This window comes from Sciurus vulgaris, assembly GCF_902686455.1.
Source record: "Sciurus vulgaris genome assembly, chromosome: 5".
In the NCBI taxonomy this organism is placed as follows: domain Eukaryota; kingdom Metazoa; phylum Chordata; class Mammalia; order Rodentia; family Sciuridae; genus Sciurus; species Sciurus vulgaris.
In genome coordinates this window covers 11,205,431-11,349,609 of record NC_136465.1, presented here as the reverse complement: position 1 = coordinate 11,349,609, position 144,179 = coordinate 11,205,431, and the positions used below count along the sequence as shown (strand labels likewise).

General features: G+C 38.6%; 2 protein-coding genes across 9 annotated transcripts; both read left to right on the top strand.

Annotated features, from left to right (window-relative positions):
• Positions 1-29,888: 29,888 nt before the first annotated feature.
• On the top strand, positions 29,889-91,079 carry PPP2R2A (protein phosphatase 2 regulatory subunit Balpha). Of its 5 annotated transcripts, XM_079139037.1 has the most exons (11): positions 29,889-30,197; positions 32,017-32,091; positions 58,476-58,614; positions 69,244-69,341; positions 78,199-78,364; positions 82,012-82,124; positions 82,770-82,947; positions 84,112-84,276; positions 85,361-85,530; positions 88,060-88,151; positions 90,047-91,079. In XM_079139037.1, the coding sequence occupies exons 3-11, from the start codon at positions 58,599-58,601 to the stop codon at positions 90,324-90,326; spliced, it is 1,278 nt and encodes a 425-aa protein (XP_078995163.1). In that variant the 5' UTR covers positions 29,889-30,197; positions 32,017-32,091; positions 58,476-58,598; the 3' UTR covers positions 90,327-91,079. The 5 variants fall into 5 exon arrangements, with proteins under 5 accessions (XP_078995163.1, XP_078995161.1, XP_078995160.1 ...); XM_079139035.1 differs by lacking the exon at positions 58,476-58,614 and having other exon boundaries at positions 69,247-69,341; XM_079139034.1 differs by lacking the exon at positions 58,476-58,614.
• An 18,272-nt stretch (positions 91,080-109,351) lies between these two features.
• BNIP3L (BCL2 interacting protein 3 like) lies at positions 109,352-131,830 on the top strand. Of its 4 annotated transcripts, none has more exons than XM_079140590.1 (6): positions 109,352-109,938; positions 116,416-116,599; positions 120,904-120,976; positions 126,051-126,154; positions 126,257-126,406; positions 129,040-131,830. In XM_079140590.1, the coding sequence occupies exons 1-6, from the start codon at positions 109,839-109,841 to the stop codon at positions 129,086-129,088; spliced, it is 660 nt and encodes a 219-aa protein (XP_078996716.1). In that variant the 5' UTR covers positions 109,352-109,838; the 3' UTR covers positions 129,089-131,830. The 4 variants fall into 4 exon arrangements, with proteins under 4 accessions (XP_078996716.1, XP_078996719.1, XP_078996718.1 ...); XM_079140593.1 differs by lacking the exon at positions 109,352-109,938 and adding an exon at positions 110,348-110,593; XM_079140592.1 differs by lacking the exon at positions 109,352-109,938 and adding an exon at positions 110,607-111,782.
• The last annotated feature ends 12,349 nt before the right edge of the window (positions 131,831-144,179 follow it).

Below are 144,179 nucleotides of genomic sequence, written 5' to 3'. Positions count from 1 at the left end.
ATGCATCAAGAAAGCCAAACTAATATACAAAACATTTGTCCCTTTTCTTTCCCAAAGAGCCTGCTTTAGCTTGTTCAGGCTCCTGTGATGCAGGGGGGGCTAACAAACAACAGAAGTTTATTTCTCACAGTAGTCAGGGCTGGGAAATTCAAGGTCAAGGTGCTGGCAGATTTGGTGTCTGGTGAGGGCCTGCTCCCTTGTTCAAAGATGGCGCCTTCCTGTGTCTTCACGTGGTAGAGGGGTAAAGAAGCTCCCTTCGCCTCTTTTACACGAGCACCAATCCCATTTATGAGCTTATGACCTAGTCTCCTCCCAAAGACACCACCCCCTCAAACCTCTTCCTGGGGGTAAGGTTTCAGTTTGAGAGTGACACATTCACATGGCAGAACCCAACTACGAAATTGCGCCCAAAGATCCAGCAACCAGGAGGGATTCCAGCTTTGGCAGGGTGGTGCGATGATTTCAATTTAAATAGTTTGCCTACATAATTGTCATTTTTCTTTAAATTCTAGGGCATATTTTGGTTTTGCTCTTAATTAAAATGGTGCCCTGGTGGAAAATGTACTTGTCATTGAAACTCCTCATTTCTTAGTTTTAGGCAAGTCCAGGGAGAGGTAATTATAATTTTTCAGTCCAAGGATTTTTAGGAACCAATTTATTGAGCATTCTCCAAAAGGTATCCTCGTGGTCTTTGAGGTTTTCTATTTTTAAATTTAACAGTAGGGCTAAGTAAATGTGCAAAATGAAGACACCGTATCTAGGAGGGTTTCAGAATTTTAAAATTTTATGAAAAATTCAGCTTATGTTTTTCATAATCATTAATCTATGATCTGTATATAAATTTTACCTTCTTATTTGCAGGCATGTATCACTATAGAATGGCATGTTAGGCATAAAGTATAAAGGCAATAAATACTTAATAAACTGAAATGAATCCACACACCCCATGAGTTACACCATCCCTGACAACCAACCCACTAACATGTTCCAGCCTTTGTATGACACCATTGAATAACATGTCATATTCAAACTGATGACATCCGTGGAAGAAAGAGTTTTCTTTGGAGTAGGAGACTACATCAATTTGGGATATAATTCCTGAAAATTTCCCAGCAATCAATATAAGAAAACCAGGGTCCATTGATTGCTTTTTCTCATCTCACCTCCAATACTGTTCATCTTCAAAGAAGGAGATCTTGTAGATAAAATGGTGAAGAACGGCTGTGTCAAGGAAGCCTGGGGCTGCAGGCCCTTGCAACAGTTTGGCTGTGGTTTTAAATTACCGATTGCCCAGTACCTGTCATCTTTACAAAAAAAACTTGGCTCCTTGCTCCAATTCATAAGCGGCTTGAATGCCAGATGACAAGATGGGCCATAAGGAAGAAATTGAACTAACACTGTTCTTTCATAGCTCAGGAAGCTAACACCAAAAGAACCTATCTTTTAAAATTAACAAAACATATATTTTTTCCCTCTATCTGCAATTAACAGCATCACAACTTAAGCTGGGGTACCAGGATGTGACATGATTGGAGCTTCTGCGGGCTTCCACAAGGAGATGAAGGAGATGAAGGTCATGAATGTCGTGGATAGGGAAATCTGGGGGCGGGAGGACAATGTAATTGCTGAGGGGGGAACATAATAGATCTTGGAACTGGCCAAGACCCAAGGAATGGCCAAGCACATGGACAGCAACAAGTAACATGGTTATACCTTGGAGAGTTGAGTCTAATTTTCAGCCTCATCAAAATGCAAGTGTCTGCCGATACCAGGTCCCAGCCTGCAGGTGTGCGCTAGGGTGCCACCACCGCCATCCAAAGGGTTCAAATCTCCATAAGCTCCCTGTGCAAAATATAGCAAAATGCCAGCTTCTCCCAGGTTAATCTGTCTGAATTCCAGGGGTGGGGGGGTCTCCTCAATCCATACTTGCACATCCTTCCAAACAGCATGGTCAGGACCCCTCTGCACCATGTCAGGAGTGCCATTCCCGGGTTCTGGGGAGGAGATGTCTGTCCAACTGGCCTCACCATCATCATCATGCTAAACAGATGAACAGCGAGCACTCCGCATCAGGGCTGACGCACCCCTTGCCCCATGAACTGCTGTGTTTCCTGGATTCTCTCAGGAAGTCTCTATTAACTCTCATTTAGGGTATTGGAATTCCTTCCTTCTAGAGGTCATAAAAAGTGCCCAGCACCTTTGTGCAAACACTTTGTCTTTTTCTTCTAGACTCATTAGCCAGAAAGCAGAGGCTGGGAGGACCAGAATTAAAGAGAAGAAACTTCACCCTAAATTTCTCTTGAATAGTTTAACCCCATTATTCTTTTTCAGTCTCCAGCTGGCTTTCCTTCCTGACTTGTGTATATGCAGGTATTCCCCCCCCCCTCCAACAGCATCTCTGAATGCCCCTGACACTAGATTTAGGGTGCACTCCCACTTTTAACCCATATCTGTGTCTCCTATTTAATGATATCTTATGTCATTAGTTAACTTTTCATTAAAATGTGATACGATTTATCTACTATGTGGTCAGACCCTTGAAGTCACACAGGTCAAACCGAGCTTTTAGATGAATGACAATTGTTTTGGTTTTTGCTTTTTTTTCTTTTTCTTTTTTAATAAGAGGACATCTCCCTTTCACCTCTCACTCTTTCCTTGGACCTGAAACTTCAACTGGAGACCAAAAGTGTTCACCTGTGCATTCAGATGAAAATGAAGTGATAAACCTGCAGCTGCTATTTAGCCAGAAGGGAAAGGAAGTGCCAGATTGTAGGATCTTAGGATATAAGTGATTGTGTCATAAGAACCTCAGATAAAATCTGATTTTTAAAGTAGCTGCACTGTGTATTTACAAATGCATATCTAGATCTTTTGAGTTGTTGTTGTCATTAAGATAAATGCTATGTGAGGGGTCCAGTCCAGAAACACTAGATATACACATGAAAGTTTCCTTCAGAATAAAAGTACTTAATTTAAAGCATTTTGCTGGCAGTCATTCCGAGTGCTTGGAGTATTCAAGTTGATGCTTGTCTTGCCCACTAACTGCACAGAGTCCAACTTTTCTCCTGCCCTTTTTATTAGTAGGATGATGACCACACACATGTCTATAAGTAACCCCCAAACAAGTGGAAGTGGTTGGTACCACACAAGTCAACCTACCAAGTCCTAGAGAAGGAAGATCACTTTATTTTTTATTCAAATTCCTCACTTTGGGTTTTGGCATGGAATCATATTTGAAAGGTCCCTTAGCTTGATGCCCAATGAGTTCTGGATTCTGGCAATCACTCCAAGGGTCAGGCACAGCACTCCTGTGTGAGGCGGCCCTGGCCAGTGCTACACAGCTACGTGGTCAGAAGGAGAGCTCCCACGGGTGAGGTGCATCTTCTCCACATGGATCTGAAATTATCTGCCTCCTTCATTGAGGGTGAGGGCTTACACTCCACAGTGTGCCTGACACCATGTGGATTTTATAGGACTAGATAGAAAAACCTAATGGAGATGAATTTGAAATTTTGCACTTCACTGAATTGAAAATGCACTGGGTATATCCTTTCTCTCTCTCTCTCTTTCTCTCTTTCTCCCTCCAATTATTTCATGTAAGTTCAACTCAGTGGTATATTTTCAGTGTTATATATGTTATAAATTCAGAGTTATATAATTTACAAGGGACCTCAAAATTCATTTATATCATGAATGCTCAACAAGGGCAAAAAAATATTAAAATATATAATGCATAGACATGTACATCAGTATTTAAGCAGATATTCAAAATATCTGGTGATGTTACGATTTTACTGGGGGAAGGCTCAGGGTAGTGGCACATACCTATAATCCCAGTTATCAGGAGGCTAAAGCAGGAAGATCACAAATTCAAGGACAGCCTCAGCAATTTAGCAAGACCCTGTTTCAAAACAAAAATTGAAAAGGGTTGGGAATATGGTCCCTGGGTTCAATTCCCAATACCACAAATAAGGGTCTTTGGGAAGAAGTGATGAACAAAAAATTGAAGAAACACTAATTTAAACCAGTATCTTCAGACCAATTAAGTCAGAATTTGCAAGGAGTGAAACCCAAGCAATACAATATTTTTTAGAAAAAAATCATCATGATTTACATATTTATTATCAGTCCTAAATGAGAAATACCCAACAGATTATTTTTGCTTTAATCCCAGTAGGCTAAGAAAAATTCATTGGCACAAATATCTAGAGGGATTTTACAGTTTCATTAGTTTTGGTGGCAGAGTGTGTTTGCCACCCCTCTGAATAAAGTTATTTCGTTTCCAATGCAGAGTTTTACGTAAAAAGAATCAAATGCAACTCTTTTATCCTAAAAGAGGGATGTGAAAGGTCCAATATGCAACAAAACAAGTACCCCTGAAATACAAAGCATGCCTATAATTTAGACTTTCGAATGGTTCATAGCTCTATGCATTGTCTATAAAACTTTTTTCAAACTAGAAACACTACTACTACATAAACATTAAAAACAAAAACATAATGTTTAAAAAAAATGTCATATGAAACTGGGCATGATAGTCTACCTTCCTGGCTCCTTTCAAGGTTGAGGCAAGATTGTAAATTCCAGGCCAGTCTGAGCTATTTAGCTAGAGACCCTGTCTCAATAAAATTTTAAAAAGGGCATGTAGCTCCACGTTAGAGCATTTGCCTAGCACGAAGGAGGCCCTGGAATCAAGCCTCAGAACCACAAACAAAAAAAGACACACAAACTTTAGAAAAATGACTACTTTCAGACTTCCTAAGATTAGAATTCGGATATGCCAGCAAATTTATATTAATTAATCAAAATACAGCAAAAGACACAGGTTGTCATAATCCGAGCAACACAAATTTTTAAAACTATGCATCCACAGACTTAGATGTTCTATTATTCAATGGGGCAGTTGAGGACCAAAAAGGAGAAATAAACTGTCAGGATAACAAAGCTAGCCAGTAGCAGAGTCCCTCCTGCCTCTGAGAATATTGTCTTCGCTATGTTGTGACGTCCCTTCCAACTTTCATTCTGTTGGGTTTTATCACACTTTATTACACATTAGCCTGTTGACAATTCGGTGCATATTTGCAGACCAAATTTTATCCTGACAGCTTGAGGAATGAGCTATAGCATTTTTTTTTTAATTTAATAATGTAACATGTAGACACATGGTTTTTAAAAATTCAGATACAATTAGCAAAACTGTTTCCCAGCCCAGTCTTTCATCTCCCACTCCCCAATCTCCCCCACAGCACAGGCTCTGTAACCAAGTGTCCTAATCATCTGTCCCCAAATCTTCAGGCCTCATTCTGTAGCATTTAAATAACAAAAGTGTTTGATCATTAAGCAGAAAAAGGTAACCCTCCCCCCGGGGCTCCCAGGTGTCTAGATTGACTCCTGCCTCCCCTGGGTCTCTCTGAGGACTTAGTAAGAAGAAGCACACACCCTTCTCCAGAAACGAAAATAACACCATCTTAAACACCAGGACAATCATACTTTCATTTTATACTAAACCTACCCCTACCGGAAACAGCCCCGCTGTAAAATGGGACCACAACAGGCGGCCTCATTGTCCTGCTGGACGGCAGAGTGAGCAAGGAGTGACCCGCACCCCAGTGCTTCGCAGAACAATCGGCTTCTTAGAGGAGGAAACTGCTTGGTGCGGATTTCCTTTTCTGTTTTGATTCCTTTTGCCTTTAAAGCACTGAGTGGTCAAAATCCTGTATCACCGATGTTTTGGGTACACCGCACAAGGCACAGAAGTCTTTTCAATGTACATGAGCAAATACTGGAAAGTTGCTGGAAAGAGCAATAGTTAATCATTGATTCTTTTCTTTGTTGAAGAGTTTTTGTTTCAGGGTGTGTGTGTGTGTGTGTGTGTGTGTGTGTGTGTGTGTACACGCACCCATAGGCACGCACTGCAGATTGAACCCAGGGCCTTGAGCATACGAAACACCTGCTTCGCCACTGAGTTCTAACCCCAGCCTCAAAATGGGATTTTTTTTTTTTTTTTGATAGAGCATTTTCCTGTGTTCCTCACCAGATATTTCTAATGCCATAAAGTTACCTGAGGCTGTGACAAGCCATCATCTATAGACTAATTCTAGGTGATGACTCATCTCTGAGATTCTGCTCAGCTTCCCGACCCAGCCCCCAGCTCCTACATATTACCCTGAGGGGAAAAAAACAAAATTGTATTTCTCTGGGAAAGATAAATTCTTAAAAACTGTTCTCTTGGAATTTATCCTTATCCAGAACATGCTGACATAGAAGTGATAACAGTTAAATTTAGAAAGTTCTTTCTCAAATCAAAGAATACTCAAGCTGAGAGGAAAAACAGAGCTCACACTAGCCTGTTATTTCATTTCACAGAGGAGGAAATAGAAGCCCAGGGAGGTCAACTGGCTTGTCCAAGACCCCATGGGAAAACTCAAGTAGTCATGGAGCGTCCACGCTGCGCCGAGCACGTCCCACACCAGGGTGCAGCCGCGAGAGGGTTCTGGCAGGGATCTAAGTGGCAGAACCGGGCTAGAAATCAAGTTCTGGCCTCTCTCTTTGCAGAACCTCTGGCCTTATCCTCAGAGGATTAGCATTCAGTGATTTAAAAAAAAAAAAAAAAAATTCTGGAAGACGAGACTCATTTGTTCTCAGTTTCTTCTGGCAGGAATGGGAGGACGTTTGGAGGGAAGCCAGGGACATGACTGTGTCCTTATTCATAGAGATGATGCCACTGTCCCAGAGCCATGGGACATAGGTCTCGAGTAACTTTATAGACGACCCTCCTGTGATCATGCACCATGTGAATCAAGAAGATGGAAGAGGCTGGGAATGGGCACTGTCGCCACAGAACACAGACCTTGAAGAGAGCTGGCCGACACGCCTGGGGATTCCAACCTAGACCTGGAGTCCTCGAGAACAGCAGCAGAGAGAAAAGGAAAAAGCCCCAGAACCTGATTTTCCCACCCATTATGCACTTGTTTCTGTAATATCTATATTTATCTTAGCTTCATGACTTAACAAGAATACTGTCAGGTAAAATGACATGAGTCACTTAAAGTCTTTCAGATAGACAAGCGCCAGCCTTGATGGGGGGAAAATAGGGAGGGGGAGAAAAGGATGCATATGTGTACACACACACACACACACACACACACACACGTTCAAAATGAAACCCACCACTACCAAAATCGTGTCAACCGAAATAAAATCTTCAGTAGTAAACTTTATGGAATACTGACTCTGGACTATCTCTACGATTGAGTATTTCTTTTCTTCTTTCTTTTCATTTTTTTCGTGGTGGTTCTAGGATCAAACCTAGGGACTCAAAAAAAAAAAAAATCTAGGGACTTGTGCATGCTAGGCACGTGATCTACCACTGAGCTATACTCCAAGTCACTTATGAATATTTATTTTCTTCAAAATTTCAAAAAGTGTGCATGTATGAAGATGTCGCAACAAACCCCATCACCATATACAACTATAATGCACACACACGAAGAAATTCACAAAGAAGTAGTAAAGGCCCTCCCACCAAGAGCTGGCTATCATATGTGGCTATCATATTAGGCCTTCTTCCAAATATTAAAGGAGGTGCTTTTTAAATATTTTCTAAAACTTTTATCAATATGTAAGCCAAATGAACCTCTCCCAACCCCCACCCAGGGGTCTACAATTGTATAAGGCAAATAAAACTTTGTGAGACCCTGGCCTGTTTGGTTTCAGCCCACAGAGGCTGAAGCTAAAAGCTACAAAGATCTTGTGAAATCAGTTGTTCTTGGACAGAGGCAGTGAAATAGAACAATAGGGGACTGTATCTTGATACAAAGATGTGATTTCACACTTGGGAGGCACCTGCAGGGTGGCACAGGATTTTATTTTTGTTCTAGGTTCGAAAGTCCAGAAGAAAGGAAATGATAAGAACAAGTCCCCCCTCGAAGGGTTGCCCATGGGCTCTCAGGACCGCAGGGTGCAGGTCTAAACAGGCAGTGTTTGTCTAGTACCGTTTCGACATTGCTTTGGTTCTTAGAATTCTATATGCTTTGCTATTTCACTGCAAGTATTTATAATGAGCCTCATTTTTATAAAGTTTTCCAGGCAGGGTTAGAAATCTAACTTACAAGTGTGGCACCAGACTGGCGCATCACAGCATGAGAGACCTGGTTAGAAGTACGGCCTCATAGCATGTGCCTGTAATCCCAGCAGTTTGGGACACTGAGGCAGGAGGATCGTGAGTTCAAAGCCAGCCTCAGCAAAAGCGGGGTTCTAAGCAACCTAGTGAGAACTTGTCTCTAAATAAAATACAATATAGGGCTGGGGCTGGGGATGTGGCTCAGTGATTGAGTGCCCATGAGCTCAATCCCCAGTACCAAAAAAAAGTACCAATTCTGCCCTACTCCACATCCAGTGGGCCAGAATCTGCATTCCAAGATCCCCAGATATTCCTGGGCTCTGTTTAGAAATCTGAAGTTCTGCATTTTACCTCAATGAATCTTTCCTAAAGATTGAGACCCCACAGGCCTAGAAATTTCAAGTTACTTTGAACATTTTATGTAAAAATATGACATCTGATGTCCACAGAATTCCCATGATAGCCATGATCCATTTCTGGACAAGAAGCAGGACTTTCTTGTGTTAGATGGAATTTAGGGAAGGATATTGGTTTGAACTAAGCTCCTGCCCACTCCAGGCCTAATGTAGCTGGGTACCACATCATTATACTACACTCTGAAATGGGCCAGTCTTCCAAAAACCTGGAAACTCAGAGCAATAAATCAGAGGAAACCTCACTTATCAGAGCTGGCATGATAAGGAAGTCCTCTCTGTTTTAGCCCTATAAGGAAAGTAACTTCAAAATGATCAATCTACTTTTTCTTCCCAATTTCTGCTTTCACTCTTTTCTGCCTATAAACCCAAGCTGCCCAGAACACTTTTTCTACATCTTTAAATGAGATGATGCTCAATTCATGAATTGCTAAGAAAAGTCAGTTAGATCCTTCAACAAAATTTGTCAAAATTTTGTTTAACATGTTAAACTTTGCACAGCTTTATTTCTTTTAAGATATGCCCACATTAATCTTTATTCTGGTAAAGTAATCCTGAGCCTCTTATGACTACCACATATCAAAAGGATGTTATAATTACAATGTGCTTTGATAGACATAATTTCACAAATACCAAAACAAAAAGTGTTCCACTTAGTTATCCCTAGAGTTTTAGTCAGCTTTTCCACTGCTGTGACTAAAAGATCTGACCAGAACAATTGTAGAAGAGGAAAAGTTTATTTGGGGGCTCACGGTTTCAGAGGTCTCAGTCCATAGACAGGCAGCTCCATTCCTTGGGGCTTGAGGTGAGGCAGAACATCATGGAGGAAGAATGTGGCGGAGGGAAGTGGCTCACATGATGATCAGAGAGCAGAGAGAGAGAGAGAGAGAGACTGACTCCACTCACCAGATACAAAACACAGACCCCAAAGCCATGGTCTCAATGTCCATCTCCTCTAGCCACACCCTACCTACCTTCAGTTGCCACTCAATTAATCCCACTGATTGGGTTAAGGCTCTCCTAATCCAATAATTTCTCCTCTAAACCTTGCCTCATCTCACACATGAGCTTTTGGGGGACACCTCACATCCAAACCATAACATCTACATTACAGGCAAAGATGGTAAAGCACAGAAATAAAGGTCCTAAGGAAACAATGATAATCAGAGTCAAAAATAGAATCCAAGGGCTGGGGTTGTGGCTCCGTGGTAATGCTTCCACCTAGCACATGAGGCACTGGGTATGATCCTCAGCACCACACAAAAATAAATACATAAAATAAAGGCATTGTGTCCATCTATGACTAAAAAAAATATTTAAAAATTAGAATCCAAATTTTTAAATTGTTATTATGAAAAATTCCACATATTTACAACATAAGAGAAATACTATAACAGATCCTTATACACCCATTATGATCACATCATTATTCATACATGTATTTGTTTGTTTATTTTTGGCAGGACTGGGAGTTGAACCCTGGGACGTTTCAACACTGAGCTACGTGTCTAGCCCTTGTTTTACTTTTTATTTTGCAATATGGTCTCACTAAGTTGCTGAGGCTAACCTCAAACTTGTGATCCTCCTGCCTCAGCCTCCTGAGTCCCTGGGAGTGTGCCACCACCCCAGTTTATATATATATATATATATATATTTAAGATAAAAAAAATCTACATACACTGAAATGTGCAAATCTTATCAGGATGCTCTTTGTTTTTTCCTAAATTCCCATCTCTTTCAGCAAAAATCTGGCTCTACTGCTTCCCAAATGTAAATGCTATTGACGGATTTCCTGCGGCTTCTTACCCTGAGCTGAATCACCCTTCCCTCCATTTAAGTTTGGCCAAGGCAGGAGGAATGCCTTTGTTCTCAGAGAGCACATGGGTGTCAAATCTGATTGCTGCATTGTTACCCACCCGCAGCGACATCCAGGCAGGCCTCCTTCAAACTGTCCTAGAGGTCAGTAGCCAGGAACCTCCCTCCCGAAGGGAAGCTCTGATCCCCTGAGCCCAGGTCCACTCCCCAACCAGCCTTGCAGCCTCCACCTCAATGCTTTCTACTCCGCGTTGGCTATTTGAATCATCACACATGCATTTAATGCTCATTTATGTAGTCCTACTATGTGCCAGGCTGTGTCTCATCTCAAGAAATCGGAACTTACAGAACTCCCATTTCCCCTTACAAGCTGGAAGAGAAATGTAAACTCGTCTTCCATCTCGTCGCAGGAGATGAGTCAGCAGAACAGGAAATTCTCCTTGCACAAGTCCTGACCCCGTGGGTTGGGCGTGTGTGGTATCGAGTGAGGGCCAGGAAAGGAGCCGGTTCTTCTCGGGAACCACGCTGAAAGGTGAACCGACGATGCCCGCAAGCTGGACGTCGAGTTTAGAACTGTTGACACACACCTTGCCAATTAGAATTGCCCCAACTTGCTTCCAGAAAAGCTCAGCTGCTGCCAAATAGGGAGCAGGGCAAATAAAGAAACTAGTTGTTGCCAATGTCCGGTGGCGCCAGGATGGAAGGTGGGGGTGGGGGGTGTCCAGGAATGACCGCAGGGGAAAGTCAACATGCACTTGAGTGGCACGCCCAGCTTTGGGAGTTAGTTTGATGAAAGACCTGACTTCAGGTGGGCTTCATGGAAGGTGCCTGGAAGCCACAGAAGTCCTAGCAATGCAGACGCACCTGTGACAAGTTCTGCCCGAAGGCGCGAGCTCGGCCCGATCTCTGACCGTGCCAAGTCCCCTGGGGAGACCCCAGCTCTAGTAAGGGTGCTGCTCCTCAGTCGTGGTGACTAGTCTCTTTGGGCTCCCATTTTCTCATTTGCAACAAGAAGCTCTCCCCTTTCTAAATCCTCAGCTCTGCAGCCAACTCGAACTGCTTTAACACTAACCCTTTCCCCTTTCCTTCCATTACTTTGCAGAGACGATGAGGGAGGGAGCTGAGGGTGGTCGCTGCCTAATCCGGGGTTCTTCAAAATAACCAGGCTGCGGGGATCGCGCCTCGTGCGCGCGCGTGCCTGTCTCTATTAAGTGGGGCGAGGAAGCAGTCTGCGGTGCAGGGAGGGGAAGCAAGCAGCCTGCTCTTAATGTTTCAGCTTTGCAGAAAAATACATGCAGCCAAGAGAGGACTGAGATTTTGCATATGAGAAGGAGGAGGAGGAGGAGGAGCAAAGAGCTGAGATTCCAGCACTGAATTAAAACAGGAATGAGAACGCACTTAGGAGGGTAGGCTGAGAGTCAGCCAAGAAATAAATATGTGCTGGGGTGTAGCTGCAGCCGGTGAAATCCTCTTCCACTCTGACTGGCGTTTTACATTCGTCTGGCCTTCCCCTCGCCCCACCCGGACCCATTCTGAATTCTTCCAAGGCTGTGATTCCTCCCTCCCCCTCCTCCCCCACAGAGAAATTATATAGGAGCCAGGGAGGGAAGTGACACATTTTCCTGCTTGAATGGAGCAGGCCTCTGCTGGCCGGCCTCGTCAGCAGTCTTATCTCCATCCGGCCATTGCAGGCCCAGTTCCGTGTGCAGTGCTTTCCTCTGGCTGAACCCTGGGCGATGTCTAGAATGCCCTGGAAAGCTCCATGCCAAGGTTTGGGGCATCTGTGCATGGGTCAGGTCCCTCTCCAGTGCAACTTCCAGTCAATCATCAGTCACAGAGAGTAGTGTAGCGCCCTTAGACCAATGAGCTGCTGAGTCCTGCCCACAACCCCTTGGATCCTTGGGAAGAGGGGGAGGAAAATCCCAAGGTTTATAGTCCTCAAGACATGACTTTTCCATGTCAGCTGCCTCAATTCCTACTGTGTGATCTTGGGCAGTTACCCTGCCTCTCTGAACCTCTGTGATCTCTGAGAGGAGGGGGATTAGAATCACAATCATTGTGCAGTATCTAATGAGGATTTAATAAAGTGGCAACTATGATGGGATTGAAATATTATAAGTGTGAAAAGAAGTCCTTGGCCTTATGGAATGTCCCCACTGCCTCTGCAAGCCACATTGCTATTTCCCTTTATGTCACATTTTATCTATCTTACCTGCTGAGCACTTAATTTTATATAGTTGCGTCAAAGTTCCCTCAATAGCACCAAAATCTTAAATCAGTCTTCTGGTCTAACACCTCAGTGAAAGCTCCCCAAATAACTGAATATGCTAACTGGATTATAAAACTACATAAAAATGAAAGATAAAGTTAAAATCATTGCAGGCAACAATGAACTGTCTCACCGGCCTGCTACTGTTTTCCTCCTGCCTAGTAGGAGCACATAAGATTGGCAGCAGATAGGACTCATCTTAGTGTGTGGTGATTATGTTCTATTGTCTCCCACTAGTCTAGAAGCTTAAAATAGGGACCATTGGGTTGGGGTTGTATGTAGCTCAATGATAGAGTGCTTGACTCGAATGTGTGAGGAACTAGGTTCGATTCTCAGCACTGCATATAAATAAATAGAATAAAACTCCACTGGCAACTAAAAAACATTAGAAAGAAAGAAAGAAAGAAAGAAAGAAAGAAAGAAAGAAAGAAAGAAAGAAAGAAAGAAAACAGATAGGGCCCATGCCTCCTTTATCCTTGTATCTCCAGAACTTAATGAAAACCTGGCAGGTACCTAATGATTGTTCAACAAATTATCTTGGTAAGGCAAGCCCCCAGTCTGTGTGAGGTGGAAGCCTGGTGTTCCTTGCATGAGGAACAGTGGCCAGCCGCATAGCAGGCACTGCTACAAGAAAATTACAACAAATGTACTTTTGCAGACCTTAATTGCTTTATTTGCGATTCTAAAATCAGAGGGCACTCTGCATCAGGCATGGTACACAAAGCCCCACCCGGCCACGTTGGCAAGGTTACATTTATAACCAGAGGAAGTGGCACACGGATAACGGAAGTGAGGTAGAGATGGCCCCATGGGTTACAGCTCCACCTAGCATGTTTGATCAAGGTGTGAACCATTGGCCGCTTGTGATTGGCTGAAGCTCAGCCCCTTGTTACTGGGGTAGGTCGCATTCTGTTCGCACGTGAAGTTAGGTTGCGGTCATTAGGTACAGCAAAACCGTTAGGCCAAATTTAAAGTATGTACAGAGACATCGTTGGGCCAACTTAATTCAGTTTAACACGCGTTGGATGAATACTTTGAGACTCTCCTGGGTCTCAGCTTCCTGGTCTGAATGAGAATGATTCTTGTGCCAATGGACTGAATTAGTGTTTCTCAAATCCTGGATTTGCAGTGGGCCACAGCAGAACTGGGGGTGGGGGGACTTGAAAAGATACAGATTCCTGAACTATTCCTGACTAATTCTGTAGGTCTAGGGTACAGCCTATAAATTAGTGAGGAGGAAGGGGAGGAGGAGCAGGAGGAGGATCTTTCCAGATGATTCAGGACAAAACTTAGGCCTTATTATCAAAGATCTGTCTGGCAGTTCTCAAGTAGCAGGATTCTATATATCATTCCCAGTGTTTTCAGAAGATGCCAGATAATCAGAGTAGCTGACCAGGCTGAAATGATGTGAATATGTACCACTTGACTTAAACAAAGTCTGCCTCAGGCAGACTTGTAATCACACACCCTTTAACCAGACTTTTTTTCTTTTAAAGCATTTATATGATAATGTTAGAAACTGATGGTTTAAAATTTCTGGTTTTTAAATTTTTCTAAAAATATTCACACAAAGTAATTGTACATATTTATAAGGTATAATATGATGTTTTGGTACATGTATACATTGTATAATGATCAAATCAGGATGATTGACATTCGTCATCACCTTAAACATTTGTCATTTCTTTGTAGCAGGATATTCAAAATCTGGCTATTTTGAAATATAATATTATTGACAGTGCTGATTTTTTAAAGAAATAAATACACATTATATACATCTTCAGGTTCAAAATAGATTTATTATATTTTTTTTTTCTGAATTTCTGAACCAGGCAACTTCTTAGAAGGCAGATGCACAAATAAAGTTGTTCTGGACAAACAGCACTGTGCCATCTAGTATTCAGGCACTGAAAGTTATCTGCCTTTCAGGTAGGACCTGAATGCAGCTGTACCTGGGCTTCATGTCCATGTGTCACAAAATGCTAAAGTGATCTGGGGAAGGGTTTGTTTTTAGTCAGAGGCACTCTCTACTTTGGAAGTAGCAGGACCTGTTAACTTTCAACAATTAGGAAAGAAAACTGCATTACCTGATTGGGATGGTTCAACTTCATTGCAGTGGATAATTGAACACACCTTTCAAAATGATGTTCCTGATAGCCTCTGGCTGGCCAGCCCTTCACTCCTCTTTGCACTTGAGACAAGTTAATTAGATGACAAAAGTTCACTTCTACTCCCTCATAAATATTTTCTGTGTCTCATAGGTCAATATTTTGGATTGCACCTTTTGTTTAAACATGCAGGTGAGGGATGAGGAGGTCAAGAATGGAGGAGAAAAGCAGTGCTGTTTTCAATTGGATCAAATCCTGCCTCCTTCTCCTCCAATCATTAATCAGGGCCTTTGCTCGAAGCCAAGTAACTGGGAAGAACCAATGGAGGACTTCTAAAGATTCTGCCCATCTTAGGAAGGGAGACAAGAAGGAGAGTCAGAAAATGTGCACCAAGAAATGCAGAGCCTGAGAGCAGACCCATCAACAAACACATCGATGACAGCCAGATGTAATACTGCCCAAGTAGGGATGGGACAGGGAACGTGTTGTGATTTTCAGCTGCCTTACACCAATGTGTTCTTAGCTATTCTTTATTGTCATTTCCTATTTTTGATGAAAATTTTGCAGTTTTTAGATTATCACCGAACAAGAAATCTGTGACATTTCCCAACAATAGGAAATTTGATAAACTTTTGGAAGTCTTAGCATGTTTCTGACACTTGTGGAAACATGTTCACATTCTCTGAGACAATGGGCTATTGCATGTCTGTCCCATTCAACAGTGCTTTCTGCAGAGTGCTGGAGGGAGGGCTCCAGGGAGTCAAGGAAGTAGCTGCTTGCTGCTGAGGTGCAGAAGAAAGTTCAGGATTTAACAGTGAAAGGCTAAAACGCAGAGCTTTGGCTTACCAAAACAATGAGACCTTCACAAACACCCCCTTGCTCTTGATCCATTTTTAGGAGCTAGAATGACTTGATGGAGATAACAGACATTTCAAATTTGGCCTCGGAGTTCATTTCTCTGGAAGGTCCAGAAAGTTCCCCTGAAAACCTTCCAAGTTCCCCCCCACGGCTCCATACACACACACACACACACACACACACACACACACACACACACACACAGGAGGTCCAAAGCTGCCCAGTGTGTCCAGGAGGAGAAGACTCCTTTAGTACCAAGTGGGACTCTTGCTGAGCGTGAGATTATTTACGTAGTACCCGGGGATGGTGGTGGTATAAAATGGCATCTATTTCTCCATGGCACTCTGACACCTTCTTTGGAGGGACTCATTCCAACCACAAAGGAAACTAGGAGTGAATCTTCCAGATGAGACTAAAGCAACTTGGTTGCCATCTTCAAGATCTGGAGTAATGGTACTGCCTTTCTGCAAAAATGTGTTTCCCATGGTCACTTAGGAGAGAATCGCATTCTTAGCAACAACTTTTAAGTCCTCGAAACCCTTTGTAAATAAGTAGGAATGGAATTGCTTCATTGCCTCATGCTGCAGTTCCAATTGTGGCATTGTTACCCTAAAACATCCCGTTGTCTTATCATCCTACATGTCAAGCCCACTAATAACCGTGCTGAAGACAAAAAGGAATCTCACTTTGCAAACTGTCCGCTACACATTGCTAGCCTTCGATGTATTTCTATGACTCTTAGTTTGGATGGGCCCTAGAGTCAGACCATCCAGGTTTGAATCTTACCTGATGTTAATTAGCTGAGGGGTCTTGTTGAGTTATTTCTCTCTCTCTCTCTCTCTCTCTCTCTCTCTCTCTCTCTCTCTCTCTCTCTCTCTGCTTCCATTGTTTTACCTATAAAATGAGGGTAATGGTCTCTACCTTATGAGGCTGTTGTGAAGCACCAGTGAGTTAATACAATAGTTCCACAGAATGGTGTTTCTGTCAATGACAGATCACATGTATGATGGTGGTCCCATAACGTTATAATGGAGCTTGCTGGGCACAGTGCTGCATGCGCATAATCCCAATGACAGAGCCTAGAGGCTGAGGCAGGGGGATAGCAAGTTCAAGACCACCATGGGTGACTTAGGGAGATGTCTCAAAATTTAAAACAGGGCTGGGGATGTGCCCCAGTGGTTGAGCACTTGCCTAGCATGCATGGGACCCTGGACTCAGACCACAGTAACACACACACACACACAAATTATAAGGGAGCTGAAAGATTCCTATCACCTAGTGACCTTGTGGCCACCCTAGCATTAAAATACAACACATTACTCATGTGCTATGGATGTAAATAAACCTACTGTGCTACCAGTCATGTAAAAGTATTCTACATACAATCATGCACACTTATGATTTTTTGTTTGTTTGTTTGTTTTGGTGCTGGGGATTGAACCCAGGGCCTTGTGCTTACAAGGCAAACACTCTACCAACTGAGCTATCTCCCCAGCCCCCATATTCATGATTCTTGATAATGATAACAAACGACTATGTTGATGATTTGTATATTTAATATACTATACTTTTTAATCATTATTTTAGAGTGTACACCTGCTTATTAAAAATAAAATTCCCTGTAGGACAACATACACTGTTCTGTTGGCTGCAGCCCCATGCATCTCTGTTCACCGGGTCTCCTGACTGCATCAGAGGCGGTGAGCAGCGACTGACCTACGCATAGGTTGGTGTGAACACACTCTGATGTTCACACAATGTTCACACATGTTTCTCAGAACACATGGCTGTAATGTAGAAGAGCCTAGATCAGTGTCTGCACTATTAAGGTGTGCAAGGGAGGCTTTTGATGTTGCTACTCTTTCATTACTTCCTCCGAAAGCACCCAGTTCTCCTAGCACCAAGGGTCCAGACTGTCTGTGCTGATGCTTCGCATGACACACCTGTGGACAGAATGGGCAGCATTAACCCTATTTAATCAGGGCACCAAGTCTAATAAAAACACATTTTTGCAAGTTTCACTTTTAAACAGGAGGACTGTTTAAGATTAATCCTAAAGGGCCAGGATTTTGTCAACATACAGATATTTGCTATCCCAAGTAAGTCATCTTATATGATCTTTTTCTTCCCAATAAATCTGTGATTCCTGAATTTTGAGTCATGAGCCCCATTCGAAGACCAGTGAAGACTAAAAACCCTCTGCTGGGAGCAGAGTACATTCACATGGTTGTGGAATATTTTGCATGCAATACCATGAGCTTTGCTGACCTCAATTTAGGATTCCCCTGCTATAAACAGGAGAGAATTAGAAAAGAAAGTTCTGGAACAGGGCTTCTTTCCAAAATTCTTCAAGCCTTGTCTCCATGGTGACTGTTTCAAATGCCAAGTTTCAGGGCCACATCGTCATAAGATGAACCTTGGGATCCAATTATTTTTGCCTTTATTTTTAACTTTTCCTCTTGCAAGGTTTCTTAGCGTTGGTCCATATATTTGAATCACATATGGAGATTTTAAAAAATCCCAGTGCCCAAGCCACACCCTGCATCAGATAAATCAGAATTTCTGGAGGGTGGGACCAAGGCATCAGGAATATATAAAGCTCCCCAGATAGCATGGATGTGCCACCAACAATGAGAAACACATCTCTCCTGCCTCTCCATCACTGAGATAATAATTCCATCAATCTGGGCATTCCAGCTCCTCGCAAATCCCCGTGTTCTCTGTTCTGAATCTTTTCTGTGTGGGTATAACATATTTCTTTTTAAACTAATAATTGGCTTTCATCTCCTGCCATTTAGTTTGTCACTAAGAAGTGTATTGTTCGACTGCCACTTAAGAAAGCCGTCATTTAACTCAGAGATTATGAGGGGAAGAAAGGCAGCAGGAGAAAGAACAAAAGCTGCTCTGGATTCTTACACCCCATTCGATCTCATGAGTATGCTCACCCCAAAAGCAGAAGACAAAGAGGAGGTGGTGGCCAAAAAAGGAAAGAAAGAAAAAAGAAAGAGCTGTTTTTGAAGAGGTAGGTGACTCAATGAATCTGCATAAGTGGAGAAGCCCAGAGAGACAGGCAGAAACATCTGAGAAGTGACATCCCTTTCATCGTAGGAGGTGAAGAGCAAGGTGAAGACTGAGCAGGTGGGACCGCAGAGGCAAAAAGACTTTTTCCTGAGGAAACATGATTTTCCAGTGAGAGGGGACCACTGGGATTCTTTCTCCTGGTGCTGTGTCTTGCATTTTATCGATGAGAAAGCAGGCCAGGTTGGTGATGTCCCTGCTGAGGCAGGGGTGGGCATAACCTGGTCTCCTGCATTGGGTGTTTTCTCCCCATCCACGAGGCCCCTATGGCTAAGAGACACCAGCTGAGCACAGAACTTATTAATAAGGTGACCCCCAACTCTACCATCTAAACCTAGACACTTTTTCTTTCTAGTACTGGGAAATGAATCCATGGCCTTGCATGTGCCAGGAAATTGCTCTACCACTGAGCTACACTCTCACTCCTTTATTATTTTTATTTTGGGACTGGGGCTGTAGTTCAGTGGCAGCCCATTTGCCTAGCACGTGTGAGGCACTGGGTTCGATCCTCAGTGCCGCATAAAAATAAATAAATAAAATAATTTTTAAAAAATTCTTTGAGATAGGGTCTTGCCAAGTTGGCCAGGTTGTGTTTGAACATGTGACCTCTACCTCAGCCTCCCCAGTGGCTGAGTTATAGGCATATGTCACCTCATCTGAGTAGACCTAGACACTTTTTTTTTTGTGGTGCTAGGGATTGAACTCAGGGCTTTATGAATGCAAGGCAGGCACTCTGCCAACTGAGCTATATCCCCAGCCCTCCCCAGACAGTTTTGAAAGTAAGAGACTATACTGGTCTATTGGGCTGCTATAACAAAATACTGTAAAGCAGGCAGCTGATAAACAACAAAATTTCCCCTGCTATCCTGGAGACTAGGAAATCCAAGATCAAGATATTGGCAGGTTCTATGTCTGAAGAAGGCTTAGTTCCTAGTTCAGAGATGGTGCCTTTAGTTTTCACACAGAAGGACTGAGCTACTCCCTGGGTTTCTTTTATAAGAGCACGAATTTCATCCATGAGGGCTCTTTCCTCATTAGCTAATCACTTCCCAAAGACCACATCTCTGAATACCATCACCTTGGTAGTTACAGTCTCAACACATGAATTTGGGTTTGGGGAACACAAAGGCAACTCTCAAACCTATGCTTATTTTTCTCCAAAGCACTTTCTTTCTTTTCTTTTCTTTCTTTCTTTTCTTTCTCTTTCTTCCTTGCTTTTCTGTTTTTACACAATCTGCTAACTTATTGACACTACAGCAATAATACTTCTACACAGAGTGTGACCCTTGGTATCTTTTCCATGACCTTCAAGTCACCTTCTGACTTTTCCAGTTAAGAAATCTGAGTTGTCAATCAAAAGCACAGTTTCCTGGTTGGAACTCCTTTCTCCTTTTCCTTTCTTTCATCTGGATCCTGGCATTCCGGAGGGGTGACACAGTAGACTTGGAGAACCGTTTCACGAATGCGCCTGCAGGAAGGGTAGCAAGGGTAATAAGATTGATCTCCAGTGGGTGCCTCGTGGGTCCACTCTGCTTCTTTCCTTGTGGAGAGTCTGTGTGTGTGAAATTTCCCCGCCTAATATCATGCTAAGTGAGATAAGCCAATCTCAGAAAACCAAAGGACGAATGATATCGCTAATAAGTGGATGATGGCACATAATGGGGGGAGGGAGGGGTTAGTGTTAGGGTTAGAGTTAGGGTTAGGGAGGGGGGCAAGAATGGAGGAAGGAAGGACTGTATAGAGGGAAAAGAGGGATGGGAGGGGTGGGGGGAAGGGAAAAAATAACAGAATGAATCAAACATTACCCTATGTAAATTTATGATTACACAAATGGTATGCCTTTATGCCATGTACAAACAGAGAAACAACATGTATCCCATTTGTTTACAATAAAAAAAAAAAAGAAAAAAAAATTTCCCCTCCTGGGTGGCCCTCTGGGTTGACTTCCCTCTTTGCCAGACTGACAGAGTTGCCTCCCAGATGAGGGGATTTCTTTTCTGAGAAAGCAATGCTTTGATTTTTGTGACTTTTTTTTTTTTTTTTTTTTTTCCTCTTCTTGAAAGACTGGTCTACCCTCTTTCCACACTAGCCCCAGTTTAGTTAGGACTGGATTTAAATATCCAACGCACATGGGTCACTGACAACAATGGTGCCTCTAGTTCGTTTTCAGTGGTGCTGTTCTTATGTTCCTGTGTTCAGAACTTTACTTCTGGAAACTTCCTCAAACAGAGCACCTTTGCTTTAGGTGATAAGAATGCTGTTTCCAAGGGGATAGCTTTGTCTCTCTGTTCTACCACCTGGTTTCTTGCTTCAAGGGGTCCAAGGGCATTACCAGGCTCTGAGATACATGGCAAGCCCCTTTACCAGCCGCACTGCACTGATGTGGAGGAATTGCTTCCTATACAGCTCTTGAGATTGGCTTTTGTGACTCCACTTCTAATCACACTTGAGACTAATCGGGAACTGGATATACTCAATCCATATGTGTATGTATGTATGTATACACACACATGCACTTACATCTCAGATAGCAATACTCCACCATCCACTCAGCTACTAACTGCTTCCCGCTCTGTTCTCTTAGCATGGCAGTTGGTTAATTCAGTTACCTCAATTCTTGGTGACTTACCAAGCATTGGCATTTCTCTGTTAGTTTGCTGGTACTATAGGCTCTTGCTAACACTCACTTACTGTTGGATGTGTCAGAACTTGAGCTACAGTGCTGTCTCCAGACTTTGTTGAAACTGTTGCTTCCTTATTGTGTTGTCTTGGTTTTTACTAGCCTCCCACCCCAGACTCAAAACAGCTTTTCCCCTGCACGTGCTTGAGGCCATGAAGCCTGTTGTGATGAAGAGGGTTGAACTGTGGAGGTAGGTACCACCACCCTGAGGAAATCTGAGGTTTGGGAAGGACCCTGGTAGTGAGCACAGGTGGGACTCTCAATAGCATCCTCAGGTGACCCTCAGAAGAAGTCACACATTTTTCCTTCTGCAACTTGGTATGGACTGCGAACTTTGATGTGGTGGAGGAGGTTAGATTGTGGAGGTGGGTGCTTCAAATAGCATTTGCAGAGTGGTGCCTCATCTAATTTCCCTTGCTGAAAGCAATTTGAAGTTTCACTTTTGTTATAGTTTTATTGCCTTCCAAATTAAGAAGTTATTAAATTTAAATTTTTATTGCAAAGCTACCAACATACCATGTCAGAGAGGTTTTTGCAGGTCTATTAAATGTAAGCCGGATTTGATTCATTAAGCTTTCAATTTTCTCTAAAGCCATTTTCAAGTGTTTATAGCTATATTCATAACCTTTTTTGGGGAGGGGGTGGTGGTGGGGAGTCTAAAGATGAGGGGTCCCATACAGTCTTGGGAGGACATATTCAGGGATCTCATAGATGAGTTTACATGTTTTACCTGCAAAAGAATAAGGAATTTTTACTTGGCCAATTAATTGGATTATTTTTAAAATGTATTTGAGAACATATTTTCTATAAGTGCTCTGAATCAGAGTATGATACAAATAAACAATATAGAAATAAAAAATTTGGTGGGATAATGGAAGGAGCATTAGACTGAGTGGATTGAGAGAAAAAGATGGGCCCTAGCTCCCAGCTTTTCCTCTAACTAGCTGGGTGACCTCCAGCAAGCCACCAGCATTAAATAACAAATGCCTTAATATCGTAGAACCCAAGTGTCCTCATTTACTTTACGAAGATCTTTGAGATAATACTCATGACAAAGCTAATGAGCTGTCTAGATGCAAAATATTCTTGTTTATTTTGTTGTCATGAGAAGTAAGATGATCTTTGAAACCTGAATTTTGGTAAAAACTGTAGCAAGCAGATTCAGTTCACTCAAAAACTTGGAAAGTGATCAAAGAAAGCCCTGCAAGTGCCACCACCCCCACTTTCCCATCCATCTCAGGCTACCTGTGCTTCAGGCAGATTCCGTGTGGGGTCAGGTTTTGCATACTGAAGTGCTGCTGTCCCTGAGGTGGGACTTCATGAAGCACACACCAATATCCTGTCCCCTTGGTTAAGTGAAACTGAATTGTTCCTTGCCCTGAAGGGTTTGGAAACAGCATAAGCTGGATTTGGATATGGTAGAACAGGATGCAGTAATCAGTATTAGAGGACTTCTTGATTCTGGAGTTTATCAGACACAAGTAGCCAGGCGTGCTGGTACACACCCGTAATCCCTGCAATTTGGGAAGTGAAGGCAGGAGGACAGCAAGTTCTAGGCCAGCTTGGGCGTTTTAGAGAGATCCTGTTTCAAAATAAAAAATAAAAAGGGCTGAGTGTGTAGCTCAGTGGTGAAGTGCCCCTGGGTTCAATCCCCAGTACAAAAAAAGAAAAGAAAAGAAAGAAAACAAAAACCTTGGTAAATAGAAAGCCTAGCAAAAATACATCAAGGGATCTGGTATTTAGGATTACATGTCCCATGGCTAAGAAAGTGTATAAATAAGGCATTAGGATTCCTGGACGTGTTGTTTCATCAGTGCTGCCAGTAATTCCAAGGCAAGAAATGAGGGTTGATGCAGAATCTCCAGTCCCGGGGCCTGAATTTCTCCTGATTGCTGTAGTATGCCCTGAGCTACATATGAGTGGATAATGGCAAGACACAGTAAACCTAACACAGTGGATGTCCAAAAGGAGGTCACAACACAGAAACAATAGAGTATGTCCTAAAGTGCATTATGAAATATTGGAGCCAAGATACAAACTGCCTGCTAGGAGGGCAGGATGTGAGAGCAAATGGCATCTGGCAGTATAGTTAAGAGGAATAAGCAAGAGCCTCTTGCATGCTCAAATAGATCTTTATTGGAACTCCAAAATAGCCTTGCCTTGTAGGCATAGATTGTCCTGATGTTGGTTGTTCAGTCTTCGTTCAGGCCTGCATATATTCTAACATGATGATTTTGCCATCGCAACAGGAATAAGATTCACAGTCCATGTACAGGCACATTTTAGTAAACACTCTAAAACTGAAATTTCAAGATAAAAAGGTCAGCCTCATTATGGAGAGGAGGGTCAGCATAACTGGAACATGTCGCTAGGAGGAAATGCTTTTGTGTAAAGATACACTAATTAGGGAGGGAAGCTGAGTATACCTGTAGGGAAGAGGTTTACTTAAGTCAGGGAATCCATGGGAAGTGGTGTGCTGGTGAATACTTAACAACCAGTTTTCTAGGGCAATGAGGAGAGCCCAGATTTCTAGCATTTACTGATTTCTGAGGTGTAAACATCCCCACCATAACAATAGATAGATACAATGGATATAAATAGGCCTAAGAAACAAGAGTCTGGACAAGAGTAAACTGTGGTAAAGATTATTAAGAAATGATGAGTTTTAAGTGTTCATTACCTTTGTTTATTATATAAATAACAATGTAAGTCTATATAACTTAATTAACTTACTCATTTTTAGTGCTGGGGATAGAACCCAGGGCCTCGTTCTTACTAAGTGCGTTCTACCACTGAGATACACCCTCAGCCCAATTTTTAGTAATGTCTGTTTTTAACAATGGCCTCACAAAATTCCTTAAAAGTTTTAATAAGTATTTGTGTTGGTACATGATGACCCCAGCCCACTATTGCCTGTGTGTGAAAGAATGTCAGAGCATCTTTGGGGATAATTCAAAGACAGGAACAGGTGCGAAAGATTTTGTTATTTGTGAGGAAAACATGGAGAAGCATGGGTTCCGATCTTCCTCTCTTAAGTTAATGTGTAAGTATAGGATGAATATTCTCAAATAATGCTGATCAGTGGGCCAATGTCTTCTGTCCCACAGTTTGAGAAATGTACTGCTGCAATTCACATTGTGTGTTAAGAGCATGCAGTGAATCCTTTCTCACCTAGTGCTCTCCAACTTGACTGTAGAATGTGCCCCCTCTGCACACAGAACACTTAGTATCTCATGGACATAGATTGAGAAACACTGCTCTCAGGAGTGCGCTAAGTACCCTGCCCTTCAACGTTTATTATTAATGGCTTCAGTCACTATGTAGTGTGTTGATCCAATCTGTAGATGCCATAGCAGATAGGCTAAATCAGCGATTGTCAAATGTGACTGCACATCAGATTCACCCGGAAGCGCCCTTTAAAAAAATTTTTTTTTCATGTTTTTGCTGTACTAGGAATTGAACCTAGAGCCTGGAGCATGCTAGGCAAGCACTTTTCCCCGAAGTATACACCCAGCCCTTTTTGCTTTTTATTTTGAGACAAGATCTTGCTATGTTGCCCAGGTCAGCCTTGAACTTTCAATCCTCCTGCCTTAGCCTCCTCCAAGTCCAGCTTTGGAAGCTTCTCAAAAAACCCAGAAAGTCAGAATCTTTGGAGTTCTAGAGTTCGGAAGCTTCTCAAAAACGTAGAAAGTCAGAATCTTTGGAGTTCTAGAGTTCAAAAGCTCTCTATAAAAAAATTCTCCCCATCAGACATGTGCACTAACTGTAACATCTTTGGTAACCCTCTTTCCTAATGATTTGTCAATGTACTGTGAAAGACTACATTTTTTGAACAAGTAGTGTGACTGACATTAAGTTGCAATCCAGAGGACTTTAGATTTAAGAACTTACCAGTTTTGTAAGCTAAAATTCAAAATTCTCTTAAACATTTTGTTACCAAATTTCAAGCTAAAGTCATTGGAGTTAAGTGTCTAGAAAGAATTTATAACTACATGGCTTTTTAGATACTCTGTATAAATTATAGTTTCTATGTATCCATACATCAAATAATAACCAATAAAATCTCACTGATGAAGAAATAATTGATAGAGAATAAGATAAAACCTCATATTTGTTCATTCAAATACCAAGTTTCCAGAAGCTATGTATCAATCCAAAACATAGGCCACCAGAGTAAAGATTGGTGAGATGTGAATTAACAGTTGTACGTAGAAAGATAGCTCACAGTGTGAGGATGTGTGAGATTGCCTGTGTGAGAATCAAATCCAACATGCTGCTGGCTCTGTTAAAGGAATTATGTTTGTAGAAGGTGGCTGGGAGCAGTTTCATTCAAGTGTATGATCAAGCCTGAATCATTACATTTAGTTTTGGGCTTTACTATTGGAGGTAACTTGGAGCCAGCTAGACTATGGGCTGAGAGTATGTCCAAAGTGATGCCGAGGGTCAAGGCTGGGCCAAGGAAGAAACTTGAAGAAGTTGGGTGGATTATTGAGGGGAAGAGAAAACTTGGGGGACAAAGTTATATTCGAATAGCTAAATTACTTTCATGTCCACATGACAGAGGTCACAAATAGGAGAGCCAGGTTCTGCAGAATCAAGTTGCAATGAAGCACGTTTTTGTATAATGTATAAGGAAGAATTACTTAGGGATGATAGCTGTCTAAAAGAATAGATTTTAATTCTCGGTTACTTGGAAGTTTCTAAGTCAAGGCTGAATAAGCACTAAAGGGCAGGTCAAGGAATTCAAATAGCCATTGTGAGAATTGGGTTAATGAATGCCTAAAATTCCTCCCTACCTTAGCCCAATCTGTTTCTCTTACATAGGCATAAAATACATAACTGTGTCATAGCTGAACTCAAATACCACCTAAAAAATCTTCAGGATGGAAGAAGACTCATACTTGAAACAAATAGACTGGATAATAGTTTACATGACAGGGCATTTAAGATTGCTCAATAAAACAACACTGAAAATACATTTCGGGGATAGCGTTTAATCTCACCAAGTTTGCATTTTATGCCAGAGAGATATTCAGGCTATATACTTGGAGAATGTACCTCCCTGAAGAGTATAAAACAAGATCTTCAGTTGCAATTTATAAAGAGAAGGTAACTGCATGAATTTACTAATCTTTCCTTCATCATTAAATATGCATCTTCTTAAACAACAAAACCAAAATGCTTCTGTTTTATGTTAAAACCACGGAGTGAGTCACATCTGTGCATACAGTTATACTAGACTGCAACATTAACTTTAAGTTAGAAAACCTATAATATAGTTGTTATCATCAGGCTCTAAAACAGCATTAGAAGGGACTTTCAAAATTAATTGAATTCTTTCCCTTTAATATATGTTAAATATAGAATATTTGAAGAAACTCAAATGACAAAGGAGAAAAAATTACCCATTGTGTAGCTGCCCAGAGACATTGTCATGAACACCTTGGTGCATTTCCTTCCTGTCCTTTTCAACTCTACATATTTTGTGTGTTCATTGTACATGCTTGTGACCATGTGTATTTGCATTTTGTACCCTGCTTCTGAGGCACAAGTAATTTTCTCCGTTTTTACAAACATTTAACTATATAATTATCCACCTCTTAGATTCATTACCATGTTTGTTAAACATTTTCATGTGTAGGCTATTGGTGATTCTTATAGTGGCTTCTATGCCTTGAACATCACAGTGTAAATTATCAGTAGAGTCTAGATATGCAGCGTTTTGGAAACCTGTCTTCTAAACTAAATTCTTCGCTACTGTGTGAAAAGCTGGCAACTGCTTATCATTTTCCCTGTAAAGCCCTTGCAACTACTTCAGGTTACAAGGTGGGTTTGCCACAATTCTAAACCACATCTATTTCTAACAGGGGTGTCTCCTCTTTCCCTGGAGTTCATGGTCATAACCCTTTGTCTAACTACCTGGGGCATGGAGTCCCCTTAATGGTGCCAATTCTCATTTAGTGTGAAGGAGGGTTTGTGTTCCTATCAACTCCAAAGGTGCTTCATCAGGGGAAAGAAAAACTCTTAAGGGATTCTCCTCTGAGTGTGTAATATGCTTTGAAAGGCCATCTTGCAGCAACCCATGGTAAGACCTGTTAATTCTATTCTACTGCTGATACTGTAGATTCCTTTAGAGCTTCTTAGCTCAGACCCAAGCAGAGTACCACCAAGACTTACAGGCTGTCCTGGACCTCACCAGGAAAATCCAGAGGGACTTTCCTCTTGATGTGTCTAAACTGAGCTCAGTTCTGCAGGAAACCTTTATTTTGTGCATCTTCCATGTGGTCCCACGTTTAGGTTATGGCTAGAGCCTCATATGAAACAAAGCTTGTGTTACAACATATGGACAAATGAATGTCCTATGGGATCCTGTTGAAAAATGTGTTTAAGGGATAAAGACCCAGTTAGAAGTAACCGGGACAAATCTATTTACAAGCAACTTCTATATTTAACCAACTGCTGCCTAATAAATGCAGATGAGATGCTCAAGATCATTTGTAAAATGCCTTTCTTTCTGAGTTAAGAAGTGTGAGTGAAAACGGTTGTGATATGGCAAACTTTAAGGAGCCAACATTTCAGGTGGTTTCTTCCCAAGCCAGAGATACATTTATTCATTCATTAATCCAATGAATTTTGTAGCTGGAGATATGGAGACAAATGACATTTTTCCTACCCTCAGCCAACTCAGAGTAGTAACAGACACATTTTTAGATTATTTTAACATGGTTTAGAAAGGGAGAAGTGCATTAGATTTTATAGGTCTTTTAGTAAGGGCATCCAACCCAGTTTAAGATGAGAAGGGAATAAGAAAAAAATATCAGAGAAGTCTTTCTGAAGGAAGTTTATTTTTTAATTTTAAAATCTGTCTTTAGTGCTTTGTACCTCTCCTTCAAAATGTTTGCTGTTGTTGTTTTTTAAAGAACCAGAAGGAGTTTTATTGGCTCAGGAGGAAAAGAATGATGAATGTGTTGGTACAACAGTGGCAGGAGAGCAGTGTTTTAGGGAGAGGGACAGCATCAGCCATGGTATGGAGGGGGTATGAAAGCAACACATGTGTTCTGACCTGTTTGAAATGCATATTGGACATCTGCAGAAATGTTAAGTAGGCAGGCAGAAGCGGAAGTCAGCAGTTCCAGGGTGAGCACAACTCTGGATCTAAAATTGGCAGTCACTGGTATGTAACTGGTACTATATGGTATTTACATGTGTAAGACCAAATGAGGTTTCCCAGGAGAATGTGCAGTTAGGGAAGGGTGCCTAGGACAGAGGCCATGGAAACAGATCACCCTAACGTTTAAAGGGTGTCTTGAGAGGAAAACCAGCAAAGGAAATAGAAAAGGGGTGGCAAGAAAGGTTGGGGCGGGAGGAACCAATAAAGTTTCAAGGGAACAAAATAGTAAAGCTGTTCCTTGTGGAAGAATCGTGAAACTTGTTTTACAGTTGAACCGTTCTGGGGATGGAGAATAAGGTGGCAAGTGCAGATGATGGAGAGACATAAATATCGTAAAACTTCCCCTTCTTGGTCTCTGAATGCCTTTATCACTCCATTCAGCTTCAAGGTCAAATTCTGAATGTTTCTGCAGATGTTTTACAGGTGTGTAAAACAGGTTATCTATTTCATAGTATTGTGGAGATTAAATGCGATCCGCAAAGTATACAGTATACAGTAGCTGCACCAATACAGCAACTTTCAACTACGTGTACATACCATTTTGGCTGATGACTGGTAATCTGTTTTACTTTTTCTTTTAGCTCTTAATGCTATTGCAGATCCTTTGAGTACAAATCTAGTAATGTCGGCTTTTATCGTGTACTCAAATTAAGTCATTTCATCTTCAAAACAATAGGATTGTTATCTCACACGGCCTGGAGTCAGCAATTAGCAGCCTCGCTTCAGGGCCCAGGTCTTAATCACTGATTTTACCACTTTCAGTTGGACAGACCTGGGCCACTTCTCAGATACTGCTCATAACAAACCCAGTTTTCTCTGAGGAGCCATTCTTGTTGCTTGCAGTTGCCAGAGACTCTCGCTTTGATTCCCGGGGCCCATGGAAGGTAATTTAATTCACCCAGATGGAATCAGGCCAGCTATGTCCTTTAAGTTCTGTGAACTTTCACCTTGGCCGGGCAGCGAGTCTGCACCACAGTCCCTTTTTGCAGTGGCCTGGGGCTCACCCACAGCGTCACTTTCTCAAGTAGCAATACGGGTACTCTCTAAAGACCCAGGGTCCCACGGAGACTGCGGGCGAGCACGTTAACTGCACAGCGGGGGCCGCTCCCGGTCCCGGCACTGCGCGAGGTCTTGGGAGAGCGTGCGGAGGTGCAGACCAGCTGCGGACGGACTCCAGCAGAGAGCGCAGAGCAGGAAGCGCAAAGACACCGAGCAGCAGCCTCGCAGGCCAGGGTGCGGCGCAGGCCCGGAGGCGGGCATGTAGGGGGCGGATCCAGAGCGCGGCAGGAAGGGGGCGTGGCCTGGAGCCCGCGCGGCCGCTCCCCGCCCCCTCCGCCCAGCCTGCGGCTCCGCCTCCGGGTGACGTCACTGGCCAGGCCAGCCGGCGCCATTTTGAAAGTGGAGTCGCCTGCCGCTGCCGCCGCCGCCGTCGCTGTCGTAGCCTCCGCCGCTGCGGGAGAAGGAGCACGAACGGGGAAGCCCCAGAGTGAAACCCACCATCCTGCTGGCTGGTTTGCCCGCCCCTCCTTCCTTCCCCCCCGGCCCCCGCCCCCTCCCCCCACAGGTGCCATCCGCCGCCATCCGCCCTCTCTACCCCCCCATCCCCAGGTGAGGGGGGTGAGTTCAGGAAGCGGAGACCCGGAGCAACTCAGCAGGGTCACCATTTGCTGTGCAACATGGCAGGTAAAGGAGAAATCGCCCTCGCCCGCTGACAGGGCGCCGCTTCCTCCCTCCTCCCTCCATCACCCCCTAGCGACCGCTGCGCCTCTCGCGGGGCCAGCGGCGCCCCTCAGATTTCGGGGAATTGGCCGGGTGGGGTGGGGGCGGGGAGGCGCCGGTCGCCGGGAGGTGGGAACGGCTTTGAAAACGAGGGTTGGAACCTTGGCAGGGGCGTGGGTGGGGGTGGGGTGTGTGCCGGCAGCGGTGGGGTGAGGCGTGGGTGGGGCGTGCAGATTTGTCCCCACTGCTTGGGAGCCCGGCGTATCCTCTGCCACCCTGCCCCCAGCTCTTTTTGCGGCTCTTCCTTCGTATAATTCCTATTTTTCCCCCTGCTGCAAGCCTCCTTGGGTGTATACACAAATATATTTTGCACTGAGAAGGAAGACCGCTTTACAAGTTAAAATACAATGGAGGCATGCACGTATTTTCCTCCCACTGTGGGTTCGTCTATATTAAGGGTGTTACAATCTTGAATTTTTGTTTTTGTTGTTGTTTTTGCGAACCATCTTCCCTTTTTTTTTTTTTTTTTTTTTTCCTCTTATCCTTTACGACCAGAGAGTGCAAGGCCTTTAACATACAGCAAGTTGGATGAAGGACGTAATTTAAACTTTACGTTTTGCATCTTTGCTTTTGTGCAGATGTCCTTTTCCCAAAAGGGTTTCGTACAGTTAGTTAAAATAGTTGTGGAGTTCAGTGATATAAATAGCCTAAAGGAGAGATTTCGTTAAACCAAGTTAAAAAAAAAAAAAAATCGGGTAGAGAAAACCAGGTTGGAAATAGTTAGCAAGGAATGAGGTTGAAGGAAGAGGTAATCGCTTTCAGGATTATTTTTGTACATTTTGGTGTGGCCAGTATCTTCCTTTAACTAGTTGAATCAATTTCAGATTTAGTTCAGTTTCATCCTCCATGGATCCAGGACATTTTCACCATTATCTCTATAGTACTTATAGTGAAACGGGTAACACCCAACTTTCTGTGCTTTTTGTAGTATTTAGATAGATAAAGGAACCTTTACGAAAGTTAACATGTTGAATTGACTTACAGTTTGCTATAAACAAGTTACTTTTTGACCTTGTTGAATAACAAAATGAGGTTAAAATTGTTTTGCACAAGATGATGACAAATTAGCAAAATGAATTCTTTGCCAGGTCCTTTGGATTCTGAGTGATGAAGTGGAGGGAAGCAGAACAAGTTTCCTTTGACAGTCTCTTCAGCATTCATTTCTGTTCCTTTTCCTCTCTCTGGAGCCAGTGATTTGCTGGTAATGAATGCAAAGAAATGGGTGTTGTGTTTGCTGTGTGCAGGTTTTGGGCGATAGGGTTCATATGAATCATTACTCTACAACAGGGCAGTAATGTTTCCGAAGTTTTCTCTTCGTTCTATGTTTCATGGTATTTTAACTTTAAAATAATGCTTCTGCAGGCTTTTTGTACATTTAAAGAAAACCTCTAACTTTGGTATTTACTTTTTTCTGGTAGGACTTGCTTGAATGTAAGACTCCTCTGTATTCAAGGAGAAGGGAAAATGGAAGAGAAGTTTTGTTGAACATATGTACAATAACAATAGAATGTACGCCTTTAAACATTTCATACTTGGCATCTTGTTTTTAATGCACTTCGAACTGTTGGGGGCTAGCTTTTCCAAATTGGTGTGCTTGGTGGTGGTTGTGTGTGTGGGCAGTACTAGGCTGTTAGGATCATGCCAACCATGGATACTATCTCTGTGTTTACGAGAGTAAACATGAACAGAACTCAGTTTTAATTGGTATGTTTTCTTTTTCCAGGAGCTGGAGGAGGGAATGATATTCAGTGGTGTTTTTCTCAGGTGAAAGGAGCAGTTGATGATGATGTAGCAGAAGGTAAGAAAGTGTTTAATAATGCACAACTTGAGTATAGACTCTTAAGAATCTTGATTACCGAAGGATTTGAACCTGAGCCTGTTGTAGTTTAAGAACATTTTGTGTTTACTGCCCAAGAAATGAAAAAAAAAAAAAGTTTTAAAAGTCACCTTTCTTGAAGATAGTCTTTTTTATTTATGCCTTTTTAAAATTATTTTTATCCTCATTTGAAATGAAAGCAGTAAATGATGACATATATACAAAACTGTTATAAGAAAGCTCTGAAGATCATAGGATAAAGAAATTCTTGTCATATAAATTCCACATAACAAATAAATGGTAGTGGTTTTTTCATGTTTGTGTGTCATCTTTGGATAATGAAATGGAATAGGTGCTATCAAACTTAACTCAGAAACATTCTTGATAACACCTTTTATTTTTATGGGAAGATTTTTAGGTTCTTTTGAACTTTTGCACTTTGGGAGTGTGGTATTGATTGGCTGTTCTGTGATGAAATGCTGGTTCAAATTATTCATTCTTGTAAGGATTCTTTTAGGTGGTTAAGGAAATAATGATGGGAATAGATAGCTTGTCTTCTGGAAAATTTACTGTTTTCTTGGGCAGTTAGGAAATGATCATTTGAAGAACTTAAGACTAATTTACCCCCCCCCCCAAATTTTGTTAATTTATTTCAAAGATTGATCTAAAATTTTGAAACTGTTTCAGTGAATGTTTGAGGTAGTCTGAGGTGGTGGAGGCATTATTTCCAACATAGTAGTTACATTGCTTCATTTTTCAGAAATACTATTTAAAGTTTGTGTTTTAATAGTATTGTCTTGAATTATAGTAGGAATTTTCTGAACAGTAATCAGAGAAATTATATATTTTTGATTTTTAAAAACTTGTTTAGTGAAAATTTGTCTTTCTCTAGATTATATTGTCCTTATATTAAACTCATAGTTCTAGCCTACAACTGTGGAGTTCTGTTTGTTTTGAGGATTTTTCCAGGTGGTGGTGGGATGGTGGCTTTGTGTTCAGCCAGCCAAATGCTTGTATTTGCTTATGTCAGTATCATTCCTCATGAAGTGTCTGATCACAGTTTGGCAAATAATGTAGAAAGCCAACTGGCATAAATGATACTCATTATATTTTACAGAGTTCTTCCATTTTTCTTTTCTGTTGTATCCTCGCCATTTTTTCAGATGAGAAACCAGATGCTTAAAGAAGTTAAGAGATTTCACTGATGGTCAAACAAGTATTGTGAGTCAAGGTTTTCTGTTGAAGCCTGTGGTGTTTGACTTGTTAGGAGAAAGAAATCCTAAATTCAAGGGAGGAGTCATGTATTGTTCATTTTGTAACTCCCTTTACCTGTTGAATAGTAGGCACTTACATATTGGATTTTAGTTCTTTGCTGTTGTGTAATACTCACCAAGTTATGAAAGTGCTGTATACTTGGAAAACATTCCTTGGATGAATTCTGTTTATTCCCTTTATCAAAAGTCTCCTGAGTGCTGAGCACTGAGGATCCACAGTGTCTAGAGTGTAAATTCCACTCTTGAGAAGTTCAGTTTATTAACCATTAGGCAGAAAAACCCTATGGATTTTATGTAATCAGAAGAAGTTGATTTTCCAAACTCTGAACATCAGTTACCTAACTGAGCCAGTTGATAGTTTGTGATTACATAATGGATCAGTTGTAGTTCTTGTTTGCTAACACTTCGGACCTGCATTTTGCTACTGATCAACAAATAATTTTCTGAGGTTGTTAAATATTACTACTATGCTGTGCATTCCTAGCCTCTTAAAATGCCAAGACCAAGACTTGCTATGTATATTTTAGTAAAAACATGGCTCATGTATGTATATCTTTGCAAGTATATTATGTATAAAGAGCATGCAGTTTTCAAATTACACTGCTTTAATTTTGAGTATTTTTTCATAACTGTAGTTTGCATATAGTTTTTATGTTTATATTACTGGAAGGTTTTGCTTTTCTGAAGTATAATAGGTTTTTAATGTTTTTGCCCCTTAGACTATAAATAGGTCATATCTAGATTGGGATTTAGCTTAGATTGCCTGTATCTGTATCTTTATATTTTAATTTCTTTCCCATCAGGCTCCACATTTTCTGTCTCTCCTCTTCTGCAGTCAGTTGCAGGACATACCATTTTTCCTTCCATAATGCTTTTCATACCTGCTTTTACCTTTGTTCAGTCTCATGTTATCTCATCTAGATTTCAGTAACTTTCTAAATGATTCCCTTTTTGTTTGTCCTAAGTCATTCTTAAATGCAGTCCCAGTTTTACCTTCCCCACCCCCCAAAATCTTCAGTGGATCACCATATTCACTGAATTAAAACTAGATTTGAACATTATAGCCTAGAATGTGCAACATTTCTTCATTATGGCTCCTCACATGGCTGCCAGTTGAACTAAATAGCTACTGTTCATCAAGCAAGTCCTATATACTCTTATGTCTTGTTCTTTGTTTTTGCCATTCCCAGCTTGTTATGCGTAATGTCATCCTATAGTTCTTTTCTTACCATAATCCTACTTATTCTTCAAATTATGCCCACAACTCTTTTATTTAATTACCTCTTTTGTAAATTAAAATTTTCCTTTCTGGACTTTTGTTACATAGATATATTTCATACCCCACATCTCTACACTGTAAACCTATTGCCGTGCAGAATGTCCTGTGTAAACTGCTGTGCCTAGAACAATGCTGGGCACATAGTAGGTTCTGAATACTTAATTTAATAAGTATACTTAATTTAATAAGGAATCTCAATATTACCGTTACTAGATTTTGAAAAGGGAAGAAAATGGGTGAAAAGCTTGATAATTGAGAAATATTTTTGGCAGTCGTACCTTTACTTACTTGGCAGCCTTTGTACTAGATTCCTGATATATAGCTGTATAAAACAAAAATCAGGAGATTTGGGCTTTTTCCCTAGCTCTACTACAAACTAGTGTATGTCATTCTGGATAATACTCCTCTGGGTTCCTGTGTGTTTAGACATAAAATGATTGGACGGGATTAGAAACTGCTGTTGATTATACTCTAGTTCCCAAAGATGTCTCAGAAAGAAACATTATTACTACTGAGGTTGTTTGAGATGTTGAACTTAATAGAGACCTGAATTTTAAGATAAATCTTTACTTATTTTTATTAGAGTAAATTACAGAGCTAAGAGAACTTAACACTCAACCATGTACTATTACTGTCTTTTGACCCATATAGGCCCTTCTAGGACATTTAACAGCCTGTGTTGAAATTCTTGACCTATACACGTCTTCACAGGCATGCACCTGAAGACGATAATCTTTGGCGTAGCTGATTGTCTATCTCATTCTGATATTCTCTTGTCATACAGTTTTTATTTTATTTTTTTGGTGCTGGGGATTAGATCCAGGACCTTGTGCATGTGTATTTTAATGGTAACAATAACAATGTTTGTTTTTTAAAATATTTAGTTGTAAATGGATGCAATATCTTTATTTATTTATTTTATGTGGTGCTTCGTAAGCACCACTGAGCCACAATCCCAGCCCCATCAATGTTACTAGATTTTTTTATTTTTCCTTCATTGATAATTTTCATAAGATGGTAAGAGCACAGACTTGGGTGCTAGGCTGCATAGTTTGAATGCGTCCCAATTACTTGCTGTGTGATCTTGAGCAAGTTAATTCATCTCTGTGCTTATTTCCCTCCATTATAAAGTGGGCATAACAGTAAGACCTATCAGTGTTATTTTGGTGATTAAATGAGTTTATACACATGAAACAGAATAGTACACACCACATAATAAGAGCCTTTCAAAGGTTTGGCTATTTATTATTACTGCTTGAATGTTTATAGCAAATAAGGGACAGTCATTGGGGTGTGAAGAAACTGGGAAATTATCTTTAAAAGATAAAATTTTTCTTAGCCAACGTGAAGGAAACAGTTTATGTGTCTTATACATATTCTCTGCATTAGTAAGAAAGTTCAAAAAAATACTCAGAACTGAGTTGTAGGTTTAGAGACTCATATGAAACTGGTAAAAACCAAACAAACAAAAAACCTATGATGTAAAGCTATGAAATAACTACTGTAAAAGCCAATGTGACATGGCATGGTGGCACACACCTGTAATCCTGTCTCCCACCTCAGCAGGAATATTGCAAATTCCAGCCCCCCTTTGCAACTTAGTGAGACCTTGTCTCAAAAATAAAAAGGGCTGTGATATTGACCAAATTATATTGTTATATTGTATGTTTTGTGCATGTACAAATATGTAACAAATTCCATCAATATGTATAAATATAATGCACCAATAAATTAATGTGAGAAAAAAGTGAAAAGGGCTGGGGATGTAGCTCAGTCCCCAGTAAACCCCCCTCCTCAAACCAGTGTAGGGGTTACCTTTAAGTAGGTGGGTGGGAGTTATGATTAGGAAGGGTTGGAGAGGACCTTAGGGCTGTTGTGATCTGAAAAGTGGTATTAGTATATTGTAATGTTTGTATAACATTATTTTAATGTTATCATAGTATCTCTCATGTTCGCATTTTATAATCTTACAAGGATTATCTTTCATAGGAAATTATTTTAGGTTTTTTTTTTTTTTTTTTTTTTTTTTTTTTTTTTGCAGTGCTGGGGATTGAACCCAGGGCCTTGTGCTCGCGAGGCAAGCACTCTGCCAACTGAGCTGTATCCCCAGCCCTAGGGTGTGATTTTTAATTACATGAAGCCTGAATTTTTATGGTACTTGGATGCAGATGTATCTTTCCCCCTCTTTGCTTCCTGCTTATTTTTGGTAGCATTTATACTTGTGGACTAGTTCTTGAAAAATATTTTTTAAATGGTAAAGTTTAAATGGACCTCAAATAAGGACATAAGTAAAGTTTTGAGAAACAGGTTATTCTTAGTGTGTCACAAAATGTAATGGCTTTTAAATTCATTCCATTTATTTAGTGCTACACCATGAACAGAATTTAAGGTTATTTCTCTCCTCTTGTGTTTTAGAGTAGTATGCATGTTAGATTTGGGTACTGAGGGTAAATTAATAGAAAACATAGTAGAAACCAATTGTTTTATGGATTTTAAAATAGTGGCATATAAGTTGTATTCCAAAACCCAGTGACCTGTGGCAAAGGTCTTACTAAACACTCTTTTGTTTGACATCACACTCCTTCCTTTAGCTTTACTGCTGACCTAAGTCTAGTAGACCTCACTCATGTCACTTACAGAAGTATACATTTGTCCATTAAGTATCAGTGACAGTATTTATGTAATATTGTACCGTTTCCTTGTTTTAAGATACTAAGTTTTCCCCCATTTCCTTACTAAAGGAATCATGGTCATTGAAAGCATATTAGCTGACATTTTGTCTCAAGTTATTAAAATGAGTTGAAAATTAAACTTCAGTATTTAATACTCCTAACAGTAAATTAAGCTTTAGAATAAGTTAAGTCTCTGAAAACTGGAATAAATACAATAACAATGAGATCCTAAGCAAAAAGTTTATTTTATCAGTAAAGGAGGTTCCCCGGGCTGGGGAGACAGCTCAGTTGGTAGAGTGCTTGTCTTGCAAGCACAAGGCCCTGAGTTAGATCCCCAGCACTGCAAAATAAATAAATAAATATAAAAAAATAAAGGAGGTTCCCATATTTGCACATATATATTTGCCTGATTTAAAGTTGAGTTGGAAAAAAATAAATAAATAAAGTTGAGTAGGAAGGAAGGTAACCTACAGTTTGTTTCTTTTGTTCTTTAATGGAAATATTGAAGATTAGAGCTAGGTGTTTTAGCTAATATCCTCAGTTGTAATGTCTTTTTGCTTATCTGAGGTGATGATGGAAATTAAAACTGAGTAATCAGGGGACCACAAATTGCTTCCTTAGAAGGAGGACATACAGGTAAAGGCCTGGCACAGATTATATTTTCTATAAATGCCCTGGATGAGATGGCATAGCATGGCTGTGTTAGGTAATCACAGAAGCTAGCATGTTTGAGTGCTTAATCATACCATTCAGTGTTTCAGGTGCTTTATGTGTATTCATTCTAATATTCACAAAAATCCTATGAAGTAGACACTGTTGAGAAAGTTCATTTATTAACTTGTGCAGGTGGTACAGCTAGAATCTACCTCAAATCTGACTCATATAATTTTTTTCCCCATATAATTTATTTCAGCCTTGAAATATATTCTGGTGAGTGTTTGAGGTTGCTGGTATATGACTTGTTTACAGTGGAGTTTATTTGTAATGCCTACTAGGATTTTTCCCCACCTACTGTTGGGGATTGAACCAGGGCATTCCATTGCACATGCTAGGTAAGTGCTCTACATTGAGCTACAGCCCCAGCACTTTTTATTTTGTATTTTGAGACAGGGTCTTGCCGAGTTGCTGAGGCTGACTTTGAACTTGTGATTCTCCTGCTTCAGTCTCCTGAGCTGCTGGGATTACATGGGTGCGCCATCATGCCTTGCTTGCTAATGACATTCTTAAACTGGGATGTGCTATAAGTGGATTATAAGGACTTTACAGACCTTCTGAAGTTTTATGTAAAATTGTGTTGTATGTGATTATACATAATGTATTTTATTTGGTTAGTCTATAGCCACTGTCAAGGCAGTTATCATTTAGTCCAGTGGTTCTGTGTGTGTGGTCAGGCAACCCTTGAACGCATTCAAAAGTTCTTCAGAGTCAAACTATTTTCCTACTGACACTAAGATGAAAAGCCATGTGGGTAAACCCATAGACATCTTAGGGTGAATCAGGCAGTGGCTCCAAACAGTGCCAGTGGTCATGATCATCATTATTGTCATATACTAGCAGTTGGAAAATGTCTGTTTTACTTAAGAACGTCCTTAGTGAAGCAGTAAAAGCTATTAACTCTCAACTTGGGTATATGTCTGTTGTGTCAATGGAAAGTGTACCTAGAATGATGGAGCAGTATATAGTGGTTGTCCAGAGAAATGTCAGTGCAGCTGTTTGAGATTTGAAATGAACTAATAGCTCTTTTCATGGAAACCTTTTTTTTTTTTTCAAACTGTGGTTATTCTGACATGGAGATTTGGCATCCATTTTTTCAAATGAACAGATGACTTGTTGCCTTATTGAGCAGTATTTATTGTATTTATTGTCTATGATAAAATTTGAGCTTTTAGGCAACTGACACTTTTGGAAAACATGTATCTTCCATGGTGAGCTTGACAACTTCCCAATACTTACTTCCCACTAAATCAGTAATATTAATGAATGCAGTTTTTGGTACGGTGCGATGAAATGTCAACATTTGGAAAACCTGCATTACTCAAGTGAATCAGTGTTTCACATTTGACCAGTGCATGTGATGTTATAAAATCATGCATTGTAACAAATACAATAAAGGGCGTTGGATCTTAATGTTATAGACCATTGTGGCATGCTTTCAGGTTCCACAGACCTTTAAGAAGTCATTTGTCAAGCTGGGTACTGTATCAAAGGAATATCCATAACCACTTGAAAAATCTATTAAGCACTCCTCTCTTTCCAACTACATATCTGAGTGAAGCTGAATTTTCTTCATATAACTGACACAACACCTTGTCATATGTTGAATACAGAAGCAATTAAGAGAATCTTATGTTAGGCCAGATGTTAGAGATTTGCAATAATGTAAAACATTCTAGTTTTGTGGGGGGGCGGTGTGCTTGGGGAAACATAAGTCACTTAACATTTTTGTATTGTGCAGAGAATATTGCTATTTCACAGCGAATCAGTATTTTAAAATTTAAAATGTCCTTTGGTATGCTCAGGTTTTAAGACTGTAAGGGAGATCCTGCTATCTGCAAAATTTGGTGACCATCAGTTTGATCTGTTAATATATTTCATTTTACTAGTAACACTTTTTAAGGAGTCTCATGAGCCACAAGATAAGTGTAGGATAGTGTACTACCACTTTCATGTGTGGAATCTATAAAGCTTTTCTCCTATAAAGGTGGAGTCTGTGACAAGAGACTGTTTCAGCTGTCTCCCTTACTGTGTATGAGATACCAAATTAGATCTATCTAAGCTCGTTCATCTGATGATCTTGGTGAGGAAGGATACCGTCAAGATTTTAAAGTATCTATTTTTAAACTTACCTCTCTGTTACAGAGATTAAATGCTAATAACATATTTGTCAAAACACTAGCTTTAAAAGTTTTTAGGGCTTTTTCCCACAGTGTCTCTGCTGAGGTAACAGCATTAAGTAACACTGTTGGATTACTGAACTACTTCAGAGCCTGATTTAGTGCCATTTCTAGGTTGGCTTCTTGGTCATTGTAAATAAGTTGGTGACCCTGACATTGCGTGGTATTTGGAGCCCAACATGTAACCATTTGATGTGTTGTCTTGGAAGAAAGGCATAAAAGTAGGATGGTAACTGTTCCCCAATTCTGATAGCTAATAAAGGGAGTTTAGTTACTCTTCCTCTGTAAATTCTGCTAAAGTACAGCAAAATTCTTTTTTAAATAGTTGCTGAATTTCACATTTTAAGACTGTCCTTTGAACTATTGCCTAAAATTTTCACTTTTTTGTGACTATTTTCTACCCTTTTAAAAATTTCACCTAGAGCTTCACTCTTGGCATGTGTGCAGCCCTTGGCAAATCATTCCTCAAGTCTTCTATATGCCAAGATACAAATGGTTATATTCTTGTAGTTAGTTTCTATTGATTAAATTCCCTGCCAACATTCAGTTATCAACTGGGTTTTTCTCTTCCAAAGTCTAAAAGATCTCATAAACAATTTAGACTATGACCAACAACCTTGTGTAAGGAAATTTGCTGTTTACTTATTGTTTCTTTGTGTTTATGTACTTACTGAAATTCTTCTATTGGACTCTTAAGTTTGAAGAATCAACAGTACTTTGTATGGTTATGATGGGTTTTTCGGTACTAAGGAGGAATTATTTCTTAAGAAACGTTGTAGTACTGTTCCTAATATTGTATTAGAGGGATGAATCTTCTCTAAGAAATTGGACTTGACAGATTTAATGTCTTTCCATTTTTCTTTCTAAATTAAAAACTGTTTTCATTGGCCAAAATGTTAAAGCGATATATTGGATTTTGGACCATTGGACATTTTATACTTCATTCAGAGGACATCTAAACTCTTCTGTATTGAAAAAAGTTAGTACTGGGGATGTAGCTCTTTGGGAGAATACTTGTCTAGTATATACAAGGTTGTGGTTTTTATCTCCAACACCACATAAAAAGGAAAAAGATAAGACAAATACAGATACTAGAGTAGATAAAAGGGATTGGTGGAAAATTTTTCTGAAGATCTGAGATAAGGTTAAATCTGAGCCATAGTAACTTAGAACCTGCCATTTAAGTTCACAGCAGATCTGTTCTACCTGAAAGTAGAAACCTTTTTGGTGTTACCTTTGTTTTTTCTAGCTTACTACAGGTAAGAGTCTTACTGCCTAAAGTAGATGAGTTTATAAAGTGGTATTGAGGAATCTCATATTTCCTATATTAGAGTGGGAAGGCTCTGTTTCAAGAGAAACAGGCTATTGTAGGCCATAAATCATGTCAAATTAATTCTTTATCTAGTGAAGTGACGTAGCATGTAGAAGTACAGGAATTGATAGTAGTGAAGAGATTGCCTGCTCCTGCCCTTTGTTTTTTTCCCCCTTGACATATGAGGAATTTTTTTCCCCTTGTGGTAGAACCACTTCTTTCTTGCTTGCTTTATTTTAATTTTAATTTTTTATTTTCTTAATTATTTTTTATAGACTGCATTTTGATTCATTGTTCACAAATGGGGTACATCATTTCATTTCTGTGGTTGTACACGATGTAGATTCATACCATTCGTGTAATCATACATGTACATAGGATGATGATGTCTGTCTCATTCTACCATTTTTCATACCCCTCCCTCCTGCCTCTCATTTCCCTCTATGTGATCTAAAGTTCTCCATTCTTCTGTCACTTCCCCCCACCCCCATTATATGTCATCATCTACTTATCAGGGAAAACATTCAGCCTTTGGTTTTGGGGATTGGCTTATTTCACTTAGCATGATATTCTCCAATTCCATCCATTTATTTGCACATGCCATAATATTATTTTTCTTTATGGCTAAATAATATTCTATTGTGCATATATACCACAGTTTCTTTATCTGTTCATCTGTTGAAGGGCATCTAGGTTGGTTCCACAATCTAGCTATTGTGAATTGAGCTGCTATAAACTAGAACTACTTCTTTAAATGAAATTTTTTTGCTCCCTGGTATCTTCATTTTTTATTCTAAAAATATAAAATTTATCATGTTTATATATATATGCGTATATATATTTTTTTAATTTGTAGGTGGGCCCAATACATTTATTTTTCTGTGGTGCTGAGAATTATTACCCAGGGTCTCACAGGTGCTAGAATGCTCTACCATTGAGTCACAACCTGAGCCCCATTCTAACCATTTTTAAAGGTATAGCTCAGTGTTAACTTTGTTTACACTGTTGTGAAACAATCTCTAAAACTTTTTCATCTTGCAAAACTGAAACTTTACCCATAAGACAACTATCCGTTCCTCCTAGCTCATTCCTTTTTCCTTGTCTGTGAATTTTACTATCTTAGATACCTCATTAAAGTGGAACCTTGAAAATTATTAGTGACTTTTTCTTTAAACATGACCTCAAGGTTCATCCTTGTTGTAGCATATGTCATGATGTTTGGTTCCACCTTTAAACTTTCATGGGCTAATCTTGTTATATACAGTTATGCACGGCGTAACGTTTCTGTCATCAGTAGACCACTTATGTGAAGGTGATTCCATAAGATTATATTGCCTAGTGACATCATAACTGTCTTGGTTTGTGTAGGTATATAATACATTCTATGATGCCTGCACAGTAATGAAATCGCTTAATGACACATTTTTGAGAACATGTCCCCATCATCATACAGTGACTTTTATGTCTGGGGTTCTGAGCGAGGAATGGGTAGGTACTCCTTGATTGGGGGATAACAGGAAGAGTTCTAGGCAGAACATCAAAGTATCAGTGAGAATATTAGAGTGGGTATTGGTACTGCTGACACAAATCTGTTATCTCAGACTAACAGTTTGAAAACTATCACCAGTTTATCATAATAGGCTATTCCAAGATAGGATTAGACCAAATCCAAAATTTTGACCAAAGTTTCACTTCATTTATTTTGCAGCTTCTGGTTTAAAATAAGAAAATCCTGTGGGTTTTATAACTCACATTCCATGACTGTAAAATTTCTTATATTAGTAGGAACAACTAGTATATGTATATTTTACTAAGCAAAGTCATCAGGATAATAGGAAAATTTGATAATACATTGCATTTCTTTGAAATGAAATTGTAGATAAGGAGTGATTAAAGATGCATTTCTTATAGTAGTTTTTTGTTTTTGTCTTCACATTTTTTGTTGGTGCATAAAAGTCATACATAATGATGGAATTTGTTGTTACATATTCATACATGCACATAATATTTACTGTAGCCTTTTGAAGTAAGCTATGCTGTTGTTATATTATGTTGGACTCCAAAGCTCAGAGAACTTGAGCAACTGTTAAACCTAAGGTTATGAGTTAGTAAAATTGATCCCTCTACTTTTTATGCTTCTGTGTTTTAGTTTTTAGAAATACCATTTGATTTTGTAAAAGTTTGTTTTTCCTGAGGACTAGGTAGAGCTAAGGTGAAACTTCAGTTATTCAGCTAAGTGACTACAAAAAGTATATGTTGAATACTCAGTTCTGTGCAGAATATGAAGAAGATAGAAAACATTTTAGGTATAGTAAAAGGATGAATTTCTTGAAAATGAGCATTTTCCATAACACTTTTGCTCTTGGCATTAACCTATCTGTGGTACTATGAGATCCTGTTGAAAAATTTCACAGGTGATGACTGGGGTGTGAATAGCAATTTATTTTCCTTTTTACAAGTTATTGTCCTACTTGATATTGAGATGGGGCTGTAGTACAAATAGTTGTTTCTTGAGGTTAGAGGAAAGAATCACTATCTCAAGTCCAGATAGTGCTTTCAAATGGTTGAGTTGGAATTTAGAAATTTACTGGAAATTTCTCCAGGTGAATATTTATAGTAACCTACAAGTCTTAACTTTTCTTCTTGCTTCCCATCACCCCCCCCTTATCCCCCCCCCCCCCCCCCCCCCCCCCCCCGTGCTGGGGATTGAACTGGGACCTTGCACATACTAGGCAAGCACTGTACTCCTGGGCTATATCCCCAGCCCCAACCCTCCATTTTTAACCGTTTGGCAATTCTTTAAAAGTTAAACATAGATTTATTACCAGATGACCCAGCAGTTCAACACCTAGGTGTATATATTTAAAAAACTGGTGCATGATGTTTATACCAATCTTACTCATAATAAATAGCCCAGGAATGGAAACAATTCCAACGCTTCATCAACTGATGAATGAGTAAAGAAAAGATAGTATATCTATACAATGCAATAGTATTCAGACAACAAAAGAAGTAGTAATATGTGCTACCTCAGAGCTGAGCTTTGGAAACATTGTTCTAAGTGAGGAAGCCAATCATGTAAGGCCATATATTGTATTATTTCATTTATATGAAATGTTCAGAATAAGCAAATCTATTGAGATAAAAGGTAGATTTGTCTTTGCCAGGGGGACTAGGGGGAGGGGAAGGGATTAGGAATGCAGGAACAATTGGCCAGTAGATACAGGATTTTTTTCCAAGGGGTAATGGAAACCATGTTCTGGAATTAAATAGTGGTGAGAGTTGCACAATTCTGTGAATATACCAAAACCTGCTGAATTGAGCACTAATTTTGAAAAAACAGTAACAGTTAAAAAGTAATCTGGAGGATAGGTGAGGTAGGAATCTCTGGCCCCATTTTCATAAAAATGAATATCTAGAGCCAATTAAAAAACCTTTGCATTTACAAAAGGACAAAAAAAAAAAAAAAAACAAAACCCTTAAACTTTGCAGTACTTCTGTGTCATGCACAGACTACTTCTACATTGGATTTTCTTCACTTTATTAATCAAATCTGGTTTATACCTTTTTTTGACAAACCAGTTATACAGCAAATATATTTTGTTAACTTTTTTTTTAACTTAGTAGATACCCATAATGGTAAATCCATATACAGTACCAGAGGTTAATAAGGTATTTTCATCATCTTAAGACTTGAAGAAGGATGTATCCAGAAATCCATGAATTATTAGGCAAGGTCTCTAGGCCCTGATTTAGAAATGAGTTGTCTAAGAAGTTACCTTTTTTAAAATTTAACTTGGCTGTGATTTCTGTATGAAGAGTGAGTTGCTGAGAATGTTGTACACACTTGGATTGTGCATGTAGATACACAATAGATGGACTCTAAAGCTAAGTGAAATTTATAATAATGTGTAAGATATTCAAGTCTTTAAAAACAATAGTATGGCTGAGGCAGGAGGATTGCAAGTTCAAGGTCAACCTTGACAATTTTGTTGAGACTCTGTCTCAAAATAAAAAGGAATGTAGCTCAAGAGTACTTACCTAAACTCAGCATGGTGGCACACACCTGTAATCCCAGCAGCTTGGGAGGCTGAGGCAGGAGGATCACAAGTTCAAAGCCAGCCTCAGCAAAAGTGAAATGCTAAGCAACTCAGACTCTGCCTCCATGTAAAATACAAAATAGGACTGGATGTGGCTCAGTGGTTGAGTGCCTCTGAGTTCACTTCCTGGAACCAAAAAAAAAAAAGTACTTACCTAGTATGCATAAGGTCCCCAGGTTCACTCCCCAGTACTGCAAAAGAAAACTCATTGATGGCCTGGAGTCTGTGTCTTATCCCATGTTAAATTAAATCTCAAAGCCTTTTTCTTTTTCTAAATGAACCTAATTGTTCGAGAAAAGGGTTCAGGTCATTTTGTTGATTGATTAGTTAGGACTATATCAGACAGTAGAGTAGGCTAGATCCTAGTGTATCTTTTTACCTGTTCAGTAAATGCATAAGCCTTGTGTCCATGTGTCCACCATCTCTGATTCACAGCCTGATTTCTTGGGAATGCTTTAACATTGTTAACTGAAATGCATATTGCTTATGTTGATGAGAATACAGCTTCATTAAATTCTCACTATGCAGTAATTTGTTAATCTTAAGAATTTTTATTCTGTAAAGGAAAGGTAACTTTCTGATTAAAAGCGTAAGATGTTTAAGTGCTCAAGAAACTGAGCTAACCACCTGTCTCAGAGCAAATGCTTTACATGCATTATCTCATCTAATCATCTCAACTAGTCGCTAAAGTAATTTATCCAAGGTCATACTGTTGTTGAGTGAAAGAGCCAAGGAACCTTGGTTCTTCTGACTTAAAGTCTATATACACTGTATATAAATGAAAAGTAAAAAATCACATATAATCTCATAATTTTTAGATAGAATCTGTTAACATTTAGAGCTAGATATTTCTAGTATGTTCTTTTTCTGCTGTTACTATATATTTCCCAAACATGTATAGTTTATATTTTCCACTTAATTTATTTGAGAAGATAAATGGCTGTATTATATTCACCTGGATGTCTATCTGGTGTATGTAATTTAGGTTAAGATTTTTGATATAAATATTAATGAATATCCTGTGAGACTCTTATTAAGAATATATTTAAAGGCATAAGATCTGGGTCAAAAGGTGTCATCTTTTTTCATGGCTTATGATATATATTGCCAAATTGCCTTAGAAAGTTGGGGTTGATTTTTCACTCCTCCAGCAGCAAAAGGGTGGCGTCCATTTCTTGATCTTGACAATACCTGGCACAGTATTAACCAGTCAGAAAAATATTTTCTAGTTATTTGAGAATGTTTAAGTGTATAACTGTTCCTGTCCTCTTTTTCTTTGGTGGTGCTTGCCTTTTCCTTATTCATTTGTAGTGTTATAGTTCTTTTTCCTCCCTTGAATCCTGCATTCTAACTGAGGGAAGTTGTATGGAGGCTCCAAGAAGAACCATTTGGGTCCAGGAGACCAGTGTACAAGGCAAAGCTTTGTAAGTGAAGTGATGGTGGACAGGCAGTCTAAGGAAACAAACAGCTAAGCATTGCTTTGTGTCAGTTTTCCTACCTGTAAGCAGGGATAGTGCTTGCCTTGATAGTCAAGGGTTAAATGGACATGAGTACTTCATTTGGGCACATACTGAGCCCTTGTAAAATTGAGTGGGTGCAGTTATTTAATGCATGATTAAGAAATTAACAGACTGACAACAGAATAAAAATCCCTTTCAGTCCGCAAATCCAGATTATCTAATTGTTTACAGGGTTTTGGGCACATCGATTAGCATTTTCAGTAAATATGTATTGAATTAATGAAGAGCACTTGGCTTGGTTAGGTTAGGAGGAAGTGTGGTCTTTTCTTGTTTTTTTTTTTTTTTTTTTTTTTTTTTTTTTTTTTTGTTTTTTTTTTTTTTTTGATACTGGGGATTGAACCCAGGGGTGCTTAACCACTGAGTCACACACCAGTCATTTTTATTTTGAGACAGGTTCTCTTAAGTTTCTGGAGCTGACCTTGAATTTGTGTGATCCTCAGCCTTAGCCTTCCAGGTTGCTGGGATTACAGGCATGGGTTGGTGCCCAGCTTCTGTTTCTTTTAAGTTCCTTCAGGGTTTTGTTTTTTTCCCCGTGATTGTATACTTTGAACCTTTTCACAGGAGTGGTAAAATTGGGTGAGGTTGTGCTGCATGCACCTTTAACACACTGGGGTGCAAAGAATCCTTCACTGTATCAGTTTGCTCATAGCAGGTAGAGGTGGAATGGGGAGGGGGAGCATCTGAAGGTATACTATCAGGGAAACCTGGTAGAATTGACCCTTCTTAACTGCTGTGGGTTTTTTTTTTTTTTTTTTTTTTAATCTCTCTTTTAGTAGAATGTATTTTGACATTATACATACATGAAATATAAGTCCCCATTCTTGTGATTGAATTGCTGTGGTTCTGAAACCCTGTTAACTCCTTTTACTATCTAAGGCAGCATTGTAAATATGTGTAAATTCTTTACATTAGAAATATTTTCCTTTACCCTCTTTTCTCTCCTCAGCTGTGTGTGTGATGATCCTAATCTTAGACTAGAACTTTGAGTAGGCCAACAAATGTATTTAGAGCACTTAGAAAATTCTACAGGAATCTGAGGAGAATAGAAAGCAAATTTTATCATACCCATGAACATTTGACTGCTGAGAATCTTGTTAAAATCAGTTTATGCTTGTGCATTTAGGTCTGAGATGAAACCTATGATTTTGCATTTCTAACCAGCTCCCAATGAATGTTGCTGTTGTTGGTGGCAGGTAGTCAGCACTTTGAGCTACCAAGTTGCTTAGCCTTTTTAGGGAGAAGGTAGACCAGGTAAGGTCATATCTTAATTCTTTTACTCAGCATTTCTGATGACTGTGTAGATCTGTTGTGCTATTCTCATATCAGCTAATGTTGTTCAAAAACTGAATAAACACTGTGTACAGTCAATCAATGCAGTTTGTAAAAATAAAAATAAAATAAAAAACTGAATAAACACCTCCTTGGGAATTTTATACTAGTTTTTGAGTGTTTTACATCGCACTACTACACATTACCCATTTCTAGTAGTTATGTAAAATTTGTGTTTGTCTTTCAGGTTTAGTGTAGGCCAAAAGCTTACTAAGTAAAGGTTTGCTTTTGCTCGTAATGTACTTGTTTCCCAGCATTGTGAAAAGAATGAATTTAAGAAATGAAACCTTAATCTTTTATCTCTGTGGTGTTCGTTTGTTTTGTTAGCCTTGAGATACCTTTCAGTCTCATGTCAGGATTTCTCAGTCTTCTAAGCTTTGTTTTTGGTTGATTCTTTACTAGGGTAGCTCATGTTCATAGTTTTTCAAAGTCAGTTTCAAAATGCTTAAAAGGAAAATTAAAAGTTTTCTGTTGCTGTTTTTCTTAACTTGAATTTACTTCCCAAAGTTTTTCAATATTTTTTTGGGTTTTTTTTTTCCCATATTTTAAAACTGTGTGCTCATATGGCTGTTTTTTACATAAAAGTTCTTATATTCACATATGTAGTGTTAGCTAAAAATTGAGCTCTATCCTGCCCCTCCTCCATTTTCTCAATACTATTACACCAGTGTTCAGAGTGATAGCAGACTGTATAATACTCTCATGAAAGACATTGACAACTTAATCCCTGCAACCTGTGAATGTTGAGTAAATTAAGGATTTTAAAATAGAGGGATTATCCTGGATTACCTGACCATGCTATAAATGTAATCACAAGGGTCTCTGAAAGAGAGGCAAGAAAATTAAAGGAAGGTGGAGATGTCACACAGGCATCATTAGGTTGGAGTGTGGTGTGAGGAAAGGGTCACTAGGCAGAGGAGTGCAGATGGCCTCCATGAGCTAAAAAAAAAAAAAAAAATGCAAGAAAATGAATTTACTCCTTGAGCTTTTAAAAGGAACCAGCCCAGCCCACACTGTGGCTTTAGCCTAGTGGAACTTGAATTTAATTTCTGACCTCCAGAACTGTAAGAGAATCAATTTGATACTTTTAAACCACCAGATTTGTTCTCATTTATTACAGCAGCCATAGGAACTAATGCAAGAGTAGATGTTATTAATGTCCAGAGAAATATTATATACTGTTGCTATTTAATACATCATAATTCTCTTTTCTAATATGACATTTTCTCTATATAATTAGTAATCACCTTGTTTATTCTTTCTTTTTTTAAATCTACCATCATCAATTTCTTTCTGTACCTTTTAGTGTAATTTTCCACATGGTCAAAGAATCAGTTTGTGTTCTTCCTGGCATTCTCCAGGAATTTTTCTGGAGTGATAGGCTCATTTTTTTGTGACTGTGTCACAGCACTCTTCTATCTACTTTTTTTTTGAGACGGGGGGCAGGGATTGAACTCAGGGGCACTCAACTGCTGAGCTACATCCCAAATCCTTTTTTGTATTTTGTTTAGAAACAGGGTCTCACTGAGTCACTGAGCACCTTGCTAAATCACTGAGACTGGCTTTGAATTCCCCATCCTCCTGCCTCAGCCTCCTGAGCTGCTGGGATTACAGGTGTGCTGCCACTGCACTGGCTCTTCCTTCTGTCTACTTTTGTAATTGATTGGAATACTCTGTACTAAATTTTTTTAAATAGCAGTTTATGCTGATACCCCAATTTAGATGAAATACCACAGGGGCCTTCCTTAACTTCCCCATTCTCTATTTGTATCTTACTTTTCCCATAGTGAAAATCCTAATTCCCAGCCCTGTAACTGTCTTTAGTTAGGATTTAAAAATATAAAAAGAACCTAGATACAAAAATAAAATAAAAGAACCTGGATCTTTGACATTAAGTCAGTGAACTAACCAACCCTGTATTTCTGTGTCCTACTGGAACTTCTTAATGTGAGATAACAATTTTTTTATTCTGGTAAACTATACATAAGATTTGCCGTTTTTAAATGTACAGTTCAGTGGCATTGAGTACATACACATTGTTGTACAGCCATCCACACTTCTATCATCTTCCTAAACAGTAACCTCACCTCCACCCCAATTCCTCTCTTCCCCAGCCCCTCACAACCCAGTTCTGCTTACTGTGCATCTGGCTACTCTGGGTACCTCAGTAAGTGGAATCATGCATTATTTGTTCTTTTGCGACTGGCTTATTTCATTTAGTAGTAATGTTGTTAAGGTTCATCCATGTTGTAGCATGAATCAAAATTTCCTTTTTATGACTGAATACAATTAATCATTCATATATACCACATTTTGCTTATTCATCTCTTGGTAGATATTTTCATTGCTTCTACCTTTTGGCTCTTAGTACTGCTGTGAACATTGTTCAGATATGTGTTCAAGTTCAAGCTTTGGATTCTTTTTTTTTTTTTCCATTTTTTTGGGATGGTGTGGGGGTTTTGGGGGATTGAACCAGGGGCACTCAAACACTGAGCCACATCCCCAGCCCTATTTTATATTTTATTTAGAGACCAGGTATCTCTTGAGTTGCTTCGCATCTCGCTAAATTACTGAGGCTGACTTTGAATTTGTGATCCTCGTGCCTCAGCCTCCTGAGACACTGAGATTATAGGAGTATGCCACCATGCCCTGCTTGAATGCTTTTAGTGTGTACCTGGAAGTGCAGTTAGAGGATCATATAGTAGTTCTATGTTTAACTTTTTTAGAAACCTTAACGTTTTCCAAAGCACCTGCACCGTTTGAAATTTCCACTAGCAATACACAAGGGTTACAGTTTCTTCACATCCTCTCTAACACTGATTTTTTAAAAAAATAATAGCTATCCTAATGTGTATGAAATATCATCATCACATCATTATCTCATTGTGGTTTTGATTTTGCATTTCCCTAATTGTTTACATTGAGCATCTTTTGTCTTCATTCATGAAAACTTGAAAACTGTCAAAAATCACTTCACTGTATATGTGAGTTTATTTTTGTACTCTGTTCCATGGTAGAATACATTAGTGAATTTTTCTAATTGAGGTGGTTACCCTGAGGATTTTTGTAGGAATTTGATGGTCTTCTAATCCATGAACATAGATGTCTTTTCTTTTAATGTGTCTTCAATTTCTGTTAGCAGTGTTTTTTATTTTTCAGTATAGAAGTCCTTGGATAAGTTTATTCCTAAGTACTTTATTCATTGCAAAGCTCTTGTAAGTGGAATTGTTCTCTTAATTCTCTTTTCAGGTTGTTCATTATTGATATGTAGAAATGCAACTGATTTGGTGTATTAATTTGTGTTTTTCAATTCTGTGAACATAACAAATTATTTTATTGTTCAAACAAATTGCTAAAATGCTTGAAGATTCCCTTTGACATATCACCTGGAAATCTGGTGAGATCATGGTTGATCCTTGGCACTCTGCTCTAGTGTATCTATACAGTATAGCTGTTTGGGTAGGTTAGGTCCTGTGTAGCCATGTGTGGTAGTCATCTTTTAGCTTAATGTATTTGTATTAATACCCTTCTTAATTCTGTGTCCTAAGTATTCACCAGTAGAGGACAAATTAAATTCTGGTTATCCAGTCAGCCATACATTTTTGCCAGAGTTTCAAAGAAAACATTTGTCATTCTTTTTGATTCTACCCTTCTTATCCCCTTGATCAGTATTCTCATGGTTGGTGTCCACTGCTAGCTATGTAGTTGGGTAGATTTTTATATCAGTGGATGATTTGTCAATCCTGCTGCACAGCTGTAGGTACATTGTTAAAATGTTGCTGTGCTCATTATTTTGTATTTAGTCATTTTTCAAACGTAAGTTTAAACAAATGTTTTGAACAGTTTTAGTGACATTGATGTTTTTTTCAGAAATCAGCAATGGTTACTATAAGAAACTATCCTGGAAATTGATGGTGTGGTTTAAAAACATCTTTGCTTTATTCAACAGTGGAATTGAACTGTATGGCTAGGAAAACTACCGTGCATTTCCTATCACATTTATTCAAACATAGTCTTTTAAAGAATGTGTAAAGTGCCTTACTTAAACAAATAACTGTGTTGACTTCTGGTGGAGGATGGTGATCCAAGCCCATGTGTTAAAACAAACAGACAAACACATGCTGAAATGACCAACAAGCATAATGGGGAGAGTTCAGTATCCTTGGAAACCCTGGAAGAATGCCATAACTAAGCTGAAAAGAATTTGGCAGGAAATAGTACAAACGAGAATTGTTGAAGGGAGACATTTCTGACTGCCTTAGTGTTCATTTATGTGGTTGAGAAGCCCTCTTGGGGAGTAAGAAAAAGGATCTATATTGAGTAGTGAGAGTTAGAATTAAAGGGTGCTCCATAGGTCAGTTGGTTGAGGTAAGGTTTTGCATTTTGAAGCAGGGATTAAAAAGTGCACAGCTTAGAATGACTCTTACCAAGGGGGAAATGACCAGCAGAAAGTAACTGTCTACCCAAGCTGGCAGAAAAGAGATACTTAGCTGTGAAGCATAGATTTGAAATTTCTCTGAAGCTGCCTTCTTTGATTTACAGTACTGTTTACTTCCTGGCCACATACTAATTACTGGATCTAAAACCCCACCAGGAAGTATGATAAGCAGCCTCTAAGTTGGCCTCAGTGAGTACTGCATTCTGATTTTCATGTCCTTTTGTGATTCCCTCTGCTTGGATAGGCAAGTATGGCAAAAGTGATGGGATGTCTCAGATGAGATGAGGTTACAGAGAGCCTTCAGCTTGTTTTGGACTGCCTTCTTTGACTTGCTCTGAGGGAATCAGCTATAATTTTTGTGAGCTTCCCTGTGGAGTTCATATGGCAAAGAACTGATGTCCCTGGCCAGCAGCCAATGAAGACCTGATGTCTGCCAACAGCCACATGCGTAAGTTTGAAAATGGATCCTTCTCCAGTCAAGCTTTGACATGACAGCAGTTCTACCTGACACACAGACTGCAGCCTTTTGAGAAACTAAACTGGAGATCCCATCTTAGTCACATCCTGAGTCCTGATCCACAGAACCTATGAGATAATAAATGTTTGTTTTGTTAGGCTGCTACCTTTGGGGTAGCTTTTTAAGCTGCAAGATACTTGAATTATATGGTATGTAATAATGTAAATATTTTCCCTCCTAGGTCTAAAAGATTTGTACTGGTTCTAACGTTTTCTGATTGAACCCAGTATGATTCCCAATATTACATAAACATGGGCCTTTCACTTTGAGTATACATACACAAAATGATAGACACAGATTCAGAAGTGTAAAATAAATGACTAGTATGAGCAAGTGAATTCCTGTGAAACAGACTTACTCCTAAAAACAAGAAAAATTGTTGAAATTTAAGGAACAATCAGTATTTTCCAGGAGCCTAATGGGCATCTGGTAGAATTGGTAGATCAGGAAAGATGTGAGTGAAATGAGTGATTCTTAACTGTTTGACTCTGAGCAGCAGAATGGTACAGATATTCCCAAAATATAAAAGGAAGAAAACGGAAAAGTGTTAACAAAAATATAAGAAAGAAACACAGAATATGTCCAGCTTATAACAAAGTTTAGTATGAGAGGTCAGAACAAACAGATAAAAGATAAAGTCAGAAAAACAGTAAAAAATTTTCCTAAGTCAAAGACAACAGATCAAAAGGCTCATGGAATGTTGCTGACATTTATTGAAAACTTATTTTTACCAACTATTTGGCATGTTGAAACTCATTTAATATTCCACACAACCCCTATGTGATAGGTCCTGTTACTATTATTCTCTTAATAGATAAGTAAAGACTGGACAAAATAGATGACATACATTAATGGATTTTTTTTTTTTAATTTTAGCCTATAGAAATAATGCATGTATCCATTGAGAAAGCAAGTAACCTGCAAAGGAAAGTATATTAGGTTAGGATTATATGTCCTCTGTAATTAAGTGCTAGGACTATTCTGTCCATTGTGGTGCCATGAAGCATGTGTGGCTCTTACCTTTACTTTAATTAAAATTAAAGTAAGTGCATTACCTGCCTCAGAGTCAACAGTTAAGAATCACACGTTTCACTCAAATGAAATTGTCTCTGCCTACCTTCCAGAAATATTCTCTGTACCTCATTAGCAGTTCCTGTGCAGTCATCTCCTTTTCTGCATGGTTCTTCTTCAGCTGCTAAATGTAGGCAAGCTCAAGTCTTAATCCTCAGACCAAATTTTTGGTTTTCTTTGTCCATCCTCACTCATTAGTAAATCACCTTTAAATGTCAAATGTCTTCAATAAACTGATGATATCCTGATTATATCTTCTTTTCCCCAAATGGCTTTCAGAGTTATCTAGCTTCTACTGTATGACATTTCTACTTGCATCTCCAGTCAAAAATCTACAGCAAAGATGTGAAAATGGAATATTTAGCACCTCTTTGCCCCAAACATACTCTTTCCTGGGTCTCTTTTAGTAAATGGCACTGCCTTTATTCTCCTTGGGCTTGGTTTTACAATCTTGGAACTATCCTTTGACTTTCTACCCTTGAGTTCTGGCAGTGCCATCTTCAGAATGTGTTCTGAAGTCGTTTGTCTGTGACTGTCATCCAGTCCTGACCATTCTCATTTCTTACTTAGGCAACAGTAGTAACTTTAGAAAATGGTTCCAGTTTTGCCCATAGTCCCTTTTTTATTATTATTATTTTTGGTACTGGGGATTGAACGCAGAAGCACTTAACCACTGAGCCACATCTCCAGCCCTTTTAAAAATATTTTATTTAGAGACAGTCTAACTAAGTTGCTTAGGGCCTCACTAAGTTGCCAAGGCTGGCTCTGAACTTGTAGTCTTCCTGCTTCAGCCGCCTTCCGCCCCAGGGCCTCTTGGTTACAGGCATGTGCCACTGTACAGGCCTGACCTGATAGTCACTTTAAAACGTAAATTAGAAACTCTCTAGTGACTTCTTTTCACACTTAGAACAACCCACAGTCCTTTCTCCATGGCCTGCAATACTCTGTACAGTCTGGCCTTGACCAGGTGTTTCATTTTCACTGTCATTTCTCTTACTGCATGTTAGTCTTCTTGACTTTCTTGCTTTTATCAAGTTTGCCAACTTTACTTCTCCTTAGTCTCTCTGTGTTCCTTTAACGCGTTTAGTTGGCTTATCCTCTCTCTTGCCCTTATTTAACTTTGGCTTCTGCCTACATAACCTTCTCAGAGAGCCTGTCTCTTCTCTTTGTGTCTATATTTTTAGAGCACTACTTGATATAATTTGCATTTATTATTCATTTGTTTATAGTTTCTTCCCATCACAAGAACATAAAGTCGATGAAGACAGATTTTGTCTGTTTTATGTCACAGGCACACATACCCACCATTCTGGGAATTGAACCCAGGAGCACTCTACCTCTGAGCTACATCCCAGCCCTTTTTATTTTTTCTTTTTGAGACATGGCCTCACTCAGTTGTCCTGGTAGGTCTTGAATTTGTAATCCTCCTGCCTTAACCTCCCACGCAGCTGAGATTATAAGCTTGTGCCACCATGCCAGGCTCTCCTATTTACTCTTGTATCCCAGCCCCCAGGAATAATGTATAGTACATAATGCTTAGTATATTATTTGTCTAAGAAAGCAAAAGTGGACTAGGGATGTGGCTCAGTATTAGAGCATCTGCCTAGCATGTATGAATCCCTGGGTTCTAGCCCTGGCACCATTTAAAAAAAAAAAAAAAGGCGAAATAACAAATTAAAAAAATTTTGGAAGAAGTAATGTCTTTGTGGGGAGGGGCTTGGGGCTGTTTTGTGCTGGGAATTGAACCCAGAACCTTATGTGTTCTACTGAGTTGCACCTCCAATCCCAAGATCAGGTTTTGTTTCATTTTGTAGTGCTAGAGGTCAAACCTAGACCTTAAGATTGCTAGGTAAGCACTCTACTCGCTCTTCCACTGGGCTGTATCAGCCCAAGATCAGTTTTGAGAATCAGAAGAATGAACAGCCTAAGTGAGACAACCCTTAGTGTTTAATCTTCTTTTTCATTAAGATTTGTGAAAGAGAAATTGCATCTCAGAAAGTAGAATCCTGTGAAAATACTTTTCAGATCACTTGAAAAACATGATTAGAATTGTTTGTGAAGTATATTGAAGACAGTGAATTGCAGTTTAGGTACAAACCAAATCAGGGACTCTTCTGAGCTAACTCATCAGAACTGAGAGGAAAATGATTTTTTAAAAAAGAAGAGCAAAATATAATTTATTGAACTAAAATTATTTTCCTTTAAAAGTAAATAAGGGGGCTGGAGCTGTAGTTCAGTGGCAGAGCACTTGCCTAGCACGTGTGAGGCGCTGAGTTCAATCCTCAGCACCACATAAAAATGAATAAATAAAATCAAGGCATACTGTCCATCTACAACTACAAAAAATATTTAAAAAATAAAAGGGCTGGGGTTGTGGCGCAGTGGTAGAGCAGTTACCTAGCATGTGTGAGGCACTGAGTTTGATTCTCAGCACCTCATATAAATAAATGAATAAAATAAGTGTGCCTCAACAACTTAAAAAATTTTTTTAAAAATAAATAAGGCATTTCTTTTTGTTAAGTTTTTTGATGAAATCATTGACATACTCTTGGATTAGCCATGTATCTTTTTTCTTTAACTTGAAGTTGTATCTTCATTTAGATGCTGTTAAATAATACTTGTAAATATATACCTATCAGTAATGTACCTTCAGCCAGCATGAGTACCTGGATGTTATTGTTGGTTTTCACATTTAGATTCCTCTACTGTATCAATTATCAAGCCTTGTTTTGTATGCATATTTTTTAAATTGTTCAATTCTGCACCCTTGTCTCGGTATATTTTTATTTAATTGATTGATTGATTGATGAGTCTTAAGTTGCTGAGACTGGCCTTGAATTTGGGATCCTTCTGCCTCAACCTTCCAAGTAACTGGGAATACAGTGTGCACCACTGCTCCTTGCTTGGATACTTCTGGTTTTGGGGGGTTTTTGTTGTTTGTTTGTTTGTGGTACTGGGGGTTAAACCCAGGGTTGCTTTTAACCACTGAGCCACATTCCTGCCTCTTTTTTATGTTTTATTTAGAGACTGTCTCCCTGGGTTGCTTAGGGCCTTGGCCTCCTGAGCCACTGGGATTATAGATGTGTGCCACTGTGCCTGGCTTGCTTTAGTTTCTTCATCTGTTAAGTGGGTATGTTAATATACCCAGCTTTATCTAGGTTTGTTGTCTGTGAGGATCAAATACCAGCATGGGGAGTACATTTAATGTTGCCTACTACTGATAATATTACTGCATTTTATTGACTGAGATCATTATTGTTGCTTACCAGAGCTCTGGAGTGACTCCATATTGCTCTCCAGTTGTTTCCTCTGCTTCCTCTCAATTCCCAATTCTCTTCATTTGAGTTTGAGTAATCCAAGGCACACATCTCATTGGATTATTCTTAATTAAAACTCCCAGTAAGCTGCCTTTTGCCATTGGAATAAGGTCTTCTATAACACACCTAAAAACCTCTAGCCCCGTCCTCCAAATATTCTGCTGCTTATCCAGTTTGTGGGGAAGCTGGGAAAATCCTATCATAAAACAAATTTGTATTGTGTGTGACTGACTACCAAGGTAGATGAACAGTGAAGTTATGTTCTGAGTCTTATGGCATGACCACATTAATCATAGTTTAAATATTTTAGGCAGGTACTAATAACTGGATACCATTTCTTGTTATAAAGTTTCCTCAATAAGAAATAGATGCAGGACCTTTGTGTAGTACTACTTTGCACTTCATGAGAAACGATTTGCATTATATTTGATAGGGCACTAAACTTTATTTGCTTTGTGGAATTATTTATGAGCCAGTTAAAAGTTGGTGAACATCTAATGATGATGATGATAACTAACTTCAGTTTTAGAATGGTCAATTTATAGCTCTTCCTTCTAACTTATATAGCAGTTATACACCCAGGCTTATTGTCTGTTAGACTCAATGTATTAGCAACTTTTTATCTCTCTGTTCTTTGTTGCAGGAGGGTATGGTTCCATTCCATTTTATCCAAACATGATATCAGATTATCCAGGAACAAGTTATAAAGAAGGGAGACTGGTTCCAGAACACATCTCTGGAAATTACCCTATGGACCCTGACTCTCATGACAACATTACAACGTAGGTTCTGTCTAAGCAATGATAGCCAGTGGTCTTTGTTGAGCTGATCACATGACATGTTCTTGTTTACTGAGTCAGGTTGAGGAAAGGCTATTATAAAGGCCAGTAGCACTTCTCTTATTCCTTAAATACTTATACCTCTATGACATGGTACTTGAAAATCATAGTGAAGCTGAGGTGATGTTTTAGCTAAGAGACACACAGGATGTTTTCCTCTCTGAGGCCTCTGAGAGTCTACCTGCAAAGAGGCAACAAAGCAAGGCAACTAATACTTGTCACTTGCTTGGGCTTTAGCCTTGGAGTCCCATGAGCTAAAATTGGACCATTTGGAGAACTTTATCTGGGCTAGATTGACCCCATGTCTAGAAACAAAGCTTTGTTTTTGCTTTCAGTAGCAAAGTCCAAATGCCACAAATGTCCACTTAACCACTGTGCTTTAACCATGTACATCATACACGTATATTCTTCACATTTATTCCTGTATTTAGCCCTCAAAGCAACTCTGAGAAGGGTTTTTAAAAATGAGGAAACAGTCTTTATGAAGCTGAATTATTCCTTAATAATAATTAAGCAGTGAAGTGGGGTCCATGATCGTCTGACTTCAGGACATTTCCTGTGTGAGTTCCTTACAGATGTGGCCCTGAGAATGTGGTACAGGTGTGCTCAGGTGAAGGTAATGGGTTGTCTGAGTGGGACCTGGGTAAACACAAGCAGCTTCCTTCAATCTTACCTTTATACTGTACCATACAAACACTGCATTCTGTGTACTCTGTAACATGAAGGAGGTGGGAACACACTGACCTGCTGCTGCACTCAGAGTAAGAGGAGGGAACTTTTGTTCTCAGGCTTCCTTGCAGCCTCTCAGGTACAGGAAGAATGTCCTAATCAGTGCCAACTGGGAAAAGTGTGAAGAGGAAGTCACAGGAGTCTGTTGAAGGGAGAGGAAGAAATGTTTGGGGCCTGCTTCCCAGGAGCAGGTGATAAGCTGTACTCACTTCTGAGGCGGGAGAAATTCCTAAAGGGATGGCACAAACGGGACTTGCTCTTCAGGGTGATATAATAAAATATCCTTAAATCTTGTACGTGCCACATAGCAGTGGGAGGAGTATCCTGACCTTGGAGGGAAAAAAATAACAAGAACTTCGAGCTCCCTCTAGAGGTCTGCAGGGAAATAACTGTACTCTTTCCCTCTAGCAAGAAACTAACATTTATTAATGCATCCTCCCTTAAAACTGTTGTCTCACATGGGGGAGGAATGAGCCAATGGGAAGAAATTTGAGTTAATCATTCTAATTAGTTGTGAGACCAGTGAAAAGATCATGAAAATGAATCATGTGCCAAAACAAAACAGCATGTTTCTTAATGAGAGCTCTCATGTTGAAACAAATCAGATCAAAATGAGAATGTGTGAGAATCTGATTTGTATACCAGGATGTTGGGAGGGTATATCCTTATGCTGAACAGAAACAGAGGTGATCTGTGTATCTGCCATGTTCTCATCCCTACCTTCCCAACATCTGAAAAGAAAAGAACAAGTCCTAGATTAATAGGAATTGCAAGTTGCAGTCTTAGGTAAAAACATGTAGGTAAGCTAACACATGCAGTTTCTTAATTTTTAAAACCTCAGTTGACTACATGAAAAAATCAATTGCAGGACAGAAATCTTTGATAGTCAGATGTTCCAAGGAATTTGTATGGTTTTTAACTTTTACTATAGTTATTACCTCTGTTCTTAGTATATTTATACTAATCTTCACAACTCACTGACAGAGTCCAATTCTTAAAAATTAGTATGAAGATATAGAATGAAGGAATAAATAATGTTAACATTTGTGGTAATGTTATGAATGTGTTGCAGTAAACTATTTTTTAAAGTTCTCAAAATATTAAAAATTAAAAAACCAAAGGGTAAGACATGTGAAAGGGTTTCAGTAACCATCCTGAAAGAGCTCTAAGTAGACAAATCTGGAACAATTTGAGCACAATAAATACATAGTATTAGATCATGTCTTACAGTAGGAAGGAAACGTCCATGTGCTCATATTGATGAATGAATGAATGAATGAGGAAGAAGAGATAAATTTTAAATATGAAAGAATTCCAAACAATTTGTGTAGGTACTCCTCCCTCAAACAGATGAGGCTTCAAACCATCCATCTTTTGAATGTGGGCTGCGCTCAGTACATTGTATTGGGAGTGGGTAACTATGAAGGAGAAAACCTGGCAAAGGGTACCTTGACCAGATAGACCAGATAATATAGATTATTATCAATAAATCATGTAAATAGGTTGCACCCTTAATAATGCTGGGATACGAATGGTCCTACTCTGGTTATTCTGCTAGTAACATATAGTTGTATCACAGCAATGATAAAAAGCATCCGATAGTCCCAAATTGAGGTACATACTTCAAAGCCTCTAGCCATTACTTACTCCTCAAAGCTGCTGAGGTCATCAAAAACAAGGAAAATCTGAGAAACTCACAGACCAGAGGAAGTTAAGGAGATAACGATGACTAAATATAATATGGTACCCTGGATGAGAACCCAGAAGTACGGTATATTAGGGGATAACTAGTGAAATGTGATTCTGTAGTTTTACAGAGTTCAGTTAATAATGACCAGTTATCGGTCCTTAACTGTGACAGATGTACCATAGTAATGCAAGATATGAACAGTGGAGGAACTAGGTGAAGGGGTGTATACAGGAATTTCCTGTACCATCTTTGCAATGCCTCTGTAAATCAAAGACTGTGCTAAAGTAAATTTATGGCGTAAAAGATTCATCTTTGTTAACTCTCATGCTGTGTAGCTTTTGTTCCATAACGTTTGAAAAATGGGGAGATCTTCTGTTAGAGTCTGTATGTTACTACTTACAGCACAGTAGTTTCTGACTTTATAAAAGTGAGAAAATGGGGCTGGGGAGATAGCTCAGTCGGTAGAGTGCTTGCCTTGTAAGCACAAGCCCCTAGATTCGATCCCCAGCACCCCCAAAAAAAAAAAAAAAAAAAAAGTGAGAAAATACCTGCTCTAGTTTGAGTGTAATTTATATCCCAGGAGTTTTATGTCTTGGAAACTTGATCCCCAGAACCCTTGTGTCCTTTAAGAGTTGGCACCTAGGGCAGGGGGCATAGAGTATGTGTTTAACTCGCACAAAGCCCTGGGCTCAATCTGTAGCACACCCTCTCTCTAAGAGGGAGAGAGGCAGAGCTTAGTAGAGATCCTTAGGTTATAGGGGGCATGCCCTTGGAAGAGAGAGTAACACAGAGCCCATCTCAAATGTAGCAGAATCCTGATGGGTGATGCAAGAATCTAACACCGTTTCCTTCTGCTGCAGTGCTGCTTTCTGCTAGAGCAGAGAGTGTTCTTCCTCATTGTCTCCCTTGCATTCCCATTTCATCTTTGACTGATTTGTAACTTACTGAAAGTATTTTTCACTAAAGAACCATTGTTCTTGAATTCTAGGTTCTCTAGTGGAGATCTGTGGTCATAGTTATGCAACTTTTGGTAGTGTGTTGTCCCTTCGGATCTTTTAATTTTCCGTATTAGAAGTTTCATAGTAAGAGCATGTTATTTCTCTCCAGACCTTATTTGCTTTTATTCCTCCTCATGTGTTTTGATTTAAGTGTATGGGTAATGCATATGATCTGTGAAAGATAAATCCTCTGAAGACAGACATCTGTCCATCTCTCTGCAAACACATTTGAAGATCATAAAAATTAATTGACTTAAAGCAGAGCTGTAATTTTATCTCGTGTCTTTTGGTCTTACTTGACAATAAAAAACCAGGGCTTAAGGAAAGGAGGTAAAAAGGAGAGGCAGGTTTCAGGAATAATTAGGGCAAAACGGTATTGGCAGAGAAAGAACATTTGATGTTTCTCTCATTTTCTAACTCTGTAGAGAACTTAAAAACATTAGCATTTTTGTGCATTGACAAAAATTTTTTGGATTATTTTAGTAGTTTAACCGGGACATAATGTTTCAAGAGTATTGAATGCTTCATAACGCAACCAGAGAAGATTGAATGCCAAGCAGTCCTTTAAAAATATGATAATCCTTAGAGGACCCTTGAAGGTTTTAAATCAGGAAAGAAGTGTGTAACAAGTAAGTAAAACATCAGATTAGGATTTTAGAGTGTCTGGGATGAGATTCTAGTATCAGGATTGTGTTCTTTTCCTAAGGTATAGTCTACAAACTGTGAAACTCACCCTTTTTAGTGCTCAGTGCTTCAAGCTTTCACAAAAACATAGCTAGCACCACAATTAAGACCAAAGCCGTGGGCTAGGGTTATAGCTAACTCAGTGGTAGAGCACTGGATTCGATTTGCAGCATCACATAAAAATAAATAAAATAAGGATATTGTGGGTGGGGGGGAGACCAAAGTTGTTCTGTCACTATGAAAAGTTCCAGGCCCCACTGTAGTCAGTACCCCACCTGTATAGCTCCTTAAACCACAGATCTGTTTTTTCTTCTTTGTGCCTTTTCCAGAATGTCATAAATGGAATCATAGAGGATGTAGCCCTTTGAATCTGACTTCATTCACTTAGCACAATGCATTTTGAGGTTTTCCCTGTGCTATTGCTTCTATGAATAGTTGTTCCTACGTATGTTATTCAGTGCTCTTAGAGTATGGATATACCACTTTATATTTGTTTATTCCCAAGTTAAGGGTCATATGGGTTGTTTCCATTGTTGGGTGATGACAAATAAAGCTTCAGATTCCTTTTGCATCCAGGTTTTTGTGTGAACATTAGTTTTTATTTCACTTGAGTGAACACAGACGTATTTTAACTTTAAATTGAAGTTTGTTTTCCCGAAGTGGGTGAGTATGCCATGTCGCACCCTACCATCGTCATGTGAGAGCTCCAGGAATTCCACACAGCCCTAGGTATTATGCCTGTCAGACTTTCCATGTTAGTATTTGAATAGTATGTAGTGAATAACCTCACTGCTTTCTTCTGTTTGTAAAGATTATCATTACTTTAGTGTTAATGACTATCATAATATCTGTTACTTGGTCTCTCTGTCTAAGCTTTGGTAACTATTCTGTAATTCCTTGTTTATTTTATTTATACAAGTAGTGTCAAACATGCTTTGTAACTTTTAAAAAAACTCAGTGATATTGTAGACAATGTTCTAGATAAAAATAGATCTGTTGTTTTTTGTTCTACGTATAAGTATACATGGATGGCCTTTGTTAAAATATATACTAAAATGATAGTGGTTCTCTTAGAAGTGGGATTAAGGATGATGAATGTCTTTTTTCTATGAAATTCACTTGCAGAGTTTTAAAAGTTAATTTTAAAGACTCACGATTATCTCAATACTGTAAGTGATCCCATAAAAAATGTTTTGTATATAAATATATCTGATAACTGATTTTTAATTTGCATGAATTTGCTAAGAGACTGTTACCTGTAGTTATGTTTCAAAGGTGGAATTTCAAGCTTTTTTCTTTTCTCTTTTGTAAGTTGGTTACAGAGATTTTTTTAAATTGGTTGTACCCCATTTGTGTACAATGAATCAAAATGCAGTCTGTAGAAGTAAAAGGAAATAAAACAGTTTGATAATAAAATAAAATACAAATATCTGAAAAAAATAACTTTTATTGCAATACTGATTTTTGTCTTTTCCCGAAAAGTTATAAAGTTACCAAGTGGTTGGTTAGAACCAGTGTGGTTATTAATCTTTAGCTATTTTATTAGTTATTTGAGAATGTGGTCTTTAAAATTTATAATTGGAATTCTTTGAGTTTTTCTATAGCTGAACTTATGAGATTTTGCTTTTTATTAAGTACATACCTTTCTAGAACAAATGCATATTTTTCATATTGGCATAAATTTGCTGTCATTTATATTTTTAGGTATCAATCCCTTCTCCTTCCCTAGACCCATCCTCTTTTTTCCCCTTGTTTAATCTGTCAGTCACGAAGGGGTGTGTGTCAGTCTTGTAGATTTTCGTCAGCCCTGTTTTTAATAACCCTGAAATTATCAAGTAAAAAATCTTTGGGCATAAAGATTTATGACTTGAATTTTTTAACCATACCTTTAATTGATAAATACATATGAGGAAAGGCCTTTGTACTATTAAATTCCTCTTTTAAAACAAAATTCTATCAGTCATTAGGGAACAATTGGTGTTTACTAGGCATGGTCCAAGTGTGGCAGTTTGCAGGACCATTTTGAACAAGAAAAATAAATTTGTTCTTGGTCTCCATGACTTAGAATATTCTTAACGTGTTCATGATGCTGGAAAAAAAAAAAAGAACTTGTTTATTTTATAAGCCTGAAATCCAGGTCTATAGTACTGTGTAGTATAGTATTATTAAGGGTTTCTTTGGAGCTAACAAGGGGCATAGGTTTAATGGATTACTATAGCTTACTGTGTAAACAAGGGAAGATTACATTTCAAGTATTGGAATTTTACGAAGAGTTCACAATATCGCAAAGTCACAACACTGATGCAAGACTGCTAATGGCGTTTCAGTTGTCACTACTGTATGCCAGTATAAGCTAGTGCTTAGAACTGATCTCTTTGTGCTAGTTGCCTTACTAAGTAGAGAGCAAAGTATCATCTTGATTGAGCATTTACATATTCGTCATCATTTTTTCAAATATTTCCCATTTTTTTCCACTTGAGACTGTAGGGATGCATAAGTTAGAACACTTGATGTCATCCCAAGTCAGGTCTTGGGTGTTGGGTTTTTTTTATTTTTGTTTTTGCTTGTTTTCCTTTTTACATCATTCTGTTTTGATACTATATACCTAGGCCTTCAAGATCATCTTTTTTGTTATAGTATCTGATCTATACCTAGTCTCCATATTTTCATATCTTTCATTTCAAACCTATTTTCCATTTGTAGGGGGTTTTTTTTGTATTGTGTTTTTGTTTGTTTTGCAGTTTTGGGGATTGAACCCAGGGCCTGGTACATGCTAGGCAAGTGCTGTGCCACTAAGCCACATCTCCCACCCCCTTTTTTTGTTTTTTATTTTTCATTTCTATCATATTCATGTTTTATTCTTGAGCCTATGGAACATATTTCCAATAGTTGTTTTAGGTCCTTGTCTACTAGGACCTTAATCCATCATTTTTGTTCATTTCAGGTTCTGTTTCTATTGGGTGTTCTTCTGGTTATAGTTCATATTTTCCTGCCTCTTCACATTCCCAGTAATGTTAAATAGGATGCCAGACATTGTGAATTTTTGCTGTTGAATATTGGATTTTCTTCTAGCACATAGTTTAAATTACTTGGGTTGGGTTAGATCCTTTTAAAGTTTGCTTTTAAGCTTTGTTAGGAAAGCTCCACATAGGCCCAGATCCATGTTCAGCCAGAGCTTCTCAAGGTAGATCCCTCTAACTCTCTGTACAGTATCAGTTCTTGGGGTTACTCTGCCCATCCCTTCTAGCTACTTTAATTTTCGGATTCCTAACTTCTGTCTGCACAACCCATTGAGCTTACTGGTCTCTGGATTCCATTGCCTTGACCTGTAAGCTCCTTCCAGTCAGTAAGCTGGAGTGAATGTTAGGGCTCGCTTTCTGTTCCACCTCCTGTGGGCTCACAGTCCTGTGCTCCATGTTGCCCATTGTCTGAAAACTCTTCTTTTCTACATTTTGTTTACTTTATTCTCATTCAAAAGTAGAGACTGATTGCCTGGTTAAAATCTTAAGCTTTATGGGAAGTAAACAATTATTTTGTAAAAAAATAAGATTCATTCTAGCCAGAATTAAGTGTGTTTCCTTCCAGATATGAGAATTTAACTTCATATTAGAACAACACTCTGGTTGGTGCTGACAGTGTAGATGGATAGTAGTGAGTGTGCCTGTTTTTATTTTTAAAAAGAGGAGGCTTCTTTAAGTATTTACTTGTTCTTTATTTCTTAGAATTTATTTCATAATTGTTTGTTTTATTATACTCCTGAGGCCAGTAGAGGGCTCACTCTCTTCTTCTGTGGACTCAGTCCTATACTTTAATGATTTTCTTAAATATATACTTAATCTTTTATTGGTTTACTATTCATCTATTGTGACTGCAATTCTTTCTTGTAAAACTCTTTTTGAGAGGTTAGAATTTAGAATGTGTATTGCCTAGTGCCTGGAATGTAGCAGGTGCTGAATTAAGTACTCAAAACTTTACTATAGGACCAGACAGTAGTTGCTTATAGTCATTAGCAAGTAGTATAAACATGTTGTTTAATTCTAAATATTTTATTGAACACAGGCGTTTCAATAATGAGAGAGTCAATGAACTGAGCATTTCTACATTATTCCATTAGTCATCACTCAGTGATTTCACAGAATCCTATGCTGCTGCCTTATCCACTTGGTTGTTCATACCTGCTAAGTTTGTATATTGGCTCTGACACCTAATAGTTACGTGATTTTTTTTCTTAGGCAAGTTGCTTACCGTGAGCATCCCTTTGTTCTTCTCTGAATTGGAAATGATATCTATATTATAGTGGTGTTTAAAGATTAATTATAGAAAAGCATATAAATATTGAGCACATATGTACATCATAGTTGTACATATTGCCATAAATTGTTTTCTTTGACATTAGTTCAATATGTCCTTGTATCCACACAAACCGTATTTGTTAATGTCAGTGTCCAGAAGCACAAGCAAGGGTTGACATTTTCTGTTAATGACCAGATAGTAAATATCTTCAGTCTCATAACTACTTGTAGATTGAAGTGGGTCCCAATAAAACATTATTTACAAAAACAGGCAGTGGACCATAGTTTTCCAGCCTGTGACTATGGGTTATTCTTATATTTCTTAACTGTGGTTTTTAAGTAATATATATTTGTAGGTGAATACAGATATAATCATATCTGCACATGATTGGTTTCATTGAAATCATTTTTTTGAAACATAATCCTCAAATGGAATTTATAAAATCAATGAATATTTCTGTAAAGTGTATCTCAACTCTCAAAAACTAAAGGATTTAAAGAATGTCAAGACTAATAATAATTTGGTCACTTAATGTACAGTAATTATTAATTATTTCTATATACTGTTTATAAATGCTTAACTTCTCTGAATTTTAACATGAGATTATTATGTATTTGAACCCTTGGCTGTCTGATTGTGACCTATTCTGTTTATTATGGCAAAAAGAAACAGAAGGTAGGTGACAAAAAGGGATGCCCAGTGAAGTAAAAATAGACCAATAATGCTACCGTTGTCATTCCACCACCTGCAACAACAGTTACCATCCCACCTTCTAAGGATAAATATGACTGATGACCTTTTAAAAAGAAATGGTTATAAACTTCTTGGTTTGAATTAGTATATAAATAAAATTTCACACCATTTTCTTATCAAAATTTGATTATGCCTTTTAAATGCTGCTTTTATGTTGCAAAATTTGGAAATCGATGTTTCTAAACTCACAGTGGGTTAACTTAAATCCATAGCAGGGCACTTGACTAATGTTCTGAAAGGGGGTTCTATTAACCATATTAGAATACTCTTTTAAAAGTTAATATAGGGTTTTTTTAATTGTAAAATATTCCCATGGGCAACCCTCCCCCCCTTCTCTTTGCAATACTAGGAATCAAACTCAGGGTCTTATGCATGATAGGCAGATACCCTACCACTGAACTGTACCCATAACTAAATAACATTTTTAAAAATAAATTTAGGAAAGATTCTCCTTTTAAGAGTTGTTCTTTTTCTTTGCCATTTTATTGTTGGTGGTACTCAGTTGATGTGTGTCATACTGAGCCAAGCATCAAGTTCAGTTTAAGACTCTAACAGTGTTGTGTCATTAGTTTGCCTTTTAAAAACATTATACAGTTGCTTGAATGATCTTTCAATGATGGAATGATGTTTCCAAGTTTTGGTAGTTTTCATTATAAGTTCATATTTCAGTCTAATCCTTCTTGGAATAACAATTCTTGTGTATTTAACAGTTTTCTTTTGACTTTAGTGGGTTGTTCCAGATACTCAGAATTCTAAGGGGGTTCTGTTTATTAACTTTTGAGGATACACTTCGAATTTATGACTATTAGAATTCTATCTGCCCTTATTTTTGCATTTAAATTTTTACCCTAATTCTAGTAATATCTGCCTAAATTTTTTTTTTTTTAGTGCTAGGGGTTGAACCCAGTGCAAGTCAAGCACTCCACCAACTGAGCTATCTCCCTAGCCCTAAAAATTTTTATAGGCCATTTTTGGGTGTAAGGGTATGGCTTAGTGGTAGGAACACTTGCCTAGCATGCCTGCAGTCCTGGGTTTGAGCCTCAGTACCCCAAAAGAAAACAAAACCCCAAGTTTATCAAAAATATGTAGTAAGAAAATTAGCAAGATGATTATTATTTATTATTTGTTTGGGCTCATAGAAAGTTGCAGAAGTTCATTTCTTTGCATTCACATTTTATTGAAATATTAATAAACCATGAATTTATTATTTGTTGTGTTCCTTTTTGTTGATATTTTTATGTTGGTTCCTCTGGGGGATTTTTTGGGGGGGGGTGAATTAAAATAATACATGAAAGAACTTAAAATTCATTGTTTCTCCTGGTACGTTGATATTAGATTTGGAATATGTCAGGAAACATGTTCAGCTCTTTAGCTAGTGAATTGGAAAACAAACTAATGTCTTTTGTTTTTCTTCTAATTATACAGCAGATATAATTTCTACAGTAGAATTTAATCATTCTGGAGAATTACTAGCAACAGGAGATAAAGGTGGTAGAGTTGTCATCTTTCAACAGGAGCAGGAGGTAAGTGTTTAAAGTTTAATATTGATTTTTAGTTCCATCTTAACTGGAGCTTGTGTTGCACTGGAGAAACTCATCAGAGGATGTTGGAATATTTAAGAGGAGGTGTTTATTGAGTGGAATATTCAATATAGAGATAGATCTGGTTCTCTTAGCTTTGTGTGTATATGTATGTGTGTTGTTTGCTTTAAAAACACAGCAGCTTTAATTGTAAAATGATTTGGTTAGAAAAGAGGATGGAGTGGTTCATTAATACAAGATTTTAACCAGTTTAGAAGCCTTGGCCCTTGGTTTTCTCTTTAAAATTCCATAAAGCAAATTTGCTTTACCCTCTTCTCAATACTTAGTTTGCTTTATGTAATTGAGGGTGGGAGGCTAGTTAAAAGAAAAAGCAGCTCAATTATTTTGGTGTTAGTTCACACTCCTACTGTTAGTATGTGATTTAAATGTAAAGCTTTAAATGACAGTTGCACGTATATGTATGTAAATAATTTATAAGGGCAGTGCTGGCTTTTAAAGTGAGTTGATTGGATTTGTTTCCTTTCCTCTTTGAAGAAAGGAATTTCTCATTGTAGAATCTATGATTAAAGTGGCATTTTTGCTTTGTTTTTCACCTTAGGCACACTGATTGACAGGGTCTTTCACTAAAATTATATGCTAAACAAAATTTGTCACACTGGATTTTCCCCTACTTCCCTCCATTTGTAGATTAGAGTTTAAGCTTTAAAATTAATTGTTATGAAACATCTGCCCCTGTCTATCTATAATATTAAAAAAAGAATTTAAAGTAATGTGGATAAATAATAGGGTTTTACAAATAGATGTCTAAATCAACACAGTTAGGTTTTAAAGGATTGTGAAATTCCTTAAATAAGCAAAGAATCTAGTAATAATACTACTACTTTGCACTTCTATAGCGCCTTTGACCTGAGGATCTCAAAGTGCTTTACAAACACTAATGAATTAATCCTCACAACACCCCAGTGAGGTAGGTAATTTAATTTTAAAAGAAATGATTAATAGTGTCTGATTAGAAGATGCACAAACACTAAATATGTCTCCTTTTATTTATTTATTTTTTAATTTGATTTTTTTGGTTGGAAGAAAGTAAGATAAGAAAGACTCAAGCTTTGCTTGACAAAGAATGGTCTGGTGGGAAGGGGGGTTAAATTAGTTTTCTGTTACTGTTTTCAAGCAACTAAAAACTTAACCATAAGAATCTTGAAATACTGAAGAGTTGAAATGGGACCTTAGAGGTCACTATAATTTCCATTTATTTACAAATGAGAAAGGCAGGATTTAAATAGAATAACCAGAACCCAGAATTTGTGACATGCTGTCTTTTCAGTGTTTTTTGCGGCCTTTCATGTTAGATAACCAAAATGTTAATGTTAATTTTATTCTAGTTTAGAGCAGGCCTTCCCATAGGCATTCTCTGCCCTTGAATTTATTTTTTATTGAAAGTTAATGGCTCTCTCCACTTAGCCTGTTTTAAAGAAGGGTGTTTGGAGAAAAGCTTTTATAAATTAATTTTGCTTACCTTTTGTTAATCTCAAAGGATAATACACAGGCTTTACATTCTGAAGATTTGAGAGATTCTTCATTTTCATTGAGGTCATTTCACTGTGTTATTTTAAAATATAAGCTGTCTGGATTAAAACTAACTTGAGAATGAAGTCATTTTCACTTTCAGTAGGTGGAAGTTTGTTAAAGTCAAATCAGATGTGAAAAAATAGCTAAAATTTAAGGAAAAGGGGGCAAAATTTTCTTTAATAATGGGTTCTAGTAAGTGTAGTCAAAATAACAGTTTAATGTTTTCCTAAAGATGGTTAGTTACATTAGTTTGAAATTAAAGATGTAACTTGTTACTGAAGTTGCTCAATTTTACTTGTGTTAGAAAATAAGGCCAAAAATTTTATATTGAAATAATAACAATTTCCATTGGGAGTGGTGGCACACATCCCAGCAACTCTGGAGACTAAAGCAAGAGAATTGTAGGTTTGAGATCTTTCTTAGTAATTCACTGAGACCCTATCTCAAAATAAAAAATAAGGACTGGAGACGTAGCTCAGTGGTAAAGCTCCCCTAATTCAATCCCCAGTACCTCCTCTGACACCCCCTTCCCCTGCAAAAAAGAAGAAAGAATAATGATTTCCTATGATTCTTTCCTGAAATCCCACTGAAGATTCTAAAATGATAATATTTCATATATATACTCTTGTAAGAAGAAATGAGCAGAATGATTTGAGGGAAGAGCCTCTGGTAAGAAAAACTGGGCTTCCTTTACATGTATCTGTCATCTTTAATCTTTTGTAATAATTCAAAACAGATGGTGCTGGGATAGTTCATTGGGTAGAGCACTTGCCTAACTGAGTAAGACTCCCAGTATTCATCCCCAGCACTGCAAAAAATAAAATCAAATCATTGTCTAGAACCTCACTTAAGTAGCATATATTCTGAAAATTCAATATATACTTTTAAGTGATAGATTAAATAACAGTGATGATGATGGTTGAATTTTTCCCCCTGAAACTTAATCTTGTTAGTAATTGATTTAATGCATTTTTACCTCATAAATTTTTCACATTTTAAAGCTGCGTCTTAACACAAGAGCTTCTGATACACTGTTGTCTTCAGGATCTATTACATTGGTTATAATTGTGTGGACTTTACACTTTGCTCTAATTTTGGGGAGGAATTTTATGAATTCACGTCTATATTTATGTAAAATAGTGTTAGCTTGAAAAGTGGAAGGAAATCTACAGATGATCTTCCTCTTCTATAGATCAACCCCAGGAAAAGTTAGTGACACAGTTTTAGATAAGCTATTAATGCTGCATTCCAGTGTACACTGCCCCCTAACCAGTGGGTATTTCTTAGTCTCTGGTAATGATATGATAGTAACTTTGTTTATAAAACACATTGGCATTTGATCATTGCGGGTTTATCCTCTTACCTGTGATAAGGTTCCTTGCTAAACTTGACTTTACTAGAGACCAAAATATCTTCACCAACTATTGTCCTTACTTACGAAGAGGTCATGCAATAGTAACAGAGAACTTGGCCATCAGATTTTGACATCTTTAACCCATCCTTTCTGTCAGATTTGTTTCATCTTTCAGAAATAGCAGGTCTCCTTTCATGTCATGCCATCAAGTAGCCATCTGTGTCCAGCTACTGGCTATACATCTCTTCCCCAATAAAAATGTGAAGAAACTGAGTAGTTATTTAGAGGCTCTTCGTTCAGTTCAAGTGTATTTCAGACTGATAATTGCTTAATAATTTTGACTGCCATTTAATAGCATTTTTTAAAATAATATATTTATACTAAGTGTCATTACACAGATTCTTTGTTATGGAAAGAGGGCATGTGAGGAAATAGAGACACACAGCTAGAGAGCTTTCCCTGAGGTAGTCACAGGCATCATGTGATCAGTAAGTCCAAAATTCTAATAACCACTCTTCTTATAGCATGTACTGAAATAGGTGACCATCTTCCTTATTTATCTTTACCTTTTATGATAATTTATGACAACAAAGGAGATGGTGGAATAGTTCCTTTTTTGTTAATGTAAATATTAATGCAATTTTTAGACATTTGAAGAGCTGTTAAATATGTGCTTTAGTTTTTAGAGATTTTTGTCATTTACTTGGGTATTCAAATTAGGTGATGGGCAGTTGTTGAAAAACCTGGCTTCCTGCTGACTCTGGGTTATTCAGACTTTCCGTTTACTTGGAGACTTTCTGATACTTCTGGTAAGATAAGTGTGGAAGAAGAGTTGGGCTTAAGGAGAAAGTGTAGGTGGGTAAAATTCCTTTTTTCATTTCTTTTCAATTCATGTGAGATCTTTGATTCCTGTTTTCCAGGACTTCCGGTAACTTTTTTGCATTTCCTTCTCTATTATGTTTTTGTTGTTTTGTGGTGTTGGCCTCAGCCTAGGTAAACACTGTGCCCTTGACCTACATCTATCCCCAGTCTTTTTCGCCTTATTTTGAGAGGAGTATTGTTAAATTGCCTAGGCTGGCCTTTGTTGCAATCCTTCTGCGTGTGCCACTGTGCCTGGCTGTGCTTTTTTGTTCATAAGGTGGTATTTCCAAAACTGCCTAACAGGATGATGAAGAACCCTTAGGAAGCATGTTCATTCCAAAAGATGACAAATATTGTCGACACACTGATATTCTCCTTAAATGATTTGGAAAACTTAGAATGGGCCTCAAAATCAACAACTTGCAGTTTAGCAAAATCCAGTATCATTTATATATAAAAGGTATTGACTTAGTTTGATGTTTATTTAAGTGTAAGAACAAAATCTGTTTTCAGATAATGTGGCAGCATTCACTTAGTGTGGTTTTTCTGTGTCAGTCAGAATAGCAGATGTAGCAATAGCCGTGAGGAATGGTTGGAGAGATCTAGGCTAAGGGGAAGAGATGTTTAAAGATTCGTGAAGAAAAAGATATTGACTTACTTTGTGTGTAGGAATAAATTCACGAGATAGATTCCCCCAATTTGTCAGGAATATTGTAGAGACAGTACATGAGGAGCTAAAGAAAATACCCTTATACTTTGTTTCAAATTAGAGTTCCTATCTACAAAATAAGGTTACTTTTCTAGTTACCAGGATTTAACTGTCTTTATTTTTCATTCATACATCAATCAAGGCCATGTTTTTCAGAATGTAAAACTTTAGAATTATCTGGGGCTTGTATTTAAAATGCAGATTCCTGCCCTGCTCCTCCAGATTACAAAATCAGAAATCAGAATTTGGTGCAGTTATGTAACTTCATCACTTTTGCTTTTTTTAAAAGCCTTTTGAAAATGTCATCTAATAGAAAAGATTAAAATTGTCCGCATTCCAGTATCAGGTAGTAGAAAAAGTTCCAAATGCGTCTTGAAGCTTATATTATCTAAAATACTTTAAAACAGCATTCTTAAGAATGGAGCATGACATTTAAAAAAAAAAGAAAAGTGCACAAAATCCTAAGTGTTCCATTCGAGATTGTTAACAAAACATATTGGAGTAACTCTCCCATGAATCAAGAAGTAGGGTATTACTGGCACTCCAGAAGTGGCCGTCCACTCTCTTTATCCCCAGTACCCTCTCCTCCCCAAAGCAAGCTATGGATTTCTTTTGCCTGTTTTGAACTTTATATATTTATGGCACATTTTTACAGAATTCAAGAGCTGGAATTCATAGGGTTTTGCAGAGATTCTTTTTTCCCCCCACTTAATATTTTTAAAAATTTGTTCTTTTTAGTTATACATGACAGTAGAATGTATTTTGACATATCTTACGTACATGGAATATAACTTCCCATTCTTGTGGTTGTACATGATGTGGAGTTACACTGGTGTTATGTATTCGTATGAACATAGGAAAGTTATGTACAATTAATTCTGCTGTCTTTCCTGTTCCCCTCCCTCTCCCTTCCCTTCATTTCCCTTTGTCTAATCCAGCGAAATTCTGTCTTCTATCTCCTCCCCCTTGTGTGTTAGCATCCACATGTCATTTGGCCTTTGGTTTTTTTTAGGATTGATTTATTTCACTTAGCATAATTGTCTCAAGTTCCATCCATTTACCGGCATAATTTCATTCTTCTCTGTGGCTGAGTTAATATTCCATTGTGTGTATATACCACATATTCTTTATCCATTCATCTATTGAAGGGCACCCAGGTTGGTTCCATAGTTTCGCTATTGTAAATTGAGCTGCTGTAAACATTGATATGGCTGCATCACTGTAGTATGTTGATTTTAAGTCCTTTGAGTATATGCAGAGGAATGGGTGGTTCTATTCCAAGTTTTCTCAAGAATCTCCATACTGCTTCCCAGAGTGGTTGCATCAAATTGCAGTCCCACCAGCAATTATGGGTGTACGCTTTCTCCACATCCTCGCCAACATTTATTGTTACCTGTATTCTTTATAATTACCATTCTGACTAGAGCGAGATGATGAAATCTCAGTGTAGTTTTAATTTTTGTAGAGATTCTTAACCTTTTGGTTCTGTGGATTCTTAAAAGGAAGCCTTATATCTTTGCAAATCTCTCTCTCAATTTCCATGTTAAATTCATTTGAATAAAATCCAGAAGGGAGATTGCTTGATCATATGGTAGTTCTGTTTTTTGTTGTTGTGTTGGGTTGTTTCGTTTTAAGGAACCTCCATACTGTTTTTCGTATAGTGGCTGCATTATTGTTTTCCATAGTGGCTATACCATTTATGTGGTGTATTTTTTAAAGCATTAGCTAAACATACTTAGAAAAATACACAATACTAGTACTTACTTTTTCATATAACAAACATCTAGACTTTGTCTCAAAGTAAATAGGGCTGAACTGGGCACAGTGACACATGACTAATCCTAGCAACTTGAGAGGCTGGGATAGGATGATCACAAGTTCAAGGCCAGCCTCAGCCACTTGGGGAGGCCCTCAACAACTTAGTGAGACCCTGCCTCAAAGTGAAAAATAAAAAGGGCTGGGGGATGTAGCTCAGGTGAAGGGCCCCTGGGATCAATCCCCAGTAATCCATCCCATCCCAAAAGGTATCCTCATTCTCTGTGACTTAAAAGAGTTGTTTCTGTTTCTTAGACAAAACCCAGAAAGCCGCCTTTGATTTCCATGCCTTCTTGTTCGAGTGGCACAGTGTTAAACACATGCGATTGTTTCTTTTTGGCTCACCATACTTGATTCATGCAGAGAATAGTGAGTGATGTCATAGTCATTATAATCTAAATGCCCCCTGGCCAAGTGCAGGGAAGTCCCACTGCCAGCTAAGGGCTGAGCTCACTGGAGCCTGCTGTATGTTTGTGCATTTGTTTTATATTACTGCTGCTGTTATCTCTGCTGTTGTTCTTTGTCCTGTGGGTATATTGTTAAAAATTGTTAAGTAATTTTAGGGGTGTTTCAGGAGAGGAGAGGCTAATATGTGGTGTCTTTCAACTTTCTAGACATAATTTTCTCCTTGTGTGATACATTTGTGATGTACTTTTGTTTCCTGTTACAGATGGTGCTTCTTGCCATCCATTGCAATTGCTGAACTCCCCCATGGTTTTGTTGAGACCCATGCTGCTATTCTTGAGTTTTCAGAAGGATATTCTTGTTTTGTTTCTGAACATATTTGCATACATTGTACTTTACTTTATTCAAAAACTTCATTGCATGGCTCGCCCTTGCTCTTTACATTGATGACCTGAGTCGTATGGACCTCGATCAGTTTCTGCTTTTGACTCTAGTTTAAGTCTCTGTCCCTTCTAAATCTTAGTAAACACGTCACATTTAAGTGTTGAATGAAAAAACAAAGTTGCAAACACAGTATTTATATTAAAGATTGAATTGCTGCTTAGTATATTGTCATTTTCTTGGTACATAATGAAAAATCTTGTGAGACTGGGTGAGTAATTCTGGTGGAAGATTTATGGCATTTCTTCTGAAGTGATCAAATATATATATTTACTGGATTAGCTATTATATGATCTAATTTGGAGTATAAGTATGGTAATGAGAAAAGACTCTGAATATGATTTTTATCACCCCCTGCATATCTCCAAGGCAGCTTATGTTCTGTTGTATGCTTTGTATTAATATCAGCCAACCTATTCACTGATAATTGATACTGTTATTCAAGGGTTCAAATGTAGCTTTGTCCATGAATGAGCAATCCAGATCATTGAGTTACTGGAAAAAATCAACCTGGAACATTACGTAACAGGTTTTCTTTTGATATGGAGACTAATGATAGGATTTCGTTCTTCCTTTCTTTTTCTCTTTTTTGGTGGTGCTGGGGATGGAACGCAGGGCCTCAGGCATAATAGGCAATCGCTCTATGACTGAGCTACATCCCCAGCCCCAGTAAGAGGCTATTCTTATCCAATAATCTTAAACATTTCACTTAATAACTCACTTTTATTTAAAATAGTTGTCCATAGTAATAACCAGTTGTTCTTCGTTTAAGCTGTTTTTCCATAGTTTGTTTGTTTTTGAACCATACTTTTTTTTTTGGACAGCGTTTTTAATTGTGTGGTGATAGACCAAATGAAATTGTAAACATGATTATAATTCTCATTTTTTACTGAGGTATTAAGTGTTAACCGAAAAAGCTCACAAGTAGTACCTTTATCCAGCAATTTAAGTTTTGTGTTTTTCAAGCTGATACTAAAATAAATCATTAGTGTGTATAAGACTTGTAAGATAAGAAAGGTAGTTTAAGGAGGGTAAGCCGTTTTTGGTGGGGAGGGATGGGGGTTTTGCTGGCTAATGCTGAATGTATATTTAATCAGTAGCTATGTTCCCTGTAATGGTGGTCTTGGGATACTTGGTACAGATCCAAAGGTGAGGTCATTGCATTTCTGGGAACTCCTAAGGTTTTTCAGCAGTGAAATAACCAAAAGACAGGCATCAGAAAGGAAAGGGGGAAATTTTTTTTTTAATAACAGGTGGGAATTGACCCTGAAGTAGACAAAGAAAGTATAGCCTCAGCCAGCTTTTTCTGAGCAAGGTTTTTTGTTTTTTTAAATCTGTGCTTTTTAGAAAAACTTCCTTATTATAGATGTTCAGGATTACTGTTGTTGTTATCAGTATGACTCTAACCTATAATATAATAGTGAATTAGTAATCAAATTAATCCACTGTTTTCCTATTGAATGAAGCTTATTTTTTAAGCTTTTGCTTCCCCCGACCCCCTTTGAAAGCTTTCCTGTTTATTCCTTGAAGACCTTTAAATGTAGAAAACAGAATATAATTGTATTTAAGATATAAAGCTAACTAATGGACCATCCAGAATTTGCAGGGTGTGTTGGAACTGATTACATATTGTTTTGAAATATTAATCAACAATGATCCAAATATTTTTGTTTTCATTTTAGAACAAAATTCAGTCTCATAGCAGAGGAGAATATAATGTTTACAGCACCTTCCAGAGCCATGAACCAGAGTTTGACTACTTGAAAAGTTTAGAAATAGAAGAAAAGATCAACAAAATCAGGTGGTTACCCCAAAAAAATGCTGCTCAGTTTTTATTGTCTACCAATGGTAAGTACACATCTCCTCTTCCAGTGCCTACTACCTGTACCTATCCCACAAGGGTTGCTCACCTTTTCCAACAGGAGTTGTCATGAGAGTTCTTTGTGGGAGACATTAGGAAACTTTACTTCTCTGTACAGAATGTAATCTGTATTTCTTTCTCTGTTTTTTTTGTTTGTTTGTTTGTTTTTTGTTTTTTGTTTACTTGAAATTTTTAGATTCTTGGGTACCAGTTTTTATTTAGTGTATGTCCTATTTGTAGTGAAAAGAATGAGCTGCTTCACCATTGAGTTAGGTTGGTCCTATTTCTATCACTGTTCAGCTTTGTAACTTTGTGCAAATTCTAATACCCAGTTGAATTTTTCTCATCAACAAACTGGAGATGATATCTGTGTTATAGTATTGTTGTACTAAATACAGTAACTTTGCATGTGTAAGGAGTATGTTAATTTTCTTTGGTCCTCCTTTCTAAGTGTACCTAAATTCTATTAAGTGTAAGTGTTTGAGTTGACTCTACAATTTGAAGCCCTTTGTGACAAGTTAAGAATTGGATAATTTTGTTGTTGTGGTTTTTTTTTTTTTTTTTTTTTTTCCTATAAATCACTGCTACTTGGTATCTTGGGTCTAAAGAGAATCATTAGAGTGATTGAGGAGACATTTCAGAATCCAGATGGCAAGTGTATAAAAATTTAGATTAAATCTTTTCTGAGGCTGCAACATGGGTTGGGAGAAACCTTTTATTTTCTCCACTCCTCACTATTAATAGGAGAAATTCTAGCACCTAGACATTTGCAGAGTGTAAACTCAAGTGGCTTCTGTGGTAACATGTTTTATAGAGGCTTTGCTTTGCTTCTCTGGAAACATAATCACCAGATAAGTCTTTCTAGACCTTAAATATTGCAGAAACTCAGTGGAGGGAGAGGCCACTGGAAATTCCAGTGTCTGGGTCAGGTTTGTGTGATTCTCTGTAGTTTTTATCTCTAGACAGAATTAATAGATTTAGTATAAACATTTAAATTTTCAAATTTAAATTTTCAAATTTTTGATTGATATCATAAATTATCTGAAAGCTCCATAGAGAACATTGTAAATTTTTGTCGTGATGAATTCTAAATAAAATACAAACAAATGGAGACTGCATTGTTTTGTGTGTATGCTAAAAAAAATAGTGCTTAAAAATAGGATCCAAGGTGGGAGGATAAACCTGGCATGGGATTTTCTAAGCTGTTATGCCTGGGTGATAGGATGGGAACAGGATGGAGGTAGGAGGAGGACTCAAGCTGCATCTGAAAGCTTTATTTAAAAGGACAGAAAGCAGTTTGGAAGAAATAACATCTGTTAAGTGGAGTGAGATCTTCATTCTGTGTGGTTTTCTCTGAAAGCTAGCATGATAACCCACCCTATACCCCAGTGTTAAAAAAGTCGCTATACTCATAAAAATAAGTTTGAAACTACTACTATGGGGTATCTTTGTCTCATTTGAAATTTCTTCAAGCCTTTTTTTTTTTTTTTAATATTTTTAGTTGTAGATGGGCGAAATACCTTTATTTTATTTATTTATCTTTACGTGGTGCTGAGGATTGAACCCAGTATCTCATACATCCTAGGCAAGCGCTCTACCACTGAGCCACAACCCCAAGTGTTTTTATTCTTTCTTTTTTTCTTCTTTTGCCTTTCTCTGATACTTCTTTTTTTGCCATTAACTACTGAATCATATCCCCAGCCCTTTTTAATTTTTTTATTTTGAGACAGGGCTTGCTGAGTTGCTGAGACCGACTTCACACCTGCAATCCTCCTCCCTCAACCTCCTGAGCTCTGCTGGGTTTATGGGCGGGTGACACTATACCCAACTTCTCTTATTCCTTCTTCATCCTGCTACATTGCAAAAACATCTGTCCAGCCTGTTGACCTTGAGTCTTAATTATACGAATATTAACAAATTACACTCAGAAATGGGTTGTTCTAACAGCTTAAGTTTTGGAATTTTAGACAAAGCTGCATTCCCACAAAGGAGGCTTGGCAGCGTTTTTCTCTGCTCTGCCTCTTTGCATGTGGCAGGTGGGCCCCAGAGGTGAACTTTTAATTATTTGGCAGTTTTAGGAAACACAAGTGGAAACTGTGGGAGGGACAGATCTTGTTGAGAATCTTAAAAGTCCTCTCCAGGAAAGTTGTGGGTATTTACCTAGTCTTTGAAGTCTTATCTATCTTAATTTTTCAGGTAGTTTGTTTTTAGGATTTTTTTTTCCATATAATATTGTAAGAAACATAAATTAATTTCACCCTTCTAAATGTTTGTTAAAGCCTATTGGGTTTTCTTTATCTTGATCTTCAATAAAGATAATGAATTTAAACAGGCCAGAAGACAGCGGTAGGGACGGGGGGACAGGGTTGTCATCTTGATTATCAGTGGTTTCCGGATTTTATTTGTTCCAAAATATAGACTTTAGGCAATACTTGTGTCTAAATATTTAAATGCACATACACACTAAATAGTGCGTAGGAAACACATAGAACTTAGCTGCAAGAGAATTATAGACAAGATTACATAGAATTTAGAAAGAATAGATTACAGGTTACTAAAGTTAGTTTTTCTTTTGAGAAAGGCATCTACAGGAACAACAAATTCTCTTCTAAACAAAGCAAATGAAGATTAGCAGGCTAGAGAATCAGTGGTGTCTCTCTAGGAATTGTTTTGCGTGGCTTTTATAAAATGGCTCTAAGTGTGAACTGGGCTTAATGACTCGCTTCCAAAGAATAGAGTATGGCAAGGGGGAATGTCATTGTTTTTACAAACCTACCATGGTTGCATAAGATGCATCAGAGCAAGCTGGGTGAAGGGCATATGGGAACACTCCTGTCTTGGCACTTTTTTCTAAGTCTAAACTTAAATCTAAAATAAAAGTTTATTTAAAAGTTTATTTTTAGGCATTTGGGTTTAGCTCAGTGGCAGAGTACTTGTTTAGATCAGTTCTCTGCCCTTGTGGGAGGAAAAAAATAAGGTTAACAGTAAAGTTTATTTTTTAAAAAATTCTCTTTTATATGTCTTTGACATGAAGAATATTTTTCTTGAAGGGTCTGGGGCATATGCTTTTAATCAACCAATTTTTTTTGGTTGAGGGAGTTGTTTCATACTTAGAAATCCATGACACAAAGGGAAAAAGACATTTAAAATGGAGGCATCCAGTGCTATGAAGGAATCTGTGGAGTCTTTGATAGGATCTGCTTAGAAAGTGAACTGAGGGATCCAGGCCTTTCCATTCCAGTTCTAAGTAATATGCAGTGTGAACTAAGTTTATCATTCATTCTCTTATCTTTTTTGAGTTCGATACCTAGCATATTTGTGTACTTATTTGTGTGTATTCATAAACATGTGGTTATATACGTCCATTTTTTTCCCCTGTAGTTTTAGTTCTTTTTAAGGGATAGAGATCTGGCTGTGACTTGATTGGATAGCATGTGGAATTTTATGATTACCATTAATGTATAAATTTGTAATTTCTGTGTATGTTTTTGTTCACATGATAATTGGAATTTTTATTAGATACAGGATTTTTTAAAAGATTCTTTTAGGTGAAATCCAAAGTGGCTTATGAAAGGTATCTTAAAATTTTATTAGTATTATTTATTTTTGAGGACTTTCATTATTCTCTCCTCAGATAAAACAATAAAATTATGGAAAATCAGTGAAAGGGACAAAAGACCAGAAGGCTATAACTTGAAAGAGGAAGACGGAAGGTATAGAGATCCTACTACAGTTACTACACTACGAGTAAGTACTTTAAAAATGATTCAGATGAATTGGGTTTTATGTTCATATCGTATTATAGCCTAGATTCCAAGAAGAATAGGAATAATTGCAATTACAATTCTTAGCCCCCACTAATAATTCTGTGAGAAGGTAGGACATTGAGTTACTCCCATTTAAACATAGAAACCAAACTAAACAGAGGCCATGTTGTAGCCAGGGTCAGAACTAGGAATGAAACAGAAGAGCATGTTTTATACTATACCACTGCTCTTTTTCATAGTTGGAATGTCAGTTCTTGCAAGATTAAATTTCAAGATTCATTTTCTTTGGAGATCAAAAAAATGGAAAGGGACAAGTTTTAGTTGTGACTTAAAAAATACCAAGATACTATGATTTAATTTCTTTTTTTACCTCATTAATTTGAACCACAACCCTTCTCTAACTTTGCATATCTTCCAAGTAAAAGATTGGAACAAAGAAGGCAAGTTATCCACATTGTTTACTTTTTCTTCACATTTCAGATTTGAAAAGATCAACATCAGTTGCTTTTTAAGCCTGTGGTATCATGCTGTTTTATTTTCTCACAAAAACTAAAATAATGAAGTCTTCTGAACCTTAGCTGCTCACTGAACTTATTGTAAATTGTTTTTTATGTCTTATTGACAGGTGCCAGTCTTTAGACCCATGGACCTAATGGTTGAGGCTAGTCCAAGAAGAATATTTGCCAATGCTCATACATACCACATCAACTCAATTTCTATTAATAGTGATTATGAAACTTATTTATCTGCAGATGATTTGCGGATTAATCTTTGGCATCTGGAAATTACAGACAGAAGTTTTAGTATCCACTTGGTTTTGTTTTTTGGTATATGGTAAAGAAAGCATGTTATGCCCATATTAAATTCATTGTATTATTTTATGTTTTTTATTCCTTTTTTTTTTTTTTTTTTTTTTTTAATATGGGTGGCATCTTATTTTTTCCGTGTGTATAAGTGAACACTGGGGAAGAGTTACTTGATAAGATAAATGGCATGATGCATTGATTTCAAAATTAGTTCATGGAATTTTAAGAGATTTGTATCTGTGAAAATAGAAATTTGGTTTTTTAATAATTGAGTTTTTGGTTAAAAAATTTTTGAGTATCGTACTTGAGATTTTAATTTTAAAAATATTCTCATTGACATTGGAAACGGAAATTCACACATGTCATGATGAAAGATGATATAAAGTCAAAAGAATTTTTCCAAACCCTGTTCTTACTCTTCATATCAATCCTCTGAAATTTTTCAGTTCATATGTATGTGATGTATCAACCTATATACGATACATATTCATATAATATATATAAATACAGAAATGTATGCATTTATTTTTTAAAGCCTTGATCAATGGTAATTGATATATATTTTTCAAATAGCTTGTTTCAAAAATTTAAAAACCTTATTATACTCTGTCAATAAGTATATAAGAGCGTATTTGCTTGAATCTTTACCAATCTAGTTAAAGTCTTGTTTTTTTTTTTTTTTTTTTTTTTTAAATAAACTCAGACATCTTTCATATTCAGTCACTTGTATTTCCTTTTATTCTTTTCTGTTTTTTTCCCACTGGATTTACATGCACCCATACTTTTAAAAGTACTTTTTTTTGTATTGAGTTGATTGCGCAAATAATATCCCTTTTTTACTCTCTTGAGGTGTTTGGTTTGGAATTCTCTAATACTTATGAAGCCAAATTTATTGGTCTTTGCTTTATGATTTCTAGAATTTGTATCATAATAAGAAAGACTTCTGTATTTTAAAAGTTGCCTGTACTCCTGTAAGAACTATTTGGTTTTTTAGCATTAAAGGTTCTAATACTTATGGGATATATACTCACAGAAGAGTAGAGTGCAATTCAGACTTAATACTTGTTAGGTCTCTGAATGGATTTTAGGTTTGAGAAATACAGAATTATATTTGCTTATTTTTTTTTCCAAGTGAAAATTCCTTAATAAAATCCTATCTAGATATTGTGGATATCAAGCCTGCCAATATGGAAGAGCTCACAGAAGTGATCACAGCAGCAGAATTCCATCCAAATAGCTGTAACACATTTGTATACAGCAGCAGTAAAGGAACTATTCGGTTATGTGACATGAGGGCATCTGCCCTCTGTGATAGGCATTCTAAACGTAAGTTTATTGCATTTTTCCTTAATAATATTTAATTTGCCTGAAACTAGCTTAGTCATATGTGCCCAGAGCCTCCTGTACTTGGTAAACTGCTGACTCCATGAGGCATTACAGGTTGTTCCCTAATATGGAAAAACATAGTAAGGCTCCCTGGGAGCTGTATCTGTTGATTCCCAGTGAATGTATTTTTTTTAGTGGAATGCTATTCTCTGGGCAGCACAATATTCAAGTAGAACACCTCCTCTCTTTTGCTCCCTCCCTCTTCATTCCTACTTTTCTTTCTGTTTTGAACTTCCTAGGAAGACTTATCTCAAGAAGAGGTAATCTTAGCTTAAAAGAAAAAAGTTTGAAAACCACTGACTTAAAAAATTAAGGGGTTGCAGTGTTCTTATTGTCATGTAGTTGAATGTTTTTAAAACTCAGGAAATAGGTGCATGTCTATTATGAAAATAATTTTATGTAGCCACTAGAAAGAAATCCTGGTATGAATTTGGATGGGTGAAGATGACATGTTTTTCACCCTGATGATATAGGTAGAGTCAGTTAGGCATATTGCAGAATGTACTAGTCTGGTCCACTGAAGTTGCGGGTCTCAGGTGAGTGGTTTGACTAAATTAGCCTTATGACTTTGGAAGGTACAGCACACTTTTGCATCTTCAGCTTTCAATATCAGGTCATTTTTGCCAGACACATGCCTGTAATCCCAGCAACTCAGGAGGCTGTGCAGGAGGAACCAAAGTTCAAAGCCAGCCTCTACAGCTTACTGAGACCCTGTCTCAAAAACAATGAAAGGGGTGCAGATGTAACTTAGTGATAAAGAGCTCCTGGGTTCAGTTCCCAGCTAAACAACCTCCACCCCCAACAAAATATGTCATTTTCTTAAACTTTTAGGGGAATTACATTGTTATTAAAGCCAGAGATGTTTAAAAATCATCTTATAATAAAGAATCATCAGTTCTTTATTTGCTTGTGATTTTTACTTCACTCTTAGGATGTTTATGAATGGTTGTTTCAGAAAATTACTTGTCCAACCCAGAATATTATACATATCACTCTTTTCTCTCTTTCCTTGGCTTGTTTTTAGTGTTTGAAGAACCTGAAGACCCCAGTAACAGGTCATTTTTTTCTGAAATCATCTCTTCTATTTCTGATGTAAAATTCAGCCATAGTGGTCGCTATATGATGACTAGAGACTATTTGTCAGTCAAAATTTGGGACTTAAATATGGAAAACAGGCCCGTGGAAACATACCAGGTACTTGCATTTTTCTTTCAATGAACATCTACCTTATTTACTTTAAAGTGTTTATAGGGAAGGATTTTTTTACTGTGTGTTAATCCCAGTGTAGTGTGGGTTCACCATTAGGTTTTCCCTCTCAGAAACCCATGAATATGTTGCTTTTCCTCATGTTAAATGTGTGTGTGTGGATGTGTATGTTTAAGTGTACACACACACACACGTTGTCTGTTCAGTTTTGCTGCTTAATTGAGATTTTATTATGTGTCTGGTTTAGTATTGTCAAGCTTGTGTGCTGCTGCATACACGTGAGTGAGAAGAAAAGTGCACTCCCTGCTAAGGGAGCATGCAGAGTGATGGAACGAGAGCTTCGGTTTAGTGTGCGTAGTTATGTCACTCAGGTGTCTTATGGGCCAGCAGTATTGTCTTTCACTAAAGGAAAGGGGCTGGAAAGCTCAACAGATGGCTTAGGAATTGCCTGTTATGGGGTATCACTTGAGGATTCTCTTCTTGGCAGCCAGCCACTACCCTTTACCCAGAGACAAGAAAGCCCAGCATGAGACAGAGGCCAACAGAAACCTATTATGCCCTGGACTGTAGTGTAGGAAATACTTAATGCTGTCTAATGGTTATAATGGTTTCTTTATGTTTCATAGTTCCAATAAAATCAGAACAGAATTTCTCGAACTAAATATCCTTTGACAAACCTATAAACCACCCAAGATTCTCCCTAATGGTCTTTGAAATTTCAAAATAAGATACGATACTACATTGAAACAGAAGCAAAGATATAAAGTGCTGCTTTGTTTTCAAAATATATTTGGGGACCCAGCATGGTAGCACATACCTATAACCCCAGCCACTTGGGAGACTGAGGCAGGATTTCAGGATGGCCTGGGCCAACCTAGCAAGCCGCTGTCTCAACATATAAAAAGGAAGTGTTGGGGTTGTAGCTCAGTGGTAGAGCGCTTGCCTAGCATGTGTGAGGGACTGGGTTCAATCCTCAGCACCACATAAAAATAAAAAAATATAAATATGGCTTGGGATGTAACTCAGTTTTTAAGTACCCTACAGTTCAGTCCCCAGCACCCAAAAATAAGTAAGAGAGAGTGTGTGTGTGTGTGTGTGTGTGAGAGAGAGAGAGAGAGAGAGAGATTTTGTTAATTCTTTGTATTTATTTGTGTAACTGCTAAGGTTAATGTATCTTCTAGTTATCCTTACCTTCTCCCCATTCCCATTGAGGATTATTAATTTGAACCTTAGCTTCATACTCTTTAATCATTTGGTGAGAAACACTGTATGAACTACATGCATTGTAAAATGTTGCCGAATCACAGTAACCTAGCTGATGGTTTACCTGATTTCCCAATTCCTACCTATGCTAACTTGGATTAATAATTATAGAGTCACATCATTTGCATACATAGCCTGTACAAATTCATAATTTTGTTGAATTTATACAGTCATCTTGCTTTGCTCTGTTGTGTGTGATTTGGGGATATTTTTCTCAATTTTTTTAACATTACTTACCATGTTCAATCCTAAACCCACATGAGTTGCAAGCCCTCTGTACTAAAAGTAAAATGGACAATTAAAATAAGATTAGGAGGGCTGGGGAGATAGCTCAGCTGGTAGAATGCTTGTCTTGCAAGCACAAGGCCCTGAGTTCGATCCCCAGTACCACAAAAAATAAAATAAAATAAGATTAGGGTGTTTTAAAAAAGAAAGCAGAATTCTGATTTAGAGTATACTTTATTATCATTACTTCTATTTCAATAAAAGAATAGTTTATAATCTCCTTTTTTTCCCTCCAATTACAACAAATATTGTGATATTTCCTTTGTTAATTTAGCAGTATTAATGTTGAAATGTATCATGTTTCTCAGTCTTTTTAAATACTAGATTTACTTTTTTCTTTTTTTAAATATGAGTAAATATGAAATAATAATCCAAAAGTAGATACATTTTCATTAGCTTTTGACATTGAATAAGTAATAAGAAGTGATACTATCAACATTTTAAATGATGCACACCTAGTAACCATTAGAGTGTATTACCAAACCAAGGCATCATTGCACTGTGCATAGCATATGCATTTACTTGGAAATATAAGCCCAAGTTAAATGTATGCCCAGAAAATGGCATTTTAAAGGAAATAAGCAGTGTTTTAGCAGCAGTTAGTGGACGGAAAACCAAATATTGCTCTAATATTCTTTTCTTAGTCTGTGCCATTTTCAAATATTTTCTGGCCTGAGTGTTTTAGTCAGGTATTTCAGGGTACATGTGTCATGTCCAGAGGGAGTTTTTTTCTGTTATACTATAGGAAAATGTGCTTCCTTAGGGGTGGTTTGTGTTTTTGTAAAAGGTTCTTTAAAAACTGCTATTATTGTTACAAAAAAGATTGAGATTTAAGATGATGAGGTGTATGTGTGTACCTTTTTTTTTTTTTTTTTTTTTTTTTTTTAAGATAGAGACTTGTTAAATCATTTTCCTGATTTGAGTGCATAGGCTCTTTAGGTAAACCAAGTATATCTGTCTTTTCCCCAGGTACATGAATACCTCAGAAGTAAACTGTGTTCACTGTATGAAAATGACTGCATATTTGACAAGTTTGAATGTTGTTGGAATGGATCTGACAGGTAATTGATTTTAATTTGAACCTGTTATTTGAATATGAGTTTTATTAGAAATAAACTTGCTATTGCATGTCTCTTATTATAATTGCCACATTAGCTAAAAAAAAATGGCCAACTTTTTTTTAAGTTGACATAAATTACTTCATTTTTCCCCAAGGATTCCTTAAAATAAATTTAGTAATTTTAGCTATAGCATAGCAATACTGAGATAAAAATTACATATTGATTTCACTAGTAATATGAAATAAAACATCTGTAACAAAAGGTTTTATTTAAATCATTATTTAAGTGTCTTCAGATGTTTTCTTCTCATGAACCTGAGACATCACGTTTCTCACTGGTCGAGGTGGTACACACCTGTAGTCTAACCTATCTGGGCACTTGAGGCCAGAGGATAGCTACTGTTTCATCAAAATATGTCATTATTTCCAAATATTAAACGAGTCTTATTTTCAATTTTTGGTATTTAATTACCACTTAATGTGTTCAAGTTAAAACATAATTTCTAAAACTTGTATTTAAAGTAGTGGTACTTGATTTGATAGTATTTTTGTTACAGAGGCTTTATATGATTCAGGTTTCATGATACTAGGTGTTTTCGAGGGTGGTAGTACTTGGAACGTATATCTTTTGTCTGGTTTTTATATTATACTCATCTGGTTTTATGTAAGTTCCAGTATTGGTTTGGCTCCTCTTGGTAGGAATAAGCAAGCATTGCCTTTGAATGCCTCTACTGAATCTGAGGTATCAGGAAGGAAGAAGGAAAAGTGAGAAAGAGGGAGAAATGGACAGATTGGAAAGAAGGGAGGTCTTGTGTGTGTAATAGGGCGTGGTGCACTGCTACAGCTATTTCCTTAAGTGGGGGTAGGAGGTGCTCATTAATTTGTGACGTTTTAATTTTGTACCAGTTGTGCATAAACACCACATGTTATGTCCATTACCCCTGAATTTCTGTAATGAGTGTTTCTTAAAGGCAGACACACTCCTACAAAATGATAATGCAGGCTTGTAAAGCAGAAAATCATGTAGATGCAGTGCTGCCATCTAGTCCACAGATCGTGTTCAAATTTTACCAGTTGTCTCAGTTATGTCCTTTATAACAAAGAATCTGGTACAGTGCATATGCTAGGAACCTATGTTAAATTTATTTGTTTCATATGTAGCCGTATATTTTGTTCTGGAACAGTTCTTCACTAGAGTGTTTCTTAGTTGAAGGTTGTCTTGATAGAGGACCACAAGTTCATGGCCAGCCTCAGCAATTTAGTGAGGCCCTAATAAGCAACTTGGTGAAACCCTGTCTCAAAATAAGAAAGAAAAAGAGCTGGCAAGTGGGGGTAGGTGGTGGGACTAGGACAGAGTTGAATGAATCAGACATAACTTTCCCATATTGATATGTGGATACATGCTTGGTGAAACTCTACATCATATTCAACCACAAGAATGGAATCCTAATTAGAATAAGTTATACTTTGTGTATGTATACTATGTCATATTTACTGTCATGTGTATCTAAAAAGAATAAATATAAAAAATTTTGTTTAAAGGGTTGGGGATGTGGCTCAGTGTTAAGTGCCCCTGGGCTCATTCCCTAGTACCAATAAAAGAAGCAACGCTTGCTGGCTGATTTAGTTCAAAAATATTCAACAAAGATAACTCAGTACTAAGAGAAGTTTTACTTGAGATGCTGTTGGCATTGGTATAGTTCTGATAGAACCAAGTTAACCAGTGTATTTCTGGCTTATTCCAGTGATTGAGTTGTGCCAGCAGCCTTGTCCCCTTCATTCACGTCTGCTTGAAGCAGCTACTTTCTGTGGAATACTAGGTTAGGTTTAACCCTGAGCCACTGTAGTGGCTCAGCCCCTTGTTCGTTTGTTTGACTGACTCTTCTACTTTCACAGCGTTGTCATGACTGGATCTTACAATAATTTCTTCAGAATGTTCGACAGGAACACAAAGCGAGATATAACTCTAGAAGCATCACGAGAAAACAATAAGCCACGCACGGTTTTGAAGCCACGCAAAGTCTGTGCAAGCGGCAAGCGAAAGAAAGATGAAATAAGTGTTGACAGTCTAGACTTCAATAAGAAAATCCTTCATACGGCCTGGCACCCCAAGGAAAATATCATTGCTGTAGCTACTACAAACAATCTGTATATATTTCAAGACAAAGTGAATTAGGGTTGGCATTCCTAGCAGAAGAGCCCACTTCCTGCTTAGTTGAGATAGTTGAATCTAGCATTCGTACCTATAAAAGAGAGAGGTCCATTGTGGCACCCCTTTCCAGTGTTTGACAGTGTGCCATTCGACAACACATTTTTATAGCTACATGGAGAAAACTCTGTGGATTATCATTGTAGTGTTCTCCATGTCTGCTAGCCATTTAGGTAAGGGTAGGGCACTTTTAATTTAAATGACTTCTTGCACCATCTTGCCTAATGGACTAGATTGGACTGTATCAACATTGAGTTACTCCACTTTTTATGCCTTCCATTGTGATGACGTCAAACACAGTGAAAGCCTTCAGTCATGCTATGGGATTTGTGTATCCTCATTACTGTATCATTTGTGGGGTACACCCCTTCTCCCTTTTTTAAATTAAATACAGCTCATTCTTACTGTGGCTTGTAGCATTCCTCCTCTCTGGCCTCCTGGACTCTCCCCCTTCATCTCTCTCACCCTTGCTCCTTCCACCCAGTCTTGGTGGTGGTATATTAAGAAAGAACGAAAGCACACACAAAATGAGTCAGTTTGGGGTCAGTGATAAAGGGGGTATATGTTGCGAACAATGTTTTAATAACAGTTGGCTGTAATCACTCCTTGCCATGTCTGGCACTGAAAATAAGGAAAAAAAAAAAAAAAAAAAAAAAAAACTACTACTGAATAAAAGTGACAAAGAATGGAGAATCTGGTTTTCTTTTTCTTTTAAATCTACCTCTTTAAGCCAGTATTTTGTGTCATACCCTTGGGCGCAGTGAAATGAATGGGTTTCCATTGTTTTATTGGTATTTTTGTTAAGTATTTGTAACATATTTTCTTCTACGTGGGGAAAGGACAGGTGTTCTGTTGGAACATGGTTTGAATACATATTGGTATTAAGGATTTCAGTCTATAAATGCTCCTAGTTTTTTTTATTGTAGTTATGAGGGTATTGGATACATTGTATCTATACTTAACTCGATATCTGTTAATGAAATTGTTGTAAATGAGAACCAAATTTGTAGAACTTAATTTTTAAAGATTTTTTATAGTGCTTAATTTAATTTTTGCCTTATTAAATATTAAGTCAAAGACTTAAAATGTTTTTAACAAGTTAAGCTTTTTTTGTGACTCATTCATACAGTAGAACAGAAACTGAGTGATTCCATAGATTAAATTGACACCGCACTACTTTTTTGTTTTTGTTTTTATATTTTACTGCAATTGAATCAGAATGAGATGTACTTTGCCGCAGACATTTTTCTTTTGTTTGGTTTCCCAGAGCTATATTAAAGAAAAACTTAAAGGTACAGTGTTTAAAACGTGCTTAATGGACTCCAACTGCTGCCTCAAATAAAAGTCTAGTGATCTGTATGTGACTGCGCTTTCCCTAAGTGGTGACACTTCATCCAAAGATGAAAAGGACCCCTGTTGTTAACAGGTGGGATGTACCTTTGTCAGACCTGCAGAAGCTTTAATGAGAGAAAAAATGGACTTTATTTTTAAAAGATGAATCGAGCAGCCATTTATATCATTAAAGAATGGTTGTATATTTTGGTTGAGCAGTAATATAACAGCCTTGAATGTAGAGGACTGGAGTGCTTATATTTCCACTACTTATTGTTCTGTTCTCATCTTCAACAATGAAAAAATGATCAAACATTTCCACCATAATTCCCTCTACATTTATGCAAATATTATTATCGTATCTTGTAAGTTAACATTTTTAGCACACGAGAAATTTTATGTAATAAAATCACTGTATCTTTTGGAGTTAAATTTTGAATTTGTATTTAAACACATTGATTATATGTTTGATAATTCTTAATGGCACTTTTACTAATTGATTTGGGGACCTTGGGGGTGCATTCCTAATTTGTGTTATTTATTCTTCACATTTGACTTGCAAGTGGGGTGTTCCCTATCAGCAATATCAATAATGCTCTGTTTTCTGATTGGGTAGCTTTCCAGAAGATCTATTTGGGAGGTGGTTTCCCTGCAGTTTGGTTGTATGTCTTGAGATAAAACCATGAGAAAGCTCTTCAAAATTCTTTTTTTATTCATCAGTAGCTGTGATGATACTCATCCATGCCACTAGAGGTTAGTTTTATATATTTAAGAGAAACAGTTGCTAAATTTAAAATGCCTCTATCAAGGGAATACTATTATAAATTATTGTAACACTATCACAAGTATTTTTTAATTTCTTTGGTGTAGCAAACTATAAGCCCAGCCACTCATTTTATATGGTCATGGTTAATTTTTTTATTAATAAAAATTATAGAATAAACTTAGTCTTGTCAAGTTGTTTGTAATTCCTATTCTCTTGCCAGTAATGCAGTCTTTCCCTTAACCTTTTTCAAATGATTATGGTAGAAGAAATTTATTCTATTAATTTTCTTTGATCTTTACTTGGTGGCTGGGCAATAAGAATAAGAATAGTTAATTTATAAATATAAACACATTTTTATGTAGCAATTAACTACTGGGTTTTAGGCTTCTGTGAAGCCCTTAGTCTGTGAGTTTAAAAGAAAAAAATTATGTTCATGCATTTCTTTCTTTTTCAAAATTAAGAGGTTTATTTTAAACTTTAAAACCTTAATTTTGATTAGAGACTTTTTAATGAAAACTAGAAATATGAACACTGAGCTTCTCTTAGTGTGTAATTATAAGAGTAATGTGTTTACTGGAAAATTGTGCATGTGAAAGCGAATGAGTACTGATCAAAGCCTTTTTAGTGAAACTTAAATTGTTTTCTTTGGGAATATTGCTTGAACATCTTATTTCTACCTCACATAAATTGAAGTGGAGATAATAATGTACACTTCAGGAAGAACAACACCAAGTGCCACCCCCACCAAAAAATAAAAACAGGGAAGGTGCTGGGCATGGTGGCACCTGTAACTAACCAGCTGAGACAGGAGAATCACAAGTACGACGACAGCTTAAGCAACTGTAGACCATGTGTCACTGGGGACGTAGCTCAGTGATAAAACACCCCAGGTTCCATCCCAGCACCAAAAAGTAAAACGATAAGATAGATAATCAAGAATCAAGTCACTATCCTTTTGTATTTGAGAACATCACTCTTTTATGTATCTCTGTTTGTGGTAGGTACTTCAAGCATAGTTAGAAAGTTGTTTACACTCCTCCCCAAAAAAGTCTTGGAAACTCACCCTGCTTCATTTTATAATTATGCATATGAGTCAGATTACTCAGTTATTAGCTCAGTTATTACTATAATTAGATCCTTTATTAACCTATGAAGTCTGAGAGTGTTTTCAAATGGTTCTTTACCATTGAGTTGTTTCAACATTTTTAATTTTCAACTTTTTTTTTACATAGTGGTATTAGAGTGTACAACCTATTACCTCTATATTAGAATTTAACACTCCCATTGATACAGGCTCAAAGTATTAACTTGAAAACGTCCTCCACACCTTGGCACAGTGCATGTCCAACAAAAGTCACTAAAGCTACAAACTTAGGGTTTGATTTTGTGTTGATTTTTTTGGTTCTGAGGATAGAACCCAAGGTGCTTTACCCAGCCCTTTTATTTAAAGACAGGGTCTTGCAAAGTTGTCTAGGGCCTCACTAAATTGCTGAGTCTGGCCTCAAACATGTGATTCTCCTACCTCAGCCTCCTGAGTTCCTGGAATTACAGGTGTGTGCTACTGCACTCTGCAAAGCTTAGTTTTTATAGGATTTCCAAAAAGAGGATTTTGGAAAACAAAAAGAATAACAGAGCTAAGTATTAAGTACATAGCACAGTGGTAGAGTGCCTGATTAGCATGCTCAAGGTGCTGGATTTGGTCCCAAGCACTACGAAATAATAATAGTAATGATAAACTGGTCAAAGAGGGGGACTCATTTATCCTAGTTTTACAGTTACTCTACTTAATGCTCCTTTGTAGTTGATTAGTAACAAGTTCTTTAAGGGCTTTCCCACTAGGGGGCATTGGTTGAGTCTTGAATAGAATATATAATGTACTGAGAACATAGGAGAGCTTTATTATTAAAAGCCAAGTCAGGGATCAAACGGAAGGTAAGTCCAGGTTGACATTCCCAAATGCAACTACTGTTCAGCATGACTCTGGAGTAAATGAAGACCCAGTAGTGGTGGAGCCGAAATGTCAGTGGTAATGTCTGGTGTGGTCAGACCTTATTAAGGAAGTGGCAGAAATGTAACTGGTGTTCTGAGCTGCACTTGTTTTCAGTCAAGACAATGTATTTGTGAAATAGGATCCCATGTATCATTTTAAGTACCTCCCACCTTTACAAGGAGACCAGGAATTTCATTTTGCCCATAAAGTGTCTAAATTCCTTATAAAATAGAATTCTGAATACATTTGTTTTTTGGACTTTTGTTTTTAAGATAGAAAAATATTGCCACCAAGAGCATTTACCTAGCCAAGAAAGGTTTCTTCCTTGACACCAAAAGAAGACCCCCCAGTAATTTCATTAAGCACAGAAAAATACCATCACATTGAGTGTGGTTTTTGGTTTTGCTCTTCTAGGCATGTCACATTTACATGTCTTATTTCTCCACTTAATAACTACATCTTGAGCAGTTCCTCATTCTCTATAACCAAGATTCTCACGTCTGATGCCTCACTTATTCCATTATTGAGCCAATCCCTGTTGACATTTTGTTTTTTCAAGTAGGAATACTGGAAAAATGAATATACCCATCTTGGTGTGAAAATTATTAGGATATATTCCTAAAAATAATGTATTAGTGGGTGTGATGGCACATGCCTGTAGTACCAGAGACTTGGGAGGCTGAAGCAAGAGAATCCCAAATTTGAAGCCAGTCTCAGCAACTTGGTGAGATCCACCAAGTTGTCTTAAAATTTTAAAAAGGTCTGGGATGTAGTTTGGTCCAGGCTTAATCCCCAGGACCAACCACCGGAACAGTGATACGTGAAGTGTTTTAAATCCGGTACACCTGGCAAATTTCCCTTCCGAAATTCCAAGAAATTCTGCCGTAAATATAAGGGATTACCCATGTTTTCACACTTCATTATTACTGGACAAAACCCCATGTTCTATCTATGTAAATTTGAAAAGGAAACAACCTAATTTCTGTTCATGTTTCATCTTTCAAATATGGCAATTGCTATAGCGACAACACCTTTGTCAGACATGCTTTATCAATATTTTTCTCCATCTGAGACTTTTTTCTTCCCTCAAGTGACCCCCCCACCCCCACCCCGGGCTGTGGGGCTTTAAGCCAGGGGCACTCTACTGTATCCCCAGCCGTTTTTATTTTGAGGCAGGGTCTCACTAAATTGCTGAGGCTGGCATTGAACTAGCAATCCTGCTTCTGCCTCTCCAAACGCTGGGATTACAGGTGTGTGCCACTGCACCTGGCTCAACAGTGCCTTTTTTAAAAAGCAGTATGTTAGTATAGATTTTTTTCTTTCTTTTTTGAGTTGTCCATGGTGTTTGTTTTCTTCATTTATATATGGTGCTGAGAGCCAAACCCAGTGCCTCCACACATGCTAAGAAAGTGCTCTACTGCTGAGCCACAACACCAACCCCTAAATTTTTCTTTAATGGATATTTTGATGTCATTTCTAAAATCGTTGCTTTTTTTTTTTTAGAAATTTATTAATTTTTCAGTTTTGACATCCTGTGGTTCATTTTTTTTTTTTTTTTAGTTTTTAGTGTATGGTTCATTTATAAAGGTGATATACAGTATGTACCACATGTAGCTCAAGGTTTTTCTTTGCACCTTTGTTGAAAACCAGTTGGCTGTATGTGTGAATGTCTCTGAACTGTTCCATTAAAGTACATGTCCATTTTCACTAGTACCTTGTCTTGATTACTCTAGTTTTATGTAATTGAATATTGGGGGCATTTTTTATTCTGGTTTGACTTTTGTGGTGCTGGGGATTGAGCCCAGGAGTATTCTGCCTCTGACTATATCCCCAGGCCTATTTTTCTTTGAATTTTTAGTTGTATCTCATTAAATTGCTGAGGCTGCCTCAAACTTGAGATCCTCCTGCTTCAGCCTCCTGAGTTGTTGGGATTATAAGCATATAGCACCACACCTGGTTAAATTTTGTTCTTTTTCAGAAATATTTTGCTATTTTTTCTTTTACTTGTACATATTTTAGAATCATGTCATTGACTTCAAGAAAACAAAAGGAAGCAATTCCTTAGATTTTGATGATAATCTCACTGAATCCATAGGTCGGGGAGAGTGGACATCTTAATATTTATCTTCCAATCTGTAAATGCAGCATATTGCTCAATTTGTCTTACATTTGTTTTATTAGTGTTTTCCATTTTTAGCATACAGATCTTGTACATACAAGTACTGCATGAAGTGCTTGCTACTGTCAATGGTACTTTTGTTGAGATTTTTTATTTTAGGAAATACATTTTGTATATTGATCTTATATTCTGACACCTTGAGAAATTAACTTATGTTGGTTTATTTTAAGTTGTCTAGGTAGACAGTCATGTTTACATATTATTAGTAAGTTTTTTGTTGTTTGTCATACCAGGGATTGAATACTTAACTACTGAACCATATCCCTTGCTCTTTTCATTTTTTATTTTGCAACAGGTTCTTGCTAAGTTGTTTAGGCCTCGCTAAGTTGCTGAGGCTGACTTTGAACTTGAATCCTCCTGTTTCAGCCTCCAAAGCTGCTGTAATTATAGGTGTGTGCCACTGCACCCAGCAGGTTTCATTTCCTTCTGAACTTCCTTCCCAGTTTCTTTTTTTCTTTTTATTGTTCTGCACTGGATAGACCCTCTAACGTGATGTTGAGTAGGGGAAGCGAAAGCAGACACATCATTGCCTTGTCCCCCATATCAGGAGGCAAACATTCCATCTTTACCACCAGGTTTGTTCATTCTAGGATTTTTGTAGAGACCTGATAGGCTGGGTGGTTGAGGAACTACTTTTATTCCTAATTTTGTAAGAGTTCTTAATCTTGAACGAAGACTGGATTTGGTCAGATGTTCTTTCTACATCTATTGAAATGATCATGTAGTTTTTAAAAAATGGTTGATGTGGTGATTCCATTGAGATTCAAGTGTTGAACCAGTGTTGTGTTCTTGGCATTTTGCTGTATCTTTGTGGAGTATGTTTTTGTGGAGTATGTTTGCATCAATATTCATGAGGGATATTGATTGATCAATAGTTTTGTTATGTTTTAATGTCTGATTAGTGTAATGCTTGCCTTATAAAATGAATTCCATCCTCTCCTATATTGAAGAATGTGGGTAAAATTATAATTTCCTTTTTGAATGGTAGAATTTATTAATGACAAGTATTAGATATCATTCTGACAAGGATCATATAGTTAAAAGGCACTCCACAAAAACACAATATTTCCCTCTAGTGGGAATTGAAATATATTGTTTTATTCTCTAAATTGCCCAGCAAAGACCAGAATCAAGCACCATAATTGAATGTACCAAGTGCCATACCAGAAAATTTCCCAAACCTGGGGAATTGGATAGCAATTCAGATATTGAAGGCATTTAGAACCCCAAGTAGATAAGACCAGGAAAGAGCCTTCCACTTCACAATACAGTTAAATTCCAGAAATCCAAAACCAAAGAAATTTAAAAGCTGCAAGACATGCCGGGTCTTTAACAGCAAGCCAATCAGAACAGATTTTCCAGCAGAAACTCTAAAGGCCTTCAGGGCTTGGAACATACAAATGAGATAAAAATAACTCAGGAAAGAATAAATCTCATTAGAAGAGTAGTTAAGCAAATGAGAAATTATTTAATCACAGTAAAAACAACATCAGGAAGTATTACACTCCTCTAATAACACCAAATGTAAATGATCTCAAAAATGTAACAGCCTCCAATTTAAAGACAAACAAACAAAAAGGACCCAACTACATGTTGCCTGCAAGAAGCGCACCTCATTGGCAAAACCAACCACAGGCTGAAAGGATGGAAAGTGATATTCCATGCAGATGGAATCTGAAGGCAAGCAGGGTGCCTATCCTAATATCAAAGCACGCTTCAAGCCAAAATTAGAAGAGACAAAAGTCACAACAAATTGGTAAAAGTAACACTCCAATAAGAAAAACAATTGTACATATTTATGCCCTTGATGTCACATATAATTTCATAAAGGAAACATTTTTTGACATAATCTCAGGCCCCAATTCAATAATAGTGGGTCATTTCAATACACCTCTCACTAATAGATCATCCAGACATAAAATCCACAAGAGTTAAAACAATAAAGATCAGATGGACTTAGCAGACATTTAAATACTATTTCATTCAACAATCAACAATTTTTTTTCCAACTACTTGTGGAGAGTGGTGACTTGGATCCTGGTCTTTGACTGCCTTGTGGCTGCAGCTGCATTTGCTTTGGGAACTTTCTGTGCAAAGGTGCAGGACAAGATTGTCCAGTTGCTATGGTGATGCCCTGCCTGAGGAAGTTCTGCTCAAGGCATGGAGCAGGGTCAGTCTTGACCCTGAGTTCAGACACCAGTTGCTGGGGATAGAGAATTAGGAGTATAACTTGATAATTTTAATTGCTTGTTAATGCTTTCACCTTCAAGACTGCCTTGCACAGAAACCGTCTTAATGATAAAAGCTATATAATAATCATGCTGAGATAGCTCTGGGTTATTGTTTCTCCATCCTAGGATGGTGTTCCACTTGGTCCCAACTTCCTATAAGTGTTTGTCTCAGTCCCCCATCATCTCTGCCTGTTTCTGTTTCAGCCATGCAGGTTGCAACAACTGTCCATGGAACTTTGTTCAAAGTAGAACATATTTTAGGCCATAAAGCAAGTACTAGCAAATACAAAAAAGTTGAATTCCTTGTGCCTTATCAGATTGTAATGGAATGAAATTAGACATCCATAGTAAGAAAATACAGAAACTAAACAAACATGGAGTTAGTACATTTTTGAATGATGAGTGGGTCACTGAAGAAATCTGGAGGAAGTTTAAAATTCCTAAAGTCAAACGAGAATAGAAATACAACCTATCAGAACCTCTGGGATAAAATGAAGGCAGTTCTAGGAGGAAAATTTATAGCTATAAATGCCAACATTTAAAAAAAATCAGAAGGATCTAATGATGCATCTCAAGATATTAGACAAACAAGAACAAACCAGAAGGAAGAAAAGAATAAATATCAGAGCCAAAGCTAATGAAACAATAAAATAATTAGGACTCAATTAACAAAAAGGTGGTTCCTCAAGACTGATACACCTTTAGCCAAATTATAAGAAGAAACTCAGTAAAATTATAGATTGAAAAACAAAACAAAACAAGGTGTTGTACTCCCCCCAGGTGACAGGAGGTTGAGGTATGAGGATTGCAAGTTCAAGGCCAACCTCAGCAACCTAGGGAGAAGTGGTCCAAAAATAAAGGACTGGGATATAACTGAATCATAGAGCATCACTGCATTTGATCCTCAACTTAAAAAAGAATAGGAAGAAGAAGAAAAGGCAGGTTGGAACTGTCCATAGAACTTTGTTCAAAGTAGAACATATTTTAGGCCATAAAGCAAGTACTAGCAAATACAAAAAAGTTGAATTCCTTGTGTCTTATCAGATTGTAATGGAATGAAATTAGACATCTATGGTGAAAAATCTACATTTCAATAAATTGGAAAATCAAGATAGATAAATTTCTAGACACAGCCTACCAAAATCCAACCAAGAGGGTATAGAAAAACCTAAACAGACCAAAAACAAGCATCAAAATTAAAGGAGTAATGATGAAGCTCCCAACAAAGAAGAGCCTGATGAATTCACAGTTCAATTATACCAGATTTTTAAAGAACTAGTACCAACACTCTTCTAATTGTTCCATAAAATAGGGAGAGAACACTTCCAAACTCATTCTATGAAGACAATATCTTACTGAAACTAAAACCAGATACAGACACAGCAAGAAAATTACAGATCAATATCCTTGATGAACACAGATGCAAGAGTTCCTCATAACATGTAATTTATCTTAACAAAGCAAATTCAGCAACACAGCAAAAAGATTACCTACCATAATGGAGTTGGTTTCATCCTATGAATGCAAGGATGGTTCAGCATTTACAAATCAGTAAGTGTAACACACCACATAATTGATCAAGGACAAAACCCACACAATCCTATCAATTGATGCAAAAAAAAAGCCTTTTCAAAATTCTCCACACTTTAATAATAAAAATTAATGATAAAAGTCCTGGAAAAACGAGGGATAGAAAGAACTTAACTCAGTGTAATAAAGGCTATATACAACAAACTTGAAGCCAACGCCATACTGAATGGGCAAAAATGGAAAGCATTTCTTCTACAATCAGGACTAAGATAAGGATGTCCACTTTCATCATACCATGCTCACTTTCATCACTCCTATTCATTATAATATTTGAAAGTTTAGCTAAAGCAATTTGACAAGAGAAAGAAAAGAGATATAACTTGGAAAGGAAGATAACAAATTATCTCTATCCACAGGTTCTACACTTAGAAGACCCTAAAGGCTCCACTAAAAGACTTCTAGATCCGAATGATAAATTCAGTAACGTAGCAGGATACAAAATCAACATATAAAAAAATAGCTTTCCTATGCCAGATTAACCCCCTGAGGGGAAAAAGATCAGGAAAAGAATTCTATTACGAATAGCCTCAAGAGGAAAACAAATCAAAACTAGAAATAAATCTAACGAAAGTAGTGAAAGGCCTCTACAGAGAAGTTGCAGAACAGTGAAACAAACAGAAGAATATGGTAGATGGAACTATCTCCCATGTTTATGGATAGGCAGAATTAATATAGTTTAGGTGGCCATATTTCCAAAAACAATCCATACATTTAATGCAATTCTCATCAAAATACCCATGATATTCTTCACAAAACTAGAAAAAAAAAAAAACAAAAAACACTCAATAGTCATATTAAGCCAAGCGATTCTGGGGGGAAAGAGCAATGAAGGCAACTTAATACCTCATTTCAAATTACACTACATAGCTATGGTAACAAAAACAGCATGAAAGCAAACATGCAGACAAATGGAATAGAAGTCAGAGACATCCCACACAGATAACAGTCATCTGGTCCTTGTCAGAGGCACCAAATCATACATTGGAGGAAAGAGAGCCTTTTAAACAAATGATGCTGAGAAAATGATACCAATATTCTTCTGAATCATATGTGTCTCTCACCCTGCATAAAAGTCAACTCAAAATGATTCAAAGGCCTAGGAATAAGATCAGAAACTTGCAAATGCTGGAAAAAAACATATAGAGGGAAACACTCCAACATATACATAGTCACACTCAACAACTTCCTCAATAGGATTCCTTTAGCTCAGGAAGTAACACAAAGAATCAATAGTGGCATGGCATCAATTTAACAGCAAATGAAAAGCATAAACAGCCTTCGGAATGGGAGAAAATCTTACTCTTCTGACAGAGTAGTAATATTTTTTAAAAACAATATTTTATAAAACTCATCAAATAACACCATCAAAAATGGGCAAATAAACACTTCTCAAAAAAGTATAAATGGCAAACAATTATATGACAACATGTTCAACGTTTTTAGCCTTTAGGGAAATTCAAATCAAAACTACACTGAGATTTCATCTTGCTCCAGTTAGAATGGCAATAATGAAGAATACGAATAAGAATTATTACCAGCAAGGATGTGAGAGAAAACAAACTCTTAAATACTGTTGGTGGGAATGTAAATTAGTGCAGTCACTATGAAAATCAGTATGGAGGGCCTCAGAAGGCTAGCAATGGAACCACCATGGTATCTAGCTATGCCTACTCCTTGGTATGAAGGAATTAAATGAAAAACCTGGGAAACCAGGGATAGAAACTTAAACATCAACACAAAAAAGGCTATATACAAAAACCTCAATATCATCGCCATACCGAATAGGCAAAAAATGAAAGCATTTCCTATAAAGTCAGGACTAAGACATTTAATTCTAAAAAATTAAAGTCAGTGGAGATACATGCATACCCATGTTTATAACACCCAATTAATAACAGCCAAATTATGGAACCAACCCAGGTGTCAACAGATGAATGGATAAAGAAAATGAGGTGTACACAAGTTTTAATCATCCCTAAAGAGGAACAAAATTATTACTTGCAGAAACATGGATGGAACTTGAGAGTATATTAAGCAAAACATGCCAGACTCAGAAAGGTGAGGGTTGTATGTTTTCTCTCATTTGTAGAAGTTAGAGAGAAAAAGGTGGGGAAAGGGAGATCTCATGAAAATATAAGGGAAATCAGCAGGAAGAAGGAAGGGGTCAGAGGGAGGCAGAAGGAGAGGGCAAGGCAAGACAACGGGGAAAGAAATGGACCAAATGATTTGATGTGCATGCACACCTGCCACAATGAGACCCACTATTCTGCATAATTATTATTCATGAGCAAATTTTTTAAAAATGCTAAAGGAAGATGAAGTGAAAGAATACTAAATACTAACCCAAAGCTTTTGAAGAAGTAAAACTCCAGTAAAGGTAAGTATATGATAAATACAAAAGTCTGTTGTTGTTTTGGCTTTTAATGCCTCCTTTTGTTCTCTGTATTTAAAAAGCAAAGCATTAAACGATGATAGATCCATGTTAGTGGCACACAGTGTTTAAAGATATGATTTGGGCACAGTTACAGTATGAAGGGGATGTGTTAGCTTTCCACCACTGTGACAAATTTCCTGAGAAAATCAACTTAAAGGAGCAAAGATTTGTTTTGACTCATGATTTCAGATGTTTCAGCCCATAGTCAACTGGCTCCATTGTTCTGTGCCTGAGGCAAAGCAGAACATCATCGTTATGGGAGCATGTGCTGGAGGAAGCCGCTCACTTCATGACAGCCAGGAAGGACAGAAACAGAGGTTGAGAGAAGGAGGGACCAGAAAAAAGTGACACTTTTCTAGGGCACACCCCCAGTGGCCTACTTTCTTCAATTCACCTTTCCCACCTCCTACAGTTCCCACCATCTTTCACTAATTTATTCAATCATAAGCCCAATGATGGATTAGCCCATTGATGAGATCAGAACCCTCATGATTGAATCACTTCCCAAAAGCCCCACTTCTGCCAGGCGGTGGCACTTGCCTGTAATCCCAGCAACTTGGAGGCTGAGGCAGGAGGATCACGAGTTCAAAGCCAGCTTCAGCAATTTAGTGAGGCCCTAAGCAACTCAGTGAGACCCTGTCTCTAAATACAGTACAAAAAAGATCTGGGATGCTGCTCAATGCTTAAGTGACCCTGGGTTTAATCCCCCGTACCAAAACAAACAAAACTAAAAAAACCAAAAAACAAACAAAACCCCACTTATAAAATTGCTGCATTGGGGATCCAGCCTTCAACAGAACATGAACTTTGAGGAGATATTCCAGATCTAAGTATGTTATTCTCCTTTTAAAAAAAAAATATTCTTAGCTGTAGATGGACACAATATCTTTGTTTATTTTTTTATGTGGTGCTGAGAATCGAACCCAGTGCCTCCCGTTGCAGGCGAGTTCTCTATCACTGAGCCACAACCCCAGCCCTGTGTTATTCTGCTTTTTGTGACTGTGACCAAAATACCTGATGAGAACAACTTAGAGGTGGAAAAAGTTTATTTTGGCTCACAGTTTCAGAGGTTCAGTCCATGATTGCTGGTTCCAATGTTCTGGGCCAAAGATGGCTGAAAGATGGGGCCAGGAAAAGAAGTCAGGTAGGAGAGAAGAGGACTAAGGAGGAGATGGGACTAAGATAAAGTTCCCAAGGGCACCCCCCGCAACCTACCTACTCAGCCACACTTCACCCACAAGTTACCACCCAGCACAGTCCTTCCGAATTAGGATGGACTGATGAGGTCACAGCTCTCATAATCTGGTCATTTTACCTCTAAATATTCCTGCATCGACACACAGGAGCTTTTGGTTTACATCTCAACCAAACCATAATAGCCAAACCATAACAGGGTCTCAGAGCTATCTAAGAATATTAGGATGTTATTAAATATTATTTGGTGTCAGTTTCAAATAAATTGTCAAAAATTTAGTATGTTCAATGCAATCTCTATGGTAACCACTAAGAATATTTCAGGAAAGTATGTAGAAAGAGAAATGAAAATTAAAACAATAGAAAGAAGTGCATTTAATCAAGGACGGCAGTACTGAAGAAAATGAGGGGGAAGGAAAAAAGACATAAATACAAGTAGCAAAAAGTCAGAAGTAAATGCCTTCTTTTCAATAATTACAGTAAATGTAAGTGGATTGTACTATCCATTCAAAAGAGACTGGCAGAAAGGATTTTTTAAAAAACGTGATCCAACATATGCAACTTCCAAAAGACTGACTTTTGATCCAAAGACAGAAAGTCTGAAAGTGAAAGAATGAAAAAGTTTTTCCATGCAAATAGTAACCTAAAGAAGACTGGGTTCCTATACTAATATCAAACAAAATAATGTTTAAGTCCAAAAATTGTTTCAAGATAGCAAGGTCATTATTATTTTTATATTTATTTTTTTGGGGTGCTGGGGATCGAACCCAGGGCCTTCTGCTTGCAAGGCAAGCACTCTACCAACTGAGCTATCTCCCCAGCCCCTATTTATTTATAAAAGTGTCAATTATTCAAGAAGATGCAGCCAGGCTCAGTGGTACATGCCTGTAATCCCAGGAACTCGGCAGGCTGAGGCAGGAGGATCACAAGTTTGAGGCCAGCCTCAGCAATTTAGTGAGGCCCTCAGCAACTAGGTGAGATCCTGTCTCAAATTAAAATATAAAAAGGGCTGAGAATGTAGTTCAGTGGTAAAGTATCCCTGGGTTAACTTGAAGAGGAGGAGATAAAATAATTACAAACACATCCACTCAAAAACAATAAAGTAGAGTAATAGGAATAAGCCAACAAAAGAGATCTGGTAGAATCATACAAAATGCTTGATTAATCCACAAAGCAAACAACAGATGAGACAAGTAAAAATCAAATACGATGATAGTAGATTTACATCCAGCCTTACTAATAATCACATTAAATATAAATGATCTAATTACTCCACTTGAAAGAGATTATCAGAGTAGAATAAAATAGCAAGATTCATTATATGCTGACTATAATAAATGTCCTTTGAAAATAAGATACATAAATAGTAAAAAAAAATAAGACAAAAGACATTAATGCTAATATTACTCAAAGAAAAACTGCATGACTAATAATATCAGATGAAGCAGATTTCAAAAGAAAAGATAAGTATTAAGGATATCCAAAGTGATAAGGAAGAAAATAATCAAGATAACCTGACCATTCTAAATGTTTGTATACCTGTATCTGGTAACATAATTTAAAGACACATGAAACAAAAATTTCAGATGGTGTCATAAATAGACAAATCCACATTCAGTCACATATATTAATACCCATTTCAATAAATGATGGAACAATTAGGCAGAAAACCAGAAAAATTATAGTAGCTTTGAACAATACACTATACAACTTGATCTAATTAACATTTACAGAACACTCCACCCAACATATTTTTCTCAAATACACACATATCATTTATGAAAAATAATCCTACTTTGGCTCATAAAATAAATATTAATAAAATTGAAATAATTCAAGTTATTCACAGCATGTATGTCCTGTAGTCACAGTAGAATTTAACAGAAAATTCTTAACAGAAATCTTTGAAAATTATTCATTTATTCACAAATGACATGGTCCTCTATGTAGAAAATCCAATGAAACCTATTTAAAAGTTACTAGGACCAGAGAGAACAATACCATTAATAATAGCATCCCCAAATATGAAATACTTAAGGATAAATTTGACTAAAGATATACCGAACCTATACACTGAAAACTTAAAAAAAATTCCAAGAGAAATTTTAGAAGACCTACTGAGAGACATATCCTGTTCATGGGTTGTTTCTCAAGATTTTGAATATATCAATTCTTGACAAATTCATCCATAGATGCAAAAACTTCCACTCATTTTTTCAGCAGACCATTATTGTAAACTTTCACAAGTTGGTTCTAAAATGCACAGAAATTCAAAGACCTATATAACTTTTATAATGAAGAACAGTCAGAGGACTACCACTACCAAATATCAGGATTCCCTTTAAAAGTAAAGCAACCAAAAGTGTGTATAGGGGTAAGAATAGACAAATCAATGTAACAGAATAAAGAGTTCAGAAATAAGCCCACACACATATGAATAGCTAATTTTTTCATAAAAGAGCAAAAGCAACTTATTGATGAAAGAACAACCTTTTAACAAATGGTGCTGGCAAAACTGGATGTTCATAACAACAAAAGAACTCTAGATTTGGCACCATTGAAAACTCTCACTGACCTAGTTTTTTTTTTTTTTTGCGGTACTGGGGATCGAACTCAGGGCCTTGTGCTTACGAGGCAAGCACTCTACCAGCTGAGCTATCTCCCCAGCCCCCTGACCTAGTTTTAATGGTGCTTACCTATGATCCTAGCTACCTGAGAGGCTCAAGAAGGAGGATTGCAAGTTGGAGGCCAGCCTGGGCAACTTGATGAGGGCCCATATCACAAATAAAACATAAAAAGGACTTGAGATAGCTCAGTGGTAGAGCACTTGCCTAACTTGTAAGAGAGAATAAATATTTCTTGCTTAACTTGGTGATTTATTATGCAGCATGATGTGGCAATATCTATAACATATACTCTTAGGTATACACTCTAGTAATAATGAAGTGATCTAATTAATAAAAAATGTGATAGGAAACAGGAAGAAAAGTAAGAGGTACCTTATTCCTACCTTGTTTCTTCTCTTCAAGGTTTTTCATATTAAATTGGTAAATAATATAAATATAACCATATTTAAACTATGTAGTTAAATATTGAGAGAATATGACCAATTAAAACAATGGGTAATAAAGATAAAGGTAGAAAAAGAGGAATTTTCTAATTTTATTATTGTCTGGAACTTTCTGGGCATTAAAAGAAATTGTTTAAAGAAATGGAGGAATAGCCAGGCATGGACACACCTGTAATCCCAGGGACCCAGGAGACTGAGACAGAAGGATTGGAAGTTGAAATCCAGCCTCAGCAACTTAGCAAGGCCCTAACCAACTTAGGAAGACCCTGTCTCAAAATAAAAAATGAAATAGCCCGGGGGTGTGTAGCTCAGTGATAAAGTGCCCCTGCGTTAAATTTCCTGTCCCCAGTAACAAACAAATACCAAAAGAAAAAGAAATGGAAGACTAACAATATTATTGGTTTTCTTTTTAGGGTAATGAAAATATTCCAAAATTATGTTGGGGCGATGTTTGCAAAACTCTGTATATATATAGTAAAAATATTGAATTGTGATTTTTAATTGGATGAGTTGCCTGGTATGTGAATTACATTTCAATAAAGTTGTTAAAAGAAGATATTAGAAATAATACAAAGCAGAAATTTGATTTAAGAGCCAATGAAATAGATAAACCATTAGGTAATATAATCAAGAAAAATAAGAGGACAAATAACACAAAATGAGAAATAAAATAACATTTTATAGTAGCAGAGCAAATCCCCCTAAAAGAACCAGGCCCCCAATTTCCATAAGCAATTATATCTCTAAAGAAAAGTAATTTTGATTTCCTTTACTTAAGAAACTTCCTAATTGTTTTTTATAAAATAAGCATAAGACTAGATCAAAACTTTTAAAAGATTAAGAAACACTTGAAACCTTTTTGAGGAAGCACATTGCCCCAAAACAAAAAACAAAACAAAACAACCAAAAAAAAAAAAAAAAAAAAAACTGAAGAAGGAAGGATAGTCCTTCCTTCTTTTGTAAATATGTAAGTTCCCCACTCCAATTAATCAATTAATTGAAATTTCTGACCAAAATCTAAAGAGTTTGCAATGGAACCTGACAATTCAATAATTTTTAAAAAATAATTTTAAGAATAATTTTAAAAATAAATTTTAAAATAAATTTAAAATAATATTTTAGTGTTGATTTTTTTCAAATATATTAAAAAACTGGAAGAATAGTTTAATGTATCACCTTGTTTCAATAACACGGAAGGGGTTGAAAGTGTGGCTCAGAGTAGAGAGCACTTGCAGAAGACTCTGGGTTCCATCCCCAACACCAAAATTATTAAAAAATAAAAACAATAATTACCAACACAGGGTCAAATTTAAGACAGATTTATTTTTAAGTTCATTTGAAGAATAAATAGCCATGAAAAAAATATTTAAAAGACAAGAGAAATTTTTTCTAATGGTTACTTAATAACTGTAGACAGTAGAATTAGACATGTTTTGTGGGCATAAATTTAGAAACTTAGAAAACTAATTTCAAATCAGTGCAAGAAAGACTGCCTTAAAAATTAATAAAATCGGGCTGGGGATATAGCTCAGTCGGTAGAGTGCTTGCCTCACAAGTACAAGGCCCTGGGTTCAATCCCCAACACCGCAAAAAAATAAAATAAAAAAAATAATAAAATTAATAAAATCGTTGGGTCAACTGACTTAAAAAGTTGGAAAATTTGACGTTAAATCATGACAACATATGAAAGGTAAATTTCAGGTGGGTTAAGGGTCTAAACGTAAAGTGGAGCCTATAAGAGAATTAGATAAAGGTTATGGGAGAATAGATTCATAATCCTGGGTGAGCGTCTTCCCAAAGCATGTAGAGGTGACAGATTTAGTCACACTACAACGTCATTGGTCTGCACAGTGATACGAAGTTACAAGACAAGTAACAGATGGGGAGAAATACACGGCCACACTCAAGTCAGATCAAGGAGTCGCAGAGATCTGATTTAGGAGTGTTTAGGAACATAGTCTAGATTCACCCACGCACAGGATATATGGCTTCCCAAGTCATGCTCCAGAAATAGGTTAGGTGGTTGATGAGGTTTGAGTAATTTTCTTCTCAGTGTTTTTCTGAATTTCCTTTCTCTTTCTACCACGACAGGGTGTTATGTTTGCAATTCATATTTTAAAAAATTCTGAAACAACAAAAGATCTGGAGATCTTAGGCTCCCCTGTTTTTGTTTCACCGGATTTGTTTTAGGTTAAGGACAGGAAGGAGCTGGGAGTTTTTGCTTTGAGTCACGATACCCATTACAGAAGTGAGTTCTTAACAGATATTTAAAAACTAAATGCACGGGGATTGGCTACAACGTGGAGCTCCAGTAGGTGTGGGAGATTTGGCGCTAGCACCTCGGCACCGCGCACTTCCTCATTCCACAGTTCTCCCTATCCTCTATCCCAGTGCCATCTGCATAATTCATCGCATCCGGTCAGCCCAAATTACATGCAAGAATTCATTCCAGGCTCGCGCGTCACCGTGACTCCGCGTCTGCACGTACCGGACCAGCACGGGAACGCCCCCGCTCGGCCCCGCCCAGCCGCTTGTTGTGTTGTCATCACGTGGCCGGGGCGGGCCTTGACGTCAGGGAAGGGGAGGGACTGCGCAGGCGCAGAAAAGGGGGCGGGGGACTCGGCTTGTTGTGTTGCCGCCCGAGAACCGGAGACGGTCTTTGCTGCGGCCGCAGGTCTTCCAGCCGCCCGACGATGTCGTCTCATTTAGTTGAGCCACCGCCGCCCCTACACAACAACAACAACAACTGCGAGGAAGGGGAACAGGCTTTGCCTCCGCCAGCCGGCCTCAACAGTGAGTGCTGGGCCGACGGACTCGGTGGAGGGATGGGGGAGGAGGAGCTGCTCCGGCCGCCGCCGCCAGCGCCGCGCGGGGGGCGGGAGGAGAAGGCCTCTCATTGGTCCAGGCCGAGGATGTTTGAGTGACTGACAGCTCCCGTGTCCTGTCAGGAGGAGGCGCTCGGGTCTTCCTCACGGCCTGTCGGTCGTCCTCCCAGGGTCTTGGGCTGGGGCTGCTTCAGGCCGCCGTCGCGGGGCGAGCTGACGGGGGTCGCGTAGATCCCGAGTGCTGGCCTGAAGCGGAGCTGGCGGGGCGGCGAGGGGGCGGGCCGTGGGGGCGGGGCGGGCCGTGGGGGACGTGGGCCCGGCTGGGGACGTGCAGCGGGGACGCCGGGGGATGGACGCGGCGGGCGGGGCGCGGGCGGCCGGGACGTGCAGCCGAGCAGGTGTGCGGGGCCCGTCTGCCCACCCGCGCGGCGGGGCTCGGGGCCGCGACCTGAGCCCGCGGGCGGCGTCCCTTTGTTGCCACATGCGGGTCAGGAAAACCATTTGGTAATTCGGCGGTTACCTGAGTCACGTGTGCGCCGAGGAGGCTCTGCTCCGGCGATTCCTTTTCTCCTGTTTGCGATCTCCCCCACGTTGCTCCGGGGACCTAATTCTCGCCCTAAACGGTGGGTCGCGGACTCAGTGAGCCTGTTTAAGAACAGCCTGCGAACCACCCACGGCTGCACACATCACGGAGTCTGGACAGTGGATTTTCAAAAAACGGAATTAAAAACAGGCACATGAGCAGGATGGAGTTTCCACCAACTAGACTTGTTTCTCCTAACATTTGGTGCTCAGACATCTTGTCCCAACACTGTTCCCGGTTGTCGTGAGAGCGCCTACTCTTGGAAAGGTTCTTGCCTAACCTTTTTGTAATTCCTCTTATGAAAGAGGTAGCATACGGCCAGACGAAATTGTTTAGAAACCACTTGGATGCTTAAAGGTCATGCATGCCGTCTTTTTTCATCAGAGGAAGGTGCTTCCAAAATGGCCTAAACATTTTAGGGGAGAGACTTCCTGGCCTCACCGGGTGGGGATAGAATTGGGATATTTTAAGATGCATTCATTGTTTATTCCTGCTGCTCCCTCCTTCGGTGGACTCATTTCCTAAATGTTGACTTTTAAAAAAGGTTTTCCAAGTATCTCTTCTAGAGTAAGATAATCATACTGTTTCACACGGTAAATAAGTGTCAGTTTATGTATCTTTAAATGTTACTTGTATCACATATTAATATGGAACTTTACCCATTTTTAGCATACACTTCTTAGGTGTATTTTAGAATGAGAAGAGACTTCAGAGATAAATGTTCCCTGCTATTTACTAATGAAGATACTTGGCTACGGTTAAGGGTCTTTCCCAGGTCCAGAGCTCGCTGGGATCTAGAGTCCTGTTCCCACTTTCATCCAATCTGATGCTCTTTCCAGGACACATCTTTTTAGTGGGCCTGAGTGTGTATTTTATTCTGTCAGCTTGTCATTCTGCCTAATGTACAGAGTGACCAGCCTGCCTTATTTCTTTTTTAGTATATTATTTTTTACTTGTGCTCAGTGTTTTCTTGTGAGTTAAGTGTTCGGTCAATACATGTTCATGATTTTACAGAAAGCAAAGGGCTTTTATTTTCCTTTGACCCTTTAGCCCAAAAGCGGGGGATGGTGGTGAACTGTATGTATGTTTATCTTGGTGTCTGGCAGACCTATGAGTTGTTTGATGTCTTTGGCCAATCAGTTCCCTCTACGTATTTGTTAGTTTTTGCAGAAGTGGAAGAACACTCAGCCAGCATGGGATACCAGATGTTGCTTTGGGAAATCTGCTAGGTAAAAATATTTTATTTGGGATAGGCTGAACTTTCAAAAAAGTTACTTAAAAGCTTTTTGATAATGCCTTATTTAATTACTGTCTTGTCTCTGTTTGCTTTTTAAGCTCATTACGCAACACTGGACTGAACAAAACAAGAAACCTTATTGATTCCTTAAAGCAATTTTTAGGCATGGGCATAACAACTTATTCAGGCTTCTAATACTATCTGAATTGCTGATAAGTTCTAGTACTTTGTTGGGTTAAGTTGCACAACTGTGAAAAACAGGAGATGAAACTCCTATAGGTTATCTCTGGTTTAGGATTTTATCTTTAGTTCCAGGGGTCAAAGCAGAGTTTGAATAGCAAATTATTGAAATATTTGAAATAGTGTGATTTATTTTCTTTCTTTCTTTTTTTTTTTGGCCACTCTAGGGGGACTGTTTACTTTCATTACAAATTAGAAGGCAAAGTTGAAAGTTTGTTTCCAGTTGTTAGTTCTAGTCTTAAGAAAGCTACGAAGTTCCTTAAGAATATTTGAATAAGACTTTTATATCATAAGATTCAATCTGACCTGTATAAGGAAAATTAAGATAGTTGTGTAATTCTTATTGCTTGCAGTAGGGGGAAACAGCCTTTTCTTTCTTTTTAAAGCTCTTCAATCACAGTGTTCTTGCTCCCCAAGTATGGTAAGAGGGTTTTAAGACTGTGACACATGAAATGCCACTGCCTTGTAATAGCATTTTGAATAAATAAGTCACTGGTGTGTAAGTACCCACTTGTGTAAAGTAGTCAACGTGTTCTTTCGAAGAATGCCAGTGACTGTTGAGTGCCTGGTCTGGATTCTAGCATCAGATTCCTGAAACAGGCAAACAAACAACTTTGAACCATGCTGTCCCTGTTGAGGGTGCGAGTTACACACAGCCTTGAAAGGTTGGGGGGAAATGAGGAGAAATGCTCTTCCTTCTTTTCCTCCCCGATCCTGGAGAGGATTGAACTGGTGATCATGAAACTCTAGGAGTGAATGTGATCACAATTATTGGATCAGCCTTTCATGATCTTTCTGAGCAGTTCCCAAAGACTTACACTAGAACACATGTCATTGTGTCTGTACAAACCGGCATGGAGGAACGACTTTCAGCTTATAAATAGTCTTTAGAAATAATGGAGAAGACATTCAGTTCTTATTTTAAAGTGTGCATATTAGGAATAGAATTCACCCTGAACCTGTTTTCTTCTTGTATTACTTGGACAGCACAATCCTCATATCTTGCCGTGCTTCCTTTCCAAGTGAAAAGGATTTTGTGAAAACTGGTAAAGTTAGTGCTTTAGGAAATTCCTAGGCTGGAAATGGAGTGATTAGGTAATGGGGAAAAGTATGTGTAGTGTATCTATTGAGAAAGATGGATTTGCTTTTTTCCATTACTCAAAAGATCAACCTAACGTGTAGGCTCTTAATGTGCACATAAATTTTTCTGTAGTTCTGTATATTTCTGTAGAATGTTTCTGAAAGAGAATTACTGAGTTAAAGGAAATCTACCTTTTTAAAGCTCTTAATACATATTGCCAAATTCCTCTCCAAAATGTTCCTTGAAGCCCCAGTTACAATAACCTTTGTTAAAAACAATCACTTGGGTAGTGTTTACCCATTGCCATTGGATAGTGGTTAAAGTATGGTACATCTTCATAAAAGGTGAGGTGTGATGCAGTGGTCAAAAGAGTGATGGTCCACAAGTATCGACATTGAAAGACATCTCCAAAGTTTTAGGTAAGATACACTACTTACAGAAATGTCTGTACAGTACAATTCTGTTTGTTTATAAATACAAAAACAAGCCAGGCATGGTGGCACACGTCTATAATCCCAGACACGTGTGAGGCTGAGGCAGGAGGATAACAAGTTTGAGACCAGCCTCTGCAACTTATTGAGACCTTGTCTGAAAAAGTAAAAAGGGCTGAAGATGTAGCTCTGTGTTAGGGCACCTGTCTTTCAACAACTGTACTTGAAAAAAGTCCAGAAATCTCCATATAAAACCACTTAGTGTGGTTTCCTTTGGGAGTAGGAACAGGACGTTTTGAGGGGAGGCCTTAGGTTTTACATTTTATACTAATGTTTGTATTTTCCAGGAACTCATGTTTTGCAATCAGAAATGATTTTAAAAGATACAGAATATAATTATTGTAGCTGACATGTGCCTAGCATTTACAGGGACCCTTATCTTTCCTCACTTTACTCGTTTAATCCTAACTATTTTGTGAGGCAAATACTACTATCATCCCTATTTTGCTGAGGAAACTGAGATACAAAGAGGTTAAGCAATTTGTTCAGGGGGTGAAAGCATTCAGTGATAGGTGAGGATCTGGCTTAGTCTCTTTTTAGCCACTGTAATAACATTTGCCAAATTAAAATGGTCTGCCTTAAACAGAAGTGCCATGAATGTGCTCCAGAGTGTTAAGGCCACCATGAATGTTACTTTCACTAAACTTGTCTGGGTGGGTCTCTCCAAGGTCCCTAAAATATATGCTGCATTAATGATGGCTTATGTATTTTTAGTGCAGAAAATCTAATTCACATATTGGTTTGGAAGCCCTTCAGAAAGTAGGGACCAGAAAACCTGGCATTGTTGCTACCTTTTATCTCTTTGATCACATGTACTTTAAGTACACAATCATTGTGTTTTAGGGAAGGCTGACTTCCACAGAGACCCATCTGGAACTCCTGGTTCCTTAGTTCTGTTTCTGCCAGTGTAACTCTGGGCTTTTGTTTATTTTGCACTTTGGGCTTCTGTACAAGAACTGTTTTCATTGGTTTCAAAAGACGTTTGAAAATTCTAGAAGCAATGGGAATAGGAAAAAAAACGTTTGCTTAGGATATACTAATGTCTCCATCTCTAGTGTGTCTCTGTCTGTTTTTGTCTCTTTCTCTTCCCCCTTCCCAAAAACATTTTGCAGAACTCTAAATTTAAAGATGCTTTTGGCATATTTTTTAGACTCCAGGGGGACTCCAAATATTTAATGATCTCTCTCAGCTCTGCTTCTTGTGATTATTACTGTTTGGTGGCACCGTCCTAGGTGGTAAGTCTGGGACTGTGACAGCTTCTGGGTCTGCCTTCAGTGGAAAGGACAGGATAAATTTATTTAGCAAACACTGTTCTGAGAGTCAAACTCTTTTTAACTAGCATGTGTATAAACTCCTATTTACTTGGCACTTTATATTACTATGGTTAGTCGTCCTCGCAGCCCATGGAGGTAGGTCCTAGACAGTGTTACCTCTGTTTTACAAGTGAAGAAGCTGAAGGCAGAAAAGAGGTTGTACTTGGAGGGTGAAAGGTAGGGTCAGATTTCCATCCAGGTGTGCCTGAGACCTTCTTTCTCTTGTAAGAGCTACATTGAGCTCACTCTGAATCAGGTATAGTCATGGCCTCGATTAGTGTATATTTTAGGTTTTGACTTGGTTTTAGTGATTATTCTGATTGATTGATGGAACTTTGCATTTAGCCCTGGGATTTTTCAACCTTTTGCAGAGAATTCAGAGGAATGGCCCCACCAACCTCCTGGATTATATTTTCTAAAACAAAATTTATTGTAAGGAAGGGAAGTTGTGAAAACACTCTTCTATCTCTTTTTGTTGTAAAGTGGATTTATTGGCTACTGTTATCAATTCTTATTAAAATTCAAGCACTAATTGTTCTGCAAACTCATTGGGCCAGTAAAATTTTTCAAGGCCTATGCAGATTACCAGTTCCCCTCCCCTTTTCCTGAGGCTCCACCCTCTTTGACTGTTTACCCCCAAATCCACTTCTCTCCAGCCCTGTGCACTGACTGCTTCCAAACCAGCAGGGCTTAATGAAAACCCTAGGAAGTAGGAACTTGTGGGAGAGAAAAGAGAAGAGTTACGTTCACAAGGTATGTTTAGTATGTAAGAGAGGAGACAGAATAAAAGAGTGAGATTTAAAGGAAAGGAAGAAGCAGATCTAGGAACTAGAGCTAAAACTGTTTTCTTCCCAGAATTTTTATCATTTTCACTTTATTTTGTTAAGTACCAGCTGCATTAATTTTATGCTCTAAATTTGTACACAAATTAAAATTTTTGCTTGAATATAGATTTCTTCAGCAGCTTCATCATTGTTTGTGGTAGTTAGGTATAGTTGTTAACCTATTTTGGTGAACTTTAAGACTTTTCTAAGTCAAAAATTTACTATTTAATTTGTGGAATAAATACTAAATAACTGAGGCAGGATAAGGAGTGTGTGTGTGTGAACTAAAATATTAAAGGCAAGTAGCCCATCTAGTAGTGAAGTAGCTATTTATTTTTTGAAAAACAGCTTCATTTTTTTTTAACTAAATTGTTGATTGTAGACTAAACTTTAAGCAGAGAGAAAATTATTTTTAGAAAAACTTGTTTTCTAAAAAGTTAGTTTAGATTTCCAGGTTCTTCTAAATTGATCAGTTGCACTAAACCAATTGTAATTGCTGCTTCAGGAACAGGACAGTATAGATTTTTAATTTATTGCACCTTGTTTACTTTCTTCAGAATACTTTTGCATTCACTTTGAGGCAAGTGAGAATTCTTATCAGAATTCCCCATATTAGCATCTGTGCAAATGACGGATTTCAGTTTGCCATGGTTAACTTATCTGACTTGTCCAACAGGTTCCTGGGTGGAGTTACCTATGAATAGCAGCAATGGCAATGATAATGGCAATGGGAAGAATGGGGGGCTGGAACACGTACCTTCTTCCTCCTCCATCCACAATGGAGACATGGAAAAGATTCTGTTGGATGCACAGCATGAATCAGGACAGAGCAGTTCAAGAGGCAGTTCTCACTGTGACAGGTAAGTGAGATCCATGTTTTGGTGTCATTCAGGAGACAGGTGGGTTACAGGGCTAATTCCCATGAGAAAAAATTCATTTGCTTAAGTTTCTAATTAACAAAATGCACTTCCTGATTTATTGCAGCATATGTATTTAAATCAAACAGCTAATTGACAATCACTTGCAGTCCCACTGGTTTTCCCCAGATTAAGTAATTTTTATTATTTGTTTTATTTTTAGATGTTTAAAATTTAGTAGCATGAATGTTAATTTGTAGAATAAATCTAACTTCCTCCCATTTTCCTTTGTCCTTGTGTCCTTTTCCCAAATGCATTGGGCCTTGACTTGCCTGTGTAGATGTCTCCCCTTCTGGTTGGTGAAGCTCCTAGAGGAGGGCCATGCGGCTGTTCCTTGCACCCTGTCAGTAATGGTGCTGGCACGCAGCAGACACTCTTAAATGTTTGACTCACAGGAACTGCAAGTTGATTCAAGTTCTGGCAGTATTTGCACAGTGGAAGCACCAAACTCTCTCTGTAAAGATAGTTCATTTTGAAGACCTTTCTGTTCCTCAGGAGAACTTTTACTTCAGGTCTCATTTTTTTGTTTTATGTGGGAAAGCAAAATCCACTGATACTGTTTATGGTGACAAAGTAAGCATTCAGAGAGATGTGAGTAGAATGAAACCAAGTTATTAATTTGACACCTCTCTGAGCTTTTCCTTTCCAGAGGGATAGGTATTAAATGACACTTAAAGATTCTGTTTTTTTTTGTTTTGTTTTTTGTTTTTTTTAAAGTGGGCATTAAACCCAGAAGTGCTTTTACCTCTGAGCCAGATCCCCTACCCCCCTTTTTTTTGGGGGGGGGGGTGCTGGGGATTGAACTCAGGGCCTTGTGCTTACACGGCAAGCACTCTACCGATTGAGCTATCTCCCCAGCCCCCCCTTTTTTATTTTTTATTTTGAGACAGGATCTCACTAAGTTGCTTGGGGCCTTACTAAGTTGCTGAGGCTGGCTGGCCTCAAACTTCTAATCCTCCTGCTTCAGCCTTTCAGACATTTAAAAACTCAGTGTAGTGGCAGCTACACTGTTAGTATTATGGAGTACTGGATAATCTTCTGGTTGACTTAACAGTTAACTGTCATTTAGCATGTTGAAAATGCACACTCACAGGAGGAGGAATAAGAGAATATTTAAAAATGTAAACAGTGACTTTATTCTGAGGACAGGATTATGGATATTTTTCATAACATTTTTGTATTTTACAGAAATTGTGTCTATAGCAACTATTAGTGTTTACCAGAAAAAACATGTCAAAAAAGAGAGAAGTGAATTAAATCTGCCAGACCTTCCTGTGTGTCTCAGGATCCACTGATGTTATCAAGGCAGACAGAGGGCTGGCTTGTTGACTGGGCAGGACATTGAGCACCCCCTTCTCCCCTGCATCATCTCTGATTTGTCTCCATGCATTTTATAGCCAGGGATGTCTCTTGTCATAAGCAGAACAAGAGCATGTGGCTCTTTCTGAGCAGTTTGTCATTGATTCCATAGCTGGAGCATTAGTCTCTTTCAGAATGAAGATTTATTTATATCATGGAATTTAATGAAGGATTTCTGTAGTTTTCTGTTTAGATTTGTGATGGTTTCTGCGTGTTACTGCCTATTTCACTATACATTCAAGTACATGAATCTTTAATAATGATACCACTGTGTCCATTAACCTGTTGTTCACATGGTCGAGGGAAAAAGCACCTGCTTATTTGGTACTCTCATTTCATTTTGGTTGCAGGTGATGGAATATGAATACACCCTCCTAAGGTGGTATTTAAAGTTTGGGTTTCTAAATATGTGAAAAGAGGTGTGGCATATGCTTTTGAGCACTTTCTTATCACTTAGCTTGCATACTCCAGGCTCTGGGTCACTGTCATCTGACAAAGGAGGCCTTACTACTCTCCTCAGGTATCTTACACACTTGACCTTTTAAAAACATTTCAAAGTATATGTCATTTGAATTGCTGTGCAGCTCTGAGTTTGAAGATGTTGGGAAATGTTTTCTTTTTTAATATATATATATTTTTAGTTGTTGGTAGACCTTTATTTATTTATTTATATGCATTGCTGAGAATTGAACCCAGTGCCTCACACATGCTAGGCAAATGCTCTACCACTGAGCTATTGCCCCAGCCCAGGGAAATGTTTCTTGTAGGTGAAAGAGTTTTAGGATTGTAGAATATTAGTCCCAGAGCTATTTGTGTTTATAAATTATTCTGTAGATATATTTTTGTCCTTAACAGTGATTATTAGAAGATAACCCCTATATTTTGCTTTTTCTGTTCCACCCAATTATAGAGATTTTTAAGCTTGGGACTACCCACTAAATTCTTCAAGGGAACTTTTACAAATACCAGTGCACAAACCCCATCCTAGAGCTTCTGATTCAGTTGTGAGGGTGGAGCAGAGATATTTTATAACCTCCCCAGCTGATCAGTAGGAGCCAGGTTGAAGCCTATTGCACTCCACTTGTTAGGAGTAGCAAGCAGTTCACCAGTGGATAGCGAGATTGGTGCTAGGGGCAGCAGTGCAGAGGTGGAACAGTGCTGCAGTAGGATTCCTTCTTGTCACTCTACCTGCCTGGATTTGGTCCCAGCCATGTAAAGCTGGCCCTTAACTTGATGCCAACACTGTTATAAGCATCAAGGACAAAACAGAGGACAGGAATACCTCATTCTGATGTTTCCTGTGCTATAGCGTAACTTTTCTTTTTAAAAGTTTTCTAAGTTTATATGATATGTTTGTTTGACATAGAACCATCTTTTCCCTTTTCCTGTCATTTAAGAATCTCCTGTGTTGATCATACTAGCCTTAAGGTACCTAGTTCTAATCAGTCAGATATATTTCTGGTGGTCTTATTTTTGAGTCAGTCTCACTAATACTTCTATACAGTAACCTTATACATATGCTCTTGGTGACTTTAATAGTTACTGTATGTTCCTTTGAGCAAGGTAACACAGTCTGTTTTTTATCTCTATTTTATTTGAGTGTTTCAGTTTTTTATTTTTTGGTGCTAGGGGTCAATTCCAGGGCCTTGCCTATGCTAGGAAGTGCTCTACCACTGAGGTACACTTTCAGACCTCTTATATTTGAAGTGGAACTGAAACACTACGTATCTGTTGAAAAATCCAGTGACTCATTGTAGTTACACAGGAAACATTGATAAAACTAAGAAATGAACTTAGAACATTGTGTATTTATTGTATCGAGTACAGTTTATAATCATGTGTTTTGCCTAAGAATTATTTGTAAATTTTTGTAGTTCTGGGAATGTATTCTGTATTATCATAAAAGGTTTGTGTTCACATATAACCTTATATAATTCACTCAGAAATATCTCAGAGCACATGTTTCTGAAATAAATAGAGTAGTGGTCTTTGGGTCTCCATTGCAGTCTTAAAAGAGCTTTTGCATGTAGGTTGTGTATTTGGATATTTACTGTGTTAGAAATTTACAAATGGTGCCGGTGCTGTAGCTGAGTGGTGGAGCGTGCTTGAGCCTGGGTCCAGTCCTCTCGCCACCTCCACTGCAAAAAGAAATTAGAACAAAATTTAGAATATGTTCTTATTTATTGAAAAATAATAAACATATTACATTTTAACATAAGTAACTTTTTAAATGAAAAACAGCTTTCTCATATCCAAAAAAAAAAAGATAGTTGTCTTACGTTTTTGTAAATTTTATATCTGCCTTAATAGAGAATAGCTGGATTCTCACTGTTTTTGTATCCAGTCTGCTATAATGTCACACATCAGGTAGAATTTTCTGCTATAATTTTATGAGATAATGACAATGAAAACAGCAAATAAATCCTAATAATAATTGTGAAAGAAAACAGTCTTGAAGATCGTCTGAAGGAGTCTCAAAGAACTACTCTTCATACTTTGAAAACTGCTGGGAGCAAATTATTTAATGATGAAAAATCTTTGAGAAAAAGAACCCCAAGCTAGGTTTCTGACTTTGAAGATCATTTCGCGTTTTTTGGGGGGAAAAAAAAAAAAGTAAAATGAGAATGTGCCAGTCTTTTGCTTTATGTAATTTTTTCTTTTCAGATAGGAAGGAATTCACTACCACTGGTGAAGTCTAGTACATTTTGTAAGAGTGCTTGATTTCATTTATCACATGAAATTTGCTTGTGTAGGGTTATGATATACTTTTGGATTAACTGCTTTGGTGTAGTCATTTTGCTGTAACTTGATTTTCTAATTTCCTGTAGACACTAATTGATTTGATAAAAAGAGGGGTAAAGCTAATAGCTTGGTTCTTTCTCTCCTAGCCCTTCACCTCAAGAAGATGGGCAGATCATGTTTGATGTGGAGATGCATACCAGCAGGGACCATAGCTCTCAGGTGTGTGTGTTTATTATTCTGATTTATAGTAAGCAGTTAGGAAAGACAAAACGTCTTTAAGTAAATTTGTTTTGTTGAAATATGTTGAAAAATAAGACTGTTCAGAAATCTTCAGAATAGTTTGAAGCTGTCTTAAGTTACTCAATTTCCGAGTTTGGAGTTTATTTAGGATAATTTTTGTTCTTGCTGCACTTTAGAACTAAGAATTTAGAGCCCTTTCACCCTAAAAGAGTTGAAAAATTCTTGTCTGTGATATAACTTTTCAATATTCCAGGCTACTTTTTGAGTTTATAAATAGAAAAACTGAGATGTCTTATTTAAGATTGCAATAAATTAAAATGAAGGCTGTGTTAGAATCAGGTGTGAAAACTTTGCCTGCATATGAAATCGAAGCAGTGACTTCTGAGGTGAATTTGCAGCTAAAGAAAATCATTCATCTAAATTTTGGTGGGCCTTCTTAAGTTAAAGAAGATAAATAATTCACTAGGAATTGATATGATTGGAAACATAGTATTAAAATAAAAACAATTAAATCTTACAGAGGTTTGCATCAAAAAAAAAAATATACGGTGAGTGTATAATTGTTACTAATGACTTAGAATATTCACAGCCAGTCCTTAACCTTACATACGTGTCAGATCACCTTTTTTCAGTCTTTTTTTGGGGGGATGGTACAAGGTATTGAACCCGGACACTTTTATCACCGAGCACATCCACAGCTCTTACTGTTTTTCATTTTGAGATAGGGTCTCACTAAGTTGCTGAGACTAGTCTTGAACTTGTGGTCCTCCTGCCTTAGTGAGTGTGTGGAGTTAGTGTGGAGTGGCTGGAATTATGGGTGTGCACCACCACACCTGACTTGAGTGCAGATTTTTTTTTTTTTAAGCGGTGCTATGGATTGAACCCAGGGCCTCATGCTTGTGAGGCACGCACTCTACCAACTGAGCTATACTCCCAGCCCCTAGTGCAGATTCTTTTTTTTTTTTTTTGTGGTGCTAGGGATTTGAACCCAAGGCTTTGTGCTTGTGAGGGAAGCACTCTATCAACTGAGCTATATCCCTAACCCCCTAGTGCAGATTCTTGAAGGCAAGAAATATTTTCTTTTTATCCTGTGTTAAGTTGCTTTAAAAATATTGAATGAATGTTTACATGAGTTCTTAAGCTCGTTTTGTGGTGTTCTCACTATACATGATCCTGTGCCCCTTTGCACTAGAAATAGTTCTGTTATTTAGAATTGCCCAGTACTCTATTTCAAAAGTCTGCACAATTTCTCCCTACTTTGTGTTCTATTTTTGCTGCTCTCTGAAACCTAGAAAATCTACAGATTGAATACCCATATATTTTAAGACGCACCTTATCCTATAGAGAAGTTTGTAATGAATGGCAAAGCTTTTGTATAGTGAGGTGATCTGATGAGAATTGTTGAATCTTTGGCTAATCTATGTCAGTTTGTTCCTGTGCAGTAAACTGTAACTAATGTTTAAAAAGTACATGTCCCCACTGCAGAGAGGGAGATGAAATTAATTCTGTGCTGTAACCTTACCCAGAGAAGATGTCTTTAGTCAGTACTGGCTTCTGTATACAGATTGAAGATCTAGATTAGCATTTTCTACAATGTGTCTGAGGAATATTTGCTCAATGGGAAGCTCCATAAAACAGTTCTGAAGTCCGATTAGTTTACAGTAGTGCAGCCCTGGCTCCTCACCAGGAGTCCCCTGGGTAGTAGCTTTGAAAATTCTTGCATCAAAGAAATCAATTTCATTCCCAAGCTTATTTGACCTTACACCTTCCTCTCTTCCATGCATACTCCCACCCCCCTTAACTATCTTAATAACCCCATGGAACACTTTGATAAGTGCTTTCTTGGGTTATGGAATGGCAGGCGTACCATTAAGCTTATCTGATCATTGACTTGACATGGAATTCTAGAGCTGAATACATCCACTTTAGAATTCCAGAGGAATTTGTGAAGTTTAGGAGTTCACTATGTCAGATTCTGGTAGGATCGCCAGTGTGATCTCTCTGTAGAAACAAGTACCTAAAAGAGCATTGACTCTCATCAGGCAGAGGCTAAGCCTCATTGACAGTCTGATCTGCCAGTTCAAACAGGAGGAGGTTTTGACAGAAGCAGTCTAATTCCTGCAAGAAAAATAGTGTTGAGTAAGATTTTTAATAAGGGAGATATGAATAGGGATCATTTATTTGAACTTTGAAAAAGCCTTTTACATTGTTTTCTTTGTAAATTGAAGAAACAATTTAAAATTAATTACTTTGGGATTTGGGGAAATTAATTTTTTCATGAAAGAGAAGAAAGTTTAGGGTTAAGAAACACTTAAAAACAGTAAACAAAGGACTTGTAGTATGCTTCATCATAAGTGGTGTTTTCACGTGTGTAAAGGACGGGTAACATTTTCAAGCTTCTCTAGGAGGAGCAAGGAGAAGCACTATCATTTGCCAGGTGTGTGCTAGAGTGCTGAATTTATTTTAAAAAATACTTCTCACTTTTAATGTTCTCAGTACAGTGAAAGAGGTGATGTCATTTCCATGAACAAGTGGGGAAAATGAAACTTTGTCCTAATTAGTTTTTTAAGACAACAAAGCAAGTGCTAGAAAGTGGGTCTTCCTAAGCCTGTGCGTGATCCCTGTTCCTTCTGCTGATATTAACCACTGAATGGACTTGGTCACAGGGCTTGCGAATGAACTAGCAGGTGTGATGAGTCGTGGTACAGGGACTGCTAAGGTAATACATTTAGAAAAAGATAGCGAAGACTACTTTTAGGATAATAGTGCTCAAGTCTCCATTTTCAGCCGTTTGTATTGGGAAATGGACTGCAGGTGGTCTCTTGAAGACATTTTTTGCATTGTGTTTTAGGACTAAAGAGGTTCCCCAGCACAATGTGGCTGTCACTGGAAGATGATCCAGCTGAAAATAACCTCCTCTGTCTTGTAAAGCTGGTCTGTTCATGGATCACAGTACGCAGTTTAATATTCACTTTAGAGACCGAGGAGAACAGGATTGGCCAGAGAAGGAAAATCTAACTCTGTAGAAGATAAGGGGTCCCCACGCAAGAACAGTCTGAAATGTCAGACTCTTCTTTGAATAGATGTAAGTGCAGAGAGAAGATCATTGATTCTGTTAAAAACATAAATCTTATATAATTAGACCAAGTGCACATTTACCATTTTCTGAAGAAGTGGAAGACAATTTAAAACCTGAAAGTGGCAAATTTAAAATAAATGAAAGGAAACTCAAAGCAGTACTAAACGAGGGGAGCTTACCATTCTTCATGTAAGCATTAGAATAAGTTTAGACGCTTACCTGGAATTTGATTTGCTTTTTAAAATACTAATCCAGAGATGACTTTGCTTTACTCAGCTGAGAGAAAAATTGCATCATCTTTGGGAAAAAAAAAAAAAAAAGCTTAAAGCATAAGCTCATACTGCATATTCACTCTGTTGGAAAGTGCAAAATACTAATTTGTTCAAAATTCAGAGCCTACATCTGTGAGCAGTTTTAGAGAGATGGGCGGCCACTCCGCAGGAGGAAACTGCAAAAAGGGTCTGCAGTATGTTGAAGTCAGATGTTGTGTGCACAGGAACTGGTCTGTATGTAAATTTCAACAATTTATTGTTTTTGATGTAGAATGATTCAGTGCCACTCCAAAGACCTAACTCATGATTCTGAGTAATCTCAATACCCACTGGAAAAAGCTCAATCCTAAATGCTGCATTGTGTCATTCAATGGGATTTGCCAAGTTCAGCAGAACTAGATAAGAGTGATACTGACAAGAGTAGCAGGCATCCGCGGGGATTTGCTCTGGTTTGGGTAGAAAAGGGAGTATATGGAGAGCCAGTCTCCAAGTCCTTCCTGGGGCATCAAGGATGACAGGTCCTTCCTGTCGTCAAGAAGTAGACCTGTGAGGGCAGAAGCCTGCGGACATGTCAGGCTCTGCCTTGCAACTGTTTCCTGAAAGGAATGAAAGCTGTGGTCAGAGAATGAATCCTATTCAAACAAAATAAGAACACTTTGTAGCTTTGAGACCTTTTGGTTTGGGGTCACAGTGTCACATTCCTTAAAACTGAAGAAATAATACTGTGTCATTTTGAGGAATTTTTTAGGCCTGTGGATTCTGTTAAATGGAAGTTTTTGTAAACTTTAAGTGTTTTTGACTTAAATCTTGGCCTGAAACTTCAGGTTGTCGTTAGCAATAAAAAGTTTCTTTTTCATTTATTTGATACAATAAGTGTTAAATTCTGACTCAATTTACAATAGATTATTCCAAAAAAACTTTTTGCACACAGTTTAAAAACCTCGGGAAATATTTGTGTAGTGATTTATCTCAAAAATATAATCCTCCAGAGAGGAAAGCCTGTTGCTTAAGCATAGGGAGTGCTAGAGTTTGCTGGTTTGCATGCTGGCCCTGCCACTTCCTAACTGTGGAAGCTTAGAAAGGGTGCTTAACGCTGTGTCTCAGTTCCCCGTCTGTAAAGTGGGTTTTAACAGCTCCTGTTTTATAGGATCAATGCAAGTGAAAATTGATGAATGTAAAACATTTAATCTACGTGATCATCCGAGTGCTAAGACCATTGTTTATTTCCTCATCACATTTCCCACTCGTTTCACTTTTCATCACTTATATTTTGTTATATCCTTTTTGGGTACGTTAGCATTTATTTATTTTTTGGCTATGAAAAGTTAAATGCATATAAAAATAAGGAAAATAATATAATGGATGTTCATTGACACCCAGATTGAATAGATATCAAGATTTTCCAAACTTTATTTATCATTGTATCCCTAAATAATTTTTTGAAGTTCATAGTCTGTGCTTCACTATACTAACAGTCAAGCTCACTGAGTACTTTTTAAGATATAAACTACTCTTAGGTCATTTTGTCAGCCTTTTTAGAAAAATAGCCTTTTTCAAACATGAAAATCACTGGTGCAGAACCTTCCGCACCAAATTATAGTTGTTAATTTTCTGTCCACAGATTTATCTTTGTATTAGAAGGAATTGTTCTGTTTCTTTTTTTTTTTTTTTCCTTTGTTGAAGTTTGAATTCTTCTTTACAGTCAGAGGAAGAAGTGGTAGAAGGAGAAAAGGAAGTTGAGGTTTTGAAGAAAAGTGCAGACTGGGTATCGGACTGGTCCAGTAGACCTGAAAATGTTCCACCCAAGTAAGTTCTTCCTGTCTCCGTGGGCTCTGCAGGGGGCCTGGAGATCCCCGAGGTACGTCCAGCAGATGCATTTCTGACTCCACCTCTGGATTCCTCTCTCAGGGAGTTCCACTTCAGACATCCCAAGCGCTCCGTGTCTCTAAGCATGAGGAAAAGTGGAGCCATGAAGAAAGGCGGTATTTTTTCTGCAGAATTTCTGAAGGTGTTCATTCCATCTCTCTTCCTTTCTCATGTTTTGGCTTTAGGGCTAGGGTAAGTACCATTAAACTCTTTAAAGTTTTTTTCTGTTCATTTCATCCTCATACCTTTTGTTGGAATGTAAGAAATGAATGTGAAAGCAGTTGGTATTGCTTTGCTTTTACTGTTTTAGCGCAAATAGAAGAAACTTAACAATGATTAAACTGGGCGTGGTGGCGCATGCCTGTAATCCCAGCAGCTTGGGAGGCTGAGGCAGGAGGATCTCAGTTTCAAGGCCTTGACAACTTAGCAAGACCCTGTCTTAAAATAAAAATGACTGGGAATGTAGCTTAGTGGTAAAGCGCCCCTTGGATTGATCCCCAGTACCAAAAAAAAAAAAATTAAACTTGGTACATGACTTGATGGTCTAACAGTAGGCAGTTTGTGGGGGTTGTTTATAAGTATTTTTAGTTGTAGATGAACACAATACCTTTATTTTTGTATTTTTATTTTATGTGGTGCTGAGGATTAAACCCAGTGCCTCACACGTGCTAGGCAAGTGTTGTACCCCGAGCTACAGCCCCAACCCTAGGCAGTTTTAATAACAGGTTTTTCCCCCCCTTGTTTGAGAATAAGATATATTAATTCCCTAAGTGAGATTTTAATTTTTTTGTTTTTGTTTTGCTATTGAGAATTGAACCTATGGGCAGTTCACCACTGAGCTGCATCTCCAGCCATCGTTTTATTTTTACTTTTTATTTTGAGACACTGTCTGACCAAGTTGCCCAGGCTGGCCTCATTTGCCACCCTCCTGTCTCAGCCTCCTAAGGAACTGTATGGGTAAGAAGTATTTAGTGAATTCTTCTCTGATTAATTTTTACTTTTGAGTTTTGTTTTTGTTTAAAAATTGGCTAATTTGAATAACAGAAAGTAATCTTTAACACGTGAATTTGGGGTTAATATGATCCCCCCCCCCAGATGGTAAAATACACCATTTCATTGGTTAGTTCTTGAGAGAAACTGATAGGCTGATTATGGTTACTGTTTTTACTCTGTAACATTTTCATTTATTCTAAAATCAACCTTGTATTTACTTGGAGTTTATTACTTTTTCAGACAAATCTTTTAAATTAATAGTTTTATTCCCCTAGGTTTGAACAGTTGAAGAAATATAATTCTGAAGGATTTTAAGAGTGATGAATAGTTGCTGTTCTTTTTTTCTTTTTTTAAAGACATATCTGTTAGGCTCTTTAACCATACCCAGTGGGTCAGTTTTCACATGTGATCCACAAGAGATGGATTATTCCTATCTCCCCCATAAGGAGCTCAGCACAGCAGAGATAGACTCCCAGTACCACCCCTTGTCTCTCCTGGTGCTTGATCTGCCTGTGTGAGGCAGCAAGGGGAATCCCAGCATCAAAATGGGAGGCGCTTGTGAAGGAAGGGAGCATGTGGACCCTGAGGTGTAGGGGCTGGGTTTTATTAGGTTATAATGACTCAACAGTTCATTTGCCCTAAAGTTTTATGACCTCGCAGTATTTCTTGCTTTTATAAATCTTTTTTTTTTTTTTTTTTTTTTTTTGCAGTGCTGGGGAGTGAATCCAGGGCCTTGTGCTTGCAAGGCAAGCGCTCTACCAACTAAGCTCTCTCCCCAGCCCACTTTTGTAAATCTTCAGACTGTGTTCTTGCCTGATGTGTAGCCGTTTATAGAGATGAATGTTAAAAAAGGCTTAAAACGTTGGTTGCTTTTATTGCACTAGAGGTGGAGGAAGTTACTTTTCTTAATATCCCTTTGCTTGTGTTACTAAGAGGTCAAGTACTTGCTTGGCATGAAAAGGTCGCATTGGGTCCCTAATCCTTTATAGAGTTATTAGTAAGAGCCATCTTTTTTAATATATTTTTTTAAGCTGTCAATGGACTTTATTTACACGTGGTGCTGAGAATAGAACCCAGGACCTTGCACATGCCAGGCAAGTGCTCTACCACTGAGCCATAACTCCAGCTCCAGTAAGAGCCATCTTAAAAGCAGTGGTAGCTATAATTTTTTGCCTACACCCAACACCCAACTAATTTTGCATATGTTTTCTTACTTGACATAGCAGTAGAAATTTTTGTCCACCATAAAGAAACGTCTTAAAGGAGAGGACTTCTACTTTAATCTTTGGAGGGGTCTCTTCTCTTTGGCTGGTCAGACCTGACTTAATAAGTAGACAGAATCAGATAAAACCATATCTGCAGGGCTGGTGACTTGTTTGCCTGCCTGTAATCTCAGGTATTCAGGAGGCTGATGCAAGGGGATCTAAAGTTCCAGTCCAACCTCAGTTACTTAGTGAGATCCTATCTCAAAATAAAAAACTAGAACTGGGCATGTAGTTGAGGGGTGGAGCATTCCTGGGTTCTATCCCCAGTGCCCCACAAATATAAATAAGTAAAATAAAATAAAAAGTCAGTGGATGGGGGGTGTGGCCCAGTGGTAGAGCACTTGCCCAGCATGTGTGAGACCCTGGGTTCCACCCCCAGCACCACAAAAATAAATACTAAATAAAAGAAAATGGTAACTTTGGGGTGTGGAAACTGTGCATATATACTGTTAGAGCCTTTTGCAGGAACTGAAAAGCTTATAGTTCTTCGGTAAGGATCAACCTGGGGACAAGCTGGTGTGGAGCTGTAGAAACAAGTGAGACATGATACACTCTGCTTCCTTTCAGCATCTATATTGGAAAGCGACTGAGCACACCTTCAGCCAGCACCTACTGAGGGAAGGAAAAGCCCCTGGAGATGCGTGTGGCCTGTGAAGTGGTGTATTGTCACAGTAGTTTATTTGAACTTGAGACCATTGTAAGCATGACCAACCTTCCCCCCTATTTTTACATATCCAGTCCAGTAACTCTCAATTCCAGTATTTTATTCAAACTCGGTTGAGGCATTTTACTAACTATATTCCCTTTTTGGCCTGTAAGACACTTTAGAATTTCCTAACAGAATTTACTGTTGTTTAGAAATTTGCAAGGGCTTTCTTTCCGCAAATGCCACCAGCAGATTATAATTTTGTCAACAATGCTATTGTCTCCTGTTAGTACCACCAGAATTAGACCTGTATCATTCATGGTAGGAATTTTACTCTGGCAGTGTAACTACCATCTCAAAATGAGATCAGGTTATTAGCAAATGATATAAAATGCTTTGTTGTTTAGTTTTTGTTTTGTTTTCCAAGACAAAGTCAAGCTTCCCAAAGCTTGAATTTATAGTTATTAAAAAGAAAGCAAAAACAAAAAACAAAACAAAACAAAACAAAAAAAAAAACCCCAAACCAACCAAACAAACAAACAAAAAAGCAAGATACAAGAAAAAAAATATCCTGGGCAATAAAAAATTATTTTAAACTAGCTTTGGAGCCACTTTTTTCCTAAGCCTCCTAATAGTGTCTTTTAATTTGCAGGAGGCGGGCTGTGTAAATGATAGGTAGGAAATAGAGTAAGAAATAAGATACATCAGCAGATTTTAATACTAGTACGCTGTAATGCTGTCTTTTCTATGGTAGGGAATCTTTATTTCTGATAAGGAACGTCTCAGGCCTAGACATGCAAAATTGCTTTTGAGTTTTGTGTGTATTTGGTATTTTCATGTGTTAGCTGCATGTGAATTTTTCATGACTTTACATTTTTTTATTTCTTTTTTTTTCTTTTTCTCGAAGAAGAGACTTGAGTGAGTCCATTTTGTGGTGTTAACATAGGCTTCTTGTTTTAGGAAGCTTCACTTATACTCTGAAGCCTTTAAACTCTGAAGAAAATTGCTTCAGAGTTGTTCCAAGCACTTGTGCAACTTTGAGAAACAGACTTGGGTTGTGGGAACAGTTGGCAAAGTTCTGGAAAGATGCCATTCGTTTCCTTCTGGTCCCTCCCTTGCTGGTGTTTACTGTGCTTCTTCCCAAGGTGGTCCCTGGGATTCCATGGGCGCTGGTGATTTTCTCACGTAGCAGTCTTGTCAGTTATGTTAAACTCTTGACGTTCCAGAACACTCAGCAGATTCCTTCAATGACATGCTTTTTCATTTATTTCTAAAATGTGAAGCTTTTAGGACCAAATTGTTAGAAAGCATCAGGATTGCCAATTATTTCAAGTAGATTTTATTGGATTTCAGAACATACAGCATGACTGAAGGATACTACTGTATGTTTTAAATATAAAAACTATTACTGTTTATGATATAGACATTGCTGTTGAATATCTAGAGAACCATTGTTAAACTTTAAAACTAGCAATCTATAAAATGCATCAGGTTGACTTGAATAAAAAACACTATGACAACCAGGTTTGCCAGTTTGCAGAAACTAACTCTTCTTTCTCACATCAAGTTTGGTAAAAATTAATGTGTTACAGTGGAAAGTAACACAGATTAAACAAAAAATTAGTTTCTAGCTTTTTTTGAGAACATAGCTGGCCATCTTTAAGAAAGGTGATATATCCAAAATAGTTTCCTGAATTATTTTTTTCTTTCTAGCATTTGATACCTAAATAATTTTGGACATCTTTTTATTTTACCTTGTTTTTGTCTTACTCTTAAACTGGTAGCACTTGATTTGCCTTCTAACCTATTTATTTCAAGTCTTCATGTTTGAATTTCTTTGGGAAGAAAGTAAATTGATGGTCCACTGTTTTGTTATTGTTGTTTGTTTGTTGAAAAATCTGAATAAAATTGGAGAGGCTTGGTAAAGAGAACTAAACTGCTATAACAATACAGTTTGTATTATAATTGGTAGCATGGGAGAGAAGAAGAAAATTATACTCTAAGAGCGACTTTTTATAGGCAATACATTGCCCTCTTTCTAAATTCAGTAGCAGTTTATCAGTAGTGCCATTAGATTTGGGGTATATTTATGATGTTTTTTTCAACATTGAAAAAAAGTTTAGTGTTGCCCTTTTTGAAATTATGGAAAATGATTTCAGACATGACTATGTCATCACAGTTGAACTTAACCATGAGAGGAGCTCTTGCAGTATTTATCAGTAGCCCTAACATGGGATGAATGTTTATGCTCCTTCTAGACTTTTATTGAATGAAAACACATTGTCTGATTGGAAAGGAGAATTCAACGATGAACAGTTGAAATTCTGAGATTAATGTTTAAAAGCTTTACACCTGTTTACAAATTGGGGCTGAAAAGGCAGGTTTCATTTTCTTATGTTTGATGAAAACTGGCTTAAAATATTTGTGAATAACATCAAAAGCAAAACTGCACAACCTTGCACATTGAAAAGTGTAGCAAGTTACCTTGATTGCAGTAAAATTATTTACTAGACTAAAAAAGAAAATTGAAGACCTAGCCAGTGAATTTATAAATGAACCAGTTATTGAAATTATTGGAGTTAACTGAGCCAAAGTGAATATGCATTCTTCATCTATTTAGTTAGCATTTTGTATCATTAAATACAGTTTACAATACATGTATAACTTGTAGCTATAAACATTTTGTGCCATTAAAGCTCTCACAAAACTTTTTGTCAGTATATTATTTTTTATATCGTGTGTTGCCTGGGAGTTGGGAGGTAACAAGGCCTCCCCCGTCTGCCCCAAACTTGCCCATCGTGGAGTTGCTGAGTTGCCGAGTTGCCATGGTGCCTGCCTGTCCAGAAGAGTGGATGGTGCTGTGGCCCCCAGGCTTCCTCTTCTCGGAGCGGTGCTCCATCTGCAGGATGGTCCTGGAGCTCTGCAGCCGCAGTGCGTGAAGCCCCGTGGGTCTGCAGCCTTCAGAGCATTGTCCTCCAGGTCGACACAGGATGTCGTTCGCAGAGGAGACAGTAGCATGAAAGGTCAGGAGATCAGCCAGTGTTCAACAGAAGGGAATCAAGAGTGCCCAGGAGGGAGCTGGAGGCGCGGCTCAGTTCTGCATCAGAAATTCCCTGTGTATTTGGCTCTCTGCGTCCATGGGTTCCACATTTATGGATTTAGCCAACAGTGGTTTGAAAATTCTTGAGGAAAAAATTTGTCTACTAAATATGTGCAGAATTTTTCTTGGGGGTGGGGTTTCCTTAATACAGTATAACAGCTATTTACATAGCACTTGTATTAGGTATGATAAATAATCTAGAAATGATTTAAAGCATACAGGAGGATGGCACAGGTTAAGTGCAAATCCTATGCCATTTGAGCATTTGCAGATTTGGGTAGCCCTGGGGGTCCTGGATCCTCCCATCAAGAAGAGGGTTGGCTGTGCTTGGCTCCACCTCCTTTTCCTGCCTTCCCACATCTTCATTCAGGCTACCGGCCTGCGTCGCCCATCTCTCAGAGCTTCCCAGCTAGTCTCATGGCTCAGTAGGTTTCTCTCAGCATTCATGGTGATTATTCTAAACTATAAATCTGGTAGTATCATGTGTCCCCTGAAATACTTGAATGGTTGGTCCCCGTTGTCTTGGGGATAATTATAGTCCCCTCAAGTGGCTCAGACTGTCTTCTCTGGGGCCAGTGGCCCTCCTCCACTACCATCTTTACTGTTCTAACCCTTGGCCCTTTGAAAGTGTCCGGCCCCTGCCAGGATAGCCCTCACCCCACCCGTCCCCTCACCTGCGTTTCCCAGGATCAGCTTAGGTCACACCCCCTATTAGTAGCTGGGGTAGGTGCTGCCTCTGGCACAGCTGGTGTTTGTCCCTGTTGCCCCACAGGTCACCCTGTTACAGTTGTTTTTACTTGTCCAGCTACTTCACAGCCTTTCTAGGCGAGTGCCTCATTTGTTTCCCACTGAGTCCCCGAATTGACTTGGTACATGCCACTTCATGCATATTAAATGTATTCAAAACAAAGTTCAGTAATTTTCAACACCAAAAAACTAGTTTCAAGCTAGTGCTTTTGGATTTAGCTGAAATGAATGGTAAGATTCCTAGGAAGCGCCATGTACAGAAAAACAACATGTATCCCATTTGTTTACAATAAAAAAGAAAAAAAAGATTCCTAGGAATCGGAAACAATTGAATTCTAAGGCAAGTTGCAGAGAATAACACAAGGTTTTTGAATTTTTTCATTTTTGAGAGGAAAGGAAAATCGGAAGCATTAAGGAATAGACCAGAGGTCATAGAAACCTGAGGTGACATGGGTTGAACTGATTGTTTAAAATTCTGGGTAAATGCAGAGTTGTCTTGCTTTCCTAGAGAGATGCCTTATTTATAAATAGTGGTCTCATCCTCTGGTGAGGGTTTTTTTTTGTTGTTTTTAGTTGTAGGTTTGTTTTTATTTTTATGTGGTCCTGAGGATTGAACCCAGTGCCCACATGCTAGGCAAGTAAATGCTCCAACAGATCCAGCCTTTCCGTTGAGTCTTGACTGACTGCAAGGTGGTGGTATATGGTCACACACGGGGATTCCACTTCAGAGCAAAACCTCTTTCTGCACACCCAGCCCCTCTCTCTAGATCAAGCTTCTGAAGTGTCTTAATTTTTATATAACAATTATGAAGTAGCAGTTTATATCCGGAAAATCACAGCTTGTAATCAAAACGTTAACTACTGCAATAATTCATGTTCTTGGAAGATGCTTGTCAGCAGTTCAAATAGCACAAGGCAGTATTGTCAGTGGGGTGTATTTTGTTCTATGCAAATGGCAATGCTAATAATTCTGGTGTGAAGACAGATTTTGAGCTTCTTGATATCCATTTGAGCATCACTAGGTTGAGCATTAGGAATATGAAAAAGAAAAATTCATATGCATTCAACTGTCTGAAAGTTAATTTTCATAGCATCTGTGCTTTTTGTAAGTAAAGTGCTCTAAAGTTCTTGCCAAAGAATCTGTACTTTGGGTGTGGTGTCAGGGTAGACTAGCATGAGAAAACTGCTGCTGGTTTCTTAAACATCGCTGTGTTAGCCCTACAGGTTAATCAGTCAGATTTGAGTGACAAGAGGGGCAAAAGGAATGATGGAGATGATGATGGAGCATGCAAGGTGAGCCTGACGTTGGATTTGAACTCTAATTCTCACAAGACCCCTTTGAGGCAGTTGTTGTTTTGGGTTTTACAGAAGAGAAATGTCCTTTTCCACAGTGAACCAGCTCTGTGCCCCACCTGCTTTCCTCCGTTGGGGCTTCAGCCTGTGACCAGTAGCCCTAACTCAAGAGTGCACAGCCGTCCCTCACAGAAGGCACTCTCCCTGGTTGCTAAGCCAACTTTATCTTTTAAATGTGCCCCTTGTCCTGTTGGAAAAGAAGTTGTGTATTAATGCGCAGTAAGCACAGTCTTAAAGGAATCCCCAATGTCAACTGATAATGGTGTTTTCCACACTGGTTTTACATCTGTGATTTTTTTTTTTTTTTTTTTTTTGCCATTTACTTGTAAATGGATGTGTTTTAAAAAGTAATTCCATGTAAGTGTGCAGAATCTTCAGTCCACACAAGCACCCCCAATACCTGTGTTTGATACATTCTGTTAACCTGCACCTGCTCATCGTGTCCACACCCACTCCAGCCAGGGACTTTGCCGGAATGCTTCTGTATCAGCTCTGACTGGGAGATTCTGGAATAGTCCACCAGAGTGCACCATGTGTCTGTCAGCACACCATCACCAGCTGCCGGGGCACCGAGGGCTGGAGGGGCACTGAGCAGCACGGTGGGAACTGCTGCACAGCTACCGCCTTCTCGTTTCCTCCCCGAATCCTCCGCCGCTGCTCCCTGTACCCAGCTGCAAATGTCCCAGGAGCACGCCTTGCACCCGACCACTGCTGCCTGCGTTTCCTTCAGTGTCACCAGGTCTTGAACCAAAACCCTCTACTGACGCCTGATTGGGGACTTGCTTTTGTCCTACCAGCCAGGGAGGCTGGGAAGGTGAGCGGATGTGCCTTCACTCCCACGATTCGCGCAGTGTTAGATTCTTCCAGCAGAGAGGGAAGTTGCATGCTTGGCATGTGCAAGGCTATCAGTTCAATCCCCAGCAACTCACCTGAAGAAAAAAAGTTCAAATGCTGGTCGTCAAAAGGAAAGGTAAATGAAATCTGTGGCTGGACAACAGACATGGAATTTTCCATCTAATAGGAAGTAAATGTACAAATTGTTTGGATATGTTGAGAGGGAACACTAGGAGAACCTATACGTGAGCATTCTCAGAGGGAAGAGGTTACTGTGGCTTGAAACCTAGTTGTAATGAAGGTGGGGACAAAACAACACGTGAATTTGAAAACTACCCAGAAAGCAATAAAGTTGAATAATAGTATATATCACCAAAAGTGTCCAGGGTCACTCCTAGGTTGCTTCTGGATGATGGGCCCATTTCTGATGGACAGCCAGTTGTTGAACAACCCAGGTGAAGTGGTAAATGGATCCTTGGATACATGCATCTGGAACTCAGGACAGGCACAGGTTTGGGGCTTAGGCAGGAAACAGGTGGTAGATGAAACCAAGTCATGATGACACAGCCTGGGGGGAAAGAAAGAAGAAAAAAGCTCCAGGAAGAACCGCGGAGAGCTGCAGCACTCAAAGATTCAGACAGAGGAGGAGCTGGAAGGAGGCTGGAAGGGAATAGCCAAGGACTGGGGCTGTGGCTCGGTGGCAGAGCGCTTCAGTTCTCAACACCACGTAAAAACAAATGAACGAAGGTATTGTGTCCATCTACCACTGAAAAAAAATTTTTTTTAATGGAAGAGCCCGAGCATAGGAGGAAACCCAGGCCACGGAAACCGAGATGAGTTCGTGGTCGATGTCAACGAGGGAAGACAGTGCATTCGCTGGGTTCATCCATGTGGATAGCACTGGTCTTAACCACAGCCCTTTTCGAAGACGGCTGTGGATGGGATCCAGGCTAGAGTGCTTCGCGAGTGAAGAGGTGAAGGAGACAGCCCTTGGATGATGTGGCTTTGAAGAAGAGGTAGATGGTGTAAGAAGTGGGGAGTGGGGGCTTGAGGAAGGACTTTTTAAAGGTGGAACAGATTTGAGCATATTTAAATACCAGTGGGAAGACTGTATTAGGGTGTTGCAGATGAACAGACCAACAAAATGTGTATAAAGAGAAATTTATTATAATGATTGTCTCCTGTGAGTATGAAAGCTGGCAAGTCCAAACTCTCTAGAATAGACTGGCAGGTGGGAGACCCAGGGAAGAGCTGACGGTGCTGTTCACCTCCAAAAGCTATCTGCTGGCAGAATTCCTCTTGCTCCCTGTTGCTCTGTTGAGGCCTTCAACTCATTGATGGGACAAGGCCCACTTATAAGATGTATGTCAATCTCATGCAAAGACACCATCGTAGAAACATCCTTAAGAATGTCTGACTAAATCCTGGCACCACAGCCCAGCTAAGTTGACACCTGAAATCAGTCATCACAGAGATGCTGAAGATAGAGGAGAGGGAGGGAGGGGCAGGGTTTCCTTTAGTTCTTACCACACCAAGAGCTGTGGCCCAGAAGCAGAGTCTTCACAGGACCACACTGGCTGCAAGACCTGCTTCATAAGGCAGATGGACAGTGCCAGCTAGGGGCACTTCTGTGCACAGTGATGTGCTCACTGATGACGCGTAAATCAGTAAGCACTGCTCAGAAAGGGATTTTTAAAAGTTTATTTGCAACTCCATCCAACAGTTGTTAGGACCACGTTATTGTGTGAGTGAGAACAAAAGCCAAATGGCACCAAGCTGTAGTCGGGAATTTCAGGCTGAGAGTGAGGTTGGATGAGGCTGCAGGCGCTGGGGCTGAGCAAGATTTGGGAAGGGTGATGCTCCTCCTTTCTCCCTGACGGGAAGAGCCTCAGGGTAGTCGCTTGCGGGTCCAGAGAGGGGAGTGGATTATCTGCAGACACTCAAAGAGGTTGAATTTCCTATCACAGTGAAAACTAACTTGCAGTCGGCACATGAAAGACCTGTACTTACTGTCTTTCCCCATTAAAAAAGAAATGGTTTAACTTATATGAAATTTACTCTTAAGTGGACAGCTCTGCAAGTTTTGACAGATGTATAGTCATACCACTGCCCCAGACCACGACAGCCGTCTGCTCCCAGATGCCTCCATCCTCGTTTTATAAAACAAAATAGTATCCAGCTCCATGGGAGGCTGAGGTGGGGACATTGCCCAGAAGTTCAAGGGCAGTCTGTGCAACACAGCAAGACCCCACCTAAAGAAAGAGAAAAAAACCCGAATGGAGAGCTGGACACGACTTCTATTCATGGCAGTTTTGGATGCTTATAGTAGCTGCCTGACAAAATTGCTTTTTAAAAAAGGAGGAGACAAACATTTATTAATCTTACCGTGATTGTAAGTGTTGAATTCAATTGTGGATACACCTTTAAAACTTAACTCTAGGCAATATTTATCTATTTAAATGGTGGTGTAAGAAACTCTCCAGTCAGTTCTAAGTAAAAGCAGTGAGAAAATTTTTTAAAAATGTTTGAAGAGGGGTAAGCCATGCCACACTCCTAGCAGGATGAACGTCTCCACAGAGCAGAAGCAGCAGGAGCATAAAACCATGAGCTAAGCACCTACGAGAGGAGGAGACTTCTTTATTTGTCAAGTGGTGCTATACATCAAGAAATTTCAGGCAAAAGCATTCTTGCTTTCCTGAGACAGACAAAATTTAACTGTGACTTAAAATACATGTTGCTGGATTCACAGGTGCTAAGGAGGCTCAGGGCTGTTTCTCAGCTCAGTAGCCTTTCCTACCTCAAGGTCAGGGAGTCCAGATCTTTCCATCAAGAGATTGACTCTCCCGCCTGGAATTGCAGGGTTGGTTTCCGCCTTCAAAGCACAAGTTTCAGAGCCGGAGGTGCGGCCCAGTGGTGCAGCGTTGTCTGGCGTGAGTCAGACCCTGAGTTTGGTCCCCAGCACCATAAAAGAAAGCCTCACAAGGTTTTGGTAGCTTCCAGGGCGACTTGCTCCCTGCCAAATTAGGCTTTTATCCTGAAATGTGTTGGCACAATTGTGCCCTCAGGACCAAAGCTTTAGAAAAACAGTTTTGATCACATCCATGCCTCCCTCTTGAGAGCTTACAAAAATGGAAACGACTTAACAGGACATCCATTAATGATATACGAGCTTGGGAGGGCTCATCAGCAGACAGGTTCCAGCACCTTATGGGAGAATGTCCTCAGTTTTACAGTCATGTCCCACTGCCCCAACTTTTTCCTGTCTCTGGGTCTACTTAAACACAGGTTGCTTGATACCAGCACCTGTTGGGGACCTCAAGCCCCAGGCAAAGTCCCCTTGTCTTCCTGTGCCTGAGAGGAGGTTCATTGCTCCTGCTCAGCATAATCGATGGGCAGGGGCCACCACGGGGAGGACAGGGAAAGGCACTTCACTGGAAGAGGGAGGGGTGGGAGGAGACCCAGTGGGGGCACAGGGCAAATGGATGTTCCAGAGCTTAAGGTCTTAGATAAACAGATAAAGCTGTGAAATAAGTCCTATCAGTTTTTTTTAAAGTGGATATAATTGATAATCAAGTTTCAAAAATTTTTAACTATAATACTTGATTTTGTTGAAGTTTCATCTGCAAACACAAATTTGTCAATCTTCTTTTTATGAAAGTCAAATTTGGAGTGTTTAAGTTGTTGAGTTTGATTAGTCTCTCTGGGACTCCACAAGTGTTTTGCTGTTTGTGGTTTTAAAATTGTGATAAATTTTAATGTGCAGATCTGTGGCCTCGGATAAGCTGGGGTTCTGCAGAGACAGAACTAGTGGATAGAGATGATGGATAAAGAATAGACGAGAAGGGATTTGTTAGGGGATCAGGCCCACATCATGAGACCGAGGAGTCCCAGCACAGGCCAGCTGCCCACTGAGGACCCTGGGGTGTCAGTGGTGTGGCTCAGTCCAGCTCAGGAGGCCTCAGAGCCAGGGAAGCTCTGCAATGGCTCAGCACGAGGTGCCCTGCCTGAGAAACACACCCGCTGGTGTGAGTCCTGGGGCCCAAAGGCCAGAGGCGCTAAGCTCCTGATGTTCCAGTGCAGTACAAGAGGGTGTCCCAGGCCACCTTTATGTTCCATCTAGACCCCCAGCTGATTGGGTGGTGCCTTGCCCACCCTGAGGACACATCGCCCCTTGACCAAGTCACACCCATCTCCTCTGGAGCCTCGGAACCCCCACAGATCATTCTTTCCAGCTCTCGAGGTCATCCTCAATCCAGTCAAATTGACACCTAAAAATGAACCACAGCAGGATCAGGTGTACACTCAGTATTGTGAAAGGGCTCTCTAGAACTTCATCATCTTGGGAAACTCTAGATCCATTGATTAACTGTCCCCTCTTCGTGCCAGCCCCTGGGGATTCTACTTTGTTTCTAGGGTTTTTCACTATTTCTGTGGAACATTACAGATTTTTTTTTTGGGGGGGTTGGTCTGCAACCACTTTCTTTACTTTGCATAATTTCTTTGAAGCGCATCCATGTTGCAGCGTGTGATGGGATTCCTTCCTTTTAAAGGCTGAGTAGAGTTCCAGTGTGTGCATACGCAGGTGGAGCATCCCCATCTGAAGTGCTCTAAAACCTGAAACTTTCTGGAAGACATTCCATCCAAAAGGTTTCAGATTTTGGAACATTTTAGATTTTCTGATGGAGGATGCTCAGCCAGTAAGGTCTATGCAAAATACTTCAAAATCGAGTAGAACTCTCAAATCTGAAACACTTCTGGTCTCAGGCATTTTGGATAAGGGACACTCAACATTTTATTTATCCAAGTATCAGTGGACCCTCGGGTTGCTTCTCCCTCCTGGCTGTTGTTGTGGATGCTGCAGGGAGTATGGTGTGCAAACACCTCTTTGTGGTCCTGCCTTCCATTCCTCAGAGGTGGGTCTGCTACATCTTGCGGAAATTCTGTTAATCTTCTCTCCATACAGCCTCCTGCAGGGGGCGCACCATTTCGCTTCCCTCCAGTGTGGACAAGGGTTCCATTTCTCCACATCCTCACCCTACCCTGTTAATTTTCTGGGTTTTTCTCTCATTGTTTTTGTTTCTTTTGTTTTGGGTTTTGGATGTGGTCATGAATGGATATGAGATGATCAAGATTTAAATTTTTAATTTTGACTCAGAAATGAATTTACACCAAGTAAATGCACATCATAGAAGCTGTGGTGGTGGTGGTGGTGGTGGTGGTGGTGTGTGTGTGTGTGTGTGTGTGTGTGTGTGTGAGCACACAAGAGAAAAAAGGGAGAGAGGTACATTTTTGCTAATGAGCACTAAGAATATAGTCAGAATTCTTTGGGAATGAAGAACTCAGTGTGATGGAGAAGCAAAAACCCAGGCAGTCAGGCAGCGGAGACAGGGATTCTGATTGGTATTGCCACACACCTGTTGTTGTTGTTTTTTTTTTTTTTTTTTGTACTGGGGATTGAACTCAGGGGCACTCGACTAGCCCTGTTTTGCATTTTATTTAGAGACAGGGTCGCACTGAGTTGCTCAGGACCTCACTAAGTTACTGAGGCTGGCTTTGAACTCGCCATCCTCCTGCCTCAGCTTCTGGAGCCACTAGGATTACAGAGAACACCACTGTGCTCAGCTATCTGTTGGGTTTTTGTGGGTAATCACTTCTCTGGGTCTCAGTCTCATCCTAGTGAGACTAAAAGAAATATGCACCTGAAAGAGCGGGGGCGGGGTTGGGGGCATTGTTCAGTGATAGTGCTCTTGCCTGGGGGGCTAGCAGGCCCTGGGTTCCATCCCCAGTAATGCAAAAGATAAGAAAGCACAAGGCTGGCAGGCGACAGACACTTAATAACAACTGCAAGCTGGAGCAGGACAAGAGGGAGCTAGTTACCCATCAAGTCAGCGCAGCTCAGTTGTTCACAGTACCATGGGTGGTTGTCTCCATTTTGAAATACATATGAAATCCTTTCACAGTAGATGTGTTGAGAGATACTGTGCCTGCAGGGAACTGTTGTTTGATAAGCGAATGAAGATGTACATGTTTCTGGGTCCCTACGCCCATGGTGGAGTTAAATCTAAGGGAGTGATTGCTGGGCACATTTCCCCATAGGTATCCCCTCTCTCTCTTCTCCATTCTCCCTCATTCCTTTTCTTTCCCACTCCCTCCCAAAGTGACTTGACATGCTCTTATTAAAAATGAGTACAAGATTAAAAAAAAAAGGGGGGGTGGAAACGAGATGAAAAGATGAATTGGAAGAGAAAGGAGTATAGAAGAAAGGGAAATTCAGCAGATATGAATTCCTCCAACACAAACTTTATGCAGACACATTTTTTGTTAAGGGAAGAGTAAAAAAATTGTCCTGAGAATCTTAGTTTCTAATGCAAAGGAGACATGCACCCCAGTACATTCACAGCCCCCCAAAAGCCAATTGCATATTTTTATTAGTGATTAGTGATACTTGAAAGATTATTTTTCTCCTGAGAGGTGTTTTTAAAAAGGACACGGTGTCCTACCAATCATGCATCCTCAGCAGTATCCCTAAAATAAAAACAATATGGAATTCAACTACAATTACCGGTGAAGGCAGCAAACCATGGACTGGCCAGGCAGAAACCGGAATCCTTTGCTCAAGATATGCAGATGCCATCTGGTCCCCGGGAGTTCCAGATCTTGTGTGATCTTCAGAGTTGACTTACAGAGAACCAAGAAAAAAGGGTCTCTACTGAACAGTAATCCTAAGGAAAGTATTTGATGACTTAAATGTGATGGCTGAGAAACTTAAACTGCTGTTTAAAAAGTGCTACAAAAGATAAATGACAGACTGGGAGAGGGTCTTTCAATACTTGAGATGAAGAGAAAACCTGCCTCGTCCCCTAGGCCCTGCCCCGTCCCCACCCCCAGCCCCATGTGCACCTGAGCAGCTATAGGCCGGTGCGGAAGGGCCTCTACACACGGAACACGCCTATTGCAGCATTTGGAGCTTCTGAAATCCATGGGAAAGCCTTTCCCTCAAAATTGGCCTCATTTGGGGACAGTGCCCCACTTTCATGACAGTGGGATGCAGTGAAGCCTGTACCAGTGACTTCTGCCTTAATTGCTGACTCAGGGCCTCAAGAGGTCATTAGGAGGCAGGGCCGGGTGACAGGTCCTGGATGGCCTTCTTGCCCTATTCAGGCAGTCACATCCTTGCTGTTGGTTTTGGCTTCCGGTTCCGACCTTCTGTAGCTAATTTCATGTGCCTACTGCCTCCTGGGACTTCTCCATGAGGATGTCTCAGTCTTTCAAGCTCAGCATGCCTAAGATGGAACTGGGCTCCTTTGCCCCAGACTCGCCCTCCCGTCGCTATCTCCCTGTGGCCGGTGCTCCCTTCTCTTCCCTTCTCCCCAGCCTAATGTGTCTCGGCTGTTGGCTCTGACTCTGGTAACTCTCCAGTGTCCACCAGCCTCTCTCTCTCCCCTCTGTTCCCCCCAGAAAGGTCTCTGTAGGCTTGGGTTTGGGTATAGCGACTCCCATGGGACCTGCCTGTCTCCTTGCCACCTCCCTTCAGAGCCCTGCATGGGCAGCCTGGACGATTTCCTGAAATGCCAATCTGATCATCTCACTTTCTTCCTAAATTCCTTCGATAACCATTAGTATTGAGTCCAGACTCTTACTTGTGTTGAGTGAGGTAAGAAACAAATACAGAAACAGATATCTTGATTAATTGTATAAGTAAAAGCCATTTTGTTATTATTTTAGCAGCGTGTGGGGGGTGGAACGGAAGGCATTGAGCAAGTGCTCCACTGCTGAGCAACACCACGGTCCCTAAGGTGGATGCAATGAGGACAGTAAAGCAGCTTGCTGCACTAGGAGTGGGGTGCAGGCCGAGGGGTGCAGGCAGCAGCTAGGAGTTGGAGAGGGCACGGACACGGTCTGTCCTGGAGCCTGTAGGAACACAGCCCTGCTGACTTGTGTTAGGCTTCTGAACTTGAAAACTGTAGAGCAATATATTTATTTGTTGTTTTAAGTTATTACAGGTGTGGGAAGTTTTGTCACACAGCAGTAGGGGACTAACACACAAATCCTGTCAGTTAAGCCTCGTAACATACTTGGAAGGTAGGTATTAACATTCTATTATGGAAAGGGAAATGAGACTCAGCTAGGTTTGCTGATGTTCCCCCATTCACATAGCTAGCAGTGGAGTCAGATCCGAAGGAAGAGCCAACTGATGCTAAGCCATAAGCTTTGGTCCCTCCAACCACCCCATACTCCTTCTTTTAAAACAAAAGTTCAACTGTGAATGCTTGCCTGCCATGTACCAACGAGGTGGCAAGAATTTATTGCTGGTAAGGACTTAAAACTCATTGGAAGGAGACAGAGACCAAAAAACAATGAAACACACTGAGATGTTCCAAGGTTTATCCTCTTATTCTGCTTTGTGTTGCTATAACAAAATACCTGACTCTGGGTACTGTATAAAGGAAAGAGGTATCTCTGGATCACAGTTCCAGTGGTTGGAAAGTCCAGGCAGCATGATGCCTCACCTGGCCACATCGCAACATGGCAGTGAGGCAGAAGAGGACTGGGCTGTGCTAAAGGGGCACGTGGGGCAACAAAGAAGCAAGAAGGGGAGCCGAGGAAGCCCAGCTGGCTTGGTAACAACCCATTCTGGCAGGAACTCACCAGTCCTATTGGATTCACTAAATCTCTTTTGAAAATGGTACCTCCACGACCTACTAACCTCCCGGTAAGTCCTGCCTCTTAAAGATCCAATGCCTTGTAAGACATTGGGAACGAGTTTCCAGCAATGAACCTTTGGGGGCAGCCCATCCCCAACTGCAAACCACAGCGTATCTTTCCCGTTTCTTTCTCTGTCAGATGCGCACTACCCGACTGATGTGTTTGTTCACACAGATCCCTGTTCATTGTCATTTGGCAGATAGGCATGCATGAATCTTCTGAATCGATGAGAGCAATGTGCTGATGACAATCACGGTACAAGACCTGGCACCGGGCCGAGCTCAGAGTTGATGTCTAGTAAGTCATTAGCTCAATTTTAGT

What these genes read in the sequence shown, in the direction of transcription:
- PPP2R2A (XM_079139034.1), top strand. An exon ending in TGATGATGATGTAGCAGAAG is followed by an intron (nt 32,092 to 69,243) that starts GTAAGAAAGTGT and finishes CTAATTATACAG; the next exon opens with CAGATATAATTTCTACAGTA. An exon ending in GGCCCGTGGAAACATACCAG is followed by an intron (nt 85,531 to 88,059) that starts GTACTTGCATTT and finishes TCTTTTCCCCAG; the next exon opens with GTACATGAATACCTCAGAAG.
- BNIP3L (XM_079140590.1), top strand. Translation starts at nt 109,839, where the DNA reads ATGTCGTCTCATTTAGTTGAGCCACCGCCGCCCCTACACAACAACAAC. An exon ending in GGCAGTTCTCACTGTGACAG is followed by an intron (nt 116,600 to 120,903) that starts GTAAGTGAGATC and finishes TTTCTCTCCTAG; the next exon opens with CCCTTCACCTCAAGAAGATG. An exon ending in GCAGGGACCATAGCTCTCAG is followed by an intron (nt 120,977 to 126,050) that starts GTGTGTGTGTTT and finishes TCTTCTTTACAG; the next exon opens with TCAGAGGAAGAAGTGGTAGA.